Source organism: Nicotiana tomentosiformis, chromosome 1 (assembly GCF_000390325.3).
Source record: "Nicotiana tomentosiformis chromosome 1, ASM39032v3, whole genome shotgun sequence".
NCBI classification, from domain to species: domain Eukaryota; kingdom Viridiplantae; phylum Streptophyta; class Magnoliopsida; order Solanales; family Solanaceae; genus Nicotiana; species Nicotiana tomentosiformis.
Window position 1 is genome coordinate 55,462,015 of NC_090812.1, and position 126,374 is coordinate 55,588,388.

Here is a 126,374-nt window from a genome sequence, read left to right on the forward strand (position 1 = left end):
GAAAGTTGTGATGTCTTTGGAGGAGCCTCAATATGTGAGCGAAGTGCAATCATGAAAGCATGCGTCGTGCTGCAACGTTAAATCAGGCGCTTCCTGGGAGGCAACCCATGGTTTTGTTGTAATTCACTGTGCCGCGATGTTAAATCAGGCATTTTTTGTGAGGCAACCCAATATTTTTTCTTTGTTCTTATTTTTCACGGTGAAAGTATTGACAGGTCTATTAATGTGTAGGAATGAAATTGTGTGCAACGGAAGGATTCAGGGTGAGGAAATCCATTTGGAGATAGGTAAAAAAATGGCTAAAACGGAGAAATTTCGAAGGACAAACGTGCGCAGCTGCGCACTGACCGCACACTTTCGAACCCCTACTGTTGCACATGCGCAGCCGCGCACCGGCCGCGCATGGACCGCGTAATTTTTGACACCCACTGCCCTATGTGCGCACCATTTTTAGGTTATTTCCTTAGTTAATTTTTTTTTAATTATTTCCTTACTAATAACTGACCCCTCCCCCCTTACTCCCCCCTAAAATCTGAATAACAACAAAACAAATCCTCCATTCTCCCCAATTTCAAAAGTAAAAACCTACCTCCCTTTCCTCCTCTTCCCTACTCAATCACTCCCTGATCTCTATTCCTCACAAGCTTCTTCAGGTAAGTGCCATGGCTTCTATTTTCCTTTTCTTTCAGTTTTTATTTTTTGTAGTTTTTCAAAAAAAATTCTTTTCTTCTTCTCTTTTAATTATATGGTAGCAGAAGTTATTGTTGTTATTTTCTTTGCTTTGTATTACTAAGTATACTTGTTGGTATGTGAGGATAGTTGAATTTTATCTTGTTGGGTTGGATTAGACATTGTTAAGATTGTGGTGGAATTGAGGTATAATTGTGTGTTTTGGGAATTTGGGGTGAATTTGCACATTAAGTGTTTGTTTAAATGCCACATTGAGTTCGCGAATGTAATTTGTGATCAATTATGTGGGTGAAGTCTGAGTAACCGCTATTAGTTCACACATCCCGCCTTATACTGATAGTGGTATTTGTTTTGTAGGTACTATGACACCCTCAAAGAAAAGACGAACCGCTGGTGCCTCTTCTAGTGGTCATGCAGGCTCGTCCTGGGCACGGGCCTCGACCAATGCACCTCAGTTTGATAGCACAAGGTTTGTATCAAGCTCAGCCCTAGAACGTTTTAGTCAGAAGGCTCCTAAGAAGCCCATACCGGAACGGGATATTGATAGGGGGTCCATCCAGGTTGATTGCCCATGTATCAGGAGTTGGTTCGGCGCAGGCTGGATATTTTCTCTGAAGAACCTGAAGAGGCCAACTTTATGGTTATACGGGAGTTCTACGTGAACTGCCCTGGACATGATGACCATATATGCACTGTGCGACAAAAGAATGTTGATGCATCGATAGACGACCTTAGGAGGGCATATCGACTGCCAGTATTTGGTGGGGAGGAGTACTATTATGATACGTATAGGCGAGAACCAACCTCCTGGAATCTGTTTTCCAGAACAATCTGTGTGCCAAACAAAGACATAGTGTGGGTCACGCCGGGGCGGAAGCTTCACTCGGGCTCACTCACATTTGAAGGGAAGTGTTGGCTTTATATCATCAATAGTCGCCTGCTACCTTCTTCCAACACTACTGAGGTGAACGTTCCCAGAGCTGCATTGATCTGGTGCTTCATGAATAGCCACGATTTTGATGTGGCTAAGGTTATTCATGACGAGATGTTCATCTGTTGTCCAGTGCAGAGGTATGGATTCTTCTTCCCTTCACTAGTCACTAGATTATGCCGGGCAGCACGGGTGCCGGAGAAAAAGAACGTGGATGGAAGAGTAAAAAAAGAACAAAAGTTTCGGGCAGATAAAGTGACCATTGGAAAGGATCATGTGGTACCTGGCAGAGCTAATAATGATGAGTCTGATGCACCAGATGAGGGAGATGAAGGGCAGGCTGAGGCCGAGGGAACATATGTGGTCAGAAGGGATACGGGGATGACAACCCTAGAATATGAAATGGCAGGGTTGCGCACTTCTGTCACGGATTTGGGGACTCGAGTTGATGCACTGGCCACCCAAAATGCAAAATTTGAGAAGAAAATCATGGCTTGGCTGCGTGCGCTGGGGAGAGCGTGTCATCTCGACCCCGGCACTGTCTTCGATCAGGATTGATGTACCAGGGAAGTTCCGTTACCTCGTATTTTTTTTTATTATTATTTTTTATTTTATTTGTGTGGCATAGGGATATGCCACCATTTTAAGTATGGGGTGGAGGATATTTTGTATGTATGTTTTATGTATAGAGTTATGTAGAGTAATGTAGTTTCGTTAGTTAACTGAATAAAAAAAACTTCAAAAGTTTTGATTTGTCCCGGCGATGGATATCATTCGACGAGTTTCTTGAGGGATTCAAGTCGAAGAAAAAAAAATACAAAAAGATTTTCTTTTGTTAGGAGTGTATCAATTCCCCCTTGATTTTTCTTTGGGCCACGGTTCTTTTCCAAGGGTTTTGTTTTAACCGGGTGTAGTTAGTTTTTTTTAATTCTTTTTTTTTTAGTTAGGAACCCTTGGGCTATGGGCTGAATTGAAAATAGGATCTCTTAACTTCGTTATGCCTTGAATATAGCGGGTACTTTAGTGTGACGCTTAGGCTCAATTGTTGATTCTTGTAAGAGTGCCTTAAATTGTATGTTCTTAACTTGTCTTAAGTACCCTGACTAGAGTGTTTTGATGATCTAATCTGGAGTGACTCTTGTGCCATGTGTGTGAGAGGCTTGGTGTATTCTGTGCACTACATTTGATGTCTAGAACTTGCCTTGTGTGTTTGCAAAGCAAAATAGTAGTTTTGTTCAGTCTTGGAAGTGATATAGGCGTTTCTTTGTTGAGCCATATATATATTCTACCCGCCTAATTGTTATGTATCGTAGTTAACCTCTTTGAGCATGTAATCCTGTTTCTTTGGCAACCACATTACAAGCTTGCCCCTTTGTTTGAATTAACCATCTATTTGAAACTGTTTACCTCTCATGAGCACGTGAATTGTTATGAACTGTGTAAAAGTTAAAGTGTGGGGTGGTTGGTTTGGCTTTTGAGTGGAACTAATGAAATAAGGAGAAAGGTGCATTGTTTTGAAAAAGTAAGAGTCACTTGAATTGAAAAAGAAAGAAAAGAAAAATATAGTTGTATTGCTGGGAAAAAAAAAAGAACAAAAAATAAATAATATTCCTTGATAAGTGGTGACTCTTGATGTAATTGTGCTTAAAGAAGTATGGGGTAATATACATTGATGTGAAGGTGGAGTATTGGTTTGACATAAGTATGGACTTGAATGTTAAAGTATATGTATTAAAGTGCTTAAGGAGGTGTAGTCACCCTTATATCCAAATATATCCTACCCGACTCGCAGCCTACATTACAACCAAATAAAGTCATACTTGATCCTAGACTGAATGGGCACGATTAGTAGAGTAGTACACTAAGGGCAAGCCTATGGAGCATCTTTTGTGGCACAAGAATATCATTTCTGAGGGTGAGTGAAGTCTGTCTATTTTGAAGCCCCTCATTGTGAGTGAATTTTATTGATTGTGGAATGAGTCTCTATTGTTATGAGCAGGCACTTGATTTATGAAGGAAAGGTAATTCTTGACCTCTGCGTTAGAGTAAGTGAGTAAGTTAGGAATATTGTGTGATGCATGGGAGTCAACTCTTGAGGTGAAGATGTTACACCATTGTGCTCAATCATGTGAAATATTCTTGGTGTGATGAGTTAGGGAAGTCGCTTAGTGAACTTAGGCCTTTGTAGAGTGTGGTTTGATTGCTCGGGGACGAGCAATGGTTTAAGTATGGGGTATTGATAATAGGCGATAAGTATGTAGTTTAGCTACTATTTGCACTCTAGCTTAGCTGTACTTTATTGATATTTGAATGTTAAATGATAACAAATTACTCTAATTAAGAACTTTATGCTTTGCAGGAGCAATTCCCGGTTATGAGGACGTTAAAGAGTGTTTTAGAGCTAATATGGAGCATTGAAGGCCAATTAGAGGTTAGCGCGCTTAAAAAGAAGAAAGAAAAATTCTACAGAAAATCCTCCAAGTGCGCGGTCTATGCACGGCCGCGCGCTGGCCGCGCATGCCAGGCAGAAACTGGCCAAAGTGTGCGGTTGATGCGCGACTGCGCACGTGCTTCCGAGAAAAATCATCCAAGGCCAATTTTATAATTTGAGAGGCAACTAACCTTGACCTATATAAAGCCCAGCTCACCCAAAAAGAGGGTATCTCTGTTTTTATAAGAACTTTGGAGGCAAGAACAAAAGAGAGAGCAAGACGGAGAATTCTCCTACGAGTTTTTCATCTTCGTCTTCTTAATTCCATTGTTGGTTATGATTTCTTATATTGTAATCTTGCATAGTAGTATGAGTAGCTAAACTCGTCATCTAGGGTTGATAGAACTAATTGTTGGATGAAATTTTGATTACATTTTGATATAATTGAGTCATTTTTACTCTATAATTGTTCAACTATGTGTTTCTTGTGATTAATTGATAGGGCCCTTGATTAATCATGTCTAGTTGTCTAGTGTTGCTTGTGAAAGAACACTTGATTAGATTGTTGTTGAACAATGCCACTTTTGAGTAAGTTAAGAGATTAATTACTTGAATTTAAAAGCGGGATTAGAGATAACGAACCTTTGGTGTGATATTTATGAGTTGTACAAATTGTCAACTAGAATAGTTTGAGAGAATGCTTCTAGTAAATTATCGTAATTGATCGAGAGATAAGTACGGTAAGCAAGAACTCATCATCTTTACAGAGTGTTACGGCGAGATTATAGCTAACGTGTCAGGAATTAATCCGACAATTGGGGAAATCAATAACCCTAGATTCTTTTACCCTTGAATTCAACTTCATTCTTGCTTATTGATATTTTTTATTGTTATTTTTCCTTAGTTAAATAATTTCTGTTAATTATCAAATAAAATCTTGTACTCTAAAAATTGTCTGAGCTTATCATTAGCGATACTAAAAGTTGTAGCAAATAGGTTAGTTCCTTGTGGGATTCGACTCCGGACTCTTGAACCGGATTATTTTTGCAGCGACCGCTTAGTCCTTTTTACAAGGCATAGTTGGGCGTAATCACCTCTCAAATACCTTAGTAAGTAATGAAGAGCATTCCAGTGTTCAGTACTAGGGTTGTGAGTATATCTACTCAATCTACTAACAGTATAAGCAATATCAGGTCGTGTATAATTCATGAGAAACATTACACTACCAATTATCTTAGCACACTTAGTTTGAGAAATACTAGATTCCTTATTCCTTTTCAAGTGTATGCTAGGATCATAAGGAGTTCTCACAGGTGATACATCAAAACAATTAAACCTTTTCAATATTTTCTCAATATAATGAGACTGAGACAATGAAAAACTATTAGAAGTTCTTTTGATTTTAACCCCTAAAATCACATTTGCTTCTCCAAGATCTTTCGTTTCAAATTTAGAAGACAAAAAATTCTTAGTCTCATTAACAACATTCACATTAGGGCCAAAGATTAACATGTTATCCACATACAAACATATAATAACACAATCTGATCCTATCATCTTGGAATAAACACAAGTATAAGATGCATTAACAATAAAACCATTACTCACTAATGTGCTATTAAACTTTTCGTACCATTGCTTAGGTGCCTGCTTTAGACCATACAAAGACTTTCTCAATTTGCATACTTTTTTCTCCTGTTCTTGGATCACAAATCCCTCAGGTTGAGATATATAGATCTCTTCCTTTAAATTACCATTTAGGAAAGCCGTTTTAACATCCATTTGACGTATCACTAAATTATGAATAGCGGCTAAAGCAACAAGAGTTCTAATAGTCGCTATCTTAGTCACAAGAGAATAAGTGTCAAAGTAATCAATGTCTTTCTTTTGGTTAAAACTCCTAATAATAAGTCTAGCCTTATATTTCTCAATTGCACCATCAAGTCTCATTTTTTTCTTAAATATCCACTTGCTACTTATGGGTTTACAACCTTTAGGCAAATCAGACAAGTCCTAAGTGTGATTAGAAACTATAGAGTCTAATTAACTTTTAATGGCCTCTTTCCAAAAACTAGCATATATTGACCTTATTGCTTCATTATAAGTCTTAGAGTCTTCTTCTATTAAATAGATAGACATTAATTCATCATTCAAAACATCAAGATCAACATTTTCAGTCAAGAAAGTAGTGATAAAGTCAGGACCAAAGCTAGCTTCAATTATACGCCTCTTACTTCTTCTAAGTTCATTTTCATGCTCATTAGCAGTAACACTAGAAGAAGGCACAATATGAGAATTAACAGACATAGATGTAGAAATATTACTAGGCACATCACTAGGCACATTATTTTTCAATGGAAAAATATGCTCTAAAATTCTGCATCTCTAGATTCACAAATATAACTATTATTCAAAGACATAAATCTATATGCAACACTATTTTGAGCATAACCAATGAAAATAGCATCAAAAGTCTTGGGTCCAACAGTTACTTGTTTAAAATCAGGTAGACCAACCTTATCCAAACACCCTCACACTTTCAGAATTTTCAAGTTAGGGGCAAACCCTTTCCATAACTCATACGAGGTTTTATCTAACTTCTTATAAGGGACTTTGTTAAGAACATAGCATGGAGATAAAACAGCTTCCCCCCCACATATTATCAGATAAACCCGAACTCAAAAGCATATAATTCATCATTTTCTTAAGGGTTCTATTTTTCCGTTCGGCTACACCATTTTGTTGGGGAGTATAGGGAGCACTAACCTCATGTATAATACCATTTTCTCACAAAAGGCTTCTAGAGTATTAGTACTATATTCACCACCCTTGTCAGATCTAAGTCTTTTGATTTTTTTGTCTAATTGATTTTCTACTTTTGCCTTGTATTTCAAAACCATGCTTTCAGCTTTATCTTTTGACATAAGAAGATATACCTTAGTGAATCTAGAAAAGTCATCTACAAAGGTGATGTAGTATTTCTTTCCACCTTTACTAATATTGTTCTTGAAATCTGCTAAGTCTGAATATACTAGTTCAAGCAATTCTATTGTTCTACTGATTATATTCTTAAAAGGCTTTTTGGTATGTTTTGCTTCTACACAAACAGGATACTTAGAAACATTATCAACATTAACTGCAGGAATTAATTTCAGTTTTCTAAGTCTTTTAATAGAAGCAATATTAACATGACCTAGTCTACCATGCCACAAATCAATAGACTCATCAATATAAGCAGAATTGAAAGTGATAGCATTATTAGTAATCTCTTGAGCGATGTTCAGTACAAATAAACCCCCACTAAGGTAACCCTTCCTAACAAAGTCTCCCCCACGAGAAATAACAATTTTATTTGATTCAAAAATAAGTTTAAGACCTGCTTTATTGAGAAGCGCACCAGAAACTAAGTTTCTACGAAGGGAGGGTACATGCAGAACATTGTTCAAGGCTAAGGTTTTTCTAGAAGTTAATTTAAGGAGAGTTTTTCCTTTACCTATAACTCCAGTTGTGGTGGAGTTACCCATATAGACACACTCGCCATTAGCAGATTCCTCAAAGTTATGAAATAACTCCTTGTTGGTGCAAAGGTGCCTTGAAGCGCATGTGTCCAGTATCCAATCAGTCTTGTTAGCCACCATATTTGCCTCAACAACCATAGCAGCAATGACATCACCACCCTCAGTAAGGTTAGCTTGGACTGGAGTTTTTCCTCCATTCTTTGATCTTTGTCCTTGTCTCTAGTTGCACTGAAAAGCTTTGTGACCAATTTTGCCGCATACATTGCAAGGTCCTTTAGACTTCTGAATATGGCCCTCCGGCTTATTGAAGTAATTCTGCTTCTTCACATGTCCTTTCTTCTGGCCTTTCTTCTGTTTTCCTTTAAATATGTCTTTCACAAAAGTAGTAGAAGATTCCACAAGGTTAGCTTTAGAAGAATTAAGAGAGAGATATTTCATCTTATCCTTAATTCGTTCAGACTCCTCATCTTTGAGACGGTTTGCTTCCTCAGTCCTCATGTGACTGATCAGTTCTTGAAGAGTTAAGTTTTTCTTCTTGTGTTTCAGTTGATTCCTGTAATCACCCCAAGAAGGTGGAAACTTTTCAAGCAGAACATTAGCCTAAAGAATCTCACACATTTCCATGCCTTCGTTCAAAACATCAGCAGTCAAGTTCTCATACTCGTGAACCTGCTCCATGACTGGCTTATCATCAACCATCTGAAACTTAATCCACTTTCCAACCACATACTTTTTTTTCTCGCGTCATCTGCTCCATATTTCTTCTCCAAACTGTCTCATATGACTTTAGCATATTTATAATTTATAAACAAATCAAAGAAAGGGTTAGTCATATGGTTAAGCAGATGCCCTCTCATTGTTTTATTATCCTTTTCAAACTTCTTCTTAGCATCAACATCAGCAACAACAGTATTAGCAGTATTAGAACTTTCAACAATAATATAAGTAGGAGGATCGTTAAACAAAACATAATCAATTTCTAATTGTTCAAAGAAAATTAAAAGTTTCTGGGACCAAAGCTTATAATTGTTTCCATCTAAAGGCTCAAGTTTTGAGAGATCAGGAAGTGTTTTGTTCAAAGTGGTGGCCATTAATCAATATTATATGCGAAATCGTTTTCAAATTGTAAGAAAAATGAGCAGATAAAATTGACTAAGAACAAGAAGGAAAGAAGAATAACTTATCAAAAATACTGTGTCGTGGCAAGCCACTGTCTTGAAAGCGATTTCGGGCCGACTGGATGCAAATCGTTAAGACCGATCGCTCCCCAAGGTTCCACATCACCTCCAAACATGTGCACTCGTGACCGGAAAATAATTAAATAAGAGTATAGCACGTGAACTGATTGCGTAATAGAGAGATGATTGCGTAATAGAGAGAACTGAGAGTACCTTTGCATTTGCCCAAAACTGAGCAAAATCAGCTACCCGCATATTGCGGTCATCCACTAAGATGAGGCACAAATACCAGCAACAAATGGGTCAATTGCCGAACAAAACTGCATTTGTAGTTAGTAAACTGAAGGCAGTGCAACGCACTGCATCACCACTTAATCTATAATTAAACTATGGTTTAACTTTTAACTAGACAATCTAGCATGACTCGAGAACCAATGTGCTAGCTATTATCAAGAAACCTATGAGACACGGTTTGCCTTCGAGTTTCCTAGATCCAACAAAAGTGGAGGTTTTCTTTAGAAATATGCTACAGTGGGGATCAACAAAGGACATGACAAAACAGCTGATAGCAGTGTGCTTTCATATCACAGGCAAATTTCAATGAATCTCACAGACATACTCATTAAACAAAAGAATTGCCATTCAGCTGTAAGAGGAAACATTGATGCAAATTATTCCAAATGTCAGGCTTAGATGATGGTCAAAAAGATGAAATATGGAAATGCAGAGTAAGAGCAATCCATTCGCCACAGAATATCATCTGTTTAAAAGACTTCAACATGCTGGACCGATAGGCCTGAAACACAGAATCAAATAGGTAATAGGTAACAATATATACGAGGCACTAAATTGCAGAAAATTAGGAAAAGCAAATTAACTTCATGATGAGTTGGGCAAAATCCGAACCCAATCAACCACGAATTTCAAAAGATCATTTCTACGTCATTGATTGATTCCAAAATTGCTACAGTTTGGACAAGTCAAGCTTCTTGAAAGATGAAATTATGATATGCCATTACAATCAACATTAAACCCACAAAAGAAATAGCAACACATGGGCACAAACTATCGCCTAGTGCTATGTTTCTGTTACTAAAGGACTAAAGGTATAATAAATCAGTCGACACAGGGATTGCCTCATTGTGTTACCGAGCATGCAATAAATATGAAAATCTTTCTTTCTAGATACGGGGAAAATGATATTTGAAATATAGAGTTGTGTTTGGACATGAATATAATTTTATTTTGTTTTTGAAATTTTGTGAGTGATATCGGTGAAAATTTTGAAAACAGTTTTTTGTAATTTTTCAAATTTTCGAAAAAAATCAAAATTCATTAAAATTTTTATGGTCAAACACTAATTTCGAAAAAATTTCATTTTTTTCGAACAAAAAGTGAATTTTTTTTTATGTCCAAACGGGCTATTAGGTCTAAATTGAATTTTGCCTTTTTCATTTTTTTTCCCGGAGAGATAGATGTAATGAAATTCTTTAGAGTATATATGAGACAAAAAATCTATAGAGGTTAACCACAGCAGATATTATGGAGTACATTATGTGCCTACTTATTTTCTTTCATAAAACACTATGTTTTTATAATATACATATAGAACTTTCTAGAAATTCTTCTTTCAAGCAAATATTGCAAAATAATGAGCTTCAGACACGGAGTGGAGTAGATATACAAGTAAAATTACTTTAATTTTGTTAATAGTCTCTAATTGACATTTTGTCCTACCAAGCCTGGAAGGCATCTTCTTCAATGACATTTCCTTCATTTCAGTTCCTCTTTTTCTCTTTTTAGCCAAATTACTTATTTTATTTGGTCGAATATAATGGTGTAAAATAATTCCACGATCCTACAAATTTCCTTAACATGAAATGAACACAAGGCGCGAACATAGTAATTGATAAGTGTTGAAGAAATCAGCAATTTATGGTTTAATTTGAGCGGTGTACTTTTTATTTCTTCCAACACACATACTTCAATTCAATACATCTTTATCCTGGAAAATAATTTTAATAAATAATAAAATAATGGTTTTCAGAAAAAAGATACTCAACTAATATTATTACTAATACGGTTTAATACATAGTTTGATTTGCCTAGGTATTAGATACATTTTCAAAAGATGATAGTATAAAAGGAGGAGGTAGATCATTAAATTTTTAAAACTTGCTTATTGCTTTCATGTTTTGCTAAGCCGTCTGCCACTTTGTTGCTATATATACACACATTTCAAATTTTGATTTTATGTCTCAAGTATTAAAACCTGCAATCATAACAAAAAAAATAAAAAAAAATGAATTTGTTGAATTACTTTACCCGTGCCTGGTACTTCAAACAGTAACATTAAGAAGAAGAAAAAGAGAGATAAAAAAAGAAAGAGTCGTTTGGACATAAGAATTTTTTTATTTTTTTCGAAATCAATGTTTGGTTCCAATTTTCACTTGAATATGAATTTTGGAACTTTTAGAAGATTTGAAAAACTCCAAAACCATTTTTCAAAAATTCACTCATATCACTCACAAAAATTCAAAACAACCCAAAATTATCTTCATGTCCAAACACAACTCTAATTTTCAGATACTATTTTCACTTGAAAAATAAATGAAAATTTTACCTCATATAGCAAAGGTATACACCCTATTTATTATAAACTAAAACCATTTAAAGATATTATTTTCTATAGCTACCTTTTATATTTTATAGCAAAATAGGTATTTATGGTATACACTACCATTACGGCGTGAAATAGGCTATTTGTGTTTTTCTTTCTCTTTCTTTATGTTAACATACGATTCTCTCTCAAAATCTCAACAAATTTTTTCTTTTCTCTCTCTCTATTAGAGCAAAATACCTGCTTGTAATCGTGAATTTTCTGGTCGAATCCTCTAGGATTACTGCAATTGAAAATACTTCTACATGTTCAGTCAATCTAAAGTGTGTACACCAACATGAACATTGGATGAATAACATGGCATAAGTTCTTATAACAATGAATCATCAATTTCTACATAACTATGAGTCAGAATCGTCGGCGTCATCATCCACTATTGGCTCCTCTTCTTAGGCAAACAGATATGGCCATGGCTACGCCGAAGAAGATTTGAGGGCCGAATTTTTATTTGTCTCCATTTTTAGTTTTAATATAATGTATACAATATTTTGCTTTACCGGAAAACGTCATCTCCGACGAACTTTCTTCTCTTCTTTGCTATTTAGTCACATACAATGATATAAATATATTGTATTATATACAAATACGCTCAGATGTATTGTATTTTTGTATAAATATATTATTTTTTTCGCATGTATTTATGTATTCTGAAGGTCTGTATTTTTTTGAATACAGTCGAATATCACTGTGTTTTGTGATTTTTTGTTGTTTGAATGCAGTCGAATTGAATACGGTGAATTGAATACAATATATAATAGTAAATATTTGTGACTTGAATATAATGTATATAGTCGAATTGAATAGAACGATATACACCCTATTTTCTTGATTTTTTGTTGTTTGAATACAACTGAATTCAATACAGTGAAATTGAATACAATTCAATATTGTGCTTTCCATTATTAAACACCCGTAATCACTATTTTTTTGGCGGATTACCTCACTGTATTTATAAATACATTCGCACGAATACATGAAATACATAATTAAATATATGTAATTCCCGTTTTTTACCTCACTGTATTTATAAATACAGTCGCGCGAATACATGGAATACAACACAATAACGACAAAATTTATGTAGAATTAATTTTGTTGAGTTAAATTAGGAGTGATACACGCTAAATGATCCTTCTTTCTGTTATTAAACAACTGGATTCCCCTAATTTTTAGGCGAATTCTGCTAATGTATTCATGATTACAACAACGCGAATACAACGAATACAGTCGCACAGTTGGACTCCCCTATTTTTAGGCGAATTTCACTACTGTGTTCATAAATATAGTAGCACGAATACAACAAATACAATCGCGTAACAACTAAATAGTAGCTATATAAAACAATTATATATATGATAGCTATAGAAAATGAATAGCCACTAAACAAACAATAGTGATTTCCGAAAATTACAACAAAAAAATCTTATGTCCAAACCTTCACTTAATAAAATAATGTACATATTGGACAATGTACTAAAATGGTATAGTAATTTGGCGAATTGAAATATTTCTTTCTTAAAAATAAACCTGAAAGGGCATTTCTACTACAGTAATAGCAAGTGGGGGTGGTAATTATAGAAAGCACCAAATCCAGCAGGCGTGCTACGGCTACCACCGAAAGATTAAAAAGAACAGACAAACAAAGATGCTTCCCAAGGTTTGAGATATTGTCGGAAAACTCCACCACCACCACCACCACCACCATAGCTTTAATAAACTCTGTTTTTCAATTCCGGTAACTCGTCTGCTGGATCTCCGATCAGGTACCCCTTTTTTCTCATTATAACAAACTTACTTACCTCTTTGGGGTTTTATATTACTTGTTTTCTTGAACAAATTGACGTTACTTTTCCTAGGGTTTTATCTTCATTTGGAAGGGGAAAAAATCCAACCTTTTTTGTGTAACTTATAGCTTTAGGGGTTTGCCTTGTTCTCTAATTGCTTTAAACAATTGGGATTTACTTGATTTCATGATTCCATAGAAAAAGAAGAAGCAAAGGGTTAGTATGATTTTTGACCTTGTATAAACAAATGGGCTACTGGGTGTTTTTGTTTTGTGGAAGAAATAATGTCAGTTAGATGTTTATATTGCCAATCTTGCAGAATAATCAACGCTGCTTAGTTATGTTTGATGTTGTTTCTATTTTTTTTGTTATTGGGTTTTGCAGTGTTAAGGTTATTATGTATGTTGGACACCTTCAGTCGTCGCTCTGTAGTTTTCTTTGGTATGTTATTCAGATTATCTCCATCTCTTTAATATGTAGTATCATACTTCGTAGACTGTGTCCCTGTTTACTCTAATTCTCGCGCTACTGCTGCTCCTAGAGGTGTTTCTATGTGCAATTTCCTTACTTTCTTTGAATCAATATTATGATTAGTGTCCCTTTGTGGCTCTTGATTTACCATAGTTTGTCCACGTATTTTGTGAAAAATTGTGCTGCTTTGAAGTTTATTTTGGAGCCTTCTGGCTATTCAACATAGGATCTCCTTTAGTTTTTACGCATACCTTTCAGTGGCAAGTTGATTCCCTTCTGCTAACTGCTATATGCAGTTTCTCTTAAGTTACATCTCCGTGTTATCTATTCTAGGTTACCAATTATCTTTATGATCTTTGTGGTTCAAATTAAGCGTCTGGCTTTTGGTCTAATGGTGGCCAATATGCTAGAGTCAACTTTGAGAAACAGCTTTCTGTTGAGAGAGATCTTCATAGAAACTTAGAAAATTTGGGAGACTTTGATACTTTGACGAAGCGTTGGTGATTTGTGACTGTGAAAATGCACCCTGGCGATTCTGGAAATAGAAAATTCACTCAAGACTGGTGTGAAAATTCAATAAGGTTTTTTTTTGACAAGTTAAGATTTTATTAAAACAGTATCAAGCTGATACTGCGAAAATACAGAGATAATGTTTGCTTGGCTACATTAATATCCTAAGCAGTCTAGTATGTCCAGCAGGTTATGTAAAGTCGTAACAACATTTTCATTTTTCCAATAGTTTAAATAATGCAAACAACTATATTTCACAGACATTTGCTCCTGTTTGTCTTCAAAACATCTCTTATTTCTTCCCATATAGTCTAAGCGATGCTGGCTTGATTACATTAAGAAGGCTTTTGAAAAGCATCAAACTTTGATGAGAAGTGAAAACAGGTTCTTTTTCCGACTTAGAGTGAAAGAAGATGATTTGAATGGACTGTTGGGCCAAAGGGGTAACGGCAAAAAACAACTTACAACATTCATAACAACTGGAAAACAATGCAAGTGAATTTCTTTTCATCCATAATTCTTCTCCATACACTTATCTTATCGGAGTTGACTTTGGTGTTAGTTGTGCAAGGAGTGTAGGATTTTGGAAAAACAGGTGATGTAATGGATTACAACAACAACTACGCCTCAATCCGATACTAGCTGGGCTATATGAATCCTCACTGATCATGTTTCTACATTTAAGCTTAGCTCATGTCATCATCATACTAAATAACAAAGTGCAAAATAAGTTAAATTTAAAAAATAATATTAGTAATTGTAATAATAATAACAACAAAGGGTAACGACAAAAAACAACTTACAACATTCATAACAGCCGGAAAACAATGCAAGTGAATTTCTTTTCATCCATATTTTTTCTCCATACACTTATCTTATCGGAGTTGACTTTGGTGTTAGTTGTGCAACGAGTGTAGGATTTTGGAAAAACAGGTGATGTAATGGATTACAACAACAACTACGCCTCAATCCGATACTAGCTGGGCTATATGAATCCTCACTGATCATACTTCTCCATTTAAGCTAACCTTGTCGCGGACCCATTTTCTGGGGGCTCAGCGAGGGCAGCAAGATAGCCTGACTACTACTCTTGCTTCAGCCTTTAACAAGAAACAAGCACAAAATCGTGCTTTGGACCAAGGCAATCACACAAACTCAAATGTTGGAGGGATAACGAAATGAAAGACACAAAGATGGGAGGCCAAGGCCAATTTTCGGGGTTTATCTCATATACAAAAGAAGGAAATGCAAGTAAAGAGATCTGCCTTCTAACAAGGCCCAAGTATCCTATTTATACGGAAAAATGTCCACAGGCAGCTAAGTGCAAAATAAGTTTAATTTAAATAAATAATATTAGTAATTGTAATAACAACAACAATTATTATTATTATTATTATAATAATAATTTGTTCTGGATCGCTTCGACGGGGCTACAAGAGATTTTTACAGAGACACCAGCCCTGTCAAGCAAGCCCAAAATCCGAATCCCACACGACCCTTAACGCCCTCCTCGCCTAGCGGGTCTCTCAGGGGACCTCCGGTTATGCTACCATAACCTGGACGAACTGCCTGCACTATCATGCTGCCTGGGCTCTACAGTCTCAACCTTAGAACCGTCGGGTGATACAATACTTAATAATAACAAAACATGTTAGTAGTAGCTTAGTGTGCCTAAGCCCAACACAACATTGTTTAGACTATCATTTATGCTGAATGAATACCTATATTAGAGGAATTAAACAATATTAAAAATCAAACTACCCGAACAAGTCGAGGTTGTGGCCAATGCATGACCTTTTCAGATTTTATTCAATAAAACTGTATATAAGAGTCTTTTTACAAAGAAATCAAAGAGGGGTTTTTTGAAGCCTGCCTCTAACTAAGTCAGATGATATCCTTATATGATGGATCCGTTCTAAAACCAACAAAAATCTAATAGTAAAATGGCCAACAACATTTACATAATTGATAATATGTGGCCGACAAAGAAAAGGTAATAAAACAAACAACTTTAAAAAGTTGATTCCCTCTATTATTAATGAGGGGCCCTTCGGTTGTATTATTTGTGCAGGATCTTTGTATTATTGGTACTGTTGGGTCCGCCGAGTCATATCACGATATTTTTTCCTTTGTCCTTTTGCTGTCTAGAAGATTCTTCTACCCGCTCTTTGAATTTTTCCAACAATTCTTCAATATTATCTAGATTGACTTCTCCTTCTTGGCTTTCCTGGACTTCTCCTGCCGCACAAATCTCATCATCTTCTGTTGTATTACCCACAGATGCCATCGAAATATCATATGATATTTCTATATCCAGATTCTGCATTAAAACTTCTTTACTTCAAAATAAGAAGCAATTATCTCCTTTTTAGAGATGGCTCCTTTCTTCATCTGGAGCTTTCTTGTCATTTGCTTAAATGGACTTAAATCTTCCATTTTGGCATTTGCCTTCACCTGATTGTTATATCCTCAATTCCCCCCCAACCACGATATTATCAAGAATTTCTTGACCAAGAATTTTCCCCGAGGATCTTTCTAGAGTAGCTTATTCCAAAACTTTGTATAATAAATTATATTTAGATAGGAAAATCCTTCCATTGTTTGTTTTACCTCCGCATCCCATTTCATGATCCATGATATGGAGAATTCTATAAAGAAATACATTATTGCCATGCCTTCAAAGAAGATATCTTCTTTTGTAGACTGATAATTCTGGGTGATCCACCCTTTTTGCATATAAGCACTTGAACTGGTCTGGAAGAATTTCCAAAGAAAGATCATATAATATCCACTATTTACAAAACCAATTTGGAATTTACTGGTTAAACATATTGGACCATAATTTTATGAACCAAAGAATGTTTCTTATTAGAGTTTTCACGTAACAAAGCTTTATTAAAGCTATCCATATAATCCCAGTAATTGAATTTAACTGAGAGCTTATGAACTGGATGGGTGTATTCCCTTTCTTTGAAAGTACTGAGCCCCCATTCATCTGAGGCTAAAATACTTTTTATTATAATTTTAGAGAAGTTATAAACTCTCTTTGTATTAGCCGGATAAAAATGCTGAATATCAGCAGATCCAGTGGATAATAGAACCATTTCATATGCATTCTGTATTTATATGCAAGTGTAGCATGGTGTTGTATCAAAATACCTGGTCATGAGCTGCCAGGGATTATCCTTCCATTTCAGGTCAGATTGTTCTAGGAGAATTATTATCTCTTTTGTTTCGTTCTAGTTGTAAACCTCAATATTCTCATGGCTGTCATCTGTCAGGACTGTATTAATACCAGAAGTTACTGCAATATTAACAACTATTAACTGCTAGTTTCCTATTTGGGCTAGGAGCCTAGGACACTGCCTCTACCATAGGAACATCCTGATTGCCTTACTCTTCCTCTCCTTCGAGAGGTCCTGAAGTCTGGTCTCATGATCTGTTTATGAATAATGAAGTTATGAACTTTAAAATTCTCTAGTGAGAAAATCAGGGAGGCTATTATCAGATCCCTTTTTATAAATTATCTCAAAATCAAATGGTGCCAATAAAGCTTGCCATCTTGCAAACATCTGTTTAGAAACATCATGTTTACAATCTTTATTAAAGATAAACTTTACTGTTTGGCAATCAGTTTTTATTAAAAACTTCTGATTATATAAATCAGATTGGAATTTCAACACACGTTTTACTATAGCAAAGATCTTCCGGGATTATTCCATTTTCCCGAATAAAATTGAACAAGATATTCTTGTTTATCCATTGGAGAACATTGCTTTAATATTCCTCCATATCCAATATCCGAGGCATCAGTTTCAACTATTTTTGCCCAAGTTGGATTGGCTAATCAGTCCAAGCTTTTGGATTCTTCTTTAGTCTTTCATATAGAATTGACGTATCTTTGGCTAAATCCTTTATAAGAGGAGAAATGTAATTCAAGCTTCCCAAAACTCTTTGAAGCTGTGTTTTATCAGTTATAATATTAGGAAACTTAGAAGCAAATTCAATACTTCTCTGAATAGGAATAATTTTTCCTTTTTCAGTATTATCGCCTAGAAATCTTATTTTAGTTTGAAAAAGAAACAATTTAGGCTTAGAAGTTACTAATATTTTTCTGTATAACTATATCTTTGTGAAAAGTTCTAAATATTTGAAATGTATTTCTAAATTTTTAGAAAATACAAGAATATCATCAATATATACTATTATAAAATTAGTATAGGGTTGATAAGCCATGTATCTTCCAGAAGAAGCAAAGAAATTTAGGAGAAGATAATTTCCGGAGCTTTCAGTTATTAGAAGTTATCTGTTTAGCAATTTTATTATGGTTATTAGAAGTTATCTATCTTTATCCGAATAGGTTATGCAGTTGTTAGTCGGCCTATTATATAAGTAATAGATCCTGTAATGTGTAGGTATCATTATCAGAATTAAACTACTTTATTCTGGAGCATTGTCCTCTCCATACATACATCTTTATTGGTGTAGTTGTGTTTAAGATTCTTGCACAAACTATTGCCAATAATATTAACTTCTTTGTTCTATTTCTTCAATTATCTACTTCTAATTACTATCAAGGGTATGAAAATATCATTCATATTTTTCTGAAATTCAGAATGGGCATTCTTTAATCCAAAGGGCATAATATTCCATTCGAATTGGCTCATTGGGACATTAAAAGCAGTCTTGTACTTATCTGCTTCGGATATTTGAATATGCCAATCACCTGATTTCAGATAAAATTTTGAAAATATAATTGCATCATGAAGTCTATCTAATAAATCCTTCTTATTAGGGATCAGATATTTAATCCATTTTAAGACCTTATTTAAGGGCTTTTAATTTATAACCAAACATTGGAACACCACGTTCCTATTCAGCATGTTAACATAAAAAGCTGTGCAAGACCATTTAGACTTAGAAGGTCTTATAAGAGCTTTATGCAACAAAGAATCAATTTTTTTTTTTTTTTTTTTTTTTGCATAAATCCAGATATTCAGAATTCATCTGGCAAGGCCTGGTCTTCGTCCTTTCCCAAAATTGACTTGGATGATCACCACATACCTGCAAAGAAAACTGATTTTTAAGAAAATCAATTTTTTCTATTAGTTTCGGATTTTGTAAATTGTCTTCTATGGTCAAGCTATAAATCTCATTTTTGAGAAAATTGACTTACCTATTCTTTGCAATAATATTATCTTTTATCTCATTTATAAATCTTTGAAAAAGCTTATAAACTCAAAATTGATTTGTTTATTATCAAAAGTTCCTGAAAATCCTGTAGAGTCCCACCTAGTAAATGGGAATATATGATGAAAGAATGGAACTTCTAAAATGATATCATTAGAAATATTTTTTACAAGAACAAAGGTTTCGGGAATACAAACCTTATCTTGATAAATATAAGCTCTAGGTAATTTATAATTAATACTCATTTTTTGCCCACTGGCATTCTTCAAATTATGAGTACTTTTATGAAAATACTTTGAAGGTATTAATCCTTCTTTTATACAATTTAGATCTGCACCACCGTCTATTAAAATAGTAAACTCTCTTTTGAAATTGTAATCAATTAAAAGAGTGACTTTTATGGAAAACTTTTGAGAAGTTATTAACTCAAGTTTTTGCAAAAATTCGTCATCTGCAAAACCTATATGTCTAAAAAAATTTCCTTTAGTAATAGAAGTACCTGCTTCTATTATATCAATATTAAAATTCTGTCGTGGATCTATATTAGGATCCTCTAATTTTGAGACTCTTTTATCCAAAGCTACATTTGAAGCTTTGACTTCTTTTTTGAGATTATAAATCTCTTCATCCAAATCTTGGATGGTTGTTGGCCTGTCAATGGCCTGGGTCTTTTCTTTCCGAAGTCTCTTGACTTCTGACATTGTATATGACCCTTTTTGAGAAGGAATTTCTTCATTCTCTATAATAGGACTTGTACATGATTTGTCCATTTTATCAATGATCTGAGATCTAATCTCTATCCTTGATTATTTTTAGTAACTCTATTAGGCTATCATTTGCCAGGACATTAATATCTAGGTCTTTAAACTGGAGTAGATATTATAAAACTCATCATCTTTGTTGTTATTACAACACTGAGGCTATATATTCAGATTCTGCATTAAATTGAGGAATATAACAGTCAGGTGGAGGCAAATGCCAAAATGGAAGATTTAAGTCTATTTAAGCAAATGACAAGAAAGCTCCCGATGAAGAAAGGAGCCATCTCTAAAAAAGAGATATATGCTTCTTATTTTGAAGAAGTAAAAAATGATTTAATGCAGAATATGGATAGAGAAAAATCAGATGATATTTCGATGGCATTTGTGGGTAATACAACAGAAGATGATGAGATCTGTGCGGCAGGAGAAAGCTAAGAAGAAGAAGTCAATCTAGATAATATTGAAGAATTGTTGAAAAAATTTAAAGAGCAGGTAGAAGAATCTTCTAGACAGCAAAAGGACAAAGGAAAAAATATCGTGATATGACTCAGCGGACCCAGCAGTACCAATAATGCAAAGACCCTGCACAAATTATCAATTATGCACAAATTTTATTACCTTTTCTTTGTCAGCCACATATTATCAATTATGTCAATGTTGTCGGCCATTTACTATTAGATTTTTGTTGGTTTTAGAACGGATCCATTATATAAGGATCTCATCTGACTTAGTTAGAGACAAGTTTTAAAAAACCCTTCCCTCCCTCTGATTTCTTTGTAAAAACACTCTTGTATACAGTTTTATTGAATAAAATCTGAAAAGTTCAGGCATTGGCTACAACCTTGACTTGTTTAGGTACTTTGATTTTTTATATTGTTTAATTCCCTTAATATGGGTATTCATTTAGCCAAAATGATAGACTAAACAGTGTTATGTTGAGCTTAGGTATACTAAGCTACTACTAACATGTTTTGTTATTATTAAGTACTGTATCACCCGACGGTTCTAAGGTTGAGACTGTAGAGCCCAGACAACATGTTATGGTAATGTAACCGGAGGTTCCCTAAGAGACCCGCTAGCCGAGGAGGGCGTTAAGGGTCGTGTGGGATTTAGGTTTTGGGCTTGCTTGACAACTATTGGCTTGACAGGGCTGGTGTCTCTGTAAAAATCTCCTGTAGCCCCGTCGAAGCGATCCATAACAATCAAAAAACCTTGAAGGAAGGAGACATATCATGGTGAGTTGGTCTAGTTTGTATGAAAAGCAATGAGAGGACACATGTCATATACCATTGCATAATAATGCCTTATCAAAAAAACATATCATGGTGAGTCGGTCTAGTTTGTATGAAAAGCCATGAGAGGTCACATGTCATATACCATTGCATTGTAGGTCTACATCACAGCTGTGGCTTGGTTTTCACTTTGTTTAACATTTCATGGGTTGTGCCAACGACATTGGGGCAAGTGTATCGAAGGTCGGTAATGAGAGGAGTAGAACTTGGTGGAACAACATTGTCACATCTCTATTGGCTAATTTGGAAGGAGAAGAACGAAAAATGTTTCTGACTGTACATTGTATGTAAATGTCTAAAGAAGTAAATTTCATCTCATTTATTCTTTTGGGGTAAAGGAAGAAGTGTAAGGTAGTTGGGCGGATGGGATAGGTGACGGTTGAGCACATCCGTACATTTTTTTGGGGGGATAACTGAGAAACTTATTTGAGTTAGATGACTCAACCTGGTTCGATTTGTGTGTGTGTGTGGGGGGGGGGGGGGGGGGGGGTTATAGCCTGCCCCTCTATCGTAAGCTGACTTAAATACCAGTTTTCTTTTTAAATTTTCCGCGCTCCAAACTATCGTGCTTGAAATTGGTGCAACAGAAGGTGTCATCTGATTATCTTTGTTGTCAGTTACATGTATTGCCTTTTGTTGGTTTGGAGAATTCAAGTGAAGAAACTTTTCTAGAGTTTGGTAACAAATTTACTTTTTATGGAGGCTTGGAGGAGTTGGGGTGGAATTCTTGAACTTTTCTTGATCCTAACTTCTTCCTTGCTGAATGGAGGATTGTGGGGGCAGACAATGACAGGAGCAAATTTGTGAGTTATAACTTAAAAATTGATAAGGGATCCCGGTATTTGCTTTGTTAGATACTGATGAATTGCTGCTCTGATCTGGATGCATTAATAACATTTACTTCTCTCTTTTTTTCCTTTTTTGATAAGGTAAAGTATAATAACATTTACTTCTCTCTTTTTCCTTTTCTGATAAGGTAAAGTATAATAACATTTATTTCTCTTTAATTACCAAACAAAAAACATTTACTTCTCTCTATGAGATCAACAACAATAGTAATTCCGGCAAGTGGGGTTTGGGGAGGGTAGTGTGTACGCAGGCCTTACCCCTACCTAGTGAAGATAGAGAGGTTGTTTCCAATAGACTCTCCGTTCAGAACTTCTCTTTATGAGATCTTATGGTAAAATTGCTCAGGATGGATGGTGATTGTACCAGGGTTTGTTTTGTTTAGGTGTCGCCAAGCTTTTGATCTTTTGCTGCTTTGTTGCTTTCCCAAGTGCACTCTACTGCTATTTGTTATAGATTTTTTGTTTTCGACTTTGGCAGATTTTTCTGGACACTGCAACTGTTAGATGTTTGGAAATTCTTATTTGCCTGTTTGTGATTATTTCATGCATCTCTGACAGGGTTTGGGTTTTACAGGTTAATCACCACAATCTTTTAGGGTTTGGGATTTGATTAATCTTATCGCATTACAAGTAGCTATGCAACCCAGTGGTGCAAAAGATACACAACTCCGCGAGAGCAACAGCCAAAAGGTCCATCCGCAACCTATGGAGGAAGCCACAAACCAAAATCCTGAAGCAGTTGAAGCTATGGTATCTAGAATTTTTACAAATATCTCTTCCCTGAAGTCTGCCTACATTCAACTCCAATCTGCTCATACTCCTTACGACCCGGATAAAATCCAAGCTGCCGATAAACTTGTAATTTCAGAGCTGAAGAATCTCTCTGAACTCAAGCACTTCTACAGGGAGCATAATCCCAAACCTGTGTGTGTTTCACCTCAGGACTCTCGCTTGGCTGCGGAGATCCAAGAACAGCAGAGTTTGTTGAAAACTTATGAAGTTATGGTGAAGAAGTTTCAATCTGAGATTCAGAATAAAGATTCTGAGATTGGTCAGCTGCAGCATCAGATACAAGAGGCCAATCAGAAGCGGGTCAAATTGGAGAAAAACCTTAAGCTCAGGGGCTTGTCAGCCAAAGAATCAGAAAATGCAGTTGACGAGAACGGGCTTTTTGTCATGGACCTAACACCTGAGCTTTTCAGGTCAGCTGTGGAAGCTGCTTATAGGGCCATTCACGACTTCTCTAAGCCATTGATCAACATGATGAAAGCTGCTGGTTGGGATCTTGACGCTGCAGCAAACTCTATTGAGCCGGATATAGCTTATGCAAAGAGAGCTCACAAGAAGTATGCGTTTGAGTCACATATCTGCCAAAGAATGTTCACCGGATTTCAGGACGAGTTCTTCTCTGTGAAACATGAGAATTCAGCTGTCACCAAGGATAGTTTTTTCCACCAGTATCTTGCATTGCGTGAAATGGATCCACTGGATGCTGTAGGCCAAAGTCCAGATTCCCTTTTTGGGAACTTCTGCCGGAGCAAATATATAGTGGTGGTTCATCCAAAGATGGAGGCTTCATTCTTTGGGAACTTGGATCAGCGAAACTACATTATGGGTGGCGGGCACCCAAGAACAGCTTTCTACCAGGCTTTTCTGAAACTAGCCAAGTCAATTTGGCTTTTGCATAGGTTGGCATATTCATTTGATCCTCCAGTTAGAGTATTTCAAGTCAAGAAGGGAAGTGAGTTCTCAGAGGTTTATATGGAAAGCGTCCTGAAGAACTTTATCGTAGACGAAAACGAGGAGAAGCCTAAGGTTGGTCTGATGGTTATGCCTGGTTTCTATATCGGCGGCAGTGTGATCCAATGCCAAGTCTACCTAACCGGCGTGAAGGTTACAGAATGATATTTTGTTCTTTACGTCTTCGTATTATGTTGATTTCTATATGTATATCGTGTGATTATACTTTATCATGCCTTATGTTTTGGCAAGTGTTGTTACATACTGGTTGTCTGATGTAAAATGTGTCTTCAGTAATGACTAGATAAAGCGGTGTTCCTCGTTGGTTTGGTATGGTTTTTAAAGATTTCCGTTCTGTATTTTCGGTATTCAACTTGGATATGTTATACCGATATCATACTAAAATAAACTTAGTATGGTTCGGTTATGCATTTGTGCGATTAGTAACTTCTCTATTACTCATTAAAGTTATATTCTATCAATCAAATTTAGAATAGACAATTAAAACTTTTACTTGTGATTTATGTGAATGATTTTTCAGACTTGAGGATTAAATCAAGCAAAAGAAGAGTACAAATTAAATCAAAACGTTAATGATATTTCATTTTAAAATAAGAGTCTCATTATTTGAAGTCAAATATCACGACATATCAAATTTAAAACAATTTTTAGCACTCTTCGGGCTTTCAAGTGTTTGAAAATGACCGACATGTGTGCTAGTTAAAATAGTTTCGCCATGTCTGTAACAGTTGTAGCTTAGTTGCTGTAACAACCATGGATATTGAGGGATACATTGACAGATTAATGCACATCGTATATTTTTGCTGTAATATCCTCGATAATACCAATACACTATGACTTGTACAAATTTACAGATCATTAGTTTTAATTTATAATATGGAAATGGATCTTAGTAGTCATATCAGCTCTGTTTATTTCAGTCCAAATCATATATTTCCATATCTTGGAAATAAAATATAAGATGACAGGCGGTGTGTTTTACAAAATAATTTTTTTTTAAAACAGAATTATTCATCTGTCATCTTTGAAAGAACTTGAAATGATTCCAAGGCAATAGATTTCTTAAATGTTTTGTAAAAATATTTTGTTTTCTGATAAGCAATGATTCCGAGGCAACGATGTATAACCATTGAGCGGGAGATCCAATGCTCTTCTAACCAACTTACTCTCCAGATTTTATTTTAGTCAATCACTTTGAATCTTTTTCTTTTTAAGGGAAAAACCTAGCTTAGCAACTGCAAAATAAAATAAAATAAAATAAAAAAATAAAGAAGAAGAAGAAGAGAATAGGATTTGTTTTCTAGTTAAATTATCATCATAAAGTCATCTTCTACGCACCTTCTATTAGTTAATATTCGGAGAAGTTTAGTTGGTCGAACGATCTTATTTATTTCTTGTTTGTAGGAGAGACCATAGGAAAAAAGAATCAAAGGAGGGCCAAAAAAGAAAGGAAAAAACAAAAAGCAAAACAAAACCTTAACATTTTGTCTGTCCTTAGTTGCGTTATGCATGGACCATAATCTTAGCTGCTTCTAGTGTTTGAGCACATGATACTAAACAATACTTTATCAATTTAACTATGTTCTGAATTTTTGGACGGTTTAAGAAACCTTCCTTCAATTCGACCTAAATTGTTGTCGTGTACTACTCAATTTTTATTTTTATTTTTGTTTTGTTCTACAAAATTCTCAAACCTAAGTTAACGATAGAGTAAAGTGTTTTTCGCGGAAATGAGAACATTAGTTTGAAAAGAAGCTATCAACTTAACAAGTTCAGGTTTTTTGATAACTATAACTCTATAAGGAACTTCCAGTTATTACATTAGAGGTGTCCTCAGCTTCGTTAAAATACAATGACCATCTACCATCTTCTAAATTTAGATATTGAAACCCAAAATCACATAAAATTAAGATTTTGAAAACAGGTATGCATATTCTTATGTTTTTTTAAGAAGCTTTCTTATTTACTTTTAAACCTAAAAAATGGCTGGTAGGATTCTCAAATTTGATCGTCAAAATAATAAAGGGCGTAACAATCTGAATTATGAGATCTCAGATCTCCGCATTAAACTTTATTATATATTTAAGATTTATGAATACAATGGAATAAATAATTTAGGTTGATACAAGCATGATGTTGGTCAGCAATTTACTCTATCTTTTATTTATTTATTTATTTATTTTGTCTGAGACAAGTTGCGGTATTCATGGATGAGGAAGCGTGCTCCGAACAAGCTAATCAAACCGTTGGCATCACTCTTACCAGACAACCAATTTTCATTTGTTTGTAAAATCAGATTATCTTTTAATTAATCAGTTTAATTTACCGATTTTACTTGCCAACCGACTTAATTACCAACTCAATAGCATCTGGGTGTAATTTGAGCTTTGAGGTTTGTAGTTCCCGTCCCTGTTAGAGGCAGATGTAAAACAATTATAAATTTAAGTTATATATATGACAACGTAAAAGATATTTTACATTATTTAACTTATGATAGTAGGTTACAGTACCATTAATTATTATGAAAGCTTGGAGTTTGAAGGAGTTATGATATAATGAAGCTGCTTCATTATATAATTTCATCTTAGTACTAATATGAGTATTTTGCATAACTATGGGATGTACTTAATATTTTGCTTTCATCTAGTCTAGTACTAATATACGAAACTTTTTTGTTTTAATACCAAAGCGAGCTGTAATCCTATCCAAGTTGTTAAAGAAAATGTGGCAAGAAAAGATGAGGCAAAGCCACGAATAGGTAACTTTTCGTAAGTCCTCCAACACTGTATTGACAAAATAATTAAGTAAATCGAAACATAATAAACCAATTGCTCTGACAAAAATTAATCGCAAACTTTGCATCTGGTTCTTTGAAAGTTCTTGCACGTGTAAACTCATTAAATTAAAGGAAACGAAGTCAACTTTTATGTATGTGACAAGTGACAACCCGTTTCTATATAAACACAATAACTCCGTAGCAATCTTCTCACAAACTTAACATTGCTGAATAGCCCAATTCTCCACATCAATAATCAAGACAATTGTAAAGAATTCTCTTTTCACACATTTAACTATACCATTTGCTTCCTTCTACACCCAAAAGACAATGGAAAAAATTACCCTTTTCCTAATTTTATTTTTCTTCAATATATCTATCTTCTCCTTTGTTGGAGCTGTGAAGGGCACTAGTGCTAGTCTTTCAAAACCTCAGGCCAACAAATTGGTGTTGTCACAATGCAGGCGCACTCGTTATCCGAAGCTATGTATGACTTCTTTGTCAAAATACGTCACTTCTACATCTCAACCTCAAGAGCTAGCTCGAGCAGCGTTGCATGTGAGCTTAGTTAAGGCTATCTACGCAAAAGCATACCTGAATAAGGTTTGCAAACAACTCGAACAAACAAAGGCTAAAGATTATCAAGTGGTGAAAAGTTGTTTAGATCAAATCTCAGATGGTGTTTCCCTACTTTCCAACTCGGTCCATGAGCTTCACCATTTGAATTTAGATAAGGAAAATGATTTTATGTGGCATAGGAGTAATGTTCAAACTTGGCTTAGCACAGTATTAACTGATGCCTTCACTTGCATGGATGGAATATCTGGCTACAAAATATTAGGTGGTAAAGTAAAAGCTACAATTAAAGCTAAGGTTCTTAATGTTGCACAAATTACTAGCAATGCTTTAGCTCTGTTTAATGGATATGCTGTTAGGCATAAAGTTTCTCATCACTCCAACTCTGGCAAAATTAACAAGCCATAGTAATCGCTTGAATCTTGAATTTCTTTATTTAATTTTGATTTTTTTTTGTTATGTATGTCAAAAACGTATGTAACTTCAATTATATATATGCAGAATGCATTTTGCAATTCTTTGTTTCCTCTTTTTCTTTTCTTCCTGTTATGTATTTGAACTATATCACAATTTCTCTTAGATCTGTCGTGGCATGGATGATCATAAGCAAATTAAATAGGTTTAAATTAGAAGAAACTCTATTGCTATTAGAGTATATATTTGTAACTTTTAGTGTAATGTTCAATATGTTGTTAAGATTAAAGGTATAATAATTTATCACAAAGAATGTTTAGCTATATAATTACAGCATTCTCCAAAAGAAACTTTAATTAATTTACAAGAACTTCCAAAAGTTAAAATCTAGGCCTCTATTCTTTCCTTTTGCCCCTTTAAAATGATCTATGTGCCTAGAATTTCTTTCAATTTTGAAATCAAATCTTATCACCAAATATGTGAAATCACTTCTATACCAAATTGATAGAAACTAGAAATCCACCCAACAGTATGGAGAACCAGTCTGTTCCCACAGCAAAGAGACATAAAGTAAAAACACACACGATATTTATGTGAAAAATTTCTTGCTTAAGGGATTAAAAACCACGGCCTACTAAAGTAGGATTTCAACTCCACTAAACCGAATAACTTCAACATATTGCAATCTAGGAATTAAACTCTTAATCTCTCGCCCCTTAGAATAACTCCATTGTAAACACACCTTTGACTAACTCTAGTCAAGAAAACCAAAACAACAATGGTTGAACTTTATCCTACAAAAGCATTTCTCGAAAGTAGTGTACGATTACAAGTAAAAAACAAATGCCAAAGACTCAACAAACCTAAGGATTTAAACATTTTCAGTATTGGGATATGATCCTTGAGTTTGTAAATAGCTTTGTTCTTGAATACACCTTGAGAGCAGTTATAGCTAGCACTTGAGAGAATGTGATTTTCACATTTACAAGTGTTAGGTCAAACCTTGTATTACGTTATTTATATATGAGAGAGAGCATGTGAGAATAAATATGGATATTTCATCTTTTGGAATTTGGCCTCTAGCAAATAGCGGTGCACTGCTGCCAGTTGGTACAGTGAGACAACTTTTACAGCTGTAAAGTTGACTGTACGACTACTGAGAAACTGATTATATCTGGTCCCTATATGGTTCCTCGAGAACGTTTGGTCGGGCATCAAAACATGAAGAAACATATCATAACAAGGCCGAAGAAACTTATCACAACTGGTTCCTAACTGGTTCCTCGAGACTGTTTGGCAAATCATCAAAACTCAAAATAGCATAACTTATCACAAATTATTTTATTATTTATCAAGTTGCAAAAAAGAAAAAGAAAAGAAAAGAAAAGAAACGATTAACATGGAAAATTTCTTTTTAAAACTGAAAATAAATAAAACAACCCAAAGAACTCCATGTGCAGGCTGGAATTCAACTGAACGCCGACTAAACTATATAAATATATACAAAGATAAACCTAACAAAATTACAACTTACATCTAATTTAATTCTATGTCTTACTTTGCTGGAGAGTCACTCAACTTGTAAAAAAACACCTTTATTTTCCGCCCAAATATGACCTATTATATGTTTCAAATTTCTGCAGAATCCAAACTTTAAAGATCTCTATTATATCTCAAACCTAATCTTAGCACGATGTAATTGGTCAAACAATCTTGAGCATGCCTTAATTAGTTTAATTTGAAAGACTGGCATTCTTATCTAAAATTACACTCATTTTACATGGTACTTTAAAACAAATGAAAATTTCACAGAACAAAGTCCACCACTCACCAGAAAACCTTTTTTTTAAGGACACGCTAAAATCTTACTCACTAGTTAATATGTTCGCGCTTCGTGCAATCATAAGAGATAGAAATAGCGTATTATTTGATATAATATTTTTTATAAATTTAATTGGCATAAAGAAGATTAAAAATTGATATATTATATATGTGTGTATACATAAAATAATTCTATAGATTAATCAGATTCCAAATATACATATTTTCTTAATCAATTAATTCTTTGATCTTTTTAAAAGAAGTTGAAGAAAATTTGAATGTCTTACTATGAGAATTACGATATACTTCCCTTCCAATCTTTATCTTCTTTTTTGGTATAAGGTTATGTTAGGATCGGGAACCTGGGTAGTGCGAAATATATCCAAATAACGGTATAATGGCAATAACAAAGACAATGGAAGTTGATAACAACGACAATTAAAGTAAATAAAGAAGACACAAATTTAACGTGGTTCGGTCAAAGTAACCTACGTCCACAAGCGGAGATGAGCAATTTACTATAACAATAAGCGTACAAAAGAGAGTGTAAAATTAGAGTAAATACTCTAATTAATCCCAAATACCCTAAGAGAATAACCTCACAAGATCACTCCAAAGAAAGGGTTCACACAAGTGCTTCCCAACACTTAACTCTCATACAAAACACTCTTAATAAAGGAAGAAAGGAAGAAACAAGAAATGAAGACTCAAGTCTTGTTGGTATGTTTAAAATGAACTAATTGCCTTTCCTTTTATAGGCAAAAAAGTCTTTGCCTCTTAGGTGTAAAAGAAGAGATACAACTTGCGCAAATGATGTCCAACACACAATGCAATATTTTTGGGTTCCAAAGAATATTGCCAACAAAGTCTACACTTTGCAAAAATGCTTATGCTTATGTGAGATGGACTCCATTAGCCAAAATATTGGCCATAATTATAAATCTCCACCTTGGCTTAATTTTGGCTGATACAGTAAATTTGCTCCACCTTCTCCGCAAAAGCCCAAATGGGCATATGTCAAAATTTAATGCCATCAAAATCAGACAAGTTGTCTGATACCAAAACTGTAGTAGGGCCTATAACAGTGGAGCCCAATAAAGTATACAACGAGCCAGATCTATGTGCTTTCATGATCACAAGAGCATCTTGAAAAACTTTTAAAACTCCACCTTCACTAGTGAATTTGCACCCAAGGGATTCTAAAGTGCCCAAAGATATGAGATTTTTCTTCAACTTAGGAACATATCTAACATCGGTGAGAGTTCTCACCACATCATCGTGCATTCTGAACCGAATTGTACCTTTGCCAATAACGTTACAAGTAACATTGTTATCCAGTTGGACAACTCCACCTGCAACTGAATCATATGTAGAAAACAAGTCCCTACTACGATACATATGATATGAACAACCGGAATCTAAAATTCACTCATTGTCTAATCTGAAACTAGTTTCAGTTGCTAAAAATATAGTTCCCTCAATCTCATTAGTTGCTACACTAGCTTCGGCAGTGTCAGCATTTTTGTGCTCATATTTTCTTTCTTTATGCTTTTCTTTATTTTTTAATTTATAGCATTCAGAGATATTGTGACCTTTCTTATGACAATAGCGATACTGTAAATTATTATATCTGGATATGGAGTCAGATTTGCCCCTAACAAACAAGCCAACTTCCGCTTGAGTTCCACTAGCTTCCCCAGTAATATTACTATTTATCTGTTCTTTTGATTTTAAGATAGATTTAATATCCTTATAAAAGATATTATCCTTTGCATAAAGCATATTATCTCTTATATGCTTAAAAGATGGGGGTAGAGAACAAAGCAGTAACACGACTTGATCCTCATCTTTAATTTCAGCATCTATATTACTCAAATCCATAAGAATGGAATCAAAGATGTCAAGATGAGATAGAATAGAAGTACTTTCACCCATACGAATTGTATAAAGCTTTTGCTTCAGGTAAAGTCTATTTTCCATTGTCCCCTTCATATATAAGGTTTTTAATTTTTCCCACATGCCTTTGGTTGTAGTTTCTACAGAAACTTCACGTAAAACCTCATTTGAGAGATTTAAAATGATACCTGCTTTTGCCCTTTTGTCTATGACGGCAAACTCCCCATCCCTCATTTTATCCGGCTTCTTCTCCTTTCCTTGCAATGCCAAGTCTAAGCTATCCTGAATTAGGATAGCTTCCATCTTTAATTGCCACATTTCGAAGTTTGCACTTCGGTCAAATTTCTCAACATAGGTCTTTATTAGAGTCATTTTGGCTATTGAAACTAACCTGGTTAGATCCGACTCTGATACCAATTGTTAGGATCGGGAACCCGGGTAGTACGGAATATAGCCAAACAACGGTATAATGGCAATAACAAAGACAATGGAAGTTGATAACAACAACAATTAAAGTAAATAAAGAAGACACAAATTTAACGTGGTTCGGTCAAAGTAACCTACGTCCACAAGCGGAGAGGAGCAATTTACTATAACAATAAGAGTACAAAATTACAGTAAACACGCTAATTAATCCCAAATACCCTAAGAGAATAACTTCACAAGATCATTCTAAAGAAAGGGTTCACACAAGTGCTTCCCAACACTTAACTCTCATACAAAACACTCTTAATAAAGGAAGAAATGAAGAAACAAGAAATGAAGACTCAAGTCTTGTTGGTGTATTTAAAATGAACTAATTGCCTTCCCTTTTATAGGAAAAAAAGTCTTGGCCTCTTAGGTGTAAAAGAAGAGATACAACTTGTGCAAATGATGTCCAACATACAATGCAATATTTTTGGATTCCAAAAAATATTGCCAACAAAGTCTACACTTTGCAAAGATACTTATACTTATGTGAGATGGACTCCATTAGCCAAAATATTGGCCATAATTACAGTTTATATTAAAATTGATATTTCTTTCTTCCATGTAAGTGCTTATTTATCGTAATTATGAATTAGTTTCAGCACTTAGCTAGTGTTTTGTATCATACATATTACTATCATTCTAATACAAAGATAAATTTAGGAATCTTCTTAGAATAAAAAAGTTGAAATGTTATGTCACATGTGCGAATCGAAGCCAAACTTGAATGTCATGCCAAAATATGAAACAAAGAATAGAAAATTTTATCCAAAAAAGTGAAAGAGAGGAACAAAGAATAGTCACTTCTATGACTATGATCATGCCCAACTATGCCTTATAAAAAGGACTAAGCGGTCGTTGCAAATATAATCCGGTTTACAAGTTCGGAGTCGATTCCCACAGGGAATTAACGTACTAATCACAACTTTTAGTTCAACAAGATTCCAAATAATCAACTTCCAACAAGATTGAATAATGACTTGAGTGTTCAAGGTAATTAAAAAGCTGTAAATTTTATTACTAACAAAGCACTTGTTGTAGACAAGATTAGGAAGATCTAGAGTTACGATTTCCCCTCTTATCGAAATCCTCCCTGCTACGTCTGCTACAAATTCGCCTAGATACTCTCTACCGATCGTGAGCACTTTAGGTATCGTAATTCTCTTCCGAATAAATACAACAATTTACTAAACGTATTCTTCCGAATTACGCTAGCTAGCACTAGTTTACCACTCACTACAATCGCACTAAAGTTTCGTTATTCCTAAACCCGCCTTTAAACCCTCCGTATTGATCTCTCATATACATTAGGAGTGATGTTGTTCAACAACTACCTAAATATGTACCCTTTATTCAAGTAATACACACTTAATAGGTATAGCCGATTGAGGGCCCTTCAATCAATCACAATAATCACGTAGTTGAACACGTAGAGAAAATTCAACGACAAATTTATATTAAACGCAACAAAGATTCATCCTCCAAGAGGTTCCATCAAACTCTAGAATAAAGAGTTTAACTACTCATAATTGTTTTAACAATCACAACATAAGAATTCATTATCAATGATAAAAAAAAAAGGGAGAAAGAAAGATAAAAACTCGTTTCCGAATCTTCCGTCTTGCTCCTTGCATGTTCTTACCTTCAAAAATTCTTCAAAAAAACAAAGATACCCTCTTTTTGGGCGATCTGGGCTTCATATAGGTCAAGGACAGTCGCCTCTGAAATTATAATTTTAGCCCTGGAATAATTTTTCTCGGAGGGACGTGCGCGGCCACGCACCTGGGCAGGTGACCGCGCATTTGGTCGCGCACTTTGGCCAGTTTCTGCCTGACTTGCGCGGCCCAGTGCGCGGTCGTTGCGTGGCCGCGCACCTGGGCGATTTTCTGCACTCTTCTTTGTTCTTCTTTTTTAAATGCGCTAACCTCCTTTGATCCTCGAACAAACTCTCAATTTACTCCATAAGCCTTTACTTGGCCTTCAACGCTCCATATTATCTCAAAATACTCCTTAACCTTATTGTAGCCCGGAATTGCTCCTGCAAAGCATAAAAATACTCAATCAGAGCAATTTACTATCATTTAGTGCTCAAACATCAGTGAAGTGCAGCCAATTTGTAGTGCAAATAGTGGCCAAACTACATAGTTATAGCCTACTATCAATACCCCACACTTAAACTATTGCTCGTCCCCGAGCAAACAAACTACACTTTACATAGACACAACCTCACTAAGCGATTTTCCTAACTCATAATACCAAGAATATTTCAAATAGACCAAGCAAAGTAGTGTAACATCTTCACCTCAAAAATTGACTCACAAGCATCACGCATTATTCACAACTTACTCACTTACTCTAACACAGAGGTCAAGAATTACCTTTCCTTCATGAATCAAGTGCCCTCCCACAACATAAGAGAATCGTTCCAAAATTAATAAAATTCATGAACAATTAGGAACTTCAAGATAGACAAAATTCACTCTCTCTCAGAAACGACATTCATGTGCCACAAAAGATGCACCATAGGCTTACCCGTAGTGTAATACTCTACTAATTGAGTTCATTCAGTCAAGGATCAAGTAGGATTTTTAACTAATTGTAATGTAAGCTGCGGGACATGTAGGATACATTTAGATATAAGAGTGACTACACCTCCTTAAGCACTTTAATACATACACTTTAGCAGTCGGAACCCCACACTTATGTCAAACAATACTCCGCCTTCAAATCAATATACATTAACTCCCAACTATTTAAGCAAAATTACATCAAGATTCACCACTTATCAGGGAATATTTACATCAAGCACAACAATACAACTATTTTGTTTTCTTTTCTTTCTTTTTCAATTCAAGTGGTTCTTACTTTTTTTTTCCAAAACAGTGCACCTTTCTCCTTATTTCATTAGTTCCACTCAAAAGCCAAACCAACCACCCCACACTTTAACTTTTACAAAGTTCATAACAATTCAAGTGCTCATGAGAGGTTAAAAGGTTCAAATAGATGGTTAATTTAAACAAAGGAGTAAGGCTTGTAATGTGGTTGCCAAAGAAACATGATTACATGCTCAAAGGGTTTAACTACGATATATAATAATTAAGCGGGTAAAATATACATATCTGGCTCAACAAAGAAACACCTATATCACTTCCAGCACTAAACAAAACTACTATTTCGCTTTGCAAATACATGGGGCAAGTTCTAGACATCAAATGCAATGCACAGAATACAACAAACCTCACACACACATGGCACATGACTCACTCTAGATTGGATCATCAAAACAGTCTAGTCAAAGCACTTAAGCCAAGTTAAGAACATACAGTTTAAGGCACATATACAAGAGTCAATAACTGAACCTAAGCGTCACACTACCGCACTCGCTATTCTCAAGGTATAACGAAGTTGAGAGACCCTATTTTCATTTCAGCCTATAGCCCACGGGTTCCTACTTCTAAAAAAATAAAACTAACTACATCCGGTTCAAACGAAATCCTTGAAAAAAAACCGCGACCCAAAGAAAAACCAAGGGGGAATTGATACACTACCAATAAAAGAAAATCTTTTTATCTTTTATTTTTACTCGACTTTAATCCCTCAAGAAACCCGCCGAATGATATCCATCGTCGGAAAAAGTCGAAACTTTTGAAATTTTCATTCATTTGTTTTATATATTCAACTAACCAAAGAAACTAATACTAATCTACATTACTATATATATACAACATAAATACAAGATATTCCCCCACCCCACACTTTAAATGGAGGCATGTCCACATGTCACACAAAGAAAAAATGCGAGGTAAAGGACTTCCCTGATAGAGTCAGTCCTGGTCGAGACAGTGCCGGGGTTGAGATAGCAAGCCCTGCCAAGTGCATGTAGCCATGCCATGACTCTCCTCTCAGATTTTGCATTTTGGGTAGCAAGGGCACCCATTCTAGCTCCTACGTCCGTGACAGACGTACGCAACCCTGCCATTTCCTGCTCTAAGGCTGTCATTCCCGTGTCCCATCTGACAACCGATGTTCCCTCAGCAACCTGCTCGTGCGGGGGCGAAGCAGCCACAGCCTCAGCTTGCCCTTCATTACCATCATATGGAGCATCAGACTCATCACTATTTGCCTCAACGGGTGCAACACGATCCTTCCCAATTACTACTTTATCAGCCCGAAACTTCTGTTCTTTTCTAACTTTCCCATCCAAGTTATTGTTTTCCGGTACACGTGCCGCATGGCACAATCTAGTGATTAAGGAAGGAAAGAAGAACTAGGGCTATTCATTTGGATCGGATATCTAAAATCCGAACCGATCCGTTCAATTTCGAATTTCGGATTGGATTGAATTTCGAATTGTGTTTATTAAAATTTTGGATTTTGGATCGGATTCGGATTGGTATAATTTTAATACGATCCGATCCGAAATTATTAGGGCATATATAAATTTTAAACTTTAATTCGGATAATTAGTACTTTTTTTACATTTTCCTCCAAGTTATTACCTTTACAATTGATGAATTTAGCTCTATTGGCACCATAGTACTCTCATAATTGTATAAACATGAATTTTTCTTACTGTACTGCCTCTTTTACAAAGAAAATATACATATGAGTTTGCAACTTTGAGGCATAATAATCCGATCCGAAATCCGAAAATTCGATCCGATCCAAACTTTAAAATCCGATCTGATTCGATATTAATTCGGATCGGATTCAGATTGCATTTTCTAGAATTCGAAATCCGAAAATCCGATCCAAAATATGCTAAATCCGATCCGATCCATGCACAACCCTAAGAAGAACCCACACCTCTGCACTGGACAGTGAATGAACATTTCGTCGTGAATAACCTTAGCCACATCAAAATCGTGGCCATTGGTAAAACACCAGATCAGTGCAGCCCGGGGACCATTCACCTCAGTGGTATTAGAAGAAGGCAGCAGGCGGCTATCGATGACATAGTGCCAACACTTCCCTTCAAAGGTAAGCGATCCCGAATGAAACTTCCGCCCCCGCGTAATCTACACTACTTCCTTGTTGGGCACACATATTGTTCTAAAGAATAGATTCCACGAGGTTGGTTCTCTGCTATAGGTGTCATAATAGTCCTCCGCTTCAGGATTTATCCCAAACACTAGCAACCGGTAAGCCCTCCTAATAGCCTCTATAGATGCATCCACATTCTTCTGTCGTACCGTGCAGACATGGTTCACATGTTCCGGTTAGTTTGCGTAAAACTCCCACACAATCATTAAATTGGCTTCATCAGGTTCTTCAAAGAATATACCCAGCCCGCGCCAAACCAATTCACGATACATATTGGGACAGTCATTTTGGAGGGACCCCATATCAATTCCCCTCTCCAGTATGGGTTTCTTGGGAGCCTTATGACCAAAACGTTCTTGGGCCATGCTTGATACGAACTTGGTACTATCATACTGGGGCTCATTGGTCGAGGCCCGCAATCGGGATGAGCCTGTGTGACCACTAGAAGAGGCACATGTGGTTCTTCATTTCTTGGAGGGTGTCATACTACCTGAGAGGACTTGTGAGGATTTGGGTTGGGAAGTGATGGAATAGGAGAGATGAGGTGAAAGGTGTAGGGTTTTGATTTTGAAATTGGGGAGAAGGGAAGGGTTGGACGTTTTGTTTCTTGTGTTTAGAGAGTTGGGTTTCAGATTTAGGAGAGGGGAATGGGGGTTGTTTATTAAAAGAAAAACAAAGAAAGAAGAAAGAAAATAAAATAAAAGAAAATAAAATAAACCAATTAAATACCCTAAAACACGGCGCCCAGTATACGGTCGGTGCGTGGTCAGTACGCGGCCACATGCGAGGTCAGTGCACGGCCGCACACGTTTGAAGTATCAACTTCTCGACTTATGCCACTTTTGGCCCCTCTTCAAATTGATTTCTTCACCCAAACCATTCCACCCTGCACACATTCATCCCTGTACATTGATAAACCTGTCAATACTTCCACAATTCAAAATCAAACACGAAAATTAATGAAAACACAAAAAATATTGGGTTGCCTCCCAAGTAGTGCTTGATTTAACGTCACGGCACGATGAATTACAATAAACCCATGGGTTGCCTCCCAAGAAGCGCCTGATTTAACGCCGCGGCACAACTGGGGTTATCCCTTATCGGGGATCTTTCAAGTACACGGTCGAGGTCATTTTGGCTTCCTCAACCATGCCCTGGTAATGTTTTAGCCTTTGTACATTAACTTTGAACTTGCGAGAGCCATCTTCCGATGTAATCTCGACGGCTCCAGTTGGATGCATCTCTACCACACGAAATGGTCCCGACCATCTTGACTTCAACTTGCCTGGAAATAACCCAATTCTTGAATTGTACAGCAATACCATATCTCCAGGTTTAAAGTTCCGCTCAATAATACTTTTGTCATGCATCATCTTCATTCTCTCCTTATATAGTCTTGCGCTCTCAAAAGCCTGGTAGCGAAACTCATCAAGCTCGTCCAACTCAGTGACTTTACTTGTACCCGCCTCTTTTATGTAGAGATTCAACTACCTCAATGCCTACAAGGCTCTATGCTCCAACTCCACTAGTAAGTGACACACCTTCCCAAATACCAATTTGTACGGTGACATGCCAATCAAAGTTTTGAAAGCGGTACGATATGCTCATAGTGCATCATCAAAATTTCTCACCCAATCTGTTCGTGTAGCATTCACAGTCTTTGTCAAAACGCTCTTTATCTCTGTGTTCGATACTTTCACTTGCCCACTCGTTTGTGGATGATATGGGGTGGCAACCTTGTGGCGTACACCATACTTTTCTAACAACTTGGCGAAGGCACGATTACAGAAGTGACTGCCTCCGTCACTGATTATTGCCCTTGGGATGCCAAATCGGGTGAATATATTCTTTCCCAAAAAATCGATTACCCCCTTTGCATCATTTGTAGGGAGCATTGCAGCCTCCACCCATTTTGACACGTAGTCCACCGCAACGAGTTTGTACTTGTTACCATATGAGCTGACGAAAGGCCCCATGAAATCGATTCCCTATACATCAAACACTTCTACCTCCTAAATTTGGTTCATAGGCATCTCATGTCGGCAGGAAATATTCCCTGTTCATTGGCATTCATCACAACCCTTCACCCATAAGTGTGCATCTTTGAACAATGTTGGCCAGTAGAAGCCCAACTCCAACACTTTCGCAGTTGTCCTTACTCCCCCGAAATGGCCACCATATGTTGACGCGTGGCAAGCCTGCAAAATAGAAGATTGGTCTATCTCGAGGATACATCTCCGGATCATGTTATCAATACAAATCCTGAACAGATAAGGCTCATCCCAATAATACATGTGACAGTCACAAAAGAACTTTTTCTTTTGGATAGAGGAAAGGTCATAGTGGATAATACCGCTCGCCAGGTAGTTTGCAATGTTTTCATACCATGGCGCCTTCTCCATTTCCACTGCTAGTAATTGTTCATCCGGGAATGTCTCAGTTATATCTTTTACCTCTACTTTCTTTTCACTTGGTTCTCTGCCCTTTTTCCTATCGCGAATCTCCAAATCGAATTCTTGTAGCAAAAGAACCCAACGGATCAAGCGTGGCTTTGACTCCTTCTTTGCTATCAGGTACCTAAGTGTTGCATGGTCAGTATAAACAATCACTTTTGAGCCAATCAAATTGAATTTGTTGAATGCAAACACCACAACCAACATCTCTTTCTCAGTCACGGTATAATTGAGTTATGCACCGCTTAGCGTTCTATTTGTATAGTAATTTGGGTGCACCAATTTGTCCTTTCGCTGCCCCAGAACTGCTCATATAGCATAGTCACTCGCATCACACATGAGCTCGAACAGTTGCTCCCAGTTGGGTGCAACGATGATTGGTGCAGTCACCAGTCTCTTCTTCAGTTCCTCAAATTCTAACCTGCAGTCATCAAAAAACACAAAGGAGTGATCCTTTTCAAGGAGTTTGCATACTGGGTTAGCAATTTTAGAGAAATCCTTTATAAATCACCTGTAGAAACCGGCGTGCCCAAGGAAATTTCTTACTGCCTTGACCAAAGTGGGTGATGGCAACTTCTCAATCATGTCAACCTTAGCATGGTCGACCCCAATACCCTTACTTGACACTCGATGTCCCAACACTATACCTTCTTGTACCATAAAATGGCACTTCTCCCAGTTCAGCACTAAATTTGTCTCCATACACCTTTTCAACACTCTTCTTAAATTGTGAAGACAGTCTTCGAATGAATCCCCTACCACCGAGAAATCATCCATAAAGATGTCTATAATATCTTCAACCATATCAGTGAAAATGGCTAACATACATCTCTGAAAGGTGGTCGGTGCATTGCATAGGCCAAACGGCATCCTCCGAAAGGCAAAGATGCCATACGGACAAGTAAATGACGTTTTCTCTCTATCCTCAGGGGCTATTGAAATCTGATTGTACCCCCATCCAAAAAGCAGAAGTGAGATCTCCCTGCCAATCTATCCAACATTTGGTCAATGAATGGCAGGGGAAAATGGTCTTTCCGGGTGGCCGTGTTCAGTTTTCTATAATCCGTGCAAATTCGCCAACCCGTGACTGTACGAGTTGAGATCAACTCATTATTCTCATTTTGCACTACAGTCATTCCACCCTTCTTTGGCACACACTGAATTGGGCTGACCCAGTTACTATCAGAGATGGGGAAGATGATTCCCGCATCTAACCACTTGATCACTTCTTTCTTCACCACTTATTTCATGTTAGGGTTCAGCCTTCTTTGATGTTCTCTGGAAGATTTGTGCCCATCTTCCAGTAGAATCTTATGCATACAAAATGTCGGGTTGTTCCCTTTAATATCTGCAATGGTCTAGCCAATTGCAGTATTGCATTCCATTAACACCTGCAAAAGTTGTTCTGCCTGCACATCTAACAAATTGGATGAGATAATAACAGGTAAAGTGGATTTAGGTCCCAAGAAGGCTTACCTGAGGTGAGACGGTAATGGTTTTAGCTCCAACTGTGGTGGCTCCTCAATTTATGGCTTAGCTGGAGGTGTTTTTCTTTCTTCTAAGTGTAAGGGCTCGAATTCGAGCTCTCTTTTCCAGTACCCTTGCCCTTCAAGGACCAAAACCCACTCCGCCAAGTCCTCACCATACATTTCTTCTAAGTTCATGAGGCAGGGTGCTAGAGGGTCTTTTGCATTCAGAGTCTCATCTTACTCCTCCAAAATCACATCCACAACCTCTATCAGTGAGCAGTTAGAAAAATCACTGGGTCGCCGCATAGATTTCTGCACATTGAACGTTATCTCTTCATCGTTCAGTCTTATATGTAGCTACCCAGATTCACAATCAATTAGAGCTCTCCCAGTGGCCAAGAATGGCCTTCCCAAAATTATGGGAATTTTCTCATCAACCCGGTAGTCCAGAATGACAAAATCTGCCGGAAACACAAGCTTTCCAACCTACACCAGCACATCATCAAGTATACCTGAGGGCCTCTTCACTGTTCGGTCGGCTAGCTGTAGTAACATGGGTGTGTGTCTTGCTCTTCCAATGCCTAACCTTTTATAAATAGCCAAGGGCATCAGGTTTATGCTCGCCCCCAAATCACAAAGTGCCTTAGCAAAAGCATAGTTGCCTATTGTGCAAGGGATTGTGAAACTCCCTGGGTTAGACAGCTTCTCAGCTATGGGTCTCATCATAACCGCGCTACATGTCCGAGTCAGTGTAACTGTGGCCAAGTCTTGAAAGTAGAACTTATGAGACATCAAGTCCTTTATCATTTTAGCATAACCAGACATTTCCTTCAAGGCGTCAATCAATGGAATATTCACCTAGATTTGCTTCAACATCTCCATGAATTTCTTATACTGCTCATCTTTCTAATATTTGGCCAATCTCTGGGGGAAGGGTGTTGGAGGCCGCTTCTTTCCTGTGATTTGAGTTTGAACCTGCTCGGGCTCTGTTTCTACTGCCTTCTCTTTCACTAGCTCAATTTCCTTCACAACCACTTTTTCTTTGCTAGATTCAGCTGGTGCATGTTGTACCGTCACCTCTGCTAATCCTGTTGAATCATCTACCTCAATTGGTACTGGCACACGTGTTTCAGTTGGTCGGCTTTCGCGAGCAATTTCTTGCTCTAGATGAAGATCTCTACCATTTCTTAAACTCACCGCCATAAGCTGCTTCGGGCCCTGCTCTTTTGGATTGACATGCGTGTCTGCTGGCAACGTCCCTTGAGGGCTATTATTCAGTGCCATGGACAACTGCCCTAATTGAATCTCAATGCCTTTTATCGCTGAGTCATGTGCTTCGACCTTCTCTTGCATTTTCCCATTGGACCCAATCAGTTGTTGCAGCATTCCTTTAATTTCGGAGAACCCATCATCTTGTTTCACTATCTGTTGTTGTTGAGGCTATTGATAAGCTAGTTGCTGATTTTGCTGATTGTAGCTATGGGTGTTCATAAAATCCCGAAAAATCGAACCAAACAGACTAAAAAAATCGATACTTTTTAGGTTTGGTTTGGTTTTAGTTTTAAATTTTAAAAACCGATCAAATTTGATTTGGTTTTGGTTTTAATAAAAAAATAACCGAAAAAACCCGAACCAAACCGACTATAAAAGTAGCTATATAAATTTATTATTACACCTATATATATGTATATTTTTATATAAAGTTTTTGAAATTTTATTGTACATATTAGTCATTTGTATTTTTAGTCTAGTTCTTTTCTATTATAATAATCTAATTCTTTGCCTTCTAGTTTGATTGGTAGTTTTATTTTTTTAAGTACAAGAATTTATTTCATGTTAAAAATAATTAATTTTTAATTGAGTACTTAAATTATTCATCACTATTTGAGTCAATTATCATCAATATATCTTGTTAAATGTTAGATTTCTCAAAGAGCAATTAGTTTAATAGTGTTACGTTGAAAATGTAGTCACCGAAATATGCGTTTGGTAGTGTATGTCTCATATTTAAGAAAAAACCGATCAATAACCGAAAAAACCAAAAAACTGACAAAAATCGAATCGATAAAAAACTAACTTAATTGGTTTGGTTTGGTTCCAATATTTAAAAAACTGACTTACTTGGTTTGGTTTCTTTTTAGGAAAAAACCAACCCAAACCGAACCATGAACACCCCTAATTGTAGCCATGCTGCCTTTGGTAAGGCATAACTTGACCATGTGGTCTCATAGCTCCAGGATTGTTACCATTATTATACTGTTGTTGTGCTGGTCTATACTGTTGATTCTGTTGCCTCCAATTCTGACCACCTTGTCGTTGTCCTCCATAGTTGGCCACATAGTTCATATTCTCCTGATAGTTCTGGTTTACACCTTCCGCACTCCACAAGCATACATATGGTTGGTTGATGCATGGTGTACATAAACCCCCATTAGTCGTATAAACTATGTGTACCTATTGCTTCTGGCCTGATTCATCAATCTTTTTGGTGAGGATACTCATTTGCATCATCAGAGTGGCCATATTTACAGCTATGGAGTTGTTTGGATCCAAAGCTATTGAGTGAATAACAAGAGTGATCGTAGGGTCTCTTGTCATCCATCCTGAGTTTTGAGCCATTTTATCGAGTAAAATCTTGCATTCTCTGAATGATTTGCTCAAAAATGCTCCTCCTGCTTAAGCATCAACATTGGCCTTCAAGCTGTTTGCCAATCCCATGTAGAACCTTTGCCCCAACATCTGATCTGGAATGCCATGATGAGGACACTTAACTGGAATACCTTTGAACCTCTCTCACGTTTCCTATAGTGTCTCTGTTGGTCTCTGCCTGAAGCTCAATATCTCGTCAACTTGTTTGGCAGTCTTATACTCTTATTAGGTGGGTAGAACTTGTTCAAAAATTGCTTGACTAATTCCTCCCAAGTAGTGATGGAATTTATGGGGAGTGAATTGAGCCAAGTCTGAGCCTCTCCCGTCACCGAGAATGGAAACAACAACAGCCTTATTGCTTCCGGTATCACATTTGATTGCCTTTGCATGACACATATCGAGAGAAAAATTTTCAGATGCTGCTGAGGATCTTCAATGTAAGACCCTGAGAACAGTCCCTTGTTCTGCAACAAATGTATCATGTTGTTCGTGATTTGGATTGACTCCGCTTGTATCTGAGGGACTGCAATTGTAGTTGCCAGATTTTCGGTGGTGGTTTGTGCCTAATCATACAGGGATGCTTCTGGTACAAGTGGCACCACACCCTGATTGTTTGGTTCATTCGCATTGTTTCTGTTGTTATTTGGATTTTCTATTCCGTCATCCATTTCTGATTCGATTTGTTCTATTGAATTCTGTTGTTGTTTGTCTTTCTTGTTCGCATGATTCAATGCCTTAAAAGCTTTCTCAGGATCTGATAATGCGTCGAACAATTCACCAGTTCTTGAGGAGTTTCTAGGCATGCACCTGTAACACCGAAGACTACAAATGTTAGAAATTCAATGTATTTAGTTTAAGATGAAAAAAATTGACTACACTAAGAATTCTAGCACTTCCTTTTGCTGCAATTAATAACACCGTTAAATTCCCCGGTAACGACGCTAAAATTTGATCACACCCAACTATGCCTTATAAAAAAGACTAAGCGGTCATTGCAAATATAATCCGGTTTACAAGTCCAGAGTCGAATCCCACAGGAAATTAACATACTAATCACAACTTTTAGTTCAGCAAGATGCCAAATAATCAACTTCCAACAAGATTGGATAATGACTTGAGTGTTTACTAACAATTAACAATGTAATTAAAAAGTTGTAAATTTTATTACTAACAAAGAAACTGTTGTAGACAAGATTAGGAATATCTAGAGTTACGATTTCCCCTCTTATCGGAATCCTCCCTGCTACGTCTGCTACAAATTCGCCTAGATACTCTCTACCAATCGTGAACACTTTAGGTGTCGTAATTCTCTTCCAAGTAAATATAACAATTTACTAAACGTATTCTTCCGAATTACGCTAGCTAGTACTAGTTTACCGCTCACTACAATCGCATCAAGATTTCGTTATTCCTAAACCCACCTTTAAACCCTCTGTATTGATCCCCCATATATGTTAGGAGTGATGTTGTTTAAAAACTACCTAAATATGTACCCTCTATCCAAGTAATACACACTAAATAGGTATAGCCGATTGATGGCCCTTCAATCAACAACAATAATCACGTAGTTGAACACGTAGAGAAAATTCAACGGTAAATTTATATTAAACGCAGCAAAGATTCATCCTCCAAGAGGTTCCATCAAATCCTAGAATAAAGAGTTTAACTACTCATAATTATTTTAACAATCACAACATAAGAATTCATCATCAATGATAAAAAAAAAAGGGAGAAAGAAAGATAAAAACGTGTTTCTGAATCTTCCGTCTTGCTCCTTGCCTGTTCTTGCCTTCAAAGTTCTTCAAAAATACCAAGATACCCTCTTTTTGGGAGAGTTGGGCTTCATATAGGTCAAGGACAATCGCCTCTGAAATTATAATTTTAGCCCTGGAATAATTTTTCTTGGAGGGACGTGCGCGGCCGCGCATCTGGCCGTGCACTTTGGCCAGTTTCTGCTGACTTGCGCGGCCCAGTGCACGGTCGGTGCGCGGCCGCGCACCTAGGAGATTTTTTGCACTCTTCTTTGTTCTTCTTTTTTTAAATGCGCTAACCTCCTTCGATCCTCGAACAAACTCCCAATTTACTCCATAAGCCTTTACTTGGCCTTCAACGCTCCATATTATCTCAAAATACTCCTTAACCTCATTGTAGCCCGAAATTGCTCCTACAAAGTATAAAAATACTCAATCAGAGCAATTTACTATCATTTAACGCTCAAACATCAGTGAAGTGCAGCCAATTTAGAGTGAAAATAGTGGCCAAACTACATAGTTATAGCCTACTATCAGACTGCTAAATGACATTTACTTTCTCAAACAACCTAATTTCTTCTTCTCCTTTACTATTAGTACTAGGGGTGTACATGAACCGGGTTGATTCGGTTTTTATCAAAACTAAATCAAACCAAATATATCGGGTTTTAAATCTATAGGTCAAATCAAACCAACAAAAGTCGAATTTTCCAATCTCGATTTTTCTCGGATTTTTTGGGTTTTTTGGGTTTTTTTCGATAAACTTATACTCCAAAATATTTCTTTAGTACCTTTCTTTTGAGCCTTTGCTCACTCCTGAAGAATGTTGCACAAGATCTTTAATGTTGTAGGCGTGCTTCTTTTTCTTCCAGTATTGAATGGACAATGATAAACTTTACCTGAAATCATTTCCTTGCCATAACCTTCCGTTTACTTTTTCTAACCATATACATAGATTATACATTCATTATACATAATTATACACATATAATATATAAATTATGCATATACTCTCCACTGGCTATTTTTAGTTTAAGAGATTAGGTAGACAACTATTTGGGTTAATTCTTCTTTAATCTTTGATACCAATTATCATCGTATTCTTCTATCTCTGATGAAATCTTTCAAAAAAGCCTAAGCCCAACAATAGAATAGGATAATCCTTCAAAACATGCAAATTGAATGTGTAAAATTATGCTGCGTACAAACATATACGAACGATTACTTCCAGAAAATTCAAGAAAAGATAGAAGTACCAAGAGATTTACTCATTCCTTTGAACCATTTGTTAAATTCTTACATCTTAAAGTTATACATAAATGCTTCCATCATCTTTAAAAAAAGATAGAAGTGCACCAGATATTTAATCAATCCTTACAACTTAAACCATTGGTGATAATATGTGAATGTGATCATCCATTTTGTGTTACAATCACAATACTAAAAAGGATTCAAGAGTCATAGAATTACCTGAAACATTTGTAAATAGTTACAACCAAGAGTCATAGACTGCTAAAAAGATAAACTGCAAATTATATTGCACTCTACATATGAATTATCACCAATATTTTAAGAGTAGACACTACGGCCAAGAGTCATAGAAAATAAACAAAAAGAGAATATATTAAACTCTAAGAAGTTGGACATTTTAATCCCGAGGAGCATATTCCAGAATGTTAGTAAAGGCATAATGACCCAAATTCCAATCTTTGGGAGATTCATTGCAGTTATATCCTTTTTCTTGGAATAAACTTTTGTAATACCTGAAACATTTATAAATAATCAAGTACTTTAGGCTCAACAGAAAGGTTATAGACAAAAGTAAAGAAACTAATAGAACCTCTTTTAATTGCCTTTAAGTAGTTAAGATTCCAAAAATAATCCTAGAAAAAATTATAGTTAACTATCCCTCTAATCAATCCTAAAAGGTGAGTGTGGATATTCTAAAATAAAAAAAACAATTAACATATTTAATATTAAGTAATACACAAAAATAACTATATTAATTACTAATCGAAGATAAATTATTACCTTCTTCAACTTGATCAATTTTCTAGACTTCTTCCAACATGTCTTCAAACTTGTATTCCTTGGAAGATGACCGTATCTATTGTTGAGTACAAATAAGAGCTTCTACTGTTTTTGATGATAAAGAACTCCGATAAGAATCAAGAACTCGATCACCTGTACTAAAAGCCGACTCAGATGCAACAATAGAAATAGGAATAGAAAGAACATCCTTTGCAATATTTGAAACTATTGGATATTTACTAGATGAAGCTTTCCACCATGCCAAGATATTAAAATTTCTGGTCTTCACCACATCATCCATCAAGTATATATCAAGATCAAAGCAAAAGTCTGTAATAAACAATAAAAAAAATAGAGGAACACAAACTACTTTATTTTCAATGCAATACAGAAGTTCTAGTTTTCTTTCTTTCCCACTTTCTTTCTTTCTAAGGTTGAAAAACAAATTAAAAGGTCACCGATAATACCTGAAATCAAGATGATAAACTTGTCTTAAATGGAGGCTGACAATGACGACTGGAACAAAGCTTGAACTTAACCTAAACAGAGATTGTCGATGACGACTTGAACAAACCTTGAATTTGAAGGCTGGTTGCTTTCATGAAATGAACTCACAACTAATGACATTAGGGATTTAGTCGTACAATTTATGACATTGAAAATTTAGAGTGTAATTTGCTTTGGGCTTGTGCTTATTTTGTTGTTCTACAGGAGTGGGCTACAATTTAACTCCAACCTATTATTAAATTGTTAATAAACAAAGATCTTGACAAATTTAAATAAATAAATAAATAAATATATATGTGTGTGTGTGTGTGTGTGTGTGTGTGTGTGTGTTGGGTTGGTTTTAATTTTTTTTAGTTAAAACCAAACCAAACTAAATAAGTTTTTTTTTCCAACACCAAATCAATCAAACCAAATCATAGTCGGGTTTTTTTTTCTCGGTTTGACTCGAATTATCGGGTTGGTGCGATTTGTCGGTTTTATTTGTACACCCCTAATTGGTGCTGCTTATGAATGTTAAAAATTGCCAAAGTTCCAAAACAATTCCCTGAACTCTTTATCCAAAAAGGCTTGCACGCAATTATTTTACCATTGACAATTAGGATCAAGAAGATCACCAAAGGCTCCACGAAAGCCATGATCTGCTTCTCACCACTCACTAGATTCTTCTCCATTATACAAACCAAAATAAATGAATCATCGTGGCACCTAGAAACTCCCAATAAATTTATTAATAAACTATTCCCAAATCAACCTTAAAATCGATGGTCATTTGCTTCTCCAATTCATTCAAAATATTGATCCGCCTTATTTTAACAACCTCATCTTTAAAGACTCAATTGTAGATTATATTCACCTCGTACTGTGATCTCTTCACAATCCTTTATATCTTCATACCGTGTCACACTTACCCACTAAATTGCCCATTTTCCCATATTTTTCATCTCCTTTTCTCTTTTAAAACCTCCATAAGTAACAAACTCAAGTAAAAACCCAATCAAAATTCTAATACTCCAAGATACAACTTCTCCTGAAATTCAAATAAACAATTTAGATGTAAATCTCATGATAAAAAAGATCGCAACTATAAGAAGTTGTAGAATACGATGCAACATTATGTGGTATAATTGATTGCTTAACAATTCTATTGTAAATTGGTAATTATTTATTTATAAATCAGTAGCAATTTTTCAAGCCTTCTTAACTCAACTTATTAAAGATTGATCCTATCTCTGTATATAATTTATTGATGGGTGAATAAAAGGAAGAAAGCAAACTATCATGCCACCCAAATCCATGGGTACCAAATTAGGAAAAACGAAGAATAAAAGGCACCAACTATTGTAGCGACCCTGAACAAAAGGCTAGTAACAAATGCACGCAATAACATATAAAGAGATAAGCGGATTTAGTAAAAGTACTAACTCAATGTGACAGAAATAGTGCTAGAGTTAGTAAGAGAGAAAAAGAAAAACACAAGCTAGAAGAACATGCTCACCAAAATATACATAGTTAATTGCAATTAGTCATTATGAGCGGTTAGGTAAGAAATGGTTCTTTTATTTTGTGATGACTTTTAGTTTTTTTTTATGGTCGGATGTCTCCAAAGAGACATGTCTTTTGGACTGTTAGCATAAATTGAAAATAAAAAGAATGAGTAAGGAAAATGTTAAAAAAAGGAGAAAAAAAAATAATTAGGTTCCTTGACCTATTAGAGACGCCAAGTCACCTTCTCTAGTCCCTCAATATTATTTATATATATATAGAGAGAGAGAGAGAGATTTTAAGGACATTTAAGATTGTTTCACTGTTGGCATCACAACCTTGCAAGCATTTATCTCAATAATACTTATGTGTTTTAGCAAATTCAGAGTTGGGAGACGGTTATGCTTAATCTTCTTGAGAGTACTGTTTAACTATGCTTATGAAGCGTTATGATTCGGAGTCATATTGAACATAATTACATGAATTAGAGATCAAAGAAGAAAAACTCAAAAGATGATACCTGATGTAATTTAGTATAGAGGCGGAATTCAAACCTAATAATTTTGGCTCAGTTGATACTATATATATATATGTTAAAAAATTTATTAAATAAATATTAAAATAGATTTTGAATACAATAAATCAAATAAATTGTGATAGAGTTCGAGCTCGAATCCATAATGTTAAATCTTGAATATACATATGCTGGAGTACTAATTTTAACAATTAGGAATGTTACTTAAGTTTGTAAATACTAAATAGCTCTAACAAGAATTAAGGTTTTGTCTTTACTATACCCAACCTTAACTCTCGGTTCCTGGAAGCTACCTGCACGTGTAAAACCAATTAAATTATGATTACGAATACTATGGTCTTCTAGTGGGATCTGTGCATATGCCACACGTTACACGAATCATGGTCAAATTCGAGCGCATGTGACATCACACCCTTCACATTTTCCCATCATATTTTGGGGAAAAAACATTTCAACCCAAATGTTTATTTACTAAGCTCTTTCTTTCTTAGAAAATCTTTCCGACAAAGAGAAAAAAATAGCCCTTTCTCTTTTGCTTGTTCATTTTCTCAGTATATTGACTTACCATATATTGATTTGAGTTCTGTAATTAGCTCCCATTCACTCCAACAAGCTTCTTCGGCATTTCACTTTCAGGGATTTTAGTTATTTCTTTTTCTTTTAAAAAATAAATAAATTATAATTGTGGTTTTTCTGGACGGACATTGAGATTCAACTGTTTCTAGTATATACTAGGAATAGTTGATGTGACGTTAGGATTAATCTATATGACAATATATATTGACCCTGTTATATAATGATGATAATTAACTGATACTAAACGATAATAACTTATCTACTTGAATTAGTTGAATTTTAAGAAAAAGGCCCCTTCTTCCAAGTAGTGTGTTTCTTCAATCGATAATCAAGAAGATTTCATAAGTAATTTGAAATTTCTTTAAAATCACCTAAAGAATCATAGGCTTCAATTGCAATTTACTAGTAGTATATATGATTACGTAAGTTACATTCATTAGTCTTTACTTTGTGTAATACTTAGGGATCTATCTATCTATATCTATATTATATTAAAAACACAAAAGCACTTAGCGAAATATCGTTTGCCTTTTTTACCCTTAAAAAATTGACTTTACACTAAATAAAATTATAATTTATGTTGCCTTCCTAATATTTAGGAATAAACATTCAATTGCCATTTATGCTAATTTTCCTAAAGTTAGCACTTTAAAATCGACTAAAATTTTATTTGTTAATCTTTCCTTATTAGATTGTATTACAATTTTATTTGCAATAGGAAGACATGATTTTAATACACTAAAGACTTGTGTTTCAAAAGGAAAAACAATACTAGCTTTTTACCACGTCTAATCTCTGTATCATTTGTAGGATTTCAAATTAAAACGCTAAAAAAAGAGAAGATTAATCAAGTACACTACTAAATTGATTAATTTCTATAATACAAAATAACTTACATATCTATCTATCTATCTATCTATCTATATTAAAAGCACGAAGGCCCTTAATGAAATATCGTTCGCCATTTTTACCATTTAAAATTAAACTTCACATTAGACAAAATCGTAATTTAGTTATTATCGCAATATATAGTACTTTAAAATCAACTAATTTGGTTATAAAATCTTTCTTGTGTTGAATTATGTAGGAAGTCCTAATATTTAGGACTTTAATATAAATATTAAAGGAAGCTCGGTGCACTAAACTCCCCATATGTGCGGGGTCCTTGTAAGGGCCGGACCACAAAGATCTATTATTTTTTACTTATATTGTTTGGGAGAAATAATAGTATCACATTGTCTTAACATAAATATTGTTTGGGAGATAACAATATTACATTGTCTTTTGCTTATATTTATTTACGCCAATTTCTATATGAAATATATTTGAACTTATAATTCTAAGGGGAGGATACTATATATTCTTACTATTAAATTAAGATGTATGTACTTAATTAACTATTTTTCTAATAATTAAATGTAATTTTTAAATATTATGCGAAAACATCAATGGAGAGAAAAAGATGTTATTCAATTCGAGTAAGAAGGAGTTTAAAAAAATATCTCTATTTTCTATATCATTGTAAAGGCACAAATCCCTAATGCAAAAATAAATAAATTATTTTTTTAATTTTTATTCAATAACTCAAATATATTATTTAATAATATTTACGTAATTTTTTAAAATTATATACTCATTAATATAGGTATACGCGCAAAGCGCGTGCCTAAGACTAGTCTTTATAATTACAGAATGCAATGCCCAAAAATCTCAGTATTTTGTTGGTCAACCAATCTCCAATAACCTTTTGATTAGAAGCCTATTAAAAATTAATGTATTGAAGCGCTACAGCCTACACATATCAAAAGCTCAAATTAAAATGTCCTGTAAATGTAAATAACTTGTAACTTTTGTACCTTAAAAAATGAAAATACAAATCATTGGTTTACCAAATTAAAGGAGAAAATAGGTGATTTAATAAGAGACACTCTTTTCTAACTTTTTCGGGGTCAAAGCAATCACACAATAATAAGTTACGTAATTACGAAATTGCTTGGACAAGAATTAAGGTTTGTGTTCACTAGACCTCCAACATCAGCACCTGGTTCTCGAATACTACTAATTAATCAATTCCAAAAATATGACTTAAAAGAGGAAAATTATTTAGTAAGAAGGAATGAGCGTACTAAACTTCTCATGATCATTCATGTGATAGCCCTTCTATATAAACCTTAGCACCCTCTTGACAATTTCCCATCAAAATAAACACAGCAAAAACCATTCTCTCTTCATCATACTCTAAAAAGCTTAAGCATTAATTCCTATTGTTATATTTCTCACAAAATGGCAAAACTTGTCTTTTCCCTTATTTTACTTCTCATCATCTCTACCTTTGTTGTTGAGGGTGCTATTGTGCCTACATTTATAGAGTCACAGTGTAGGCGCACTCGTTATCCAGATCTATGTGAGAGATCTCTAGCAAACCATGTAAATCCAACATCACAAGATCCACAAGATATAGCTCAAGTTGCTTTGAAAGTGAGCATAGTTAAGGCAGTATATACAAAAATCTACTTGAGAAAAGTGTCCAATGAACTCAAACAAAACAAGGCCGGGGAATATCAAGCAGTGGAAGATTGTTTAGATCAAATGTCCGATAGTGTTTTTCAGCTCACAAACTCATTCAAAGAGCTTCAACGTATGAAGAGTGCAGATGCAGAAGGAGATTTTGTATGGTGTCAGAGCAATGTTCAAACTTGGCTTAGTACAGTCTTGACTGATACATATATTTGCATGGATGGGTTTTCTGGTTATGGCATGGGTGGTAAGGTGATGGCTACAATTAAAGCTAGGGTTCTAAATGTTGCTCAAGTTACTAGCAATACTTTAGCTTTGTTTAATGGATTTGCAGCTTGGCATAAGGCTAATTCTAATGGTGGTAGCTATGGGAAAAATGAGCCTTAAAGAAGAATTACCACAGATTAATCTTCATGAGAGTACTGTTTTAGCTAGTTGTGATATGAAATTTAATTTATGTGTTGATGTTGTATACATAGCATATCTTTGTAAACATAAGTAAGATCATGAATTGTGCAAATGATATTTTGTATATGTATCATGTAAAAGAAAGGAAATAATTTTGATTGGTTAAGTGACAATCTTTTGCTAGAGGTCTTTAATCTTTATTTGCTTTCTTCAATTGTTCTCTTGTTCTCTGAGACATACTCTTGACACATGGTACATATGGTCCTAATCGAGCTAGGCTTTGCTTAGGCTGCATCAATCACGACCGATGCAAACACCTCTATGGTACATATGTGTCATGGTTGGATTACACAAAATTTTAAGTTTTTATTAAAGAATATTTTTGGACAAAAAGAGTATTAAGGAAAATAATATAAGAGAAATGTATATTTTTAGCCATTTTAAAAAATAATAGCCGATAATATATATATATATATATATATATATATATAAAATCTATATTTTTTGACTAGGGAATACAATTGATGATTTGACCGGTCAATTCTGTATTTTGCCCAAAATATAAATCTAAGCCTCTTGGACTATTAAAAATTCTTTTCATTCATGAGATGAGATAGCCCAACACAAAAAGGCCGTAAAACTTTTAGAGCCAAATTATGGGCTGGACAGCAATTCGATTTGGGCCATGTATGAAGTTTGACCCATCAGCTTACTCCGACGCTAATAATTGCTTTAAACAGATGAAATAATCCCTCAGTCCGGCAAATACCCAATACGCAAAGCGGCAAAATCAAATCAAATTGATCAAATCGTCGAAGTGTTTCTCTGCGTCTCTGTTGGGATTAGCGAAGTAGAAGAAAGGCTCAAAGATGGAGGAAAATTTGAAAATGGAGGCAGTAAGCGAAGTTGAATTAGACGATGAACACGATTCTAAAGAGAGCGTTGTGCAGAGATATTTTCTTCAGGAATGGAAGCGTGTCAAATCACTCCTCGACGATATTATTTCCATTGGCCGTGTCTCCGATATCTCTTCTGTGCATAAGATCCGATCTATCGTACTCTCTCTCTCTCTCTCTATCATTTCTTTCCTCTGTTTAAACTGCATAACTATTAGTTCAATGCTATATCTGTGATTGGATATTACCAGTAAAATATAACTTTGGTGAGTAAATTCTGATGATGCCAAGCCCAAAAACCGTAATAGTGTACTTGAAGTTCACTTTCGAAACAGCAATTGCTTACAACTAGTGGAATTTTTATAATAGTTACTCCATCTTTTTTTTCTTTGGGTAATACATTAACAGCTTGTTTGGATTGTTGTTACATGTCGTTTCATAATGTATCGTATTGTATTGTACTTTATTGTATTGTATTGTTTGATGAATACAATGTTTGGATAGATTGGATCGTTTGCCGTCATTTCACGATATCACAAAAATTAACTTGCAATATTACTAACAAAAAATGATACAATAAAATTTAAGTAACAATCATTGTATTTGAAGTAACAATACGATACAATACAATAGGTAACAACCATCCAAACAAGCTGTAATTCTTTGTTTGACTATTAAACATATATGATTTGCAGATGGACAAATATCAGGAGCAAGGTCAATTACTTGAGCCTTACCTCGAGAGTATGGTTTCGCCTCTCATGTCCATTGTCCGTTCAAAAGCTGTCGAACTGGGTGCTGCCTCGGAAGAAATTCTTGAAGTAATGAAGCCTATATGCATCATAATCTATTCTCTGGTGACAGTTTGTGGCTACAAGGCTGTTGTCAAGTTCTTCCCTCATCAGGTCTCTGACCTGGAGCTTGCAGTATCTCTCCTGGAGAAATGCCATAATACACAAGCTGTAACATCATTAAGACAAGAAAGTACTGGAGAGATGGAGGCTAAATGCGTGATGCTATTGTGGCTTTACATTCTTGTATTGATCCCGTTTGATATATCTTCTGTGGATACTAGTGTTGCAGATAATAACTACACTGGAAGTGATGAGCCACCTCCACTTGTACTAAGAATCTTAGAATTCTCTAAAGACTTCCTTTCAAGTGCAGGTCCTATGCGAACCATAGCTGGCTTGCTGCTTTCAAGGCTTCTAACACGCCCTGATATGACAAAGGCTTTTACCAGGTCACTGCCTAATCTTTTCCATTTATAACACATGATTTGAAATCTCACAGCCAAGTAGATTAAATCCCCCCCCCCCCCCCCCCCCCAAAACACACACACAAAAACAAAGGAAAAAAGAAAACATAAAAGTAGATGAATGCTCTGGTCATTCTCGTGCATGCACAGTTATGTTGGTTAATGCAAATGAAGAGATACGTGCTAGAGTAGCATTTACTGCATTTCACTTTGCTTGTTATGTGACACATGCAGTTCACTGCTATGCCTGATCAGCAAATGAAATGCATGTCCTTATGGATGCAAATTGTCATAGATGCCTGCTAAGCATTCTGTTTTATTTTTCTCTATATTGAACATGAATATTATTTCTTTGAACAACACAAGAATAAAAATCTTTTAAGATTGAAGATCTGAGAAAAGTAAGGATGTTGATATTTTTGTGCCTCCTTAGGGAATTTTCTTTATAACCGAGAGTTCCCCCGTGAGTTAGCTCTTAGCTGGCCCAAAGGTCTGAAACTCGGGGAAGTATGATCCTGCCCCTCTGTCCTGATCCCCTTAAATATCAGCCTTCGTGTCAGTTCAACTTGAGATGTGCGCCCAATCCACACATTCCATGCTACATTCTTACCATTCAACCAGCCCTTGATGACCTCCTTAGGGAATTATTTAAGTGTTTCAAAGCTCTTTAGCCATATTCATTTGGTTTCCTGCAATTTTGTTTTCAGCTTTGTGGATTGGACACATGAAGTTATGACGTGTCTTTCAAATGATGTTGTCAATCATTTCCGGTTATTGGGTGCAGTTGAAGCACTATCTGCTATTTTCAAGGTTTGCCTTTGTTCGTTGTGTCCTCTTTTGGAATACTTTCTTTTCTTATGTATGATTGATAGAAATTTGCTAGTATACGTTCCTACTTTAGAACGTATACATTCCTATGATACTCAAATTCGAATAATCTGCATTCATCTTTCATGCCTTGCCCTTCAGACCATGAAATCCTTATAGGTGCTCTTCCAGGAGCAATTTCTTTTGAGAATTTTATGAGACAGAGTGTATTGACAGTCAGTTTTTTTAAGAATTTTGAGAATTTCTTTTGGAACATTCAATTTGGATTTTATCAAGTAAATGCCAGGTTTAAGTTTCAGTAACTTTCGAATATATCTTCTGGTGTCGTGATTAGAGACCTGTTATTGAATGGAAAAGACAGATCAATCATCCGATGCAGTCTAACATCTATAATAATGTAGACAGCTCATTTTGGCTGTACTCACTATGGAGCGGTACAATTGTTCAACATGTTATGTAACCCATTTTATTTGGTAATCTTGCAGTCTTGTTCAATATGAGTATTTTTAAGCACAGTATTTTTTCCGCTAAGTGCAGAATGGAAGCCCTAAAGTGCTGCTCAGTGTGGTTCCTGGTGTTTGGAATGACACATCAGCGCTGCTAAAGTCCAACACTGCATCTCGAAGTCCTTTACTTCGCAAGTACCTTGTGAAGCTAACTCAAAGGGTTGGGATGATCTGTCTCCCTCCGCGTTATCCAGCATGGCGATATGTGGTTAGATAGCTAATCATGCAAAATATGTAGCTTAAGTGTTTCTTTCAAGTTATAAATTGATGGTTGCTCTGCTTGAATATATTTTTTTGTGCATTTAAATAGCAACTACGTTCAGGATCATCATTGGGAACAAGTTGTCCTACTTTCTAATAGAAAAATTGTGATGCTTCATGGGGAATAAGGAGATTAGGGTCTTTGTAGTTATTCGTCAGGAGCGTCCTTTTTTCTTTATGTTTCCCTGCTGACTTGATCTTCTATATCCTTGTCAGCATTTCTCTTTCATTTGACCAAAAAAAAAGAATACAGTGTTCTGATGTCTACCAAAGTTAAGACCAACCTATTTGTCAGCTCCTTCTCTGTATTCGATTGCTGGATATTTGTCTTTGTTTCTCATTCCTGCGCATTTTGGTATTCCACTGGAAATACTTCTGTACTGATCTACTCACCATGGAATGTGGAAAGAAATAGTTGGTGATATTACTTGCTTTTTTCATGTAGGGAAGAACCAGCACACTTGGAGGGAATATTACTGCCAATGGAATAAAAAAGGACCAATTCAATGACGCTGGAAACAATGATCCTTCATACTTCTATCAAGACCCAAACTGTCAGGAAGAAGAAGATATAGATGTCCCTGATCTAGTAGAAGAGATTATTGAATTACTGCTATCAGGATTGCGTGACACGGTATGTCTAAAGGGTGAGCTTCCATTATGTACTGATCTGGCTGTCCTTGTAAATCTTTATGTATATGGTGCAAGACCCTATACAAATTCAAGTTGATAGCAGTTTTCCTTGGATGTCTTTTCTTAAAAAATAAATCCTCCTTCACTTCCTCCTCATCGAGTAAGAAGTCCACGATTCTTTCGTTGAAGAATTTGATAAGTTTAAGTTAGAATATCCACGTATGTTCTTCTCTCTATTTTTGAGCTGGTGCATTTGAAAACTTGATATCTTGATGCTAAGGTTGTGTCTTGGTGTGTGAAGGGAGGGGGGTTTCGGCTTGTCAAAAGTGTCAGTTGCTTATGTCTTTTAGGAGCTTTTAGTGTCACTGACATTGTGGAACAGACACTGGAACATTTATTTACCTCTTTTCAGGCCAGTCGATCTCATTTTGCATTCATCTGTAGTTACTATTTTAAAAACAGGTATATGCATCTTCATGCAAGCAAAATTTGATTCTGTTTCAACATATTACTGTTGCAGGACTTCCTTTTATTTAATCACATTTTCACTATTTGTTATTTTCATTGCAACTTTCTCATCTTAGAGATCTTATAACGGTACTACAGGACACCGTTGTGCGTTGGTCTGCTGCAAAAGGTATTGGCCGTGTTACCTCACGGTTAACTTACTTGCTTTCAGATGAAGTCCTTTCATCTGTTCTGGAGCTCTTTTCGCCTAGCGAGGTGTGTTGCCAGTTGCTTCTTGACAGTTGAACTTCTATTATCTTATGAGATAGCCACTATATCCGCATACAGAATATTGATTAAGGAGATACATCCGGCAATGCTAATAGTTCCTTTTGCACTTCAAGTTTCTTTTTTGTTCGTTCGGGTTGGATCATAATTAGGTATTATACTGTTGCAGGGAGATGGCTCATGGCATGGTGGTTGTTTGGCGCTGGCTGAATTGGCACGTAGAGGATTGCTGTTACCTGTTAGTTTTCACAAAGTTGTGCCTGTTGTTATAAAGGTTATCTTTACTGAGCGTCCTACTTTTATTCCTAGTACTTCTGATCTCTCCTTAACTCCATATATGTAGAACTTTGTGATTGAGCTATTAATTTTCTCCAAAAAGTATGAAGTTGCTAGTGATACACAGCTTGCTTCGTCATTTTCAATCTTTCTCCCTCTTTTTGTGCCTTCAAGTAAAAGTTATTGGTTAAGAACAGGCAACTCATAGTCGACTTGCTCCACTCCATTTTGCTAGATTGCTGCTATAGTTCTCTATGGCAACTCTATAGGTCGCTCGGGATTCTGTAGTAACACACTTTAGTAGTCAAGGGAAACATTATACCAAGAATCCTTTAACATATTTGTTGCTTCAACTTATGTTGCAGAAACATTTTTTTATTATAAAGGTGGGGGTCCAGTACATCTTGCATGCACCTCGACTACTCCACCGAATACCTGCTAGGCTGCTACCTCCCACCACCACGACTACTGGGTGACCATCTACCAATGCCTAGGCAGACTGATTGGGGCTTTCGCCGCTGCTGGGATTTAAAAAGAAGAGATTCTTTCTTCTTGCAGAAATACAACAGATAAGACCTGCTGCCTACTTCCATACACGAGAGAGAGGAAAGGGCCTCTGTTTACCCATGAAGAGTTTGGTGGCTGAAAACTGTAGGCGACCAGAACCACAGATTCCCATAGGACTCATATGTGCTGACTGCTGTGTGCTTATGGATCCAATTTAAATTAATTTTTTTAGATGTCATTATTGTACTTTCATGTGTTTTTCTGTGTCTCGAGTTGCGTACTTATGCACATATAATTTTCGCCTTCAAATCACAAGTCTTTTATATTTTCATCCAATTCTTAGCTTCCAGAACACAAATCATGCTCTTTTGATGTTTACTAATGAGTATGCACGGATAACGATATATTCTTGGTTTGGTTCGAATGAGTTATTGAAACATATCCAATCCAGACTACCTGGTTTAGGATAATGGATTGCACTTGTCTCGGATTATCCACTCACTAAACTCTTGGCTCGTTGAAGCTGGATTTTGTCCCCCTAATAACGAGGTAAAGTTTGTTTTGGCAGGCATTACATTATGACATTCGAAGGGGTCCACATAGCATTGGATCTCATGTACGTGATGCTGCTGCTTATGTTTGTTGGGCATTTGGCCGTGCATATTACCATGCAGATATGAAAAGCGTACTTGAACAGCTTGCTCCACACCTTCTCACTGTGGCATGCTATGACCGTGAGGTACCAAAAACACAGGGGTCATTCCTTACCCAGTCAAGGTGTTTCCTTCTCCAATTGAAATGATGAAACATTGGTATTATTTCCCAGGTTAATTGTAGAAGAGCAGCAGCTGCTGCTTTTCAAGAGAATGTTGGACGACAAGGAAATTTTCCTTATGGTATCGATATAGTGAATGCAGCTGATTTCTTTGCGCTTTCGTCACGTATAAACTCCTATCTTCATGTTGCTGTATACATTGCTCAATATGATGGCTATCTTGATCCTTTTGTTGATGAGCTTCTGAACAGCAAGATCTGTCACTGGGTATGTTTATATTTGCTTGATTCCTTGCTTTCAACTCATATAAAGCACTTCTTTTGTAAAATATTTATTGGTTTGCTTGAGTGTGGTATGAGAAGATGCATAATACAAATTAACCAAAGATATGGTTGCATATAGCTGATTCCTCACCAAAGTTTCTTTTAGTGGTCTTAGCAAAAAGAGTACTGTTACAAGTTTGGTCACAGCATGGAACTGAAATAGGATAGAAGGAATATGAACAGAAATATGATGGGATTTTGTGTACAAATATCATTTTCTGGTTTAATTGTTTTATGTTTGAGAACATCTAAGGAAGTGTGACGTGTCAGCGAAATTACAGTATTCAGAAAAGATAGTTGACAGAGAAGGTTGTTCTAAGGATCTTTTGGATTGGGAAAATAAAGGTGTTGCCTTAATTAATCCAAACTACTGGGTTGTTTAGCACAAATGTGTAATTCATCTTCTTTCTGTAATTTCTCTAGTTTCCTCCTCCAATTGAACTTAAGACATGCATCCATAGCAGTCTAAATCTGAGAATTAAGACCCTGCTAATATCGTACCAGCTGGCCAATGTACTTAACTTCTTTGTTTGTGCATTAATTACTTCATTTGCTTGCACTTATTAGTTATATTATTGGGGGTTCTGTTAATTCGTTACCTATTGTTGGAATATAGGACAAAAGTTTGAGAGAGCTTGCTGCAAATGCCCTTTCTTCTCTTGCTAAGTATGATCCTGGACATTTTGCTAGTACTGTTGTGGGAAAATTATTGCCTTGCACATTGTCTTCTGATTTGTGTATGCGTCATGGTGCAACTTTAGCTATTGGTGAAGTTATATTGGCCCTTCATGAGTGTGACTATGTTCTTTCCCCAGGTTGGTATCTCCTTTTCAACTTCAAACTCTTAGTTATTTGACTGAGGTCAAAGTTCAAGCTGGTTCGTACTGGTTTCAAATTTAGGTCTTCAATGCATTTTTTTCTTTAGTTCTTCATTCATAAATTTTAGCTTTCTTTGTTCTCTCTTGATGAGTTATATAGTTCTGCATTTTACCAGAAAGCAAGATTTGCTCATAAATCATTGTTGAAAGTCTAGAACTATACTGCATTAGAAAGTAAATTAAGTTTAAAAAGAGAAACAATTACTACGTGTACTAATCTTTGCACGTATATTCCACGTACTTTTGGTGTTATATGTCCATGCTTGTAGGGGAAATGTTTTTTCCCACTGTTCTTTTGTGAAATGAAATCACGAACTCAAAGTGGACTATTTGGGGCTAACTTCTTGTCATAGCTGTTTGCTCCCCATTAGTGCTTTTTTTTGTCGACCCATTTCCCCTATATCCCAATTGAATATTCTGGGGTTATCAGAAGAATAGTTTATGGGGGGTGATAGCTACTTTTGTTAAGTGCGATAGTAGAGAAGCGAGCTATTGTCTTCATTAATTGTAAATGTGGGGCACATTATACTTCTGTATTATGTAATACCCAGAAATGACACATAATAATTAAAGAGCAACGGAAGTATTCTTGTTCAGTTTTTAGAAAAGTGGATTATTGCGGGAAAGCCAAGATGACAATGAATTTGGAAGGGGGATTACATTCTAAGACATGCAGTTCTCTTTTTTCATAGTTTTACCTATAAAATCACCACGTGGGTGTCTTTTAAATTTTTGAATTGCCACGAGTCCTTTTTAAATTGCTGAAGAGAAAATCAGCTGGTCAAGGGTTATGACACCGTCTATTTCTGTGTTTTTCATGTATAGCTAATTGTGTGATCTCTCTCAATCTTTTTGTTACAGATCTGCAGAATCAAGTTGCTGGTGTGGTTCCAGCAATTGAGAAAGCACGGCTATATCGGGGAAAGGGTGGAGAAATAATGCGTTCTGCTGTTTCCCGTTTCATTGAGTGCATTTCTTTAGCTCGTGTCCAATTGACAGATAAAATAAAGCGGAGTCTGCTTGATACACTCCATGAGAATTTGAGACATCCTAATTCCCAGATACAGGTTTATCTTGTGACTTTGTCAGCTTCCTGTTGATTATCTTCCTTTGAGTGAATTGCCTGATTCACTAGTGTGTTTGTAGGGGGCTGCGGTTGCAGCCTTGAAAAGCTTCTTTCCTGCTTACCTTGTGGCTTCGGAAAGTAAAGGCATCAATACCATTACATCAAGATACCTTGAGCAATTGACTGATCCTAATGTGGCTGCTAGACGAGGATCTTCACTTGCGCTTGGTGTTTTGCCATATAAGTATCTAGCTAAAGGATGGAAGGATATACTTTGGAAGCTTTGTGCTGCTTGTGAAATTGAGGTAAAGAAGTGCCTCTTCTGTTTTGTCTGTTGCTGATGAGGAACTAAGCTGCACATTATCTTGAATGATTAAACACTTTATACTGTATAGGCTAAACCTGAAGACAGAGATGCTGAAGCACGGGTAAATTCTGCCAAAGCACTTGTATCAGTGTGTGAAATTTTGACCGAGACAGAAGAATATTCTCATCTATTCTCTGCAGAAGAATGCAGATCTCTGTATGTTTTTATTAAGAATGAGGTTATGCAGACTCTATTTAAAGCTTTGGACGATTACTCTGTAGATAACAGAGGTGACATTGGTTCTTGGGTTCGTGAAGCTGCCATAGATGGCCTTGAGAGATGCACATACATTCTATGCAAGAGAGAACTCAAGGGCTTCTCAAGCAAGTCCGAGAAAATGGAACTTGGATCTGTTTCTCAGTTCGATGAGAAAGATAGTGCTAACCAGATGAAGATTCTCTTTGATGAAAATGTGGCAACCTGTTTAGTTGGATGCATTGTTAAGCAAGCAGTGGAGAAGATGGATAAATTAAGAGAGTTAGCTGCAAAGGCTCTTCGAAGAATTTTGCATAATAAATCAATTTTTGTACCATTTATACCTTATCGAGAGAGACTAGAACAGATTGTTCCTGACGATGCAGATCTGAAATGGGGGGTAGGTCAAAATTTGCTTGCCTTCTGTTTTGGTTGCTATAAATTTTGTTATCTGACAAAGAAGCCTTTCTATGTGATCCTGCAGGTACCTACTTACTCATTTCCACGTTTTCTTCAGTTGCTTGATATCAGTTGCTATAGCAAATATGTGATATCGGGGTTGGCTATTTCCATCGGTGGCTTGCAAGATTCATTGACAAAGGCATCAGTCAGTGCTTTGCTTGAATTTCTTCAGTTAACAGATGAACATGTAAATGGTTCTAGAGAGTACAATCTTTCTAATGACATTCTTTGGGTTCTTCAAACATACAAAAATTGTGACAGAGTCATAGTACCCACTTTGAAGGTAAATTCAATTTCAAGTTTTATTACTGCAAAAGATGATTGTCGACCCTTTCCTTAATTTGTAGATCACAATGTGTTCATCTTTCTAGAATTCTCATGTTATGATTAATGCAAGTAATTGTTTCTTCTTTTTTTGGCATTGGCAGTAGGCTATAGACGTAATCATAAACTTTTATTGCAGAAATATGGAGAATTTACATTTTTGTCCGTCTATGCAGTATCCTGAACATTTATCTGTCTTTCTTTTTATTGGTTGAAACCGGAGGTAGGTTCAACAGGCTGAAAATCAGGCTTAGAGCAGAATTAATGGCTCAATTTGCTTAGAGAGAGAGGGACTTAGAGTGAGAGAATATATAGTAAGAAGATAATTGACAAAACAAACTTACCAAAGTTAGGCTCTAATACCATGTTAAGAAAATGAACCTTGGGCTAACTCAACTACAAGAAGAGCCCTATAAGAAGTACAACATATACGTCTAAGCTATGCAGCATTCAAACACTACCTTGCACGTAGATTGGAGCGAAGAGTAACAAAACATCTGTGGCCCAACGTTAGGAATGGCTTTGGTTCTAATACCATGTGAAATAATCTGAGCTTCCAACCCAAAACTTCAAGGCAGTGGATGGAATAACTCAGGATAATGATAAACCATTTTGGAAGCTCTTATGCAACAATGGGGAACATGTTATCTGGCACTGATGTGTTTATCCTTTTTTTTTTGTTTCAGACAATTGAGATCCTATTCAGCAAAAAGGTATTCTTAAACATAGAGGTTAGTCTATTTTCCACTAGGTTTTTTCTTTTTATTTTAAATATCTAGTATTTCATGTAGCTGGTATCTTCCCTTTGCTTTGGTGTATACTGCGTTTATTCTGCACAAGCCAAGTTGTGCTTATCGCTGTTTGCTTGGGGCTGTACGGATGATGTGCCTATACTCATCTCTCTCTCTCTTTCTCTATCTCTCACATATCTTTTAACAGGCCCAGACTGCAGTATTTTGTGCCGGCGTTTTAGAAGCTCTTAGTATAGAGTTGAAAGGATCAAAAGACTTCAAGAAGCTGTATGCTGGAATTGAGATACTTGGATATGTTTCATCAGTATCAGAGCCCATCAATGTCCAGGCATTCTGTCATTTACTACCTTTCCTCACCTGCGGATTTCCAAAGGTAGCACAAAGCAGCTGCATAGTGAAACTTAAGATTGGTGAATAGATATATTAAGAACATGCCACAATGAACTGAACGTCTTCTCAACAATTGTTTTCAACTATTTTTGCAGATAAGAAGAGCCAGTGCTGATCAAGTTTATTTTGCGCTCCAACAAAATGGAACTCTTGTACCAGAAGACAAACTAGAGAAAGCACTTGAGATTATCTCCGAAACTTGCTGGGACGGTGATTTTGCAGAAGCAAAACAGAAGAGATTAGAGCTCTGCACGACGTGCAACCTAGACGTTGGGACACTTTTGGAAACAAATGTTGGAACAGCCCACAAAGTTGTTGAACAGGGACTCACCAGTGACGAAAATGCATCATACTCTTCACTTGTTGGATCAGCTGGGTTTTAGTTTCCTTGTTTTACATTTCGAGAAAGAGTGCCTATGGTAATGGTTCAAAAGTGGAGTGTTGTAAAGTAGGACTAAATGCTTGTCAGATCACTCAGAAGTATGGTAAATATTCTACATGCAATATTATCACCTATGCGTGGTAATTAATGTAGTTAATCTCAATTTATAGTTTGACCTTCATTCTGTGATTTGGTGTAAACAATTTTTGGTATACTCGAGGAGGGGAAGGGTCATGCTGATACCTACGTAGGTCACAGAAGTCCATTTCAACCATTTCTTTCAACTAAAAAGGGTGTAGTTTAACCATTTTCCTTAACAAGAACTAAATGATGTTCCAAAGGTGTATCCTTCTGATTAGGGAAAAATCAAGGTATAGTCAATGTATTGCTTGGTATCTCAGAAAGGCAACGCTATCCTATGCGTAGCCAATCTTACCATATGGAAATTGAAAGAAATCAAAGTACACGTAAGGATTAATTAATTTACCATTACTATCAAACCGGTCATAACATTGATAGGCTGTCTGCATTAAGAACTCTCCGCCTAGAAGTTTAGTAACCTTAGGAAATGGACAGTTAGTATTAACTCAAAATTTCTTCCACGGAAACTTTAGGTATCATTTGGTTCGAGACTAGTTATGCAAGAATTATTGACATAAACTATTATATGATGATTATTAATCATATTATAATGATTGTTTTGTAATGAATAATCATATTTAGACTCGCACGCAAAAAACTAATTATATACTATGAAATATTGTATTAGAAGTTGCAATATCAAAAGGATCAACTTTGAAAATATTTTGAACTTTTTACGTGCTCTTATCCAAGTATTGCCTAATACACCTATATTTGTTTCACATTTATTCCCCTTAGGGTAATACACAAGATTCCCGCATACGCTGTGATGTTACTGGTAAAGCAAAATTTTATACCCAAAGCCAATCATTGTTATGAAGAGTTCTATAAAAACCAAACATTGTCTTCATTATATAGAATCTACTTAGTAATTCAAAGTTTTATACCAAAATACAAACATTATATTAATTATACAAAACGTTAAATAATGGAATTGTTTTTTCTCAACGGCAAACCGTGCAAGCCCCTTAGATAGAGCTTAATCCAATACGAAATCAGATATCCAAAAGCTTCAGCTTCATTATAGCATTTGACTCGAGAAAAGACTGATTCGTTCATCCAGTTAACTCTATGATTCTCAGTCTACAAACTAGACGACCTTTAAGACCAAAATTTCAAAAGCCAACCAATTAAAAAATACATTTGACACACATAAATAGACTAACTCGTCACTGAAATTTTTTATGACTGGCTGGATCCTCAATTGCTAAATGCTGCAGCAAAAGAATGCAAACCACGAATCAAGAACTCAGCCAAGGGAACACCTTGGGAGATGTCGGTAGGCGTGCTGTGAGTACTTCAACTCCAGTCTCTGTGACCTACAAATTATCCATCACCAGAAACACACATCAATCAACCCGAGCGAAGCAAAATTACTAAGTAATTCTCTGACATCTTTAACTAAGCATATGCATATATGTGTTTTCTGATAGCGAGACGCAGAAAGAAATCCAATAGTTCCACCAAGCTTGATTCTGCTTCAGTGAAGTTCACCAACATAAACTTTAGTGTTTCTAGATAGATATAGCCTTGATAAAGGTTATTCCGGCATTCTTCTCAGTTCTCACCTCTTGATCCCAAGTTCTTGAATACAAGTATGCAACATTTCAGTCTTTTCTAGTTAATAATTTCAAGTGCAGACATACTAATATTGATGTTGCTTTGGGAAATTTTGTATTTGAATGAGCAGATCTTATTGTTTCCTTTGTCATACTAGAAGACCAATAAATGTCTAATTCTCTACTCTGGTGGTGGAAAGTTTGATTCCGATTAATTTCACTTTAAATCTGACAACTTTTTTGGCCTCTAAGGCTTTGACCTAGCGGTTGAAGCTAGAGTGACAATCTTGGAACCAAAGTTCGAACCCCAACAGGAGCAACACAAGGTGAATTCTTCCCATTTGCCTAAACCTTGTGGCTCAGAGTTGTAACACGTACCCCGGTGGCTACCCCGCACTCTGCTCAAGCCTTGATGAACCTACCTGCCACTTGTGCTAGTGAGAGGTAGCAAGAGTGTGACGCATTAGTTGAGGGACACAAGTTGGCCGAAACACCATAGTATCCACCAATTAGTTCTGACAATCCTTTCCTTCACATCTGATCTATTAGTCTATCCTGGGTGGTGACTAGAATTTGAAATTTTCTGGTTGCTTGGGATTTATAAGTTAAAGGCTTCAGTACTCAGATTCGCACACGAGCTTGCTGAGCTCTCACATTGAGTTTGAATATAGAGCCATTGGTCAAACCATTATTCAGCCAAGCCAAATTTAGACTCGACTCTGCTCATTAACATTGTCCTATGAGGGACACATTTGTGGAGGCTGTCATTTTACATTGTGCATTTTTCTTCATCATCTTAGGGTACGAGCACTTGGATTTCATCAAAAGGTCAACCCAAGTATCTTCTCCTTAGGAGGTAGGACTGTGCTTTATTTAGTTTTAACCGAAAAGGCCAACCAGACTGAAATTTCCATTTTCCTTTCTTTTGTTCAGGTTTCAACATTTCAGTCAGTTACAATTTTCATTTCACAATACTGGGGTATTTTATTTGTTTGTTTAAGTTGGAAAAAAAAAACTAAAACCAAAAAACTATGAGATCTTACTTGGTCTTTTTTCTAATTCTTTCTTAGGCTAATTCTGGATTTATCTTTTGAATACTGTATGATAATAATGATTGGCATACTCTTGCGCTTAAAGCCCCAACTGACCTTTGAGCTTTTTTGCACTTTTCGCTTTTGATAACACTGAAGAGTATGATAATTAATTTCTACAAATTTAAAGGAAGATTTTGTAATTTGACGCAGGAACTCAAAATTGACCTTTGTAGAAAAAGGCAAACGAGAAAAAAAAAACTATTCAACACTATTAAGTTCGGTGATCGATTTGCCTACCTACCAACTGAAAACCCGAACTGAATATAACCCAAAACCGACCGAATGCACACCTCCTAAAAGAAACCTTTACAAAAGAAAATATAGGCCACGGAAACATTAGTCCCCCTCCCCTCCCCAAACCTCAGAAAAGAAAAAGAAAATGACAAGGCTGACCTTATGGCTCATGATATGTTGCTTTCATGCGAGTCAATACATTGTGATTTGAATAACTTTCCATGATTTAATGCAGAAGTGAATGACAAAACAATGTCTGACAAAACATAAGTATTGTGGTTCAACCAAGCATCTACGTCAGTTTTGCAAATTCTACCAAGTAGAAGAACGAACAATGGTATTAATGACAAGTGTAGATTTTTTACAGCGTTTCTTTCATATCATGGCTTGATGTACCAAAAATATTGGATATCTTTGGGTCCAGTATTTTATCTTTTCCCAATTGTTTAATAGAAAAATAGATCAGAGAAAGAGTTTTATGTAGTTAAATACAGTGTTCAGCAGCAACAAACAATTCATCAAAACCAAGTAATCTCAAATCAATCTGAAACAGCACGCAATAAAGAAAAGCTAGCATTAAATCATTCGTATACCGAAAAGGATGTAAAATAAAGTAATACCAGGAGAGTGTGTTCAAACTGAGCACTTCGTTTCCCATCTGCTGTCACAGCAGTCCATCCATCAGGCCACATGCGATCACGCCAAACACCTGCAATAGAATTAATCAAGACACAAGGAAAAGAAATTTCATATCGAATAGTACATAATAACTTCAGAACTGAAGAACTTACCAGCATTAATCATAGGTTCAATTGTAAAAGTTTGGCCAGCTTTCATGACGCCAACTGTTTTATTTCCTGATCAGGTTAAGATAACACACCAAAGGGAAAGTTGACAGTAGTAAAGCAAGATCAACTTCGATTGCCACAATCTCAGAGGTACTAATTGGACAATATTTGAAAATATTACGTTACATTTACATTTCACCGCATGAAAGAACAAAGATTAAATGTTAAAAGGCGACTTTTTTTTGATAAATCATAAAATGCTAAATAAGGATACTCGAATAATGTGGAATGTTTGGTGCGCAATGAAAAAGTTCTCCAATGCCATGACCACAATATGACTTCACCTGTCACCCCAGTTTGCAAGAAGAAAATGATAACATGTAAAACATGTCAACTTCCAACAAAACCGAGCTTTCACTAATCCACCTGATGGGGTAGTTAGGCAAAGTATTCTTTGTTTTATCTTACCACAGATAAGCCAGACATTGAAGCATGTCGATTGATGACCTCCCCAATTTCCCGAAACCGTACCCCAGGCTTAACTGCAATAAAATGGCATAATGAAAAAAGTGAGACACCTAGAGTTTTGATCAACGTTCTAAGCCAAGATGAACCGAAACATTCTCCCAACAGACAACATGTTTTACTAGCACACTCTTACACATTAACTTCACTTCCCTAACTCTTTAAGAACATATTGAACAGAAAATTCTCAGCAAGACCATTCGAGACTCAGGTACATAAGAGAAGATGCAAGCAAAAGGGAAAAGCTGCTATGGACAGAACCAAATAGCAAACAACTGGCCAAAATAGCAAAAAGAATAAAAGGGGATAGAACATATTTAACGAGTCTAATTGACGAGTCATACTTACTATATTTGTTTTTGCAAACTGTTAGACTTGTCTTTAAGACCTTTTACTTCAGGAATAAAAGGCACTAAGTTTGATGTTCGTGGAATGGTAAAGCCTACGATATATCAAGTATTCGAGGCATAACATACAGTAATGCAACCTACCAATTGATATTGCTTTCTCCAAACACTCATATGTGCACTGGACTAACCGTTGAGATGCTTCATCAACATTACCAACAAAGAAGGTTTCATTCAGATCACCTGCATAATCAGCAATGCACTAGCTAAATATCAAATCTGCAAGAAGTTAAAACATTATCAAATAGATCAATGGTAAAAAATGATTTACCATGAACCCCTTTGTAATATACAGTAACATCAACATTTACAATATCACCATCCTTTAATTCCCTGAAACAATTAGAAGTGACAAATGACACACAGCCTAAACAATTTTTTATCAGAAACATACATCCTTCCTCTATTCAAAACCACGCATCTAGTAAACACATATGCCATGGTAACATCCACCAAGGAATGATCTCAGGCACAGGTGAAATTGAGAAAAGACAGATTGACAGGACTCAACAGTAGTTAAATCATAATTAAGCCTTCAAAAAAAGGTAACTTGGTAACAACACACTCCCCTCTCCCTCACCCAAAAACAAAGTGGGCAGGAGACCTACATGAAATGCAAATGAGAACTAGTTCGGTGCTTAATGTAAGACTAACCTTGCATCTGGAATCCCATGGCAGATAACTTCATTGACTGACCTGCAACAAGCAGACAGAATTCTATCTTTAAGTAAAATCTAGAACCTGCATAACAGTGCATAAAGAACATTTACAAGATAAAGTACCTACGTGCAGCATGACTTGGGGAAAAAATGATAATTCAATGGAGATGGATATGCACCTGCATATGCCACCAAAAGAAAGAGTTAAACAGCAGCTCCACATATTAGAAGAACAGGTGAGCCAATATAAAACAATTTCTTTAAGAGCAGGATTTGCTTGGGGGGGGGGGGGTTACCAAGGATTAAAAAAAACAGTACAAGTAAAATGTGTAATATGCACGAAAAAAGTGACTGTGTAATGTAAGTCAAGAGGAAATAAGTGTTTGTGCTTTAACACAAACTTGACTAAAGCCTGAAATCTAATAAAATCTATCAAGTTGGGCATGGCCTCCACAACCAATTGCAACTATTAGAAGTGATTAAAATGATCAGAGCCCTATCAGCATACCAGCGGCAACAGTAGCCTCATGCACCACCACATCAATTTCATCAGTTGTCACGCCAGGTCGAATAATACGAGCCGCTGCATCCAGAACTTCCCTTGCTATCTGAAGGTAGGATATGAATAAACAAGTACTTCAAGAAATGCAATAAAGTTGAAGGAGCAAAGTATTGCCAAATATTTGTCCCTCGCCATCTCTCAACCAAGAAAGCTTAGAATCATTGTATGACGCACATATATTATAAGAAACATTGTTCTGGTGAAGAATTGGGTCTTGAAGATAATAATACCAATTATGCCTAAGGACTCACACACAAAATCCTAAAGACTGGCGAAGAACCAATGAACATGCTCAGACCATGGTTCTTTGCCAAAGATGCATGGCATGGAAACTTTATAACCTTAGGAACACTAACCATCCATCATATTCAGCCCGATTGAGGATAGTAGGATAAGTAAATGGAATGAAATATAAGAATTCTGTAAATGAGGTTGGTGCACCTGGTTTACTCTTAGTGGGACGACTATCAGTTCTAGCCTAATAATGCTTTTAGCGAGCATCAAGGTTATTGCATGCTTTTGCAAGAGAGTGTAACCACTCCCTTTTTTTGCTTGGGATGTGATTGAATTGAGTGCTCTCAATTATTAGACGATAGATGATGGATATACAAATACACCAACCTTCCGGTAACCACTGATGTCAGTTATCTGTTCTGGAAACCCCACGCCCTGTAGGTGCTAATAAACCCAATCAAAAGATATTATCTAAAAGCACTGCTGCAGGAAGGAGACAGACTAGGTCATAGAAATATACTCAGGACCTTGATTCCAGTTATTGGTTAATCCATCAAATTTCACCTATCATAGCTTGAAAGTATCCTGTCATAGAATGAAATCTAACGCCTCATTATAGAGCATCTTACACAAATCTTCCTAACTTGGTTTCTTTCTGATCTCTAAAATATATGTGAACACATACCTTCTAGGCTTCAATCTCACTCAGATCTCACATAAGTCTAAGGACAGGCAAATGTATGGCATAGCTATAGTATAATAAATGGCTATGCTTCAGAGAATGAAAATAATGAATTATGAAAAGACTAATTAAGAAGATAATTTATTGGTAGAACATAATCAGAAAACATAAACTGAGAATACTTACTTGGCATGTTTCTCTCATCCTCGCAATCAGCTCTGGAGTTTTGATCTTCAAAAAGTTTAGAACCGAAGCAGGTGGTGTGAGCAAAAATTTAATTTGTTACCGCACAAACATCTAGTATAACCGCAAATCATTTTACTAAACACAAATGGTACCTCAACGACGTGCTGTAAATCACTGTTGGGTTCAATTTTTGGGATACCCTACAAAATAAGACAAACAAAATAAACTACATAGCATATTTTCTATCGTTAATCTTCAGAACGAGAAAAACGTCCAATATTAGGCACATAAGCTCCTTATGATAAGCAAATTAATAGAAGCAATTGTCAACATTTTAGCTATTCAGCTCCATAAGAGATGGCAAAAATATGCAGCATGTGCGTGTGTGCGTATGACTGACTAATAGTTGCAATATACAGAAATAAGATAAAATGGCTCACATCATCTGCCCAATCAGGTTGATCAATATGATCAGGTACAACACGCTTTTTTGATATCGGATAGGGCCTTAGTGTCCTGAAAGAAGGCGGCACCATACGTTTTTAGACAACAAACATTAGCAGCAACTTTGTAGGAAAATAAGAGAGGGGGGGGGGGGAAGAATGTGGCATCCTTGCAGCAGTGTATTATAGCAAAAGCTATGTTCAAAAGGAGCAGAAAGATGAAAGGGAAACTGAAAGATAAAAAGGAAACTAGCTTTTCTGGTTTTATAACAAAAGAGCACAGTATGCTAGGGAAGTAAAGCTCGATATTTTTTGTTGGAAATAAATTCAACTAAAACGCCAGTTAACTTATCTAGTTATCTTACTATTTCAGCTATCAAAAGCTTCAAACAAAAAGAAAACAAACAAAGATAAAAATATAAGCATAGAAGCCTAGAAAACTTTTCATCTTTAACATCGGAATCCAAGAAGAGGAAGTTGGAAAATTCATCTTCAAAACACGAGTTATTGAATAATCCCCTTCCAAAGACACAAGGTGTTGGATACTTTGACATCAACTTACAGCTGAGAATCAAGCAAATCTTTGCACTTACCCCAATATCAGTGCAAATAATTAGTTCTGGTCGACTTTTGGTTCCAAAAGAAAATCATTTTAAAAAATACAGAGAACTCAAAAGTTTATTTACTCTTTATAACTAGTAGTAGTACATATAGCTGTTTGGACAGCCACTTAGGTTTATAACACCATGTTTTGGTAGCAAAAATAAGTTTTGAATAATTTTCTTTTTTGAGGAAGAAATACTGGTAATGGAACACGGTGAGTTTTGAATAATTTTCTTTAAGAAAGTTTAAGAGAAAAGGCAGTGAGAATTGCAGAAAGATATAGTATAAAATAAGGTTTACATAACTTGAACATGAAATAAGCAAAGAAGACATCATTAATCCAGTTAAGTTTAGGACTAGGAAGAGAAGCACTGTGATTCAAAATAGACTATGCTAGCCTGTTTTAGTTTCAATGGGAATTTGTCAAGACCCTTCAGTGATTCTCCACGCCAGAGCAAGCAAGTCTAAGAAACTATAGCTGGACTAAATGTCAGTTGAAATATGCAGTCCAAAACCCAACGAGGTTAAGGGCAATCAAAAAAAGCATCCAAACAAGTAGAGGAGGAAAGCAACACACTGACTCCAAAATAGATTATGCCAGCCAGTTTTAGTTTCATCATAAACTAGCTGAGATCAAATTAAAAGTAGTCCATTATACGAATAAATGTGTTGTTCTAACTTCTACCTTTTCTAATTGAAGAGAAAACATAGTAATCCTCAACAAAGTAACATCAGAGAGGTAAGTACAATATTCATTAGCTAAGAGTAAGAACCATATCAAACATACCCAGCCCAGTCAAAATGCGGAAGTTTGGGTGTTCGAGCCTGTCCTTTCCTCAAGCAATATAGCCAACCATCACTAGATGAGGCTGTTCCTGAAGTTTCAGCTGCCAGAGAAGATAATTTTGCCTTCAAGTGGACAGACTTGTGAGAGCTCCAAGATGCCTTGAAACAGTCCTGCGTGCTGACAAGAAGTATCTTGCATCAAAACCAAAGTATCAAGCCAATGACCAGAGAAGACAAAGATCTAACTATTTTTTATCGAAAGAGAGCCTCATCTCATTAGCCTTCCATTTTCTTGGATCAGAATCACAGCACACAGCAGCAGATAACTTTTCAAGTTCCACTTTAAATTAGTCTCATAGACAGGTCGTTGCAGCCCTTATAACTTTTTGTTTATTAGCAGCAATGTTATATTTTATAATGTCCTTTAATTAGTCCAGTTCCCACCACTGAAAACTTAAGTTTTTGACATTGAACAACTTATGCAAATAGGCAATCCAGCTTTGCAATGTGGCAAATAGTCCTATTATAGAAAATTCTGCAAACATAGCAGTAAAGGTGCAAAGATATGCACACATTAAATCTTCAACAACAAGCAGCAGGTACACCCTTATCCCTCTCTTGCATCGCAAGAGCTATACTGAACTTATACATCCTATGTACAAGCTGTTAAACAAAAAAAAACTTATTTCCCACAGATTGATGGTTTTAGCTATGATATAAGTTATGCATATTAGTAATCGCAAAATTAAGCTTCAGCTCAATAATGAAAAATGGAAAAGATAGTTCAAAAAGAGAATGGTCATAGCTACAAACCAGAAAGCAGCTCCTTCACGAGGAAGTTTTAACTCCACGCACTTGGGACACCTTCGAATAGTAGAAAAAATAAATTAGCACAGAAATCAGAGTACAGAAACTCTTCAGTGAAAGTAACATCACTAAAAGGCCAACAATTGGCCGTATAACTACAAAAGCAAATGAAAGATCACCCATAGCAATTGCCAACAAGTATTGGATGCATTAAATTTCCAACTCCAAGGATGATGAACAAAGGCTCCGAAAAGTAAGTTTATGAAACCCTTAGGGATACAGTACATCAAATGGAATTCTATACGATCTATGAAAATCAACAAAATATTATACAAGGTAACACAGCAAGGAAACGACACGAATTAGAATATCCTCTTTAATCTTGACCCCTTTAAAAAACTCCACTTAACTCTTAAAAAAATTAATCTTAAAGTCTTAAAATCCTAACACACGAGTAAGCAATATGCATAAACTCGAACTCAGTTGAATATCATAAAGCATATATTTCTATCAAAGCCACCTAAGCAATCAAATTCAATAAAGAAAAATACAAAAACATCGTTTTTTATAATTGCAAAAAGAATACAAAAATTAAAAAGAGTGGAAACATACTGAAGATGAGCGGGCTTGCCACATTGAGCACAACATAAAGTAGCTTCACCCACTTCTGCCATGAATTCTTTCAATATTTCTACACAGTACAAATCATTATTAATTAGCACGGCATCGATAAAGAAAACCTAAAATTAAAAAAAGTATAGGGCTAGAAAGATTGAATCTTTAGCTGGGGAAAGCTGACCTTTGAATATGGTTGTGGGTGTTTCTTGCAAGGGAGAGGAAAATGGCAACTGGGGTTTTTCAGTTTAGGGTTCAGCCGAAAAAGGACTGAAAAAAAAAAAGTAAAAGAAGAAAAATGGGCTGAGGTGTTGTGTGTATAATAAGGTCAAATTTAGGTAATTTACTCGCATTAGATGATTACACTAAAATATTGATAACATAATATCTGCCTTCCGTATACTCTTTTTATTATCTACTAGTAGAATTAATTAATATAGATTTTTACCTTATTTATCAATGATAAAATATATTAGTTTGATTCAAATAAATTTCTATACTAAATTTAAGCACAACTAAATAAGAATCGAAGAATTGTAGGTGGGGGAGTATTATTTTTTATCATTATTATCATCATATTTGAAGTTTTTTTCAAAATTTATTTAGTGTAATTTTTTATTTTTTTTGCGCTTTTAGTCCTATAGGTTCGAATATATCTATCTATCTATATCTATATTTTATATTAAAAGCACAAAGGCCCTTAGCGAAATGTGTTCGTCTTTTTTACTCTTTAAAAATTGAGTTCACACTGGACGAAATAGTCATTTTATTATTTTCTTATTATTTATAAATAGACATTTAATTAATCCCCTACTATTTAGGAATGGTCATTTAATTATTCTCCTAATATTTTTAAACTAGGAAAGTTTGTTATTTTCTTAATATTTAAGAATTGTCATTTAATTAATCTACTATCTAGGATAGTCATTTAATTATTCTCCTAATATTTATAAACTCGAAAAGCTTTTCATTCAGCTCTATTTATATTTAGGAGTACCAAATTTCTTCTTTTAGGTTTCCGAGGAGGTTTTTTTAGTTAATAAAATTCTGCCTATAAGTTTTAATTTTTCTTTAGTTAATAAAATTTTGACGTAGTTAGAAAAGTTTCGGTACTAACTTATTAGGACTAATTTTTTATAAAATATATTACGTGAAAAATTAGTCTTTTGAACTTATTTGTGGGTTAGGAGTCTTTATTTTGTTAATAAAGTTTTCTTTGCCTATTTGAACTATATATAATTTTACCTTATATAAATTTTCTTTGTCTATTTACTCATAATTTCAAAAGCACATTATGTTAAGTAGTAAAAACCTAGAGATTCTACCTAGCAAATTAAAATTCATTGTAATTTAGTTTCTATGGATCGAATAATAAGGCATCAAAGGACTGTCGTAGGACAACATTTCTTCATTTTTAGGCACTTGTACTTTTTCTGTAATTTTTCTAATTAGTTTATAAAGAATATTTCATAATGTTTAATCTTAAAGTTTGATATGATACACGAAACCCCTTAGAGAAATGTTGTTCGCATTTTTTTACCCTTTAAAAATATATTTCACGTTGGACACAATTGTAATTTAAGTTACAATCCTAATATTTAGGATATTGAAATCAACTAAATTTTTTATTATAAATTCTTTCTTTTCTGAAATTATACAGGAAGTCCTAATATTTAGGACTTTATATAAATCCTTTTCTTATTAAAAAAATATATTCCATATTGAAGAAGAAATACAACTAAGAATATTAGTCCATTGAAAAATTAGTCTATTTCAACACAAAATCTCATAAAGATTACTTGGTAATTATGGATACCAACGCCCATTGTCGGAGATTAGTATAAATACTTATAGAGAATTATTAAAGTAGAATTATTATACAGCTAAATGATTAAAACTTGAATTGAACACAACAATTACATATTGAATAAGAATATAAAATTCAAAAGTTTACAACTATTCCTTTACCTATAACGACTATTATAAAATATATTTTCTCATGTTTGGTTACCAAACATAACTCAAGAAAATATTTTTCCGTGAATATTTTTGTCATATAAAAAATTCTCTACTATGTATAAATTATATTTTATGTATGTATTTTTCTTTTATCTTTTTGTGTTGTCGAAATTTGATAGAATCAAATAACTCAAAATTTGTAATATTTCGAACCAATAGACATATGGAGGGATTATGACACGAAATAAGATAAAGAAATTCATGCACAATGTGATGTAACTAGTGATAAATTATGATATAATACATGATGGATCGACTTTGTTGCTTCTGATTCGAGGACTTCTATTGAGTTTAACATCATCATTTTTAAAAATTTGAATCTTTTTTCCTTTAAATTTTATTTAAAAACTCAAATATATTTTAATATAATATCTAAAAATGTTATTTTAGAAAGTTTATGATCAATGATATATGGTACACGCGCAACGCGCGTACCCTAAGATTAGTACTATATTAAAAGCACGAAAATTATTAGCGAAATATTGTTCGACTTTTTATCCTTTTAAAAATAGAGTTCACGTTAGACAAAATAGTCATTTGATTATTTTTTTAATATTTCATAACTTTAAATCAATTAAAATTTTCTTTCCTTATTTGAACTATATAGCAAATCCTAATATTTAGAAAATTCATATTAAATCTTTTTTTTAATGAAAATGTTAAGAGATGTAGAATTCACGGTTGCACTAAATAGGGAAAATCAGTGTCATTATGAGAGATTAATTGAAGAGTGCATTCAAAGTTCTATAAAATTGACTGTTTTTCTAATAATTAATTAGTTTAAAATCAATTAATATTTTCTTTCCTTATTTGAACTATATAGCAAGTCCTAATATTTAGAAAATTCATATTAAATCTTTTTTTTAATGAAAATGTTAAGAGATGTAGAATTCACGGTTGCACTAAATAGGGAAAATCAGTGTCATTATGAGAGATTAATTGAAGAGTGCATTCAAAGTTCTATAAAATTGAGAATACATTAATTCTTTAAAAACTTAATTATTTCCTTGTATCATTATTAAAAGCACATCTATTAAAAATTCGTTCCTATGAAATCGGAAAAACATTCCTTTTGTAATCAAGGAAACAAATAAATAAAATCCTACTTAAATTAGAAAAGCATCTGTACAAAACCACCTTAATTAACAATTAATTTGAACTACGTCTAGCTACAACTCTACTGTTTTCTCAACCGTTTTGCTTTATTGATTTTGTACTGATTTGGTTTTTGGCTTGATATCATGTGATATTTGAAGCTTTAGTTAATAATTCGGTTACTTAGTTTTTGTTTTGCTGTTTCTACGATTTATGCTACATGTTGGTATATATGTTATGATTTCGGCGGATATATCATTTTTAGATTTTAAATTTAATTTTAATTTTTTTATATTATATACCCCGCTATGGTGTTTTATATTTAGTTTTTGTTTTATGGCTTTGGTGAATTGACATTAAACAATTTGAGAGTGTTAAGATAAAGATTTTTTTTTTTGTAGTATATTTATCGAATTGTATCTTTTAGCAGAATAGGAGTCGCAATGGGTGTAAATTCTTAAAGATCCCTTCATTGAAAATCAAATTTCTACCCCTTTAAGCTGTTATGGGTATTAAACCTTTGAATTTTGGAAGAAACATTCTTTGTTCTACTTGTAGATTGCATCTTTTTATATTTAAGAAAAAAATTTAATTGATGTTGCTTTAATACCACGATATGCACGGATCTCCTTAACTCTTGGAATTCTTTTTATCCACCGATTGCTTCCAAAAATCAAGAATCCTCGAACACTAATATTTGGTACACAATTTGATTCCTTGTTAACAGAGTGAATCAAAATTTTCGACTATATTTTGATAGGAATTTTACATCACCTTAGTCAATTGATGGACGATTTCATCTGTAATTCAGTATGTTATTACTTTGGAACATGCTAATTCTTCTTTTTATGATGTAATTTTCAGATTTTTGGATGACATTGACCCCAAAAAATTAGCCTACGAGGTACATATATTGCCCATTAATACCTCTTTCTATGTTGTTGATTTGTGGTTATGTTTCAAGTTTCTAATTATCTAGCATATGAAGCGCTTCCTAAGGTTTATCATGGGATTTAACTGTTCTTTGATGCTCAATTTAATTTTGATAAGCAATACTTCTCGAGAGGGAGAGCCTACTTTTCGAGATGGAGAGCCATCAAGTTGTGCATTGTTACGACAACTGGTACACATGGCGCATCTTTTAATAATCACATCTTGGTCTCACAAAAAATGTCATAGAAATTAAAAACAATAAATATTCATAGTAAATTATTTATTCTTTTATAAACTCATTATTTCCTTGTACTCGTCATTTGACCTCTTAATTAAAGAACGTCATTATTTTAAACAACTTTATTGTTTCTTATATTAGCTTTCTAGTTAGCAAAAAAATTTATTATTTCCTTGTACGGTGACGTCAGGCAAGTAGTGAACCTCCTTTCAAAGCTTCCAAGTTTTGTTCCAAATTTTCAAGTTCACATTAGAAACAAGACACATTTTAGATTACGTATTTTCTTTTTATCCTAAATCTTTATGTTATTTTTGTATGTTATTATAAAAGTACAAAACTCCGAAATAGAAACTTGAAAGATTTTAACTATAAAATTGTTCAAATCTCAATTATAGTACTGCTTAGGGGTGTACAAATGAAACCGACAAATCGCACCAACCCGAAAATCCGAATCAAATCGAGAAAAAAAAAATCGACTATGGTTTGGTGTTGGAAAAAAAAATCTGATCATATTTGGTTTGGTTTTAACTAAAAAAAGTCAAACCGAAACTAAACCAACCCGACATTATATGTATAGAAATTTTAAATATATTTAATACATAAAACAATTGATGGTAATGTACTTTATAAATATTTCTTAAGCTTTTTCATAATTTTATCTTTTAACGTATTATTTCAAGCTTGGGCTTATAATTTTTAGATGCTCCAATAAGTTTATAGTCCATAAATGTTTGTAACTCAAATAAGTCCTAAACCAAAATCAAATCAATACTAATGCTAATAAAAGACATTCAATTCAATTGTACTATGAATGAAAATAGTGTTGGATACAGGGGCGGATCTATGTATTGAGTTGGGGGTGGCACGCCACCCGGTCGCTCGGATAAAATTTTATATACATACTAGTATTTTTCACAAAAAAATCTACATAAGGAACAAGTGGCACCCTAAGTCACGAAATGACCGAAGGTGCCATGGTTGAAGTGCTGAAATTTCATGTACAAAACCTGGGATCAAGACTCTCGCGATGCAATCGTTATTCCTTTTTTGTTGTTTTTGTTAATTTCTCTTATTTTCTTCATCTTAAATATTTTTTCGTATTTTATTTGGATGGATGTAATCTAATCATTTTCTATTTTGTCCATATAATGTTATTTTATTAATTATAATTTTTTTAATAGTGATGCATTAAAGACATAATATTAATCAGCTACATGTAGATGAAAGAGGTGTATCACATATTCGTTTATGCATAAAATAAATTTTAAATTAGATTTAATAAATTCAAAATGGATCGAACCGAACAGAACCAAAGTAATCCAAAACGGATCGAATCGACTGAATGTACACCCTAATTCATTAAATCCAATCTTCTCTAGTGGTAGTTTTACATTAAAATAGTGGCACCCGTAGCCATGAAATCCTGGATCCGCCTCTGATTGGATATCTATTTTTTTTTGTTTTTCCATGGTTTAGATAAAATGTATAACTTATTTTTCTTTTAGTGGTTAGTTATGTAAATATTAGTACTTATTAGTCATAATTTTAAATTATGTTTGTTTTCATTATGGCTTATTAATGATATTTATTTTATGCGATTTTATTATCTTTATTGTTAAATATTTTAGTACAATTCCATGACTCATCTCATATTTATGTTATTTTATTGAAAACACCCTATATAGTTCTGTCTTACTAGGACTAAAGAAATATTTAGAGTACAAAATTTACGTTTTGTGCTATGAAGACTTTATGAAAAAAAAAATCGAAAATCCGAAAAATTTGAGAAAAACCCATCTTTTATTGGTTTGGTTTGGTATTTAGATTTAATAACTCGATAAAATTGATTTGGTTTGGTAATTAAAAAATCCGAACCAATCCGACCCATGTACACCCCTAGACTACTGCTCGCTCCATTAAGGGCTTGATAAAGCCAGAAAAAAAGTCTCTCTCTCAATACCAAATTTATATTTGATGTTAATATCATCGTAAATCGTAAGGAGTCTGCTCCTTTCTATCAAAAGTCAGCTAACAATTACACTGTAATACAAATTTTAATACAAATTTTGATCAATCACATTGCGTTTTTTAAAATGTGTCTTCAATTACCAGATTTAAGCATATGAAATTTAGCATGATGAAATTCACTATTTTGACATCACTTTAATGATCTACACGGGATGACACGTGCAATACACGTACATTAAAATTAGTTACCTCTAACATTTGAGGTTAGTTAAGGTCTGTCTTAATCAATTCTATATGAAAATTAGTTTGAGGGTGATTTATTCATAACTACAAAATAATATCCTCTTATAAATAATAAGAAATGTTCAAAAAATTAGAAGTATTAATTTTCCCTATCAAGTAATTAGATTTATTTATGTCGATAACACGAATACACTTTTTTGAATAATATAGCAATAGTTTTTATACTGTCACTATTTATGAAAAAATAAATTCCATAAGATAAGTATATATTAACCTTTACGAACCACTAGTCTTGCCACTTTATTTCTTCTCTCAAGAAAAATACTAGAATTGTAATGATAAGAAAAATCTTAATATTTATCTAATACTCTCTTCATCTCGATTTATTTGAGATAAAAAGTAAGAAAGAAGCATATTTAGTTAACTTTTGATATCAATCCATAACTTGTACCGTTAAATCTCAAGTGGGGCATACAAGTCACTTAACACCTATAAAAACATGTTGTAATACTAAAAAAGATTTGTAAACATCATGTAAGTTACCAGCACTTTGTATATTTATTTGTGAGCCATTCAGCATTTTGATTTTTTTTTATAGGGATGATAAGTTTATTCATCAAACCAAAATGGAGTACATTGAGCTGATGGTATATATTGTTGAAGAATTAACCCAAATAGTTACTCATCTAATCTCTTAAACTCTAAATAGCCAGCAGACATATAATATATGTACAATACATATATATCATATAATATATGTATAATCAATATATAATCTATGTATACCGGATAGAAAAAGTAAGCATTGAATATGGTCGGCTATTTGTGTAATAATACCTATATTGTTCTAGGCCAAACAAAAGAGATGATCGACATTTTGAGTCATTCTCCTTTTACTCAGGTATGAGATCCTTTTGTTCTACGTATAGTTATATTTTTCTTTCCGAAAACTTAATAAAAAAGATGATTGTGGACTCATTCTGGGTAATTAGTTAAAATCTTAAAAGTATGATAACATACACTTTTAGTGATATACCAATGATTTTTAACATAATTAATTAGTACTAATGACTATGCCGATCATTCATCACGTAGCATTTTTCTTGTGTTCTATGCAAGAGATCTTACTTACAAATACAAGAGTAGAAATATACCATCCCAGAGTATAAATACAACAGTCAACAGTAGTAATAAACATGCACATTTGCCAATGTGATAGCCTACACATTAATGTTCAGTCTCTTGACAAATACATATATATCAAATACATATACTGTATATCATATGTCAGAGCAAATATGGCACTCCACTTGCTGGGATCCAAGATTCACCCTGTATGAAATTTCTTACTGTAAATGGGCTTGCTTCATTGGCATCGCGTAACACATGAAAACCAGGCCAATTAACTCTGTTTCCAATATCAGCTCCACTACCTGTATTCATGTACTCTCCATAATATAATGTTGAAAGTGCAAAATTACCACTCCATTCTTTCCACCCTTTTGGATGAATCAATCCATCTAAATCCGTCTTAATAAAAACCGTCCTTGAATATTTTTTCCACGGTCTTCCTAAGTAATTCATGAAACTTCCTTTAACAGCACTGAACTCGGAGGATGGAGCAACTCGCGAATTTAGTATAACAATCCCTGTATTTTCATTCGAGTCATCCCTTCCCTGAGCTGTTATCATGTTGGATTGGTGATCCATTGGTCTCTTTACAAAAATGTCGCAGTTTTGAAACACGGCAGCTGCATCACCAAATATGAAGTCTATCGTGCCATATATGTGACAATCGCGATAAAATTGTCTCAGTGAGTGTACTAAAAGTGTGTCTTGATAACCTCTAAAGCTGCAGCGATAAAAAATGGAGAGATCTGAGCCTACTCTTAATGCCACTGCTTGATGTTTGTGTGGTCCTGCTGTGTTCTCAAATGTCATGTCCCTTGCCCAAAATTCATCAGCTGAGACACCTACAATAAAAAGGAAACTGGGTTAAGTATATAAGTCGCTTAACGTGCACCCAAAGGTGTGTTCAAAATCAATAGAATAAAATGAAAATCACGGGAGGTCGATGTGTGTGGGTGATGGACATGGTGGAATATCGAAGTGTGCACAAACTGACTCGGACACCATCATTATATTTAAAGTGCATGTGACTTATGCTATAAGTTCTATTATATTTATGACTTACCAAATGTAGCTGAGCCCAAGGTAGTAGCTCCATCTTGGACATTTTTATTACCAGTGACAATAGTTTTGTCAATGCCATCACCAACAAACATCAAATTCTTGAGTTCCCTTCCAATTTCGACATTTTCGCGGTATACACCAGATTTGACATATACAATTGTTCTTTCTGGTCGTGTGATCCGAGAGAGTGCAGCCACAGCCTCGTTGATAGTCTTGTAATTACCTGAACCATCTTGTGCAATGACTATATCAGCTTTGGATGTGGCTGCATTCCATGATGCCAGAAGTCCCCGACCTTCATTAGAGATTGGTCTCGGTTGTGCCCCTGTCACCAAAATGTTCTCGTTAGTTTTGCTTGATTTCTAGAATTGCTATATGTTCTGTTTGTACTATCCGTCTTTTAAAAAAGTTTTTGCACACCTTAATAAAAAAAAACATTAATTCAATTTGTCTAAACTACTCTTATTCTTTGTCAAATATCTTAGTTAATTAAAACTCCAATTGGAACAATTAGTGTGAATTTGGCAAAAGAAAGTAATAAATGTTTCTTAGTATACAAAAACGTCAAATATTTTTAAAGATTTTGTTTGCCAAAATGACTAATTGGAACAGTCAGTGTGTTTTAATATGTTTTACTAGATAATCTACCTTATTTTCTAATGTTATTAACTCCACTCGGAGGCGGAGGCACACGCCAACCTATGGGTTCGTTCAAACCTGATATTGTTTGCTCAAATAATGTATTTGGTGTTTTTAATTCAAGAAATATGTATAAATATTAAATCTAGAACCCAATCATAAACACTTAAAGTCGTGGTGCCAAATTCAGAACCCATAAGGCTGAAATCCTGGCTTCGCCTCTGATTCCGCTCTTTGTAAAGAACGACAAAGAGTTAACCGTTTAAAATTCATTTGATTGTGTAAAAATTATTTTAAGGCGAAATGTGACACCCTATCCGAATCCCACATCGACAAAACATGGGAGAGATGCTGGGTATATAAGTAAATATGTCTTAAACTCTAGTGACGCATTTTAAAGTCGTGCGGACCTAGTCCAAAGCGAACAATATACTAGTGGGCTGGACTGTATACACGAAATAACCTTGTATAGCAGAACATATTGCACTGATAAAGTAAACATTATTCCTAGTGGTAAAGCCAGAAAATTCTCTAAGGGGTCGTTTGGTAGGATGCATTAGAAAAAATAATGCGTGCATTAGCTTTGTGTATTCATAATACCTTGTTTGGTACTCTTTTTGAACATATGCATTAGTTATGCAAGCATTAGTTATACACCCTTTTTGGTATTATCCTATGCATAACTAATGCATAAGAAACCATGGTATTAACAATGCAATGAGTTTTAATGCATGCATTAGCTTAGTTAAAGATAATTTGTCCTTTAAAATTTATGCTTGATTAAAAAATGCTATTATATTAATCCAAGTTTGAAATAATCCAAGAAAGTGGAAATAAAATTATATCTCTAGTAAATAAATAAATACTTAGCATATTTTATTTTTTATAAATAAATATTTAGTTCTATACTACAACATAAGTAGACAAATCAAATAATTGTTTTTAAAACCTTGTTCATATAAAAACATTCCTCAACATATGTTTCTTTTAAAATAATAAAGTAAAGGGCTAGTTATGATGGTATTTTTGTAAACAAATAATTCTTTTAGAAATTGTGTTATGCTTTAATATATCAAACCAAACAATGGATAAGAAATATGTCAATATAACTAATGTCAGCATAACTAATACCAGCATTATTAATACACTATATTCAATATTATTCTTATACACCCTACCAAACGACCCCTAAGGGTGTCCAGACTTGAAAGGAGTAAAAAAAAATTCCGACAACGAGGATTCAATATATGTTATATATATATATATCTAAAATCTAATTTTTACTTACATATACCGCGTAAGTTTTCATAATATTTCGACAAAGATGATATAATTCAAGTGACTTCGGCCTCGATTATTCCATTACAATGTAAATGCATTTAAAGTAAAATCATTTCATGCATCAAACCTCGCTATTAGTGTATTGTGATACGCGCCAAAAGAAAACTCACCCTTTCTGGCCTTGGTCCTTCCATTATTCCTTAGTTGTCCATAATTAAACAATGCATCCTTAAGCAACAAAGTCAAGTTTCGAGCCTCTTCACTTTTAAAAACCAATCCTTTCTCTTCCAATCCATCTAAACAACTCCTATGGCTTGCTAAAGCTGCACTTAGCCAAGTAACAGCATCGTCATGGCTATAATACTTCTCACCAGAGACTAGCTGTGCTAGCCTTGGCTCAGTGTCTTCATAAAGCTTCACACATTCAATGCCTGCAAAATTTATTGTCGAACCATCTCGGTCTGCTTTGTCAAGTCTTTTTAGACCCCGAGCCCATTTCATGACATTTAACACCGCAGACCTTGTTCTTTGGACCGCATTGTCAATATCTTGGTTGCTAGTAACAACATTGTTAGCAGCAACGGCTAAAATAAGAAGAGGAAGAAGAAAAATGGAGAAACTCCATCTGGACATTATTTTCTTCTTCTTTTAATTTGGGAACAGCGTACGTAGAGAATTAATTTCTTTAATTGTTGGAAGGACATCTATATAAAGGTGTTTGTAGATGGTTACACATAGACAAGGGTATAGACATGTGTCGATTGCTTTCACTCTTTGCTGACTGAAGCTTAAAATTTGGTTGTTTCTATGGTAACGGTGTACATAATTAAATTTTTCTGGAGAGTAGACTCCCACTCATCTCGAACACTTACCTAAGCTACTTGAGTCAGCTTTTCTCATAACAAAGGGTAGAAAACTAAGCCATGCATGCATCAACGATAGTATCTCAACACTTCTTTCTACATATTTTTGGTGGGTTCAAGTGACAATTAAGAACGTCTAAGATTCGTTATATAATAATAGAGGAAGAAACTGGCAATTATATACATCTTTTATTGTTGGTACGTCAAAACTTTTATCTATTTTTTCTTTTGGATTTAACTTAATTAGAATTTAAGTTACATACGTTTGAACGTTAAAACTTTTTTTTATCTTATGCTTAACTCTCGCCGGCTGTAACATGAGTTAGTTTGCTTCCAGATTCGACCCACTGTAACTATAAATATCAATATCATACATATAATTAACTCTTAAATTACTTAACCTTTTTTGGTATTAAAAAAAAAAGAAGCCTAAATGAATCCACAAAAACTACAAAATCAACGCGTATAAGAGTCTCCAAAACTTTTAAACGTTCCCACTAAAATTAGAGCAAAAAAACTAAGGGAGAGGAAAGAAGTTACTTATATATGGATATAAAAGATGCAATTACTCCTAAAATAGTCAACAAAATGAAAAAGAACTTAGAGAAGCCAACATAGGAGACAACTAGCAAGTTCACTAAAGAAATAGGAAATGTAGTATATCTCCTGCCGACGCGGCGGCATATGGTGTGGTCTATTGAATGTTGACATGGTTAAGCTGATGTGATTCCACGTGGCTTGCATGAGGCGAGGTTTTGTTTTTACATATTCATGAATTGCTGATCGGATCGAAGCTCATTACTATACGCCGGTCCAACTATGATGTATTTACGAAGACAATATGGCAAAAACAATCAGAATTATCGAAACTTTTGTCATCTTCTCGGCTACAACTACAATGATAGCCATTCTCGAAACAGATACTCCAAAAAAGAAGAGAATTACAAGATAGTATCGGAGTTACATAAAGTTTGGGCTGAAGAACTTCTTTTCTCTCTCTGTTGTATTTAAAAGTGTAACTGGGCTTGGTCCAATATTCTATTATTTATATTTTCGGAGTCGTGTATTTTTTAGGACAAATTACACATTTGACCTATCGTAAAAAATAATTATATTCACTAGAAAAATATATAAAAAATTATATAAAATATGTAGATTGTATATTAATATAGAAAAAATATATATCTACCGGCTATTATTTTTGAAAGTGGCTATATTGTGTAATTCTTTTTCCAGTTTTGCACCAATTATGAAAGGGCTATCTTGATTGTTCTATTACAGTTTTTTCAGTTCAATTAGAATACAGTCAAACCTCTCTATAATAGTCTCAATTATTCAGGATTTTTTTGGCTGCTATAGTGAAGTATTGTTATAGAAAACATATATTATAGCATAATATAAAAATTAGTTCCAAGAAAAATATGGCTTTTAGAGTGAATGACTGTTATATGAGGATGCTGTTATAGAGAGGTTGACTGTATATAGAAGATCTTTTCTCTCCCAAAATGATCTTTTTAAAGGAAATTTGGTATGGCATGACAACTAGCTCTAACAATTGGCATAAAAAAGCTTATGTTTTAGGATTTGGCATATGGTAGCCTAAAGTTATTCTCTCTCTTCTAATGGTTCAACCACCACCCTAAAAATAAGCTCTATCAAATTATCAAAATGTATTTAAAACCTTCTCTCTCTCTTCTCTCATAGCTACCATCATCCTAGAAATTAGGTTCCACTTCCTTCAATAGTATTTGAAAAATCTCCCAAATTTTTTAAAATTATTTTTCCAGTTTTTTTATATGTATATCCAAATATATATAATACAATAATAATTATATTATTTCTATATTACTGTGTGTAACGTAATAATAATGTGTATATCAAAAAGTATATCAAAATTTTATTTTCCTTCTTTGTATAACATATTTCAGATTGAAAGCTCAAGTTCAAGACAACTCCACACGTGTATCCCCTATTGTGTCCCGTGTATATCTCTATGTACATAAGTGATATCTCATGTATATCATGTGTATCTATGTATATCCATAAAAATTTGTGTTATATACACAATATGCAATATGATATACATGGGTGTCTGAAATAATTTATGTTATATACACGATATACAAAGTGATATACACAGACATCCATAAAAGCTATGTATGATATACAGTGATATACACGATATACAATATGATATACACATATCGCAGTTGGATTTTTAGGTCTGATCTTTTAACTGAAACTAGTTTAAATCACTTCTAATCTTACTCACATTTTGTATATAGACCCGTCTAGGTTTTGTCAACTTATTTCAATCATAACCACTCGTTCAATCCAACCAAAAAAAGAAGAAGAGAGAAGAAAAATAAAGTTGAAATGTATTTTTTCCCTCTTAGTTTTTGCTTCTGATTTTCTCTGATGTGATATCAACCTTACCTTTTCATCCCACTGATTTTTTGAATAATTTGCAAGAATATTTTCTAAACTATGAGAGCGAAAGAGGAGAGATAAAAGAAGAAATATAAGGAGAGAAAGGGAGAGGGAAAAGAAAAAGATACGTATGTTATGGGGGGGGGGGGGAGGGGGAGGTTATAGAGAGAAAGTAAATCGGAAGTAGGTTTTTTTAAATTTGGCTATATAATGCTAATTTTTTTGGGGTTGTCTTAGCCAAAATAATTTATGGCCAATAATTTGCCAATTCCTCTTGCATGTTGTTACCCAGTGTCAATATTTACTTTTTTAACTTAAAAATTTTATTTTATTCTAATTCTAACTCCAATTCCAGGGATTGTTTTATCCTGCAGACGCTAGATTTGAACGTGCCAGGGACATATATGAGCAGATTACTCTGTTAGGTGTTTGTCCTAATTTTCTTATTATATTTGGCTAATCCCTTTTCTTGTAGAAAAATGTTTGGACTTTTATAAATTGAGGATCATTCATATTCATTCAATAGTATCCACAATATAGACATATGCGGTTTGAGAGTCTTGCTTAGGGGGAGAATTTCGGGACAAGTGTTAAGCTGTCACCTATTTTTACCTCTTCGTGAGATTGTTCTTTCGATATTTCGTACTCTTTTTTATATAGTGGATTGCTCATCTCCGCCTGCGGATGTAGGTCAAATTGACCGAACCACGTTAAATGTTTGTGTTTCTTTTGGTATATTTCTCTTTTATTGTTGTCTGATTTATCGTTGTTCAAAATTTGTTTTACTAGCTTCCGCGTTCGATCCTAACATGCTCAACTAATCTCCATTTGATTTTTGATCTTAAGGGTTTCAAGTATTATATATATGATTGTTTTCAACACACACACATACATATATATATATATCAAGAAATTTTACCTAAGTTAACGGATTCCGGTAACCCCTCGGCTCCAAAAATAGGTCCGCCTATGTTATCGTACATATATATATATATATATATCATATACTAGTAAAGATGTGAAGATCGTCGTCTTAGATGACTTCACTCCTTATCCTTGGCCTACTTTGACAAGCAAACTTTTGCTGTTGTTGTTTATAGCAAAAGTCATCTCACAAAGGCGGATTGCATGCTTCTTTGACATTTCTAGCTTTTTGTATGATTTCAATTCCAATTAATCAAATACTACCTAATTTTGAACGAGAACTAATAATAATTACTTGTTTCCGAGAACTAATTCCTCAGTTTTCATTAAAGTCAAAATGTTGAGGGAAAAAAATTAAAAGCTGGAACTGATAAAGTCCTCTCTCTTTATCCTCTTTGAGTTATTGTGAAGGCAAAGAGCTATGCTAGCTAGAATATTGTGAATAGGGTCTTTTATAAGGCAGTTAACATGTTTCCATCAATCCCAATCACTTGGTTGGGCTCTATATTTCTTAAATTCGTTAAATGTTCTAAACTGGTACTTTGCATTTAGAAGCAATATATCTAACTCAAATTTGACAAAACTATCTAGCAGCTATTATTGCTATCTCCTTGGAAGCAACAATGTTTATCCAGTCCGACACAGTAACTTCTGTTTAATTTCTCTTTAAAAAAATTTACGTTATATATATATATATGCATTGACGACTTCTAATTTGTATCTCTGTTTGTAATTAATTTTTCCAAATTAATTATTTTAGTGGTTTTGAGTTGATTTGAAAAAACGAATAAACCCTTATTTTTTTGTGCTGGATTCCTCTATTAAGTCACTTATTGTGTCATTATCTGTGTTGCAGTTGTATATGACAATTAATTGTAAAATAAAAATAAAATAAAGAAAAATAAAGGCATTATATGAGTATTGGTCAAGACTCAAGAGCATAAAATTCTCTGAGAATATAATGCAGTTTTTCTGCTTCAATGATCTCATCACAATTTTGCCAATACTAAATTGAGTTATCATAGGTAAACTTATACATTATGTTTTTTTTCAATGAATTTGGAATATGAAAAAAGAGGCAAACGCCTCACCTACGCAATATCCACTTTATTTATGCGAAATTCCATTTGGATTGGATCAAGCCTTAATTAACGAGTCAACTATAATAATTACACTAATAATGCATGACTTATTTTTTATCATTTACAACTTGCAGTCTTGCTATATGTTATTGAATAATGATGAATGAGGAATAATAACAATTCTTTATTGATGAACCAAATACTTTTATAGATTTTTTTAGGAGATACGAGGGAATGAACACTATTCCCGCTTATCCTTTTAACGGGCCTTATGGTGCGAATCCAATTTAGACTGGATTTTAGAATTTAGAGCATATACCGAACACCTAGTGAAAAATAAAAAAGAAATAAATTTCACACGTATATCAAATTTTCTGATAATTACAATTTCGCATCACATTAAATAATGAACACGTGAAAAGGTTTTCGTTAGTTTTCTTCGATCTTTATTCTTTCTTTCATTTTTGCGTTAATGGAAATAATGAAAATCTAAACCATTTTAAAAAATCTTATATTTCTGCAATATCTTTTCTAATATAGTTTTGAAGTCAAACATATCATTTAGATTTGGGATATAATTAGAAAATAACATGCATATGATGTGGTAATTAATTTGGATATCCTAATCTAGACTTCTTACGTGAAAGGAAAGAGTCCCTTTAATTTGTTATCGAAAACTCATACTCCTAAAAAATATGAATGTCATTAATTAGTAAGTTTTTAATTATGTATGATTTCAATATACATTTTTCACTTAAGATTTCGGAGAGTAAGGTGTTACATTCTCATCACTTATATGCATTTATCTTCCAATTCTTGATATATATGTATGTGAGACAAAAGTTTGATTGAACTCCATCACAAACACGATTTATAAGAGTAATGGAAATAAATTTTCCTCTATATTTGCACGGATAGTAGGCACCTTTTCATTGTCATCCCTACTTGCACACCACATCCTTAATGAGGAAATGGCTTGGCAATTGGTTAGTTTTTTTTTTTTTTTTGGATCAGTTAATTCAACTTTATGAGCTCTAGAAAATTGGGTTTTCACTTTTCAATCAAGTCAATTGGGTCCATACTCAGCACGGCTAGGCCCCGTCTAGTAAGTATACTATGTATGACTACGATATTATATTGACGTAACCACACAAGAGATACGAAATCAATCAAAAGAGTTGCTTGAAGTTGATGTGCGTTTACGTGATAAACGAGAAAACCAATCCCCACCCCCCCAAAGCAAGAAAACTCTATCCAATCATTATTTTTGTTGTGATTACAGATTGGATTTTTTTTAGTTTAGACTTTGAGACTTGTAATATCTTGCAACTTGCATTATTTTAATAATAGAAACACCTAAATATTTTCAATTCCAACAACTGAAATTCCTGCAGAAGCCGGGGTGGCCAAACGGCAAAAAAGGAAAACCACTTTTTAGCCCCTTTATTTCTTTGTTCCTTTCAAGTTTCAAGTTAGGTAACACGTCAAATTTAATCCACAACCATTATCGATGTCTACCCGAAATAATAAAATTATCCGTACATATAAGGGTGTTCAAACCGAACTAGGAAACCGTATCAAATCGAAAAGTCAAACCAAATTTATTAAAAAAACTCGATTAAGTTTGGTATTGAGTAAAAAATCCGAACCAAACCGATATATATATATATATATATATATATATATATATATATATATATATATATATATTAGAACTTTATATAGAATTTTTTTATAAAATATTTAAATTTTTTTGGAATTCTTTTATGGGATATAATATTTAATAGATTTATAAAGTGTTCCATTTTTATTCACTTTAAATAATGGGTTGTATCGTCACTTTCTTATTAATTGTTATTGAAATGCGTCAATCTCTTTGTTCTTCCATATTCATATGTCAAGATCTATTAAATTCTTATATCTTTTTCTATTTTGAAATGGTATTTCGATAATTTAAAATTAAATAGAATATATATCATTATTTAGATATCATATTGATCATTATATTTAATTATTAAATTCGGTTAATCTTGAAAGCATACATCAACCAAATATTATTGTTAGATGACTAAGAAAATAACTATCATGTGTTATTAAGAAAATTCTCTCATAAAAATATTTTAATAGATCATATGTTTGTCAGTTATTTTAATTTTTGCTAAACATATACTATATTTACTTATCAAAACTGTAATAAAGTAAGATTCGAATAATATTCATGTAACAAAAAAAATTTAGATAAATCAGAAAAATCCTACTAAACCAAACCAATCCAAATCGATATAGTTGGTTTGGTTTTTATTTACCAATCCGATCCATGTACACCCATACATGCATATATACGATGAAGAAGTTTTTACATTGGAAAATTATACTTATTAATTACTAAATTAGAGCGAATCAACGAATATGGTATATATCTTTTAGACTATAGTAAAGGTTATTCTTAAATCATATTTCAAAATAAAAGACTGATTCAATACCAACAAAATTTTCAAAATCATCCTCTTTATTGACAATCTTAAAAATGATATATTCAATGGAATAACCGACTTTATTTTTAACATTTGTATATTTATTGAACTTTTTCTTTTATAAGAGTCATGAATTTGTAGCAACCCAATAAGACCCGCTTCCTATAGGTGAGGCTGTCAATTAAAAATTAGGGTGGGTGGATAGATTTGTTTTCTGATGCCAACTGAGATTCTCATTTTCCTTATAATTAGTTATTTATTCATGCTTTCCTTTTGAAAGACGTGCATTTTCTAAGAGTATCTTAACTAAATGGAACTTTCTCGTCTAATAGGTACGACAATAGACGGGAAAAAATTGTTTCTAATCTGGGTTTCTTGATATGTCTTAACATAGTTAGAAGTAAGGGGTAACAATGATTCAGTTCGGCCGGTTATTTTATAAAATTTGTATAATATTAATTTTTCGGTTATTCTATTATATATAACCAAAACTAGACTTTTCGAAACCGTCCCAATCATGTTGGTTTCTCTTCGGTATCGGTATGGTTCGTTAAATTTTCAATAATTTTTTTAATGTCATGTAAAAGTTACTAGTAGAAGTAGAATGCAATAACATACGTACTTTTATAGGATTTAGTAGAACTCTTTAGACATTTTTATAGTTTAAAAGGTGATGAATTAAGAAAATATAAAAGATGACTAGAGTATAGTTCCATTAACTATTCTACATCAGCATAAAAGAAACTAAGCAAATACAAAAATAATATAAATCACACGAGTAAAAAAAAAAATTTAACTAAGCTGAGATTCAAGAATAAAGTTTATACAAGATTAAATATTCAAAAAGATAAATCAAAATCATACGAAAAGAAATATATTCAATACATTATAGTTTGCTACTGATCATAATCGCTACAATACCTTGTGTCTTGCTAGTGAACAAGAAATAATTTAGTTTCAATAGGAGTAGCATAATAGGTTTGAGAATTAAGATTTTGAGTTTAATTACTTGTTGGTTTCTAACTGTTTCATAATTCCAAGGCCCAAGAAAAAATTTAATATTTTATTATTTTTAAATTTAATATATAAATATATTATTCACATTGTAAATTTATTTGGTACGGTTCGATATTTTTTCGGTTTATTTTCATAAAATAAAAAGCTACCCTAATTATCAGTACAATTATAGATTTATATAAAAACCTACGATTTTATTAAAAGAAACCTAAAATTCGGTTCGGTACGGTATGGTGCAGTTCAGTCGTTTTAGTCGGTTTTATAATATTCATTGACACCCCTAGTTAGAAGACAAACGCGGATCCATAATTAAATTTTATGGTTTCGAGTTTAGAGTTCTACTATATCCCATTTGATTTAGTGGTTTGAAATTTATTGTTTGTGCTTATTTGCTATTGGGTTCAGATAAACCCATAAAATATACTCTACATTCGGCTCTGAACACAATTACTTGAATATTTTCTCCACTAGTTCGTATAAGCGAATTTTAACTGAACTCATTAATTACTTTCAACTGAACTACGTATATACAATTGGAGAAAAAAATATATAATTGCAAACTACTGGACTCTACACCTTTAATTTCATTTGTCTCGTCAAGTTTGTTTTCTAAGTGTTGAAAATAATTGATAGAGATCTTTTCTGCACATATATTACTACCAGAAAAGGGAAGTGAAGTTACGTGCTTGGCAATGTTACTGTACCCTTTTAAGTAAATTTGGTGAGTAAAAATGATTACTACCTTCTAATTAAGGCCGACGATAATGAAAGCTCTATTTAATCGGAAGCTGCAAGTATCACGCAACGCTACCATGGAAAAACCTGCCATATGGAGCACTAGAAATGAAAATTGCCAAGTAGGTCAAAGTAAATTTTAGAAGTTGATCATTAAATTTCTATTAGGAATATTGACGTTGACATGGAAGAATTGAACAAATAACATGCCATTTTTAAACATTCTTGAGAAATCACTAAAACATGGAAACGACAGGAGGTACGATTTTATCTTAAGGCCACCCTTTACATATATAATTGTGATACATATAGAGCTTGGGCGTGACTTATTAGAGTCAAACTAACAGCATATGGAGTTGTGACACTATATTGTAGCTTGTGATATTCTTTGTTTTTATAGTGAATGGTATTTATACACATGTAACAACAGTTAACATTTATATGTGTTATGGCTATTACAAAAATTGTTCAAAAATCAAATATTTTTTCTAGTCATATATAAAAGATAAGAAAATTATTCAAATTTAAAATCTCAAAAGATATGCATATTTTACTAATTCAATATTTAAATTTTACTAAACGTGCAATGATTTAAACTCTAAAGCACGCATTTTAAATTTACTTAAAAATCAAATTCTTTCAAGATTGATAGAAAAATCCAGTAATTTAGCTTGTTTCATAGATTTTAATCTCTTACTAAAGATATAATGCTTGAATTAGTAAAAATTTATGTCCAAATTTTCAGCAAAGTTGTATCTGTATGCTTTTTCTTGAAGCCAAACTTATTGTTAGTAATCTTAGAAATATTACACGACTGTTATAGAGCGGTAACTTTACAAAGAGCGTATTGCTATACAAATGGATGTTGTTGTTTTAAATAATTTGTTATAAAGAGATAAAATATAACATAAAAACTTTATTCTGAAAAAAACTTAACTATGGATGTTGTTGTTTTAAATAATTTGTTATAAAGAGATAAAATATAACATAAAAACTTTATTCTGAAAAAAACTTAACTTTTATTGTAAATTATTGATATATAAAAATGCCATTGCATGGAGGTTCGACTGTAGTTCGCTTTTACATCATTTTTACTAGCTATAGATCTTGAATTGGTTAAGGTAGTTACTAGAAGCTAGACAGCTTGAAATGCCTGATCTTGCGTTAGTTATCAGACAGCAAAACATAAAAAAGAATGATAAGTTGAAGACCGGTATAAAAAATAATTACATAATTAGGATATTTTAAGGTAATACTAGTAATAGAATTTCATGATAAGTATAAATAAGGGGTGAGCATAATGTCGATCGAACCGAAAAAATCGGTCGAACCAAAAATTTCGGTTTATTCGATTTCGGTTTTTCGGTTTATTCGGCCGGTTTGCGATTTATAGTTTTTAAAAGTTCGGTGATCGATTTTAACAGTTCGATTTTCGGTTAAACAGAAAATCGAAGTTTTTTACTAGCTTTTGGACTCTTAGTCCCTTAATCTGTTACTCTTTCTTAGTCTTAAAGCTCAAAACTAATTCTCAACCTAAAGAAACCCAATCCATTGGGTGTGTCAGACCTATAGCATGTCACCTTATCCAAGATCGATATATCTTTTACAAAAAAACATGTATCGTAGGAAATTTGATCCATCTGAATAATGGATTTGTATATACTAGTTAAAAAAAGAAATTAACTACCAAAAATCACATAAATACATAAAAACTAAAAGACTATCACGGAATATCAATAAAAAGAGAAACACAAAATGACAACAAGTAACAATTCCAATATGAAACTTATCAAATAAAACTTACTTGTTACTTTTCAAACGAGCGAAAAATTTGAATCATGCCAGATTAATGTATGTTAAAACAAAAATTTAAACTAGGAAGATTTTGACTTTTTATAGTTTAGCTTTAAATATTTTGCACCAACGCAAGCTTAACGCAAGATACTGCTAATACTATTTTCTTTTATGTTTTTTGTAATGTAGAATGATTTTTCTTGCATAAAGATTCTTATTTTTTTCGTGTATTTGATAAGATTTCTTATTTCTTTTGTCTTTTTCTGTCAACAAGAAATCTATTTTCGTTGTTTCGTAACATTTTTGCCATGGCTTGAAACCGAAAATCGAACCGAACATGAATAAACCAAATTGAACCGAAGTTTTTGGGTTCGATTTTGGTTATTAAAATCCTAAACCGAAAATCGAATAAACCGAACCGAACTTCTACAAAATCGATCCGAACCGACCGACGTCCACCCCTAGTATAAATTGATCCAGAAACTAATATGCTATTACAAATTAAATAACACTGAAAATATATAAAAAAAATTATTAAACTAAAAAATAATACTACTATAGCGACCATCCAATTAATCATTAACCACTCATAAATGCGAACGAACAGCAAGTTCGTGGAGCACCTTATCCAGGATAGAAAAAGAAAACAGAGTAATCAATATAGGAAAAGGGGATTAACAAGAAATGTCCTCATATTCTCATTCACCCACATATTATAGTAGAATTAAGCTGCCCAGAAACATATTACTAACACGGTTTCTTTGATACTAAGTGCAAGAAAAAATAATCACAGACGCGTCTAGCTTCCTGTTTTGTAATTTGTTTTCTTCATTTGTATCATTGTCAATTCAACAAATATACACTAAAAGCAGACTGTTTTCTATCTTTTTTATGAGTATATTATAGTTTCTTAATTTCATAAAACCTCATAGAATCTGAGCACCAAATTAAGTTCATTCCTGCCACTATTATTCTTATCGTTGACCATGAATCAATAATTTAACTCAAAATGAAGAAATAAGGATAGTGCGTCCCCATCACGCATCACCTAACCTAGTTTTTGACCATCCCTTGTTTCCCTCCATCTATATATCTATATAAAGAAGCCAAATGGCAGCAAATATAATCACAATTGTCTCTCAAAAACATAGTAGCATTAAACTCCTTATTTTCCCTCATTACATGACATACATAACAATGTCCAATATCTATTTGATTTTCCCACTTTTATTTGTGTCTTCTTTCTTTTTCCCATCCACCAATGGCTACTCTCAGGCAGCCATAAAATTTTGGTGTATCCAAACACCTCACCCACAACCTTGTGAATACTTCTTGACACAAAATCCTAAATATTCAACTCCTATCAACAAAAAATCCGATTTTCTCAAAGTGTCACTAGAATTAGCCCTAGACCGTGCCTTACGTGCCCAAACGAACGCATATTCACTAGGTTCAAAATGTCGTAACGAGCGTGAAAAAGCTGCATGGGCTGATTGTCTTGAACTATATGAAAATACTATCCACAAGATCAAAAGCACAGTTGGTCCAAATACTAAATGCACAGCTGCTGATGCTCAATCATGGTTAAGTACAGCCTTAACCAACCTCGAAACATGCAGAGCTGGTTTTGAAGAACTTGGGGTCACGGATTATGTGATGCCATTAATGTCAAATAATGTTTCATCTTTAATTAGTAACACTTTGTCTTTGAACCATGGTTACTATACTGAGCCAACTGCAACTCAAGTAGATGGTTTTCCAACTTGGGTTGCACTTGGTGATCGGAAACTATTGCAATCATCTTCTCCAGCATCTCAGGCTAATATAGTTGTTGCAAAAGATGGTTCGGGGAATTTCAAGACTGTGAAAGAAGCTGTTGCTGCTGCTGGCAAGAGGAAAGGAAGTGCAAGGTTTGTGATATATGTGAAGGCAGGAATTTACAGCGAAAATGTGGATTTAGGATCTAAGTTGAAGAATATAATGTTAGTTGGAGATGGAATTGGAAAGACAATTATCACAGGAAGCAAGAGTGTTGGAGGAGGATCCACCACCTTCAAATCAGCCACTGTTGGTAAGTACGAAAGCAAAATGAATGAGCTTTTGCTTTATCTAATTGGTTTATTTGTACTTGGTATTTACACAAATCGTTTTAATCGACTAATTAATTCTAGGTCAAACTTGAAATAGAAACGAAAAAGAAAAAAAGTAGAGTAAATTGAGAATTATTGGCAATTATTCATTAGTTATAATTAATTAGGAGGCAACGCGCGGTAACAATCAGTAGACGTATGTGGTATATGTTTTATTTTATTCCTTTTTTTTCCCTAAGTATTTGACAAATGAAATTTTTTTAATGGAAAATCTTAGATGTGCATATAGACAAAGGCTATCTAACGGATTATTAGTGCCTTAAAAGCCGTCTAATTGGTTAGCCCTTAGAAAAGTATGATTTGACAGTTAATTAAGTATCACTGGTTCGTACTTTCAAAAAGAGAAAATAAAGGAGTACTCGTATAATAATTTGTATAGATATGCATTTGCTGATATTTTTGTCTCCTCTTATTTCTTAATCTCAGCCGTTGTCGGTGATGGATTTATTTGTCGAGGCATAACAATTAGGAACACTGCTGGGCCCACAAACCACCAAGCAGTAGCTCTTCGATCTGGCTCAGACCTTTCAGTATTTTATCAATGTAGTTTTGAGGGGTACCAAGACACTCTTTATGTCCACTCTGATAGACAATTTTACAGAGAATGTGATATTTATGGTACAGTTGATTTCATATTCGGAAACGCAGCAGTTGTGTTACAAAATTGTAACATTTTTGCTAGAGATCCTCCAAACAAGACCAACACTGTGACAGCACAAGGGAGAAGTGATCCAAACCAAAACACTGGAATTTCAATTCACAATTGTAGAGTCACAGCTGCTTCGGATTTAAAGGCTTCTAAAAACTCAGTTAAGACATATTTAGGAAGGCCATGGAAACAATATTCACGTACTGTTGTCATGAAAACGTTCCTCGATAGCTTGATTCAACCAGATGGTTGGATGCCATGGAGTGGTACTTTCGCGCTGAAAACATTGTACTATGGAGAATACTTGAACACTGGTCCTGGCTCGTCAACTGCAAATAGGGTTAAATGGGGTGGTTATCGTGTTATTACAAGTGCTGCTGAGGCATCCAAATTCACACCTGCTAATTTCATTGCTGGAAATTCTTGGTTGCCAGCCACCAACGTGCCATTCACTTCTGGTCTTTGATTTTGTTTTAATCTTATAATATCGACTTTGTTGTGTATTACTATATATACCGATTTGAATTGTCAATTTATAAGTAGCATCAACATAATAAATTGTTGCTCAAAAAGAAATGTGAAATTGAGCAACTGGCTTGTATTTGTTGTATCCTCCTTTAATTTGTTTGTATTATCAATTCTTTCTGAATTAGCACGAAGAATTGTTGGAATAAGAATCATCCTTTACTAAACTTCAAGGTTCATGACCATTTTGATTATGATGTCATATTGTCATTATCCCCCTATATATCGTTTATACCTTGCATGGTTTTTTGCCACAAATACTTATAACTGCTAATGAACTTATTAACTAACAAGTCTTTGGAAAAATGTGTTGCACGTTTATTCCAAAATACATTACATGAGATTTGAGTCGCAAAATGATAAAACGTTAACCATACACTTATTTTATTACTTTCGTTGAACTATAAAATAAAAATAAAAATATAAAGTTAGAAAAATTATAAACGTTGATTCTACTTTATTGATGTAGTACTTTCATTTAAAGACAAATACATACTCGTACATTTATAAAACATGCATATAATAAACATATCTACTTTTTAAATTAACAATTATGCATGAAAAATAGGAACCAAAATAAACAGATACCATCATGATCAACCCGATGCTTCTGTCGTAAGTTATATGAATCTTCGTTCGCCTCAAACACATGATATTAAAAAGAAATGTATATATTTACCCGAAAAATGGATAGAGTTAAATTTATACGCAGTTCCGAGGATATGTGGCGTAACTTAACACAAAATATAATGATAAATAGAAATGTAAATATAGATTGTAGAGAATGCGAAATAAATAAGGTTGTCAGGAGCAATGAACCTTAGGATTCAACAAATAGAATCAATCTAAGAAATCTGAAAGAACGATTCTTTACTGTAGAAGAATATAGTGCTTTTATTACAGTGTAAGCCTGAGAAAAACTTGTCTTACAGAAATGGTAACCAAGCCCTTTTATAATGGAGGGATTTGGTTCTAAGCATAATAAAATAAATATTTAGTGGGAGTTCCATGATAAGTCAACTTTTTCACAATTTCTGCCAAGATTCTCTCTAGTGGGATTGCAACGGCTTTTGTCTGCGAGCTCGATCTTGCTTAGAACCCTCGATTTTGGTTTGAGCTTGATTTCGACTCGAGCTCGTGATCTTGGTTCGAGCACGATAGATCTACTCTGCATCATGGTTCGATTTCGATTCGAGCTTGATAATGATATCGAACTCGACACGGATCGGCCTCCCCGGGTTCGAGGTTAATTTGTTCCACCTTCGGGATCTTACTTCGATAGATCATCATTCTAACTCGATCGGACGTGCTAAGGCTGAAATCTATTTCGACCGTATACAGATAGTCCCCTCGTTTCTTAGAAAGAATGTGACGAGAAACGATATGATTTTTTAACGGCTCGATCGGATTATAACCTAACGTTTCCATCGGGTTCGACTACGACGCATCTGGTAGCTGTCGGTTTAGTCTTTCAAGGCATTTAATGCATGTCAGGTGGTGGTCGGCCACCGCTGATACTGAACTGCCATCGCTTGAACCTATAAATAACCCTTTCTTTTATCTTTTACCACTTTTACATCTTCTATCTTCCAAATTTTCCAAGTTCTTCTTCGTACTCTCCAACTTACCAGTAAATCTGTGATTTCTTTCTGCAAAAGCCCCTCTTCAATTCTACCAAATCTTTGTCACTTTCTTCTATTCCTCGCCTTTAGATTCGAAAATGGCGAAAACATCACAAACCATTCTTCAGAAAGAGAAGGCTTCATCTTCACAGTGTGCCGCCGATGAGACACCGGCAGAACCACGACCTGAGGAGTGTGTTCCCGGGGCATGTATTCTTACTTCAGATTTTAAGGTCGATAAAGGTTCATCGGTTCCTAGCCGGTGTGAGCCGGTATCGAGGTACATGTGTTCGATAATCGAGAAGCACCTCAAACAGCTAAAGAAGGATTGCAATTGGGGTGAAAAAGAAGTAATAATTCCCACCCCTGACGAAGATATCACTTCTTATATGAAAGGGTTTTTGAATGTGTATACTTACCCTTTCACTTTAGGTCCCCTCGATTCCGTTATTATTGACTTATGTCGTCAATACCTGGTAACCCTAGGCCAGGTCCATCATTCTTTGTGACGGATCGTTATCCTGATCCGATATTTTGTGAGCAAAATCGAGGGGATGCCGTTCACCCTCGACCATCTTATCCGATTGTACCGTCCTCGACTTTTTTGAGGAGGGTTAATAAAAATTCAGCGTCGGGCTACCAAGGCTATGTTCTCGAGTATTGACGAGGATAAGGACCGAGGTTGGATGGGCAGGTTCGTTCGAGTAAGGACTTCGGACCTGATTCCGACTGAAAAGATGCCCTTTCCCGAGGAGTGGAATATGAAACGTAAGTGTGATCTTGCTGTTACTTCTACTTTGTTCTTTCATTTATTCTCTCATCGACACTCCTCTTTTCGTGATGTAGCGATTCCCTGGATGCCCGGAGCAGTTCCCGATCTCAAGAACTGGGTACGAGCCCTAGTTTTGACCTTCACATACACCGAGCGCTTATGGCGTGATTTGTCAAAGGGTCGGTGGGAGGCCAAAAATCATGGTAAGCTCATTTCTCGTACTCTTTGATGATCTGAACGAGGTGGTTTTCAAAGTATTTTATTAAGGTTTTCCATATGCAGGTTTGGGTAAAGATGCGATTTTGAGGCCCTTGTCCAATGATGAGGAAATTTCGGCCTCTGTCCCAAAGCCGGTGAAGGAAAATAAAAGGAAAAGAGCCTCCGTTCCCGAAAATCCAAAACCGAAGAAGAGGATGGCTCATAAGACGAACAAAAATGTCATTCCTTTGACCGTGGAATCCGTTCTGCGCCTAAGGGATGAAGAAGAAGAAGAAAATGATGAGTCCGCGCTGGCGGTCCGAACGAAGAGAACCACCAATGCCTCATCGGCGGCTGGATCGATGATGCTCCATGAGGCTCCGTCTCGAACTGAGGATATACCGGAGAAAGATTCGGGTAGAGTCCCCGAACTATCGAATATTGAAGACGTATCTCATCGGAGTCAACGGGCAGGGGATACGACTAAGGAGGCCCTCGAACCCCTTCGAACCGAGGAGAATGATCCAGGCGATTCATTTGGGGCAGCAACAATCGAGGATTCACCTACCTTTCCCGCTTTTTCCGCAAGGGTGATTCGGGAAGCTTAAGCTCTGGGAGCCCTCGATCTAGACAGGCCTCATGATGAAGAAGATCCCTTTCGTGACCTGTTTACCGTCATTAAAGACGTTGCCGGTGCTGGCGATGAATCCGATCTTTTTCACGGATTGCGGCAAGCTTTGAATCAGGTGAGCTTTTAAAATTACTTTGTCGGTACTATCTTTATGTTTATTTTTTGTTAACTTCGCTTCTTGTTTCTTTATAGGCAGCGGTAGTTCATCGAGAACAATGTTCTCGATCCCAAAATGAGCTGCATCGATATGAGGCCGACCTACAACGGGCACTGACGAGAGGAACTCCCTTAGACTTTCCTTAGGGCAGAGAGAAGAGGAAATAAAAGACCTCCGAGCTGAGCTGGCCAAGGCTTATCGAGATCAGACCGATTTGTCTGAGAAGGTAATGATGCTTTTGAAAGCCTATGGGCTTGATACCGGAACGATAGCTAATATTTCGGTCTCACAGCTGCAGCAAAAACTCGAGATGATCGAGAAGCTTCGTGAGGAGGTCGACGTGATAAGAACGGAGTCTTTGCGGTGGAAAGAAGATATGGACCGCTTTGTTGCAGAAAAAGAGACTGCTCGAGCCCAGTTATCATCGTCCGAAACCCAACTTCAGAAAATGAAGGAAAAAAGCCTGGTTCAAGCAAGAAGAATTGAGGAGCTTGAGGCTCGGTTGGCCTCTGTACTTGCCAAGGCCGAATCTGATGCCGAAAAGGCAAAGGCCAAAGCGGATGCGCTCGTGGCCGTCTATCGGGCCGATGCTGAAGCTGCCCAAGTCCAGGCAAGAGAGGCAGTCGAGTCTGCCGATACTCGAGCACATTGGGTCGCCGAACTTGCAAAGTGCCGATCCCGAAGGAAAACTCTCGAGGAGATCCATGCTCGTGGTTTTGATCTCGCTGAAGAGATAAAAAGGGCCAAAGAACTCGAAGCCGATGCTGAAGCTCTAGTTTCTGATGGCGATGATGATGACGATGATGATGATGATGGGAGCAAAAGCGAATCCGAAAATAGGGCGGAGCCTGATAAAGAAGAGATCGCTCCTGACCGAGAAGTTTAGTTCTTAGTTTTTACGTTGTAATCACCCATGCAGATAAATCTGTATATAGATATATCTCCTTTTTGCCGACTTTCTTCTGTTTTTGTTTCCTGTCTTGTGAGGATTTTATTCATGCCTTATGAATGTTTTCACAATGATTTAAATAACTTGATCAAATTTGGACTTCGTAGCCTCTGTATCCGAACGAGCGCTCACTCAAACTCGGATTGATGTAGCCCCTAGGCTTATTAGTTGAGTCAATGATTCGATCTTGAAGAAATATAGCCCGTAGGCATAATGGTCGAGTGAGTGCTTGCTCGAACTCAAAATAAAAGTAGCCCGTAGGCTTAGTCGAGTGAATGATTCGAACTCGAAGCAATGTAGCCCGTAGGCGTAATGGTCGAGTGAGTGTTTGCTCGAACTCGAAATAAAAGTAGCCCGTAGGCTTAGTCGAGTGAATGATTCGAACTCGAAGCAATGTAGCCCGTAGGCATAATGGTCGAGTGAGTGTTTGCTTGAACTCGAAATAAAAGTAGCCCGTAGGCTTAGTCGAGTGAATGATTCGAACTCGAAGCAATGTAGCCCGTAGGCGTAATGGTCGAGTGAGTGTTTGCTCGAACTCGAAATAAAAGTAGCCCGTAGGCTTAGTCGTCGAGTTTATCTTAATTCTGATTGCATAATAAATCTCCAAATAGAGGAATATTTCTTGGATATAATATATCGGTAAAGAGGAGGACTTTCTTTGCACGTTATTACATGCCTGGGTTTGGGCCAATCTATATGAGCATGGTTCGCTTCGACCATTTGGCTCTTACAATTTTTCCTATTGGAACCCCGTTGTTGTGAAATAACTCTCTTGCGAGGCCTCAGATATTGTTGTAAATGCTGCACGATCAATGGTTGCCTCATTAAAAACCTTGCCGAAAAACTCATTTGGGATAAAACCGGTCTAAGGGAAAAAGAGTGCAACGCGTGCTTTCAAGCGAGAGATCCATCTTAGCCCTTTTTCAGACTTCTGCAGGGGTCAGTTTTGAAGTATAAATGAATATGGAAAGGTCATACCTTAGCAGTAGTACCGTTTTAGATGTGATACATTCCAGCTGCTTGATAGCTGTTTGCCGTTTATAATGCCGAGCCTGTACGATCCCTTTCCGATGTTCTCGAGCACCTGATATGGTCCTTCCCAATTCGGTCCTAGCTTTCCTTCGTTCAGATTTCGGGTATTGATGGTAATTTTTCTTAACACTAAGTCCCTAGGCTTGAAATGGCGGAGCTTGGTTCTTCGATTATAATATCTTTTGATTCGCTGCTTTTGGGCGGCCAATTGGACGAGAGCAACTTCTCGTCTTTCGTTCGATAGTTCGAGGCTGGTATTCATAGCTTCGTTATTTGATTCTTCCATTTCGAATCTAAATCTGGCACTGGGTTCACCAACTTTGACTGTTATCAATGCTTCAGACCCATATACTAAGGAGAATGGGGTCGCCCCCGTACTGGATTTTAACGTCGTCCGATATGCCCAAAGAACTTCGGGCAGGATTTCTCTCCATGTCCCTTTAGCGTCGTTCAACCTCTTCTTTAAGTTTTGAACGACAATTTTGTTCGTTGATTCTGCCTGTCCATTCCCACTGGGGTGGTATGGCGTTGATAGTATCCTTCTTATCTTGTGGTCTTTGAGGAATCTTGTTACTTTGCTGCCAACGAATTATTTTCCATTGTCATACACTATTTCGGCGGGTATCCCGAATCGGCATATGATATGATCCCAAATAAAATCTATAACTTATTTCTCTCTTATTTTCTCGAACGCCTGCGCTTCAACCCATTTAGAAAAATAGTCAGTCATAAATAAAATGAATTTGGCTTTACCTGGGGTCGATGGTAGAGGGCCGACGATATTCATTCCCCACTTCATGAATGACCATGGGGATATGACTGAGTGGAGTTGCTCTCCGGGTTGGTGGATCATCAGTGCAAACCTTTGACATTTGTCACATTTACGAACAAATTCCTTTGCATCTTTGCCCATATCGATCCAATAATACCCTGCTCTGATTATTTTTCGAACTAATGTATCGGCTCCAAAGTGATTCCCGCAAGTACCCTCGTGCACTTCCCGTAGGATGTAATCCGTATCTCCCGGACCCAAGCATACTGCCAACGGTCCATCAAATGTTCTTCGGTACATCGTTCCGTCCGAAGCCAACGTGAATCGAGCAGCTTTAGTCTGCAGGGTTTTGGAATCTTTGGGGTCCGATGGGAGTTTTCCGCTCTTCAAGTATTCAATATACTTGTTTCTCCAATCCCAGGTTAAGCTTGTAGAATTTATTTCGGCGTGACCTTCTTCGATTACCTATCTCGAAAGTTGAACAACATTCCCCGAGTCCGAGTCATTATTCTGTTCCCGTGGTACATGCCGTAAAGTCTATTGTTTGAAATGGTGCAAGGTGACAAGCAGTTTATCTAAATACCTTTGCATTCTACCTTCTCGAACTTCGAAGGTTTTGTTTACTTGACTCACCATCAGCAAGGATTCGCAATTGGCTTCAATGACTTCTGCTCCCAAGTTTCTAGCTAGATCGAGACCTACAATCATGGCTTCATACTCGGCCTCGTTGTTAGTTAACCTAATAGTTTTAATAGATTGCCTAATAGTGTTACCCGTGGGTGGTTTCAAAACTATGCCCAGCCCGGACCCTTTCACGTTCGAAGCCCCGTCCGTAAAAAAGGGTCCATACCCCCGATGATGTACCTGATTTCAACAGGAGTTCTTTTTTGACTTCGGGTACGAGGGTTGGCATGAAATCGGCCATGAAGTCTGCTAAAATTTGAGATTTGATGGCCGTATGGGGTTGATATTTGATATCGTACCCACTGAGTTCGACGACCCATTTGGCCAGTCGGCCTGATAATTCGGGGTTGTGCAAAATATTACGAAGCGGGTAAGTGGTTAACACACATATGAGATGACATTGAAAGTACAGCCTTAACTTTCTTGAGGCGCTTATTAGTGCAAGTGCCAGTTTTTCTAGGAGCGGATATCTAGTTTCCGCTTCTCCTAAGGTTCGACTCGTATAATAAATGGAAAATTGCGTACCTTGCTCTTCTCGAACTAGGACACTGTTTACGGCGACTTTCGATACTGCCAAGTACAAATAAAGTTTTTCATCTATTTTTGGAGTGTGGAGTAGTGGTGGGCTTGATAGATATTGCTTTAGTTCCTATAATGCTTGTTGGCACTCCAGGGTCCAAGCAAAATCGTTCTTCTTTTTGAGTAGAGAGAAAAATTTGTGACTTCGGTCAGATGATCTTGAAATGAACCGGCCTAAGGCTGCAATCCGACCTGTTAGCCTTTGTACGGCCTTCACGTTGTCAATGATGACGATGTCTTCAATAGCCTTGATTTTATCGAGGTTAATCTCTATTCCCCGATGTGACACTATGAAGCCGAGGAACTTGCCCGAACCGACCCCAAAAGCGCATTTTTCGGGATTGAGCTTCATTTTGTATTTCCTCAAAATTTCGAACATTTCCTGCAAATAGGTCAAATGGTCCTCTGCGCGCCGGGATTTAACTAACATGTCATCAATATAAACTTCCATTGATTTTCCCATTTTTTCTTCGAACATTTTATTTACTAGGCGTTGGTAAGTAGCCCCTGCATTTTTTAGCCCGAAGGGCATCACATTATAATAATATGTTCCATATCTGGTGACAAATGAAGTCTTTTCCTGGTCCTCCGAGTTCATCTGGATTTGATTATACCCGGAATAGGCATCGAGAAAAGTGAGGATCTCGTGGCCGACCGTGGAATCGATCATACGATCGATGTTGGGCAGTGGAAAGGAATCTTTGAGGCATGCTTTGTTCAAATCCTTATAGTCCACACACATTCTAAGTTTGTTCCCTTTTTAGGGACTACAAGTACGTTGGCTAGCCATTCGGGATATTTCACCTCCCGAATGGACCCTACTTTGAGAAGCTTGGTTACCTCGTCCTTTATGAATGCGTGCTTTCTCTCGGACTAGAGTCTTCTCTTTTGCTTCACCGGTCTGAACTGGGGTCCAAACTTAGCCGATGTGTCGTTATGTCCAGCAGGATACCTGTTATATCTAAATGGGACCAGGTAAAACAATCGATATTATCGATAAGAAATTGAACGAATTTCTTCCTGAGTTCGGGGCTCAACCCCGTTCCCAAGTATACCTTTCACTCGGGCCATTGCTCGATTAATGTGACTCGCTCTAGCTCCTCGATTGTTGATTTGGTGGCGTTGGAGTCATCGGGAATCATGAAAGATCGAGGGACCCTTTGATCATCATCCTCTTCTATTTTCTGGTTGTTTGGCTGGGTTGAAGCCGATGTCTGTGATTGCTATTTGGTGTCCCGTTCTCCTTCCGGACCCGATCTTCTTATCGGCGAAAGTGAGGATATTGGTTAAGTTTCGTTGACGACGAACATTTCCTTTATGGCTGGTTGTTCTCCGTATACCATTTTGACACCTTTCGATGTCGGGAATTTGAGGGCCTGGTGTAGGGTCGAAGGTACAGCTCTCATGTTGTGGATCCATGGTTTTTCGAAAAGGGCGTTGTATCTCATATCGCCTTCGATCACGTGATACTTTATTTCCTGGATGGTTCCGGCCACGTTTATTGGTAGGATTATCTCACCATTGGTGGTTTCACATGCCATATTGAACTCGTTTAGAACTAGAGTTGCGGGTACGATCTGATCGTGCAGGCCGAGCTGCTCTACTACCTTCAATCGGATGATGTTGGACGAGCTACCTGGATCGATTAACACACGCTTAATTTTAGTTTTATTCATGAGTACGGATATTACCAGTGCGTCATTGTGAGGTTGGATGACCCCTTCTGCATCTTCATCATAAAAGGACAAAGTCCCCATGGGTGCGTAATCTTGAATCCGAGATCGCTTTTCCCTCACCATCGATGTTTTAGTGCGTTTAAGCACTGGTCCCTGAGGGGTATCGATACCGCCGATGATCATGTGGATGACGTGCTGCGGTTCTTCTTGCTCGTTTTGCTTGCTGAAAATCCTGTTTTTAAAATGGTTCTTCGCCCTATGACTCAGAAATTCCCGAAGGTGCCCTTTGTTAAATAAGCGAGCTATTTCCTCTCTTAGTTGCGTGCAATCTTCCGTTCTGTGGCCATGGGTACCATGATATTCGTACGTTTGATTGGGATTTCTTCGGGCAGGATCAGTCTGCATGGGTCACGGCCATTTTATGTCTTTGATGCGTCCGATGGCTGACACGATAGCGGATGCACCAACGCTGAAGTTATATTCTGATAATCGAGGTCCTTCTATAGGATCGACATATTTATCAAAGCCGTTCTTACTAATAAGCCCCCGATAATTTTGTCCTCTATCAATCCTTCGATTATTCCGAACTGCATTGCATGCTGAACCGTTGTTCACCCGATCTGCAACGTACGGTCGATATCGATCTCTGTTCGTCCTTTGTTCTCTATCGATCTCCTTTTGGTTTTTAGTAACTGTCCTGTTTTGATGAACGGGTCCGTACGGAGCCCCCAACTGATCATCCTCGACCCTAATTTTTGATTGGTATCGGTTGTGTACATCTGCCCAAGTTATCGCTGGATACTCGATCAAATTTTATTTCAGCTGATGTGATGTTGTCGAACTTAGCTCGTTCAACCCTTGGGTGAAAGCTTGTACGGCCCAATCATCTGTGACCGGGGGTAATTCCATGCGTTCCATTTAAAATCGGGATACGAATTCCCTCAGCATTTCATTCTCCCTTTGCTTTACTTTGAAGAGGTCTGATTTTCTTGTTGTAACCTTTATGGCACCAGCATGTGCCTTTACGAATGAATCTGCTAACATGGCAAAATAATCGATGGAATTCGGCGGTAAATTGTGGTACCAGATCATAGCTCCCTTCGAGAGGGTCTCCCCGAACTTTTTCAACAACACGGATTCGATCTCATCGTCCTCCAAATCGTTACCTTTTATGGCACATGTGTAAGAGGTGACATATTCGTTAGGATCGGTCGTACCGTTATATTTGGGAATTTCGGGCATACGGAATATTTTGGGGATTGGCTTCGACGCCGCACTCGACGGAAAAGGCTTTTGTATGATTTTTTTCGAATCAAGCCCCTTTATCATTGGTGGAGCCCCCAAGATTTGATCGACCCTGGCATTGTACGTTTCCACCATCTTGTCATTGGCTTTGACTCGTTTTGTGAGTTTCTCGAGCAATTTAGTAATTTCGGGAGTAGTCCCCGATTCTTGCTTGTTAGATTTCACTATGGCGGGCTCTGTTCTGGGGGTGACTTCTCGAAGTGGATTGGAATCCGGCCTGCTTTGTGCACGAGTTTGGATATGTAGCTGAGCTATCACTACTTGTTGGGCTTGTAGCATCTCGAAGATCATACGTAAGCTGGCCCCGATTTCCCTCGCATTTTGGGTGTCTCGGGCTACGGATCGAGTACCGCCTTGAATGCTTTTTTCTGGTTCGGAACACTGATTCGCCTCCAAAACTATTTGTGAATTGACATCCAATGGTATTTCGGCTCGAATTTCGGGTACTTCGATTCGAGCGTCGGTGCCATTGTTAATTGGCCTTCCGGCCCCGGGTGCCAAGTTGTTGGTTTCATCTTGAAGGCCGGCTTCGTTATCGATCAGTGAAGCCATTTGATTGGGGGTTATTCGTAGCTGATCCGAAATTCAAGATGTTTTCGGAAATAAGTGCAAAGCACAATGGCGTGTTTTGTCAGATTTGTATCAAATAACCACTGTTATCCTCGGTCCCACAGTGGGCGCCAAACTGTTTACCCGAAAAATGGATAAAGTTGAATTTATACGCAGTTCCGAGGATATGTGCCGTAACTTAACACAAAATGTAATGATAAATAGAAATGTAAATATAGATTGTAGAGAATGCGAAATAGATAAGGTTGTCAGGAACAATAAACCTTAGGATTCAACAAATAGAATCAATCTAAGAAATCTGAAAGAACGATTCTTTACTGTAGAAGAATATAGTGCTTTTATTACAATGTAAGCATGAGAAAAACTTGTCTTACAGAAATGGTAACCAAGCCCTTTTATAGTGGAGGGATTTGACTCTAAGCATAATAAAATAAACATTCAGTGGGAGACCCATGATAAGTCAGTTTTTTCATAATTTCTGCCAAGATTCTCTCTAGTGGGATTGAAACGGCTTTTGTCTGCGAGCTCGATCTTGCTTAGAACCCTCGATTTTGGTTTGAGCTTGATTTCGACTCGAGCTCGTGATCTTGGTTCGAGCCCGATCCTGGCTCAAGCCCTCGAATTGATTCAAGGTCAATGTTGGTTGGTCTCTAGATTATCAGCACGATAGATCTACTCTGCATCATGGTTCGATTTCGATTCGAGTTTGATAATGATATCGAACTCGACACGGATCGGCCTCCCTAGGTTCGAGGTTAATTTATTCCACCTTCGGGATCTTACTTCGATAGATCATCATTCTAACTCGATCGGACGTGCTAAGACCGAAATCTATTTCGACCGTATACAGTATAATAAACTTTACATTCTAATTATAATTGGTAAAATAAATTCTCCATATATAAAAGTATAAACTTGACAATAAAATTTAATAATCAAGTTCCTTCAGTTGGATGAGAGCTCACAAACCAATCGCATACTTGATAAGATTTTGAATTTGATACTACAAACGATGCTTACCAATTTTTCATGCATAATGTTTACCAGAGATAGTTTTTATTACTTAATACATGACTTCTTAAATTATGCTTCACTTGACTGCAGAAATGTACCTGTGCATGTGTTTGTATGTGATTCCTTTTTTTTTTTTATATAGATTTTGCACCGGTTCTAGCTTGTGGAGACTACGAGGTAGCTGCTATGTCATTCACAGACCTTGAAGTTCTCTTTTGGTTTATTTCAGTCATTATTGTTCTATCGTTCAGACAATTTTGTATTGAGGATTTAGCCATGTATTTTGAGATTTTGTAGTGCTCATGTACTCATTGACACGGGTTGGTTGTAGTTGCACTGTTGTTGCTATTTTTAGATATTTTATGATTTTTTCGTTGTTAAGACCATTAAGTTTAGTTAACTTAATTTATTGTTATTGTGAAAGTGTTGGCTTGCCTAGCAAGAGGTGTTGCGCGCCGTCACGACTCCAGTGGGAGGTTGGGTTGTGACAAGTTGATATAAAAGCACTAGGTTGCCTAGGTATCACGAGTCATGAGCAAGTTTAGTAGAGTCTTATGGATCGGTACGGAGACGTCTGTACTTATCTTCAAAAGGCTACCGAAATATTAGGAAACTTCACTTTCTTGCATTCTTGTCGTGTGGGTTTGTTAATTTCAAAGTTTGAACATTTACTCTTCTATTCTCTCACAGATGGGTAGGACACGTTCAGGTGATCAGGAGCCGGAGCCCCAGACTGGAGTCACTACTCGGGGTAGAGGCGGGGGTCAAGGTAGAGGCAGAGCTCAGCCTAGAGCACACACAGCGACACCTGATGTTGAGCCTCAGATAGAGCAGGAGGAGGAGATCCCTGTTCCGACCGAGCCAGTAGGGCCAACTCAGATCCCAGAGGGGTTTATTACTACCCCGGTACTCTAGGACCCCCTAGTCCGCTTGGTTGGTCCTTTGGAGAGTGTGGCCTAGGCCGGTATATTTTCTATAGCACCAGCCGTTTCTTAAACCGGGGAGGTGCCCAAACTCCCGCTACTCATACTCCAGAGCAGATGGCTCATGGGTATCAGACCCCATTAGTTCTACTAGTTGGGGAAGTTCAGCCTGTTGCTATATAGCCCGGAAAGAGACTCACGATGTCAACTGAGGGGCTTAAGAGGCTGGACAAGAAATAAGACAACCTCTATTGAGTTACAATTTGAAAAGTTAATATTGAGAGAGCAGCAACAGAAGATAAACGGGTAAGGAATTGCAAAAGTTAGCTATTGAAGACACGAAAGTCCATAGAAATTCTAAAACATTAACTCTGAAAAACGTGTAGATTTATGTGTATATAATGTATTAATAAATTCACTAAATGTCAATGTAAGTAGTAAAATAAACAAAAACTTTAGAATTGGAAAGAGTAATTTTGTTATTAAGGGTAAACATGTCACTCAATTTTTAAAGAATATTATTGTAAATTAACTTTTAACTTAAGGTGTGCTTCTAATATAGTAGGATGATTAATAACAAATATATGTTTCATTAATTGGTCTCATTGGATATATATCTACAGGGAAATTATTGGATCAAGTGTCATTTTTTAGTATATAATGATGCTTAATCATTCAGATGTAAAGTATAACTTTAAACTAATCGCAACCACTTGTATTATGATCTCTTAATAACCCTAGAGATACATAGTGCCCCACCAGCTAGCTTTATGGTACAATTAGGTAAGTAAACATTATTATTCGTAAACACATCTTACGAAGAAACAATCAATATATTGTGCTAATTGGATCTATAAACATGTAAATACTTGCTTTCAAGATCTACCAATTGTAGTTTCGGAAAATAAGTAACTTATGGTCTAAAATTATGTCTGAAAATATTGAGCCAAGAACCCCAGCCAAATTAGTTGCATGGGATTAGTGAAAGTCAGATCTCTGAAAGATTCAATCTTTTTATGTTGGCTTAGGCCAATTATGTGTTTTCATTCACTACGGGAGGCCCTAAATTGAACTTATAACTAGGCTGAGATAGTAAGGAATCAAATAATTAATATATATTTTACCTTTTTATATAACCATCCTGTGTATATCCGGTACTTATTGGCGTGATTAATTTAAATTTGCGTCCTACAGAATCCACTAAGTAAAAAAATGGTCCCTATTGAAATTTTCTCCATTTTCATAGCAGAAACCCCAAACCTCTGATCGGATTTTCCTCAATATTGACCTCATGGTGCCGTCCTGCACGTCTCTTCATCATTTATAGTTTATACATATACATATTTCGTGGTCGAGCACTCTCCTCTTCCTTTTCCAAGAAGTATATAATAATGAGTAGATCATGAAGTTTCAATATGGAGTATATGATTTACCATAAATTTTTGCAAAGATCATATATATGTTTCCAGGTATTAGAAATCCAATTTATATAAATTTTCTTTATTTTCATTAATGTTATCGATCAATTAAGTAATTTTTTCCATGTATTTTCACAAAACACAATTATTACTCCTATTAAGTTAAAGGATAATACGATTGTCTATTATGAGGATGGTGGGACAGGCAATAGCTAATAATGATGTGGCAAATGATGCCTAAATTTAGTACTTATTGGAGGTTTAAGTACTAGAAGTCTTTGTAACGATCCGGTCGGTCGTTTTGAGAGTTGTAGCTCCATTCCCCAATTTACTGCTCATTCTGTACTTTATAACTGTATTGTGACTTGTCGAGGTAGTCGGTTCGAGTTCGGAGAGATTTCGGAATGAATCGAGACACTTAGTCTCAAGGTGTCTTTAGTTTTACTCTCATCATTGCATCTTTCATCAATGGCATAGGTGATTTACATCTTTGCTAACAACTCATAAATCTTCCTAGTGCAAACTGGGGCAGAAAATTTTGTTTGTTTTGTTTGTAGGCACCCACCTGGAGAACGAGGGGCAATATTTCAGAAATTGGTTTTAAGTTCAAGTCAGAGAGGCATCAGGAGCCCGCCTGAAGAACAGGGTCAACTTTCAATTTCGTTCAAGATCAAGCAGGAGGATCCCGCCTAAAAAACATGGTCAACGTTCAGTTTTCAAGTTCAAGTTAGAGAAGCATCAGGAGCCCGCCTGAAGAACAGGGTCAACTTTCAATTTTCAAGTTCAAGAAATATCAGGAGCCCGCCTGAAGAATAGGGGTAACCTCCAGTTTTTCAATTCAAATCAGAAGTTGCACGAGCCGCCTGAAGAACATGGTTTGCAAGCTCAAGTCTACTCTAAGTTCAAGTTTATTTCAAGTGCAAGCAGCAGGATGCCCGCCTGAAGAACAGTGTCAACTTTCAATTTTCTTCAAATTCAAGTCAGCATGATGCCCACCTGAAGAATAAGGTAAATTTTCAGTTTCATGTTGAAGGATCAAGTGGAGATTCAAGGAAGATTTGAGACAAGAAGTAGATAGGATCTTGTGTTTTTCTTTTATTTTCGCTGTAATTTTTCCTTTTATTTTTGATGTAATGGCAGGAATCGCGGACCTTAACCTCGACGACACCTCAATTGGCTCTCCACCTCGGTATACTCCATCGCTCTTCTCACTTCTGAACTACATGTAGCCTGATTCCTTTATAGCCAAGGATATGTAGGCATCTCAGATATCAGGGCTCGGTCACAATCTTTTATCCATCTTTCTTTCTTCTGAATAAGTGTCGGGTCAGAAATCAATTACGCCACTTACTTGTTTCTTTGCTAAAAAATACTTCGCATTTTCAAGCAAAGAGGGGCAGCTGTAAGCACGTAATTTTTGACCCGCCACGTCTTCGAGATATATTAGTAATTTCGCATATTTTATATATCATTAATATTTTGTAGTCATACTATTTTACTAGGATTTTTATTTTACTCAACTTTTATTTTTATATAATCTTGAAAAAATACCAAAAATAGTTTCACAATATAATATTGTTAATTAGAATTAGTTTTGTATTTTATAGTATAGATTTTATTTTAATTTTAGGATGTCCATGTTCTTTTAAACCCAATTCAACCAATCTAACCCACTCCTCTTAGCCTATACCCGCTGACTCATCTGCCCTACCCGACCTAGTGCCTTTTAATCTTGGCCATCCAATATCTCCTCACCCAATGGCCCATATCCTATCTACCCACAATATAAAAATACAATTAATACCAAACCCCTAATGGAGAAGGACCCTAAGAGAGACACACGATGAGATAGCAAGAGAGAGAGAGGCGGACAATCTTTCAGTCCAAAAACGAGAGAGAAGATAGGCATTCCACTGAGCTCACAAAATCGTCAGTGCTCTTCATCAACACTATGTAATACATCTTTGAAATACCCTTCATCCAAGTAAACCATCGGCAGTTTCATCATGGTTTTATAGCCGTCTCCATAGGTCTTCGTCCGAGCTTCACCCCAATACCAAAAATAATCGAGTCTCACCACCCTCTACTATAGCTTTGTTCAATCACTCTGAATTACCAGGCTATACCGCTTTTCAATCGAGTCGACCAAATCAGTAGGTTTCGTTTCAAGAGGTTGTCTTGTTCGCGATTCCAAATTCTAGTCCCTTGCGGAACAAACACTCGATTCTCTTAATCCGAGCTTGTGGTTCTGTCAATTAATTTGATTGTTGCGGCTGCGTGAGGTCTATTTTCTAACTCTACCTAATCTTTGGTTTCGTTGCTCTTGTTGATGTTTGAATGGAATGTTTGGTTGATTCTCTGTTTGCATTTTGCTTTTAATGAACTTTGCATTTGTCTTATTTAGTGAGGGTTAGCTTATCTTTTAGTTTATTTATTATTTATCTCATTGATGAAAGTGGTTATTGATATAATTAACTATACATGTAAGTCCATGGAAATGATAATAAATTGAAAGTTGCTTATGGCCATGTTTGGAACAGTTAGAGCCTTTTCATTGTTTCAGGCACGTCTTTGGGGTTGGTTCGAATTAACAATTGCTGTAGGACAGCAAGAATTAAACAAATAGGCAACTTTTAGGATCTCATTCGGAGTTAGGAGGCATATATTATAACGTTTAAGATTTCTTTCATTCGAGGTCAGAGGTCGCCCCTTTAGTTGATTAATTCATTTGAGGATGCCCCGTAGAGTTTGTATATATATTTTATACTTTTTTATCAGGGGTATGTCCCGAAGCGAATGTAAATGGAGGTCGTGACATCATCAGTGGAGGCATAGTATAGGCTAGTAAGACTTATTTTATTATCTTTTATTAGAAAGGGACGACCTCGAACCTCTTCCGCTATTTATTTTCAATTTGTGTATTTCTTATCTTAGTCCGGATATTCTTTAAAGCCAACTAGATCATGTGCGAAACCATAATTTTCATGGGACTCGATGAATGCCTAACACCTTCTCCCTGAGTCAAATGAACCCCCTATCTAGAATCTCTGGTGCAAACTGGTTTAGAGTCAAATATATTTTTAAGGGAAAATTGCTTTTAAATGGTGACTTGGCACACCGAGATTACATGTCAAGTGGCGACTATGGTAAAATCTCTTTTAAACAATCTTTTGTCACTTTCAAATTGAAAACTTTTTTGAGCTTCAAAAACCAATTTTATCATTTTTAAAGAGGGTTAGTAAGGTAAAAAAAAGGGTGTGACAACTACGAGGCGGTACCTCGGGAGTGCCCTTGTTGATATTTTTTTATGGCTGCATTTGCCTTTGGTTATTTTGATAATTTCCTTAAAGTTATAAGTTTTTGTTTTCCTTCCGTGAGTTATTGGTTGCCCTTATTATGTGTAGTTAAATTGTGACATACTACTTGATTTATTCTCATTGTTATTTTTATTATTATAATGTTAAACTTTTCACCCTGTCTTTTATTATTCTAGTAGGGCCCGACCTTATTCTAGTAGGGCCCGACCTGGCCTCGTCACTACTCTACCGAGGTTAGGCTTGGCACTTATTGGGTACCGCTGTGGTGTACTCATACTATGATTCTGCACATCTTTTTTTGCAGATCCAGGTACTTCCCATCAGACCAAACATCAGTGAATTAGACTGTATGCGGAGACTTCAAGGTACATCTGCCAGCATCCGTAGATCCCAGATTCCCTACATCAGTGATTATTTAAGTTGCCGTTATTATTTATTTCAGTTGTTAAGAATTGAGTTTCATATTTATATTCAGCTATTCTGCATAATTGATAGGCTTACCTAGTCTTAGAGATTAGGTGTCATCACGACATCCTACGAAAGGAATTTAGGATGGTGACAAGTTGGTATCAATGCTCTATGTTCATGGGTGTTATGAATCACAAGCAGGTTTAGTAGAGTTTCGCGGATCGATATAGAGACGTTTGTACTTATCTTCGGGAGGCTATGGAACTGTTAGAAAAATGTTCACTTCTTTAATTCTTTATCATGCACATTTGTTGACTTCGAAGTTCTAAACTATTTTCTTTCTATTCTCTCACAGATGGTGAGGACACACATAACTGGATTCGATGATCAGACACCTACACCCCCTGTGTCACGACCCAAACTAACCCCTGTCGTGATAGCGCCTATCGTGGAACTAGTCAAGTCGACTCATTTCCAAAAAAAAACTGATATTTTTATTTCAAAGATAATTCCAATATTATTTAACATAAAAACCTTCGTAAAGGAGTTCCAATCAAAATAAAAGTGCGGAAGAAAAAGCCCAATATTAGGGTGTGACTAGTCATGAGCATCTACTATATTATGTCTAACAATATCAAGGCTAACTCAACCTGAAAAATAGCTAAATACAACTAGAGGAAGATAAGAGGGAGAAGAGCAAGGGCTGCGGTCGCCAAGTAGCTTCCTTGCTATCCCCGAGAAAATCTACAACCAAAATAATCAACAACCGCTATAATGTCCAGCTACACCTGGATCTGCACACAAGGTGCAGGGAGTAACATGAGTACGCCAACTCAGTAAGTAACAATAATAAATAAAGACTGAGCAGTAGTGACGAGCAATAAAGCATATAATGTTCATATCAGGAAATGTCAGTAAAATACTACATGCTTTTAAAATCAGGGTTTGAATCAAAATATCTCGTTTAAACCCAGTTCCAGTAAAAATTATTTAAAGATATTTTTTCAATAGTTTTCAGACAGAAGAAAAATGCAAAGGTGAGCAAAATGATGAAATCATAAATAGCCCCTCGGGCAAAATATCACTCATATACATCCCCTCGGGCAAATCTCAAAGTACTCGTGCCACTCGGGCATACCTCACAGTTACTCTTTGCCACTCGGGCATACCTCACAATCACTCATGCCTCCCAGTCACTCAGCACTCGGCACTCGCACTCAGTAGGTACCTGCGCTCACTGGGGGTGTGTACAGACTCCGGAGGGGCTCCTTCAGCCCAAGCGCTATAATCTGCACGGACAACTCACGTGTTGCACAGACAACTCACGTGCTATAATAATAAAGTATGCTGCAGGCGCGCAGCCTCGATCCACACTCATCCTCACAATCAGGCCCTCAGCCGATATCAACATGCTGCGGCGTGCAACCTGATCCCATAAATATCCTCACAAATCAGGCCCTCGGCCTCACTCAGTCATAAACCTCTCAAGCCACTCGGGCATTTCAGTAAAATATGGCATTCGGCCCAAACCATTTATATGCATCAAAATAGAGTCATAAAACTGAGTTATGCGGTAAACAATTATAAACATGGCCGAGTATAGATTTTCAATCGAAAATAATGAGAAGATAGTAAGAAACAGCCCCTAAGGGTCCAAACAGCACTGGTGCAAGGCCCAAACATGGCATTCAGCCCAATTTACAGAAACTCTTTCTAAAACATATAAGTATCATATAGTTTCAATAAAGTATGCAACTTTACAGTTGCTACGGGATGGACCAAGTCATAATCCCCAACAGTGCATGCCCACACGCCCGTCACCTAGCATGTGCGTCACTAAAAATAGTAGAGTGATATAAAATTTGGGGTTTCGTACCCTCAGGACTAGATTTACAATCGTTACTTACCTCGAACCGGTCAAATCTCTACCCCGCAATGCTCTTGCCTCTAGACTCAGTATCCAAATGCTCCAAAACTATTCACAATCAGTACAATACCATCAATACGTGCTAATGGAATGAATTCTACAAGAAAAGCTACAAAATTAGACCAAAAACCCAAAATTGGCTCAAACCCGGCCCCCGAGCCCACGTCTCGAAATTTGACAAAATTTACAAAACTAGAAAGTTCATTCACTCACGAATCTAACCATACCAAATTCATCAAAATCCGACATCGTTTGGTTCTTCAAATCCTTAAATTAAACTCTTAAAAATTTCAAGCCCTAACCCTCTACTTTCACTCCAAAATCCTACGAATTAATGATGAACAAGGCCATAGATTCACGAAATTTATACCATTATGGGTTAGAATCACTTACCCCAACGTTGCTCCTTGAAAACCTTCGAAAAATCGCCTCTCTCCCGAGTTTCTCAAATCCAAAAATGGAAAATGAAGACAAAACACACGAGCTGGGGCTTTTCTGCCCAGCACAGTCGCACCTGCGGCCATATGTCTGCTCCTATGGAACCACACCTGCGGTTGAATCCTCGCACCTGTGAGAACCACGTAAGCCCTCAATTCTGCACCTGCGACCCCAGGTTCCGCACCTGCGGGCGCGCACCTGCGTAATATTTCTGCTTCTGCGGAACCGACCCAACTCTTCCTTTCCGCATCTGCGCTCAAGGCCTCGCACCTGTGTTCCTAGCCTTGGCCTTCCATTTCCACATCTGCGGCTTCCCCAAACGCACCAGCGGTCTCGCACCCGCGACTCTTTCTTTCGCAAGTGCGAAAATAGCAGTAGCAGCAGCTTCAGCTGCATTTTCCAACTTTGACAAATCCGTTAACCACCCGAAATCACCCCGAGGCCCTCGGAACCTCAACCAAAAATATCAACAAGTCATATATCAACATACAAACTTAGTCGAACCTTCGAATCATTCAAAACAACATCAAATCATTAAATTACCCTCGGATTCAAGCCTAAGAACTTCTAAATTTCCAAATTAGGTAACTGATGCCGAAACCAACCGAACCACGTCCGAATGACCTCAAATTTTGCACACACATCACAAATGACACTACGAACCTACTCCAACTTCTGAAATTCTATTCCGACCCCGGTATCAAATTTTCCACTGCCGAACAAAATTGCCAAATTTCCAATTTCGCCAATTCAAGCCTAATTCTACCACGGACCTCCAAATCATATTTCGGACGCGCTCTTAAGTCCAAAATCACCTAACGGAGCTAACGAAACTATCAGAATTCAAATCCGAGATCATTTACATATAGGTCAATATTCGGTTGACTTTTCCAACTTAAGGTTCTAAATAAGAGACTAAGTGTCTCATTCCACTCCGAAAACACTCCAGGCCCGAACCAACTAACCCGGTATATCATAATATAGCTTAAGAGCATAAAGGAAACAGAAATAGGGGAAATGAGTCTATAACTCCCGAAACGACCGACCAGATCGTTACACTCTGTTGGAGCCTCAAGAGGCCAGGGCTGGGGCAGAGGCCGAGCCAAAGGCCGAGGAAGACCACGTGGTGCAGCCAAAGCACCTGCACGAGCTGCTGCAGCAGAGCCACCGGTAGCTCCAGTTGGAGAGCAGACACGTGAGATGCATGTTACTACCCTTGCACTTCAGTAGACTCTTGCCCAATTTTTGAGCATGTTTGGCACTCTAGCTCAGGCAGGGTTGATTCCACTTGCTCCTGCCATATCTCAGGCCGGGGGAGGAGCACAGATTCCCACCCCCCGTACCCCAGAGCCACGTCCCCATGTTGACCATGCCCTAGAGGTTATACCAGTGCATCCAGTTGTCCCAGTTTGGTTTTAGCGGTTTGGCTTCAGAGGATACTTAGGGTTTTCTTGAGGAATGTCACTGTATCCTCCGTACTATGGGTATTGTGGGTTCTAGTGGGGTTTCTTTCACGGCATTCCAGCTTAGAGGAGTGGCCTACCAGTGGTGGAGGGCATATGAGTTGGACAGTCCGGCTGAGGCAGCTTCACTCACTTGGACTCAGTTTTCAGATATGTTCTTGAGGGATTATGTTCCTCAGAGTCTCAGAGATGCATGGCGCGCAGAGTTTGAGCAGTTGCACCAGGATTCTATGACCGTGTCAGAGTATGCGATTCGATTCAGTGATTTGTCTAGGCATGCACCAGCCTTAGTTGCTACTGTTCGATAGCGGGTTCGCCGATTTATTGAGGGGCTCCACCCTAGTATCAGATTCAGTATGGCCTAAGAATTGGAGATGGACATCACATACCTATAGGTGGTGTTAATTGCTATGAGATTAGAGGGTATGCGGACTCGGGAGAGAGAATAGAGGGAAGCTAAGAGACCTCGAGATTCTATCACATATAACAGTTCTCGTGCCCCAGCTACCGCGACTAGAGTGGAGAGGTACCTTGGATCATGTTCCTAGCAGGGTTGTTTCATTTCTTAAGGCTCAACGAATGGTTGAGAAGAGGTGTCATGCGTATCTGGCCTATGTGAGAGATGTTAGTGTTGATACTCCTACCGTGGAGTCAGTTCCGGTAGTAAGGGAGTTTCCCGATATATTTCCAGCAGATCTTACGGGTATGCCACCCGATAGGGATATTGACTTTGGCATTGATTTGTTACCGGGCACTCAACCCATTTCTATTCCACCATATCATATGGCCCCAACAGAATTGAAGGAATTAAAAGAGCAGTTACAAGAGCTGCTTGATAAGGGGTTTGTTCGGCCCAGTGTATCGCCTTGGGGTGCTCCTGTCTTATTTGTGAAGAAGAAGGATGGTTCTATGCACATGTGTATTGATTACCGCCAGTTGAACAAGGTTACAATGAAGAACACGTATCCATTGCCACATATTGATGACCTATTTGATCAACTTCAAGGTGCCAGAGTGTTCTCTAAGATCGACTTACGTTTAGGCTATCATCAATTGAAGATTCGGGAGCCACATATCCCAAAGACTGCCTTCAAGACTCGGTATGGCCATTATGAGTTCTTTGTAATGTCATCTGGGCTGACCAACGCCCCAGCAATATTTATGCATTTTATGAACAATGTATTTTAGCCCTATATTAACTCATTCGTCATTGTGTTTATTGACAACATTCTGGTGTACTCCCGGAGCCGGGAAGATCATGAGCAGCACCTGAGGACTGTGCTTCAGACTTTGAGAGAAAAGAAGTTATACGCAAATTTTTTAAAGTGTGAATTCTGGTTGGATTCAGTAGGATTTTTGGGTCATGTGGTAACGAACAAGGGGATCCAGGTAGATCCGAAGAAAATTGAAGCAGTGCAAAGTTGGCCATACCATCACCAGCTACTGAGATCCGGAGTTTTCTTGGCTTGGCGGGGTATTATCGCCGATTTGTAGGGGATTTCTCTTCTATTGCTGCACCTATGACCAAATTGACTAGAAGGGAGTTCCATTCAGATGGACCGAGGAATGTGAGGAGAGCTTTCAAAAGCTCAAGACAACTTTGACTACAACCCCAGTATTGGTATTGCCTATAGGTTCAGGTTCTTATATTGTGTATTATGATGCGTCGCGCATTGGTCTCGACGCAGTGTTGATGCAAGACGGTAGGGTGATTGCCTATGCTTCCAGACAGTTAAAGGTACATGAGAAGAATTATCCGATCCACGAACTTGAGTTAGCAGCTATTGTTCACGCCTTAAAGATTTGGCGGCATTATTTGTACGATGTCCATTATAAGGTCTACACCGATCACCGGAGTCTACAACATATGTTTAAATAGAAGAATCTTAATTTGCGGCAGTGGAGGTGGTTGGAGTTGCTTAAAGATTATGACATCACCATTCTTTATCATCCCGGGAAGGCCAACGTGGTGGCCGATGCCCTGAGTCGCAAAGCGGAGAGTTTGGGCAGTTTAGCATATCTACTGGTAGCAGAGATGCCTTTAGCCTTGGATGTTCAGGCCTTGGCCAACCAATTTGTTTGATTGGATGTTTTCGAGGCTTGTGTGGTTTCTCAGTCTTCTCTTTATGATCGTATTAGAGAGCGTCAGTATGATGATCCATATCTGCTTGTCCTTAAGGACACAGTTCAGTATGGTGATGCCAAGGAAGTCACTATTGGAGATGACAGTGTATTACGGATGCAGGGCAAGCTATGTGTGCCCAATGTAAATGGTTTGCATGAGTTGATTCTCCAGGAGGCTCACAGTTCGCGGTACTCTATTCAGCCAGGTGCCGCAAAGATGTATCAGGACTTGAGACAATACTATTGGTGGAGGCAGATGAAGAAAGACATAGTGAAATATGTAGCTCGGTGCCTAATTTGTCAGCAGGTGAAGTATGTGCATCAGCGACCGGGTGGATTGCTTCAGAAGTTAGAGATTCCAGAATGAAAATTGGAGCAGATCACTATGGATTTCGTTGTTAGGCTCCCACGGACTCAGAGGAAGTTCGATGCAGTTTGGGTGATTGTGGATAGATTGACCAAGTCAGCTCATTTCATTCATGTGGTTACTACTTACTCTTCGTAGCAGCTGGATTAGGTTTACATTCGCGAGATTGTTAGGCTTCATGGCATACCGGTATCTATCATCTTTGACCGGGGTACACAATTTACATCACGGTTCTAGAGGGTCGTACAGGGAGAGTTGGGTACTCGTGTGGAGTTGAGTGTAGCATTTCACCCTCAGACGGACGTGCAGTCCGAGCGCACTATTCAGATACGGGAGGATATGCTTCTTGGTTTAAATTGAAGATTTGAGGGTCGAGTTGATGTCAGATTTTAGTAAATATTTTATGGTTGGACTCGTGGTTGAATGAGCCTTCGTATTTTGTAACTTTTGTGGGGTTCCGAGACGTGAACCCCACATGCAATTTTTGGGTTAAATTTCGGATTTTGTTAGAAAATTTGTATTTTCATATGGAAATTATTCCTATAATTTGTATTGATTGAATCGAATTAATTATGACTAGATTCGAGCCGATCGAAGTCGAAAAATCGAGGAAAAGGCTTATTACTTAACTAATTGAGCGTGGTTTGAGGTAAGTGACTTGTCTAACCTTGTGTGGGTGAAATTTTCCTTAGGATTGGTATTGATAAAAAAATTTAATGTGTTGAAAGTCGTGTACACAAGGTGACGAGTGTGTACATGAGCTAAATGTGGAAGATTATGTCTTTAAATTGTATAAATCACTATTGCATATTAATTAAATTATTTTATTCTGTTATATTTATCATCATTAATATATTTTCGTATTTTAAATTTGCCCGACCTATTCCTGCTAAGTGTTTTACCTGTTTAGTTGAAACTCTGTTTCTTTTGTTTTGTGCATTATTTGAAGGTTGGATTTCTTAATTTAAATATTATTAAAATAAAATATTTTACATTTAAAATTTTGATATTAAGGCAAGGTGTTTAATTTTTGAAATATTATTTTTGCTTGGTTATTCATTCCTGAATATTTTGTGAGATGTTGTACTCATTGTGATTGAGCCGTGAGCTCCTTATTGTGGAAAATATTCTTGTTGTTGATTTATTTTGGCAAGTTGAAATATTTGGGCACTTGAGGTGCAGATTGTGATATATTGTGATATTGATACGCATGCGGTGGT

General features: G+C 35.9%; 8 protein-coding genes and 2 long non-coding RNA genes across 14 annotated transcripts; 6 read left to right on the forward strand and 4 right to left on the reverse strand.

Annotated features, from left to right (window-relative positions):
- The first annotated feature begins 12,993 nt into the window (after positions 1-12,993).
- LOC104119006 (protein GRAVITROPIC IN THE LIGHT 1) lies at positions 12,994-24,347 on the forward strand. 3 transcript variants are annotated; one of them, XM_009630393.4, is made up of 3 exons: positions 12,994-13,191; positions 13,597-13,653; positions 22,843-24,347. In XM_009630393.4, exon 3 carries the CDS (start codon positions 22,921-22,923, stop codon positions 24,187-24,189), a length of 1,269 nt encoding a protein of 422 aa, XP_009628688.1. In that variant the 5' UTR covers positions 12,994-13,191; positions 13,597-13,653; positions 22,843-22,920; the 3' UTR covers positions 24,190-24,347. The 3 variants fall into 3 exon arrangements, with proteins under 3 accessions (XP_009628688.1, XP_009628689.1, XP_009628687.1); XM_009630392.4 differs by having other exon boundaries at positions 12,995-13,191; positions 22,859-24,347; XM_009630394.4 differs by lacking the exon at positions 13,597-13,653 and having other exon boundaries at positions 22,859-24,347.
- Positions 24,348-27,052: 2,705 nt separating this feature from the next.
- LOC104119015 (21 kDa protein-like) lies at positions 27,053-27,914 on the forward strand. Its single transcript, XM_009630403.3, has one exon. It carries the CDS (start codon positions 27,152-27,154, stop codon positions 27,803-27,805), a length of 654 nt encoding a protein of 217 aa, XP_009628698.1. The 5' UTR covers positions 27,053-27,151; the 3' UTR covers positions 27,806-27,914.
- Positions 27,915-41,318: 13,404 nt separating this feature from the next.
- On the reverse strand, positions 41,319-43,307 carry LOC138906566 (uncharacterized). The gene is made up of 4 exons (XM_070195646.1): positions 43,173-43,307; positions 41,937-42,386; positions 41,604-41,819; positions 41,319-41,447 (listed from the first exon to the last, which is right to left on the reverse strand). Exons 1-4 carry the CDS (start codon positions 43,305-43,307, stop codon positions 41,319-41,321), a joined length of 930 nt encoding a protein of 309 aa, XP_070051747.1.
- A 3,501-nt stretch (positions 43,308-46,808) lies between these two features.
- LOC104119007 (uncharacterized) lies at positions 46,809-48,074 on the reverse strand. The gene is made up of 3 exons (XR_011410725.1): positions 47,860-48,074; positions 47,393-47,545; positions 46,809-47,124 (listed from the first exon to the last, which is right to left on the reverse strand). It is a non-coding gene; the product is annotated as an uncharacterized lncRNA (long non-coding RNA).
- A 4,701-nt stretch (positions 48,075-52,775) lies between these two features.
- On the forward strand, positions 52,776-53,396 carry LOC104119008 (21 kDa protein-like). Its single transcript, XM_009630396.4, has one exon. It carries the CDS (start codon positions 52,776-52,778, stop codon positions 53,394-53,396), a length of 621 nt encoding a protein of 206 aa, XP_009628691.1.
- A 770-nt stretch (positions 53,397-54,166) lies between these two features.
- LOC104119009 (tubulin-folding cofactor D) lies at positions 54,167-65,412 on the forward strand. Of its 3 annotated transcripts, XM_018778553.3 has the most exons (18): positions 54,167-54,472; positions 55,009-55,556; positions 56,279-56,381; positions 56,937-57,113; positions 57,612-57,800; positions 58,212-58,261; positions 58,384-58,522; positions 58,704-58,808; positions 59,886-60,056; positions 60,144-60,359; positions 61,032-61,230; positions 62,155-62,360; positions 62,440-62,664; positions 62,755-63,321; positions 63,406-63,666; positions 64,394-64,438; positions 64,647-64,832; positions 64,945-65,412. In XM_018778553.3, the coding sequence occupies exons 1-18, from the start codon at positions 54,287-54,289 to the stop codon at positions 65,230-65,232; spliced, it is 3,861 nt and encodes a 1,286-aa protein (XP_018634069.1). In that variant the 5' UTR covers positions 54,167-54,286; the 3' UTR covers positions 65,233-65,412. The 3 variants fall into 3 exon arrangements, with proteins under 3 accessions (XP_018634069.1, XP_009628692.1, XP_018634070.1); XM_009630397.4 differs by lacking the exon at positions 58,212-58,261 and having other exon boundaries at positions 58,406-58,522; XM_018778554.3 differs by lacking the exon at positions 56,937-57,113.
- Positions 65,413-66,372: 960 nt separating this feature from the next.
- LOC104119010 (methionine aminopeptidase 1A) lies at positions 66,373-75,898 on the reverse strand. Its single transcript, XM_009630399.4, has 17 exons — positions 75,741-75,898; positions 75,554-75,632; positions 74,948-74,998; positions 74,136-74,312; positions 72,743-72,818; positions 72,455-72,502; positions 72,303-72,347; positions 71,147-71,246; positions 70,766-70,817; positions 70,634-70,675; positions 70,251-70,312; positions 70,064-70,162; positions 69,516-69,589; positions 69,322-69,391; positions 69,051-69,116; positions 68,880-68,968; positions 66,373-66,691 (listed from the first exon to the last, which is right to left on the reverse strand). Exons 2-17 carry the CDS (start codon positions 75,613-75,615, stop codon positions 66,614-66,616), a joined length of 1,191 nt encoding a protein of 396 aa, XP_009628694.1. The 5' UTR covers positions 75,616-75,632; positions 75,741-75,898; the 3' UTR covers positions 66,373-66,613.
- Positions 75,899-83,218: 7,320 nt separating this feature from the next.
- On the reverse strand, positions 83,219-87,081 carry LOC104119011 (probable pectinesterase/pectinesterase inhibitor 36). The gene is made up of 3 exons (XM_009630400.4): positions 86,336-87,081; positions 84,247-84,570; positions 83,219-84,025 (listed from the first exon to the last, which is right to left on the reverse strand). The coding sequence occupies exons 1-3, from the start codon at positions 86,796-86,798 to the stop codon at positions 83,340-83,342; spliced, it is 1,473 nt and encodes a 490-aa protein (XP_009628695.1). The 5' UTR covers positions 86,799-87,081; the 3' UTR covers positions 83,219-83,339.
- Positions 87,082-98,598: 11,517 nt separating this feature from the next.
- LOC104119012 (pectinesterase 2) lies at positions 98,599-100,975 on the forward strand. Its single transcript, XM_009630401.3, has 2 exons — positions 98,599-99,555; positions 100,061-100,975. The coding sequence occupies exons 1-2, from the start codon at positions 98,667-98,669 to the stop codon at positions 100,747-100,749; spliced, it is 1,578 nt and encodes a 525-aa protein (XP_009628696.2). The 5' UTR covers positions 98,599-98,666; the 3' UTR covers positions 100,750-100,975.
- A 15,052-nt stretch (positions 100,976-116,027) lies between these two features.
- LOC104113555 (uncharacterized) lies at positions 116,028-119,042 on the forward strand. The gene is made up of 3 exons (XR_011415096.1): positions 116,028-116,118; positions 116,251-116,299; positions 118,732-119,042. It is a non-coding gene; the product is annotated as an uncharacterized lncRNA (long non-coding RNA).
- The last annotated feature ends 7,332 nt before the right edge of the window (positions 119,043-126,374 follow it).

Bases quoted from the DNA above. Each gene is read 5' to 3' on its own strand.
- LOC104119006 (XM_009630393.4), top strand. From the start codon at position 22,921: ATGCAACCCAGTGGTGCAAAAGATACACAACTCCGCGAGAGCAACAGC.
- LOC104119015 (XM_009630403.3), top strand. From the start codon at position 27,152: ATGGAAAAAATTACCCTTTTCCTAATTTTATTTTTCTTCAATATATCT.
- LOC138906566 (XM_070195646.1), bottom strand. From the start codon at position 43,307: ATGAACTATGTGGCCAACTATGGAGGACAACGACAAGGTGGTCAGAAT. The intron at 42,387-43,172 runs GTTATGCCTTAC...CAACAACAACAG, and splicing joins CTATGAGACCACATGGTCAA to ATAGTGAAACAAGATGATGG. The intron at 41,820-41,936 runs GTTCAAACTCAA...AAGCAAATCTAG, and splicing joins TAGAAACAGAGCCCGAGCAG to GTGAATATTCCATTGATTGA.
- LOC104119008 (XM_009630396.4), top strand. From the start codon at position 52,776: ATGGCAAAACTTGTCTTTTCCCTTATTTTACTTCTCATCATCTCTACC.
- LOC104119009 (XM_018778553.3), top strand. From the start codon at position 54,287: ATGGAGGAAAATTTGAAAATGGAGGCAGTAAGCGAAGTTGAATTAGAC. The intron at 58,809-59,885 runs GTTATCTTTACT...TTGTTTTGGCAG, and splicing joins TTGTGCCTGTTGTTATAAAG to GCATTACATTATGACATTCG. The intron at 60,057-60,143 runs GTACCAAAAACA...ATTATTTCCCAG, and splicing joins TGGCATGCTATGACCGTGAG to GTTAATTGTAGAAGAGCAGC.
- LOC104119010 (XM_009630399.4), bottom strand. From the start codon at position 75,615: ATGGCAGAAGTGGGTGAAGCTACTTTATGTTGTGCTCAATGTGGCAAG. The intron at 71,247-72,302 runs GTAAGTATTCTC...TCCTACCTTCAG, and splicing joins GGATGAGAGAAACATGCCAA to ATAGCAAGGGAAGTTCTGGA. The intron at 70,818-71,146 runs GTATGCTGATAG...TGGCATATGCAG, and splicing joins TGAGGCTACTGTTGCCGCTG to GTGCATATCCATCTCCATTG.
- LOC104119011 (XM_009630400.4), bottom strand. From the start codon at position 86,798: ATGTCCAGATGGAGTTTCTCCATTTTTCTTCTTCCTCTTCTTATTTTA. The intron at 84,571-86,335 runs GTGAGTTTTCTT...TTTTGGTGACAG, and splicing joins AAGGACCAAGGCCAGAAAGG to GGGCACAACCGAGACCAATC. The intron at 84,026-84,246 runs GTAAGTCATAAA...TTTTTATTGTAG, and splicing joins CTTGGGCTCAGCTACATTTG to GTGTCTCAGCTGATGAATTT.
- LOC104119012 (XM_009630401.3), top strand. From the start codon at position 98,667: ATGACATACATAACAATGTCCAATATCTATTTGATTTTCCCACTTTTA. The intron at 99,556-100,060 runs GTAAGTACGAAA...TCTTAATCTCAG, and splicing joins CTTCAAATCAGCCACTGTTG to CCGTTGTCGGTGATGGATTT.